The sequence below is a fragment of the Patagioenas fasciata genome, chromosome 17, assembly GCF_037038585.1.
Source record: "Patagioenas fasciata isolate bPatFas1 chromosome 17, bPatFas1.hap1, whole genome shotgun sequence".
Taxonomy (NCBI): Eukaryota; Metazoa; Chordata; class Aves; order Columbiformes; family Columbidae; genus Patagioenas; species Patagioenas fasciata.
In genome coordinates, this window is record NC_092536.1 from 49,314 (window position 1) to 184,752 (window position 135,439).

Genomic DNA, 135,439 nt, shown 5'->3' on the forward strand with positions numbered 1-135,439 from the left:
CCTCAGAAGTCCTGGATTCCCCCCTGAACTCCTGCGTCCCTCCTGAACACTTGGGTCCCCTCCTGAACTCCTGGGTGGGTCCGCTCCTGATCTCCTGGGTCCTTTGGGGCACTCCTGGGTCCCCCCCGAATTCCTGGGTGGGTCCCCTCCTGAACTCTTGGGTCCCTCCTGAACTCTGGATCCTTTGGGGCACTCCTGGGTCCCCCCCTGAACTCCTGGGTCCCTTCCTGAACTCTTGGGTCCTTTGGCGCACTTCTGGGTCCCCTCAGAACTCCTGGGTCCCCCCCTGAACTCCTGGGTCCTTTGGAGCACTCCTAGGTGCACCCTGAACTCGTGTGTCCCCTCCTGAACTCTTGGGTCCTCTCCTGAACTCTTGGGTTGCCTCCTGAACTCCTGGGTCTTCCAAAACCCCAGCCCAACGGCCTCCTGCGTCCGAACCTTGGCGACAAACGTCGCCTCGCGTAGTGGCCGGGACTCAGGGAAAAAAAAACCCAGCTGGGGGGAAAAAAAAACCCAGCTGGGGGGAAAAAAAAAATCCCCCAGCTGGGGTTTTTTTCATTCTATTTGGAATTTTAAATTACCTGAAAAAGAAAAACCATTAACCTGCAAGGACAAAAACCCACAATCTGAAAATATGAACACAGCAGAACACACAGCTGACCATACCACTCACTCACCTACCAAACCCAACCCACGCTCACACCGCAGCCGTTCTCTGCTGTTCTCCCCGTCGCCCCTCGGGAACGCTGTTCCCAGGAGCCTCCAAAATGGCCCTGCCTGCCAAAACCCCGGCCTGAGGGCCGCCTGCCTCCGAACCTTGGCGACGAACATCGCCTCGCAGAGCGGCCGGGACCGGGGAAAAAAAAACCCAGCCGGGGGAAAAAAAAAGTCCCCCGGCTGGGGTTTTTTTATTCTATTTGGAATTTTAAATGTACCTGAAAAGGAAAAACCATTAACCTGCAAGGACAAATACCCACAACCCCAAAATACAAACACACCAGATCACACAGGTCACCACAACACTCATTCATCTACCAAACCCACCCCACGCTCACGTTACAGCCACTGTGCCCTCTGTGCCGTTGCCCCCCGGGAACACCGTTCTCAGAAGCCTCCAAAATGGCCCTGCCTGCCAAAACCCCGGCCCGAGGGCCGCCCGCGTCCGAACCTCAGCGACGAACGTCGCCTCGGGGAGGGGCCGGGACCGGAGAAAAAAAAAACTGGTCGGGGGGGGATGGATCCCCCGGCTGGAGTTTTTTTATTCTTTAACTTTGGAATTTACCTGAAAAGGAAAAAAAAATTTGAACCTCCAGGAACAAATAACTACAACCCTGAGCCACGTTCGCTCGAGGTTTCGCGCTATCCGAACGCTCTGCGCGTCATCTACCCCGCCGACCGCTTCTTCCTCTGCTGACGATTGGCTTGAGACGGGGACTTCACACTTTGCACTTATTTCCCTTGCCATCCTTCATATAGTTCTTGACCGTGTTGACCTATTCTCGCTCGGCTTCCCGATCATGGCGGTTACCGCGAGCTCGTTCCTCTGAGATTCCGGAACTCAAACTCGCCCCGCGTCTCTGTCGCCGAACACCGACGACACCCGCGATCCTGCCGACGGCGCTCGGTTTCGGGTGACCGACCGGGGCGCGGCTGACCGAGAGCGGCGCTAGATGGCTTGCGCTGCGGCGGAATGTAATGGTGAGGGACGTTATTGCTTACTAAGTGGACAGCATAGGCCAAGCAAATTCAGCTGAAACTTGATTCAGAGCGATTTCTACGTGGACGGGAGATGCCAAAGGCTACAGGGAGGTCTTTCCGTCGAGTTGTGAGGTTCGGATCGGACCGGACCCCCTCGCTTTCTAAATTCCTCTGCGGACGGGAGTCTGGGTGCGGCTGGATCCGAACTTAGCCCCGCGCTGGATCTACGGTCGGTCTCCCGGACGCGCAGGGGATAGGGGAAACACCTAAGATATTATATTTATATATGGCCAAAGGACTGTATGTGCACACCGGATTCCTTATACCGCTCAGCCTGAATTTCTAAATTGCATCGCTCTACGCCTCAGCATCCCTACCACCCTTCCAGAGGCACGGGGACGGTTGGGTCGCGGTCTAGGTCCTCGGTCTATCGGGGCAAACTCTCTGGCAAAATCTGAACAGAGCGGTACTGCGGGAAGGCTGACTGGAGCTGCTGCTTCTGCTGAGGTCCCAGCCAAGCGTAGAAATGCCTGGGTATTTATACCCTTACAAACTATTCACCCACCCCTCTACGCTGTGATTCGGTGCAATAGCAATAGCCGAGTCTCCGGTCTTCTTGCTTCTCGGCGGATCCTTTGCGCTGACCTCGGACCGGACTCAGCTCTGCGCGGCCGTAGATTCGGTTTACGGTCCGTAGGAGCGTCCCGATGGCCTCGAATGTGGCGTTTTCGCCGACAGAAGCCTATTTCTGCGCAAACGTGTAAAGGGAGCCTTATCTGATGGGTGATGATCAGAGTCTGTAGCTGCTTTTGTTACCCTCAAGTAAAGGCTATAATTATGAGTGCTACATAGCCTAACAAAACGCCTTTTTATAAGTAAGTGACTCATATTGACAATGTGGTCACCTGCAAAGAAAAAATATAAAAAGACTTCATTAAAACAGGCTTTGTCTATGAAATAACAGCACACCACAGAACACACTAGTCAACAATGGTCTCGGTAACAACTGCAAAACACCACTAAAAGGACTTGCAACTCCCCTGCCCACGGCTACTGCATCCCAGATGACTTCTGGCTACACATTTTAACACGTCAACAAATGAACCGTGGACTCCTAGAGCTCAGTCCACCCACCCCTGACTCCACACCGCCGGGCAGAGCAGCTCCGAGCCGAACGTGCACGTGCGCAGACAAACGCGCCACAGAACGTCATAGACGACATGAGGGCAACAACGCCAACAACACCGAACGATGGAAACAATTCCAAATCAGAGAGGCATTGATCAAAAGAATCTGCAGGGAGGCAGTGGTGTGGCAAGGAGCCTCCACTGCAACCCCAGAAAACAAAGGAGCCAAACGTCACGGCCCCTTATGAGACGGCGGCACTGGCGCAAACACACACACAGAGACGGCGGCGCTGGCGCAAACACACACACAGAGACGGCGGCACTACTTAAAAACTTCAAGATGCTGGGAAGAAGTGCCAGTCCATTAGACTGGAGGAGTAGAGAGCAGAGCTGCCTATGCAGCCCAGAACTATGCTATAAAACACAACTGAGCAAAAACATCCAAAATGCAAAAACCATCCACGCTTTCAGCTGCTGATACAAGAAAACCGGGACCCGATTGGCGCTACACCAATTGGCAACGGCATTCCGGATCCCGGGATGGCGCCCGGAATCCCTGTCGGGTCCCTCAAACGCGACGAGACCCCAGGATCGTCTGACAGGCACAATGCAAGCCTCCCGACCTACAACACACCACTGACAAAAGGCTGGAGCTGCCCTGCCCGGGACAAGCTGGCATCGCACTGTGAAGTTCCCTGGACCCTTCGCCTACCCAAAAGGGACTGTTCCTGGACCACCCTTGCCCCAAAGAGAACTTGACCCCCCTCCCTGCAGTTCCCAGCCCCTTCCCAGCCCCCCAGCCTCCACTTAACTTTCAGAGGCCCAAGAGACTGAATCCATCTCCAACAGAGGAAACCACCACATGTGCTGATGGAGATCTTCCTGCATCACCAGGTTCCTCCTCAACATCTGCAATAACACAAGAAAACACACGCTCACTAAGCAGAGCGAGCACACAGTATAAAGGCACAAGGCACATCTTCGCTCTGACACCACGCACCGACCCACCTGCTTACGGCGCTCTGCTCGGCTCTTCTGCCGCTCTTTTGTGCCATGTTGTCCCTCTGCATCTGAAATCAAGGTATTCAACAAGTCACCCAGATGCTCATCAGCAGCTTGACCATTCCACAGGTCTGCTTTCTATTCAGGAATCCCACCGGACACTCTAATTGAGTCCCTAAAACACTGGGGAATGGACTGCCAGCTCCCCTGCCCACAGCTACTGCATCCCAGATGACCGCACAACCTTTGCCTACACAATTGAATCTGTCAACAGATTAACCCTGGACTCCTAGAGCTCACTCCACCCGCCCCTGACTCCACACCGCCAGGCAGAGCAGCTCCGAGGCGAACCTGCGCAGACAAACGCGTCACAGAACGCTATGGACGACACGACCGCAACGGCACCAAAAACGCTCCGCAACGACAGCGACGCCAAAACCAGAGACGGCATCAATCAAAACGCTCTGCAGGGAGGCAGTGATGAGGCAAGGAGCCTCTTCTGCAGCCCCAGGAAAACGAAAAAGGGGCCGAACGTCACGGCCCCTTAGGAGACGGCGGCACTGGCGCACACACACACGCAGAGACGGCGGCACTGGCGCGCGCACACACACACACACACACAGAGACGGCGGCACAACCTAAGAACTTCTTCCCAGCATCTTGAAGTGCCAGTCCCTTAGACTGGAGGAGTAGAGAGCAGAGCTGCTGATGCAGCCCAGAATGACACCATAAATCACAGCTGACCAGAAATGTCCAAAATGCAAGCACTGTCTACACTTTTGGCTGATGATACAAGAATCCAGCACCCGATTGGCTCTACGCCAATTAGCACCAGCATTCCAGATCCCAGAATGGCACCTGAGATGCCCGTTGGGCCCCCGGAGCCCAGCGAGACCCCGGGATCGTCTGACAGGCGCAAGGCAGGCTTCCCGAGCTACACGACAACGCAGACGCAGGCTGGAGCTGCCCTGCCCGGCACTTGCTGGCATCACACTGTAAAGTTCCCTGGGCCCTTTACCCACCCAAAGGGGACTTTTCCTGGACAGCCCTTTCCCTTATCAGAGCTTTACCCAGCTCCCTGCGATTCCCGGCCCTTTCCCAGCCCCCGTGCCTCCACTTATCTTTCAGAGGGCCGAGGGACCGAATCCACCTTCAACAGAGCAAACGCCACGTGCGCTAACGGAGATGTTCCCGCGTCGCCGGGTTCCTCTTCAACATCTACAGTAACACGAGAAAACGCACGCTCACTAAGCCGTGCCAGCACACGGTATCGCGGGGTAAACGCCGACTCCTTCCGCAACACCCACCTCCTAAGTTCCTCGGCGTTCCGCTCGGCGCGTCGTGTCACGGGTGCGGTCACAAACCCTCATCGCTCGTAACACCTAAGACAGTGAGAAACCATAGAACTGTAGGGCTTGGAGCGAGTCCCCAGCCCCACGCTCTTCCGAGCCCCTACCGCGGCTCACCAAAAATGCTTCTCCGAGTCGAAAGGGCCCAAAAGGAGCCTGCAAAACAAGAAGGAAACGCTGAACCGAGTCACCGGGCGACACCGGCCTCCTCGACACCCACCGCCGCCTCACCTTCTCGGCTGCTGGCCGGCGTGCGGCTTCGCCCCTCCGAGCTGGTCCGCGGCACCTGCGAAACCAAAGGCACCTGCGAAACCAAAGGCACCTGCGAAACCAAAGGCACCTGCGAAACCAAAGGCACCTGCTCAGACACTGCCCAAGAACAGCCCGCACCTAGACGGTCCCATGTCTCACTCATTTACCTTGGCCACCCACCCACCTGCCCACCCTTGCTTTTGACTGCAACACTGTTGACCACAGAGGTTCAGCTACCGCCTGTAAAACACAACCAAAGGATGCTCATACCTGCAGCGGCAACACGGGACCTGAAACAAGCTGCTGCTTCAGCCTGGTGCTCATACCTCGCCCTGCCCGAGATGCTGCGGTGCCGATACCCAGCTTTCCTCTTTTCTTCACACCTGTAAAACAGACAAACAACCAAACTTACATAAAGACAGAGGGCACATCTTCCCTCTGACACCACGCACCGACCCACCTGCTTACGGCGCTCTGCTCGACTCTTCTGCCGCTCTTTCGTGCCATGTTGTCCCTCTGCATCTGAAATCAAGGTATTCAACAAGTCACCCAGATGCTCATCAGCAGCTTGACCATTCCACAGGTCTGCTTTCTATTCAGGAATCCCACCGGACACTCTAATTGAATCCCTAAAACACTGGGGAACGGACTGCCAGCTCCCCTGCCCACAGCTACTGCATCCCAGATGACCGCACAACCTTTGCCTACACAATTGAATCTGTCAACAGATTAACCCTGGACTCCTAGAGCTCACTCCACCCGCCCCTGACTCCACACCGCCAGGCAGAGCAGCTCCGAGGCGAACCTGCGCAGGCAAACGCGTCACAGAACGCTATGGACGACACGACCGCAATGGCACCAAAAACGCTCCGCAACGACAGCGACGCCAAAACCAGAGACGGCATCAATCAAAACGCTCTGCAGGGAGGCAGTGATGAGGCAAGGAGCCTCTTCTGCAGCCCCAGGAAAACGAAAAAGGGGCCGAACGTCACGGCCCCTTAGGAGACGGCGGCACTGGCGCACACACACACGCAGAGACGGCGGCACTGGCGCGCGCACACACACACACACACACAGAGACGGCGGCACAACCTAAGAACTTCTTCCCAGCATCTTGAAGTGCCAGTCCCTTAGACTGGAGGAGTAGAGAGCAGAGCTGCTGATGCAGCCCAGAATGACACCATAAATCACAGCTGACCAGAAATGTCCAAAATGCAAGCACTGTCTACACTTTTGGCTGATGATACAAGAATCCAGCACCCGATTGGCTCTACGCCAATTAGCACCAGCATTCCAGATCCCAGAATGGCACCTGAGATGCCCGTTGGGCCCCCGGAGCCCAGCGAGACCCCGGGATCGTCTGACAGGCGCAAGGCAGGCTTCCCGAGCTACACGACAACGCAGACGCAGGCTGGAGCTGCCCTGCCCGGCACTTGCTGGCATCACACTGTAAAGTTCCCTGGGCCCTTTACCCACCCAAAGGGGACTTTTCCTGGACAGCCCTTTCCCTTATCAGAGCTTTACCCAGCTCCCTGCGATTCCCGGCCCTTTCCCAGCCCCCGTGCCTCCACTTATCTTTCAGAGGGCCGAGGGACCGAATCCACCTTCAACAGAGCAAACGCCACGTGCGCTAACGGAGATGTTCCCGCGTCGCCGGGTTCCTCTTCAACATCTACAGTAACACGAGAAAACGCACGCTCACTAAGCCGTGCCAGCACACGGTATCGCGGGGTAAACGCCGACTCCTTCCGCAACACCCACCTCCTAAGTTCCTCGGCGTTCCGCTCGGCGCGTCGTGTCACGGGTGCGGTCACAAACCCTCATCGCTCGTAACACCTAAGACAGTGAGAAACCATAGAACTGTAGGGCTTGGAGCGAGTCCCCAGCCCCACGCTCTTCCGAGCCCCTACCGCGGCTCACCAAAAATGCTCCTCCGAGTCGAAAGGGCCCAAAAGGAGCCTGCAAAACAAGAAGGAAACGCTGAACCGAGTCACCGGGCGACACCGGCCTCCTCGACACCCACCGCCGCCTCACCTTCTCGGCTGCTGGCCGGCGTGCGGCTTCGCCCCTCCGAGCTGGTCCGCGGCACCTGCGAAACCAAAGGCACCTGCGAAACCAAAGGCACCTGCGAAACCAAAGGCACCTGCGAAACCAAAGGCACCTGCTCAGACACTGCCCAAGAACAGCCCGCACCTAGACGGTCCCATGTCTCGCTCATTTACCTTGGCCGCCCACCCACCTGCCCACCCTTGCTTTTGACTGCAACACTGTTGACCACAGAGGTTCAGCTACCGCCTGTAAAACGCAACCAAAGGATGCTCATACCTGCAGCGGCAACACGGGACCTGAAACAAGCTGCTGCTTCAGCCTGGTGCTCATACCTCGCCCTGCCCGAGATGCTGCGGTGCCGATACCCAGCTTTCCTCTTTTCTTCACACCTGTAAAACAGACAAACAACCAAACTTACATAAAGACAGAGGGCACATCTTCCCTCTGACACCACGCACCGACCCACCTGCTTACGGCGCTCTGCTCGACTCTTCTGCCACTCTTTCGTGCCATGTTGTCCCTCTGCATCTGAAATCAAGGTATTCAACAAGTCACCCAGATGCTCATCAGCAGCTTGACCATTCCACAGGTCTGCTTTCTATTCAGGAATCCCACCGGACACTCTAATTGAATCCCTAAAACACTGGGGAACGGACTGCCAGCTCCCCTGCCCACAGCTACTGCATCCCAGATGACCGCACAACCTTTGCCTACACAATTGAATCTGTCAACAGATTAACCCTGGACTCCTAGAGCTCACTCCACCCGCCCCTGACTCCACACCGCCAGGCAGAGCAGCTCCGAGCCGAACCTGCGCAGGCAAACGCGTCACAGAACGCTATGGACGACACGACCGCAACGGCACCAAAAACGCTCCGCAACGACAGCGACGCCAAAACCAGAGACGGCATCAATCAAAACGCTCTGCAGGGAGGCAGTGATGAGGCAAGGAGCCTCTTCTGCAGCCCCAGGAAAACGAAAAAGGGGCCGAACGTCACGGCCCCTTAGGAGACGGCGGCACTGGCGCACACACACACGCAGAGACGGCGGCACTGGCGCGCGCACACACACACACACACACACAGAGACGGCGGCACAACCTAAGAACTTCTTCCCAGCATCTTGAAGTGCCAGTCCCTTAGACTGGAGGAGTAGAGAGCAGAGCTGCTGATGCAGCCCAGAATGACACCATAAATCACAGCTGACCAGAAATGTCCAAAATGCAAGCACTGTCTACACTTTTGGCTGATGATACAAGAATCCAGCACCCGATTGGCTCTACGCCAATTAGCACCAGCATTCCAGATCCCAGAATGGCACCTGAGATGCCCGTTGGGCCCCCGGAGCCCAGCGAGACCCCGGGATCGTCTGACAGGCGCAAGGCAGGCTTCCCGAGCTACACGACAACGCAGACGCAGGCTGGAGCTGCCCTGCCCGGCACTTGCTGGCATCACACTGTAAAGTTCCCTGGGCCCTTTACCCACCCAAAGGGGACTTTTCCTGGACAGCCCTTTCCCTTATCAGAGCTTTACCCAGCTCCCTGCGATTCCCGGCCCTTTCCCAGCCCCCGTGCCTCCACTTATCTTTCAGAGGGCCGAGGGACCGAATCCACCTTCAACAGAGCAAACGCCACGTGCGCTAACGGAGATGTTCCCGCGTCGCCGGGTTCCTCTTCAACATCTACAGTAACACGAGAAAACGCACGCTCACTAAGCCGTGCCAGCACACGGTATCGCGGGGTAAACGCCGACTCCTTCCGCAACACCCACCTCCTAAGTTCCTCGGCGTTCCGCTCGGCGCGTCGTGTCACGGGTGCGGTCACAAACCCTCATCGCTCGTAACACCTAAGACAGTGAGAAACCATAGAACTGTAGGGCTTGGAGCGAGTCCCCAGCCCCACGCTCTTCCGAGCCCCTACCGCGGCTCACCAAAAATGCTCCTCCGAGTCGAAAGGGCCCAAAAGGAGCCTGCAAAACAAGAAGGAAACGCTGAACCGAGTCACCGGGCGACACCGGCCTCCTCGACACCCACCGCCGCCTCACCTTCTCGGCTGCTGGCCAGCGTGCGGCTTCGCCCCTCCGAGCTGGTCCGCGGCACCTGCGAAACCAAAGGCACCTGCGAAACCAAAGGCACCTGCGAAACCAAAGGCACCTGCTCAGACACTACCCAAAAACAGCCCACACCTAGACGGTCCCATGTCTCGCTCAATTTACCTTGGCCACCCACCCACCTGCCCACCCTTGCTTTTGACTGCAACACTGTTGACCACAGAGGTTCAGCTACCGCCTGTAAAACACAACCAAAGGATGCTCATACCTGCAGCGGCAACACGGGACCTGAAACGAGCTGCTGCTTCGGCCCGGTGCTCATACCTCGCCCTGCCCGAGGAGCTGCGGTGCCGATACCCAGCTTTCCTCTTTTCTTCACACCTGTAAAACAGACAAACAACCAAACTTACATAAAGACAGAGGGCTCATCTTCCCTCTGACACCACGCACCGACCCACCTGCTTACGGCGCTCTGCTCGGCTCTTCCGTCGCTCTTTCGTGCCATGTTGTCCCTCTGCATCTGAAATCAAGGTATTCAACAAGTCACCCAGATGCTCATCAGCAGCTTGACCATTCCACAGGTCTGCTTTCTATTCAGGAATCCCACCTGACACTCTAATTGAGTCCCTAAAACACTGGGGAACGGACTGCCAGCTCCCCTGCCCACAGCTACTGCATCCCAGGTGACCGCACAACCTTTGCCTACACAATTGAATCTGTCAACAGATTAACCCTGGACTCCTAGAGCTCACTCCACCCGCCCCTGACTCCACACCGCCAGGCAGAGCAGCTCCGAGCCGAACGTGCACGTGCGCAGACAAACGCGTCACAGAACGCTATGGACGACACGACCGCAACGGCACCAAAAACGCTCCGCAACGACAGCGACGCCAAAACCAGAGACGGCATCAATCAAAACGCCCTGCAGGGAGGCAGTGATGAGGCAAGGAGCCTCTTCTGCAGCCCCAGGAAAAAGAAAAAGGGGCCGAACGTCACGGCCCCTTACGGGACGTCGGCACTGGCGCGCACACACAGAGAGAGACGGCGGCGGCGGCACTGGCGCGCACACACAGAGAGAGACGGCGGCGGCAGCACTGGCGCGCACACACAGAGAGAGACGGCGGCGGCGGCACTGGCGCGCACACACAGAGAGAGACGGCGGCGGCGGCACTGGCGCGCACACACAGAGAGAGACGGCGGCGGCGGCACTGGCGCGCACACACAGAGAGAGACGGCGGCGGCGGCACTGGCGCGCACACACAGAGAGGCGGCGGCACTACCTAAGAACTTTTCCCCAGCATCTTGAAGTGCCAGTCCCTTAGACTGGAGAAGTAGAGAGCAGAGCGGCTGATGCAGCCCAGAATGACACCATAAATCACAGCTGACCAGAAATGTCCAAAAGGCAAGCACCATCCACGCTTTTGGCTGATGATACTAGAATCCAGCACCCGATTGGCTATACGCCAATTAGCACCGGCATTCCGGATCCCAGGATGGCACCTGAGATGCCTGTTGGGCCCCTGGAGCCCAGCGAGACCCTGGAATCGTCTGACAGGTGCAAGGCTGGCTTCCCGAACTACGGAACAGAACGTGGATTGAGCCACAACACAATGTGCCATCGATTTGCACTAACGGGGGAAAAAAAACTAGAAGTCATCCCCAAATTTAAAATTGCGCATGTCTTTTCCAAGCAGAATGAGCCTGCGATTCCACAAACAAGGAGGGCAAAGAACAGGTCAGCTTGTCAGAGAAAGACAGGGACAGGGAGCAAGACGAGGCGACACAGAGAGAGGGAGAGAGAGGCAAAAGGAACGGAGAGGCAGGGCTAGAGGAAGGAGAGGCCAAAATGAGCGCTCCACCGCCTCCCCTCCCTTGCCCCGACCCCCGTTTCCCCGTTAACTCCTGGTGCCCGCCCCGAGACTCCACGGACGCGCTTGCCAGGGAGGCAGCTGTTCAAACGGGATTGAGTCGGCGCGCTCTGATTGGCTGCTTTCCACCCCAGCGCGCCGTCCTCCTATTGGATGCTCCATCCCGCGCTCCGCGCCCGGGTGCCCTCAGCCAGTGTCGGACCTGACTGAGGACTGCGCAATTCGGGCATGCGCCGTGCGGAGCCCTCGACGCCCGCCCTTCCGGCAACCTGATTGGCTGCCTACGCACATCGATTGCCATTCTCCCCGTCTATCAGCCCTCCGCCCCTCCAGCCCTCTCGAGCGATCCGATTGGCCCGCTCTGCATCCTCGCTCGCCTTCTCGCCGCCCTGCCGGGACCCCCCCACCCTTTGCCCGCGCGGCTTCCAGCACCCGCGTTTAAAAGCAAACAACAAACCGCGCTCCATTGCTTTACGCTGAAAAGCGGGGCGGATGCTTACCCACAGCAGAAAAAAAACCTTCTTTCTTGCATTGCCCTTCGGCATTACAATCGCACGGGTACGAACTCGGTCGGGCTGAGAGGTGAAGCCAGAGACAAAGGAAACTAAAGGAGCCCCGTAAGAAGGTAACAACGAATGAGCCAGCGCCGGACACGCGCGTGCAGTGCGCGTGGAGAGTACATGCAGCGTATCACCTTCTTGCATGGCACGTGTTACAACCAATCACATTGTTGCAAGGCACGTGGACAGGGCAGCTTTGGCATAAAGCTAGCCCCGCCCAACAACAAAGTGAATTCTGGGAACATCACATGGTGTGGCAGGTTCCCTCTCTCGCATGGTGAAGCAACGATTCAGTCCAATAGCAATAGCAATAGCTGAGTCTGGGGTCTTCTTGATTCTCAGCGGATCCTTTCCACGGACCTCAGACAGGTCCTCACTTTGTGCAGTTGTGGAGATGGTTTTCAGTCATATTAACAATGTGGTGGTCGCCTAAAAAGAAAAAATAAATTGTTAAAATACTCAGTGAAAAAACAGCACACTACAGAAAACATGAGTCAACAATGGTCTTGGCTGGGAACGGTAAAACACCAGTGCAGGGACTGTCCACCCTCCTACCCGTGGCAACTCCAGTCCAGATGATGGTAACAACCTAGGCATACACAACTTAGTATATAGGAACAAATGAACCATGGATGCCTAGAGCTCAGTCCACCCACCCCTGACTACACCTCCGGGCAGAGCAGCTCCGAGCCAAACGTGCACATGTGCAGACAGACGCTCCACAGCAGGTTATAGACAACACGACGGCAACGGCACCAAAAAACGCTCCACAACGACAAAGACACCGAAAGCAGACACGGCACTGATCAAAAACATACAGGGAGGCAGTGGTGAGGCGAGAAGCCTCTACTACAACCCCACAATAAAACAGAGCCGATCATCTCGGCCCCTTATGAGACGGCGGCACTGGCGCAAACGCACAGAGACAGCGCAAACCCAAGACGCTGCTGCAAGAACTAATAACTTCTTCCCAGCATCTTGAAGTGCCAGTCCCTGAGACTGGATGGGTAGAGAGCAGAGCTGCCGACGCAGCCCTCAGCGACACCACGAAACACAACTGACCAGAGACATCCAAGGCACAAGAACCGTCCACACTTTCGGCTGCTGATCCAAGAAAACCAGCACCTAATTGGTAAGGCAAGGAGCCTCTATCACAATCCCAGAAAAAAAAGGAGCCAAACGTCACGACCCCTTACGAGACGGCGGCACTGGCGCAAACACACAGAGACGGCGGCACTACCTAAGAACTTCTTCCCAGCATCTTGAAGTGCCAGTCCCTTAGACTGGAGGAGTAGAGAGCAGGAATCCCACCAGAAGCTCTAATCAAGTCCCTAAAACGCTGGGGAAGGGACTGTCCCGCCCCCTACCCCATCCCAGATGACCGCACAACCTTTGCCTACACAATTTAACACGTCCACAGATCAACCGTGGACTCCTAGAGCTCAGTCCACTCAACGCAGACTCCAAATTTCCGGGCAGAGCAGCTCCAAGCCAAACGCGCACATGTGCAGAAAAAGGCTCCACAGAACATTATAGACAACGCAACGGCAACAGCACCAAACAACTCCAAACCAGAGACTGCATCTATGAAAAGCACCTGCAGGGAGGCAGTGGTGAGGCGAGGAGCCTCTACTGCAACCCCAGGAAAAAAAGGAAGCCGAACTTCACAGACCCTTATGAGACAGCAGCACTGGTGAGAGAGTGGTACTGGCAAAACCAAACAGAGATGGTGGCACACACAAGAAACTGCTGCAAAACTTAAAAACTTCAAGATGCTGGGAAGAAGTGCCAGTCCCTGAGACTGGATGGGTAGAGAGCAGAGCTGCTGTTGCAGCCCAGAACTACACCATAAAACACAACTGACCAGAAGTGTCTAAAATACAAGGACTATCCAGGCGTTTGGCTGCCGATACAAAAAAAAGCACACAATTGGCGCTACGCCAATCGGCACCGGCATTCCAGACCTCAGGATGCCACTTGAAATGCCTTTTGTGCCCCTGGAGCACAACGAGACCCCAGGATCATCTGGCAGGCGCAAGGCAGGCTTCCCGAACCAGATGACAACAGACACAGGCTGGAGCTGCCCTGCCCCACACAAGCTGGCATCAGTTCCCTGGACCCCTTACCCTCCCAAAGGGGTCTGTTCCTGGACTGCCCTTTTCCGTCTGAGAAGTTTAAACCCACCCTGCAGTTCCCAGCCCCTTCCCAGCCCTCGTGCCTCCACTTAGCTTTTAGAGGGCCAAGGGACCGAATCCATCTTCGACAAAGGAAAACACCACGTGTGCTAACAGGGATCTTCCTGCAGTTCTGGAGACAAGACGCTCTTCCAGGAGAAGAGATTATATTAACAACTATTAATACAGCAATACAAACCAAAAAACAACACTCCATCTTCATCATAGTCAGGAATTTTGGGAAAATGCAAAGCACCTGGAAATGAATCAACAAATGAAACATAATGACAAACAACTTTTCTACTACAGCTATTGTCAAACCTTCTCTGTCCCTGAAGCTCTTAACTCAGACACCTCCACTTGTCCAAAGACATCTGCCCGTGTAGCTTAAACAGCTCAAAAGCTGCTGACTGCTGAAGAAGCAGCAGAGAACCAGCACCAAAGCAGCCACAGAGCAGAATGAGCCCTCTACCTGGCGACTGGGACTCAAATACCCAGAGCCCCGCCCACCCCCTTCCCACAATCCCCTGGGAAAGGGGAGGGGGTCAGTCACCCCAGGCCCCCCCCACAACCCTTATCAAATTACCTGGAATCTCACTGGAAATGACAGCACCTGCACTTTATTAATGCTATTGCACCTGTAATGGGACTGAGTATGGATTTCAACTTAGATTTTCTAGGGAGCAGATAGAAAATGAAATAAAATAACCAACACTCCATTTTCGTTACTATCAGGAATTTTGCAAAAATGCAAAGCACCTGGAATTGAATCAATTAATGAAATATAGTTACAAACATACTTTCCACCACAGCTGCTACTAAACCTTTGCTGCCCCTGAAGCTCTTAACTCAAAGAGACCCCTCCACTTCTCCAAAGACATCTGCCCACGTAGCTGAGGACCTGCAGCCTCAGTTACATGTGTCCCCCACCTGCTCCCCCAAACAATGGTCCACAAAAAGGAGCATGCCCAGAAGCTTGCCAAGGGTCCTGAGGTCACCTGATGGACCAGAGAAAGACCCCTGAATGCTGGACACGTAAGCGTTGGCAAAAGAAAGCGTGAATCTTTCAAGCCTGCGCAGTACGAGCCTGGTCTGCGAAATCAAGTTGGAGACTGACCTAAAACAATGGGAGCAAGGAGGGTTGAAGAAACATAAAAGATGAGACCAGAATGGACACCGTTGAAGGTCTTACCGCCAGAGGATCCCGAACCACGGCGTAGGACCGGCAGGACTCTACAGGACTGGAGACCAGAGGAACGCTTCTGGAACTGGACTGGTGATAAATGCAACCTCATTTCTCATATTTTCCTTTACTTCTCCCTGTTTCTTTCCCTTTTCTTTTCCTACTCTCTCTCTATATCACATACCGCTTTACAGGCAAATTAATAAAATAACACTGCTTGATTGAATTATAACCCCTTGGCTTTTTGGTCACCTTAATTTTCCACTCTGAGATGAAGGTTAAAAAAGCATCACGAGTCCATCACCGAACAGACCGTGACACCATGGACTCCTAGAGCTCAGTGCACCCAGCCCTGACTCCACACCTCCGGGCAGAGCAGCTCCGAGCCAAATGCGCACGCGTGCAGACGCACGCTCCACAGAACGTTATGGACAACACGACGGCAATGGCGCCAAAAATGCTCCGCAACGAAAACGACTCCGAGACCAGAGAGGCATCGATCAAAATGATCTACAGGGAGACAGTGGTGAGGCGAGGAGCCTCTACTACAACCCTAGAATACAAAGGAGCCGAAAACCTCCACCCTTTGCCCTCCCAAAGGGGACTGTTCCTGGACGGCCCTTTCCCCTATGAGAGCTTTAAACTCCCTCCCTGCAATTCCCACCCCCTTCCCAGCCCTCGTGCCTCCACTTAGCTTTCAGAGGGCCAAGGGACTGAATTCATCCCCAACAGAGGAAAACACCACGTGAGCTCACAGGGATCTTCCTGCAGTTGCCACTTTCCCCTTCACCACCCGCAATAAGAAAACACACACACAATAATGAGCACTCAGATGATGTTTATCAGTACTAGTCCACGAGGCATTGCTCACCTTGGCTGAGTTCCTGGAGGTACATTTGAATGATCTACCAGGGCCCACCACACAGTGCAAAGGTTCTGCGGACAACACACTGTTCTGTGGGTGATCAGGGAGGCGATGAGCCACCCCATAGCCTGAAAGACACTCTGCCCTATGGCCCTGCTGCTTCCTTCAGAAATGGTAAAACTCCACCTGTAGATACAAGGTGCTCATCCTAACCCCTGCTAGATAACCTGAGCATCAGTCCTAGGAGGAAAGATTATGTCAGCAACTATTAATACAGCAATACAAACCAAAAAAGAACGCTCCGTCTTCATAGCAGTCAAGAATTTTGGGAAAACGCAAAGCACCAGGCATTGATTCAATAAATGAAACATAGTTACAAACATACCTTCTACTATAGCTGCTGCTGAATCTTTGCTGCTCCTGAAGATCTTACGTCAAACAGGCACCTCCACTTCTCCCAACACATCAGCCTATGTACCTTAAACAGCTCAACAGCTGCCGACTGTTGAAGGAGGAGCAAAAAACCAACACCCAAGCAGTCCTGGAACAGAATGAGCTCCCCGCTCAGGGGCTGGGGCTCAACTACTCTGAGCCCCACCCACCCCCTTCCCACAATCCCCTGAGAAAGGGGAGGGCATCAATCACCCCAGGGCCCGTCCACCACCCTTATCAAATCACCTGGGCCCTCACTGGAAATGACAGCACCTGCACTCCTGTCAGGCTCTGTCAGACACTGTCGGGTTTTGTCAAGCCCTGTGGAGACCTCTTGGGGTCTGTCAGACTCTGTCAGGCTTTGGTGGGCTCTGTAGGGCTCTGTTGAGACCTGTTGGGCTCTGCTGAGCCCTGTCAAGATTTCTCAGGCTCTGTTGAGACCCCCAGGGCTCTGTCATACATATCAAGGCTCTATCAGGAACTGACAAGATTTGTCAGGCCCTAACGGGTCCTGTTGGCCTCTGTCAAGCTTTGTCAGGCTCTGTGAGGATCTGTCAAACGCTCTCGGGCTTTGTCAGGCAGTGTCGAGACCTGTCGGGCTCTGTTGGGCTTTCTGGAGCTTTGTCAGTCCCTGTCATGCCCTGTCAGGGAGCCCACCAATGGGGGTTGAAGTGTGGGTCAAGGGGGAGGAGCCCAGCAGGGAGGGTAGGGTGCTTAGAAAGGGGGTGGAGCCTGGTTGGGACACACCCCTCCAGGGAGGCACATTGGGGGGACCGAGCTTGGGGGAGGGTGGAGTTGGCAGTGGCTCCACCCACATCTTCAGCCCCACCCTCAACCCCAAACCCCACCCCCAAATCATTCACTGGAAACAGAACAAACCACATGCTTATGGTTTTTTTACATTATTTTATTGGGTGAGAATTGGCCCCAAAAGCAGGTTAAAAATCCCCCAACATGGCCCTGGGTGAGCCAAGTCAGGATGGCAGCAGCACAGTGCTGCCCTTTTCCAAGACGGCAACCATGGGTAAACAGAGTAATGAGTCCCACCACCCACCTTGGGCCCCAGCCCAAAACGGCCACACTACGCAGGGTCCGCCCACCTCAGCCCCACCCTCCCAGCACAGGCTTGGCAGCCATAACAGCCATAGCCCCACCTACCAGCAGAGACACAGCAGCCAAGGTGTCCACGCCCATCAGGGTTGGCATCTTGTTCCCATTGGCAGGGAGGGCACAGGGCAAGGCACGGTGCAGGGCCACAGGGGCAGCCAATGGGAGCAGCTGATACAACCAGGAGCTGCCACCAGAGCACAGCCCAGAGAAACAGCCCCTGCGGCAGTGCCAGCATGGCCACCAGCCTCACCCCCCCAGTCATCTCGGATGCCAAGCAGGGTGGAGCCCAGCAGCCATGCTATCCTCATTTTCTCCGTTGTGCGCAGGGCCCCACACAGCATTGCAACCCAGGACATCTGGTGGGGTGAGGGGACCCAGGAATGTGGATCTATGGGCAGAATGCAGAAACTGTGGGGTGCTAAATATTAATGGGCCAGAGTGCTGGAACTATATGGTGCTGCAGAGCAGTGCTGTGGATGTATAGGGTAGACCAGATGTGTGGGGTGCTGTGGGGCACTGCTGTGGGTCTATGCGGCAGGGTGCAGGAGCTACAGTGTGCTGTGGGGCAGCATTGCTGGCCTATGGGTGAGTGTGAAGCAGCTATGGTGTTTTCTGGGACAGTGCTGTTGATCTATAGGGCAGAGGAGCCATGGGGTGCTGTGGGGTTACACTGTGGGTCTATAGGGCAGAGTGAACAAGATATGGGGTGCTGTGGGACAGCACTGTGCATCTATGGGGCAGAGTGGAGACATAGGGTGCTGTGGAGCAGTGCTGTCCATTTATGGGGCAGAGTAAAATCAGCTACGGGGTGGTGTGTCTGTATAGGGCAGATTAGAGCAGCTACAGGGTGCTGTGGATCTACAGGGCAGAGTAGAGGTGCTATGGGGTGCTGTGGGTCACTATGTGGGTCACTCACCTGCAGGGGTTCAGCCTCTTCAGGGGTGTTTCACCCCACAACAGGCCCATTGACCCCATAGCCACCCTGACCCCCACAGCCACCCCATAGACCCTTGTGACCCACCCACAGTAGGCAGTGCAGGCGTGGTCAGGGGGGGAAGGGTGGTCAGGTGGACAGAGGTGTGGGGTGCTGTGGGGCAGCACTTTGCACCTATGGGGCAGAATGCAGCACCTAAAGGCTGCTATGGGGCAGCTCTCTGGGTCTAAGGGGCAGAGTAGAGTCCTATGGGGTCCTGTGAGGCAGTACTGTGGGTCTATGGGGCAGAGTCAGTATGGGGTGCTGTGAGGCACTGCTATGGATGCATGGGGCAGAGTACAGCAGCTATTAGGTGCTGTGGGGCAGTACTGGGCATCTATAGGGCAGAGTGGAAGACATGAGGTACTCTGGGGCACTGCTGTGGATGTATGGTGCAGTGTACAGGAGCTATATGGTGCTGTGGGGCAGTACTGGGCATCTATGGGGCAGAGTGCAGGAGCAATGGAGTGTTGTGGGGCAGCACTGTGGGTCTATGGGGCAGAATGGAGCAGCTGTGGGGTGTTGGGCACTTCTGTGGATCTATGGGGCAGAGCGGAGGATGTCTGGGGTGCTGTGAGGCAGTGTTGTGGGTCTATGGGGCAGTGTAGGGGCTATGGGGCATTGTGGGGCGGTACTGTGGGTCTATAGGGCAGAGTACAGGAGCTATAGGGTTCTGTAGGGCAGCACTCTGCATCCATGGGGCAGACTGAAGACATATGAGGTACTCTGTGGCACTGCTGTAGATGTATGGGGCAGAGTGGAGAAGCTATGGGGTGCTGTGGGATAGCAAGCAGGAGCTATAGGGTGCTGTGGGGCAGTGCTATGGATCTATAGGGCAGAGTGGAGGTGCTATGGGGTGCTGTGGGTCAGTGTGTGGGTCACTCACCTGCAGGGGGTTCAGTTTCTTCTGGGGTGTTTCATCCCACAACAGCCCCATTGCCCCCACAGCCCCCCTGACACCCACACCACCCCATAGACCCTTGTGATCCCCTCCGCTTCCCCACCATGGTGTGCAGTGGAGGCGCAGGCGCAGTCAGCCGGAGGGGGGGGGGGGGGGGCGCGGTCAGCCAGAGGCGGGGGGATGGGGGGGGGGGGGGCGCGGTCAGCCGGAGTTGGGGGGGGGGTGGGCGCGTGGTCAGCCGGAGGCGGGGGGGGGGGGCACGGTCAGCCGGAGGCGGGGAGCGGCCAGGCTGCCTTCACTGTTCTCTGAGCAGGAGCTGCAGGAGACAAGGGAAGGAAAGGGCCGTTATTTGTGTCACAGTCCTGGCAAACAGCCTCAAAGCCCCCCGCTTCAATCTTAACTTAGTGGGCAAATTATTTGCCAAAAAATGGATCTTAAAAGCTTCTTTGACAACAAATAATCCTAAAAACAGCCCCAAAATCAAGTAAATTGAATTTGAGACCAAACAGCCTTAAAAATCTCAAAAACCCACCCAAATATGGTCCCTCACAGATTTATATAATAAGATATATATGTAAAAATAGATTAGATAAATTACATAGTAGTTATATATATTAATATAGATATTAATATTATATAACGAATATAATTATTAATACATTATGTTATATATTATATTATGTCATTATATATTAAATATTAATTACATTAAGTAATATCAATGAATATTAGTTGATTAGTTCATTGTATCAGATTATATATTATATATATTTCTACTATTCATCAAATAATATCATTTATATTACTATATTACTATATTGATTTTATATATTTAATGTTAATATATTATTTAATAAATAAATTAAATTGAAATATATTAAATTAAATTAAAGAATTTAAATGTAAATTGTATTAAATTCAAAAATAAAAATAAATTTTAAAATACAATGTAAACAATTAAGTGGGTTTAGGGAGGCGGCGACCAATCAGCACCTTCCTCTCCTCAGAGGCAGCGACCAATCAGCACCTTCCTCTCCTCAGAGGCAGCGACCAATCAGCACCTTTCTCTCCTCGGAGACAGCCGCGCGGGGCGCAGTCAGTGGAGGCTTTCCCGCCAGACGGCACCGGCCAATCAGCGAGCGCCTCCTCGGCCCCCTCAGCGTGAGGGGAGAACGGGAGGGGGAGACAAAACGGCGGCGGGTTAAAAAAGCCGAATTTGTTCCCGCTAAAATATTAATTCAGTAAATTATCCATAAATAGATTTTAAAAGCTTTTTTGGGGGTGCAAATCAGCACCAGATCTGGTACCCCCAGCTCCGGACACGTTCAGTAAAGTGAATTCAGCCCCAAAACCCCTCAAAAAGCAACGAAATGCCCCTCCCGACTTTAAATACAATAATTTACACACTTATCTCAACAACTATTTAAATTGTTTCCACAATAAATAATTTAAACAATTAAGCGGCTTTAGGAGCCTCAGAACCGCCCAAAATGCTCAAAAAAAAAAAAAAAAAAAACGAACTCAAAATCTCAGAAAGCCCCGTTTCAATGTAATAGTTTAAATTAACAAGTGGTTAAAGGAAAAAGCCGCATTTGGACTCCCCAGATCGCCCCCCGGTCTTTAAATATTAATCCACTGTATAAATTCTTATCAATAAGTAGATTCAAAAACCTTTGAAGTCGCAAATCGGCCCCTCAAACTTTAACCGCGTTAAATAAACTTTTTAAAAGCCGATTTAGACCCAAACGGCCCCAAAACGGCTCCTCCCACCCCGGATCCGCACTGAACGCGCTCAGCGCCCTCGGGAGTCAAACACAGCGATTTGACATTAATAAATCAACAATTACATTGTAGGAGCCTCAACCCGCCCGAGATGTTCCAAATAAAACCTCTAAACATAATAATTTCAATAAATACGGGCTCTAAAAAAACCCTGATTTGGACTCAAAATCCCAGGGAAAAGCCCCAGATCCCCCGAGGTTTAAACTTTAATTCTCCTGATACACCGTCAATAAACGGATTTTAAAGGCGCCTTTTGGCACAAATCGGCACCCAAAAAAATACCTAAAAAAACCTTTTAAAAGCCGAATTCGACCCAAACCAGCCCCGATTGCTGAGAAAATCCCCGAACCGGCTCCTCCCGCTTTAAACACGATTTAAACCGCTAAAACGGCTGCGGGAGCCTTAATCCCCCCCACCCCCCGTCACAAACCCGCGGCTTTAGAACCCCCAGCACAGCCCAGCCCGCCGCTCCCTCATGAACCCGCCGAGCCCCGGTTAACACCGCACGGTAACGACCGCCCCAGCCCGCCCGCTCACTGATTCCGGCCGCCGTTCCCGCCGCTCCCGGGGTCCCACGGCGAATGGGGGGGGGGGGAGGGGGGCGGTGCTCAGCCAGTTCGTCAGCGCTGAGGACCCCGAGCAGCCGCCGACGCATCCACCTTTCTGGTCCTGCGAGCGCTCTGCGCCGCCCTATTTATCGCCTCGTAGTCCCGCCCGGTCCTGCCCCCCGCCCGCCCTTCGGCCAATGGGCGAACCGCCCGCCTCAGCCGCGCTGCCCAATCAGCGCTTCCTTGCTGTGGGCGAACGTCGGCGGGAAAACGGCGACCAATCAGCGCCTTTCCTACCTCAGGTGCGCTAGCGAATCAGCGCCTGACACTGGGAGGCCGAACTTCGGCGGGAAGGTAGTGACCAATCAGTGCCTTCCTCTCCTCAGCTATACGGTGACCAATCAGCGCCTTTCTCCCATCCCCTGGGAGAACCCCGCGTGGGGATGAGCCAATGGGCGACTTCCGCGGCTGACACCGTTAGCCAATCAGCGAGCGCCTCCTCCCTCCCTCAGTATAAAACAGCGAATGTGAGGAGAAAGGGGAAACAAGATGGCGGAAGAGGAGGCGTCATGACGGCAGCGATTGAGGAGGAAGGGGGGGGAGTCGGGGCTGGGCAAAAAAAGCGGCTGCTCCTTGGGCAGCGGCAACGATCGGGGGATGTGGGGGGCGGAAAAGCGGCGGCTCCTCAGGCAGCGGCAGCAGCGATCGGGGGATGTGGGGGGCGGGAAAGCGGCGGCTCCTCAGGCAGCGGCGATCGGGGGATGTGGGGGGCGGGAAACCGGCGGCTCCTCAGGCAGCGGCGATCGGGGGATGTGGGGGGCGGAAAAGCGGCGGCTCCTCAGGCAGCGGCAGCGGCGATCGGGGAATGTGGGGGGCGGAAAAGCGGCGGCTCCTCAGGCAGCGGCAGCAGCGATCGGGGGATGTGGGGGGCGGGAAAGCGGCGGCTCCTCAGGCAGCGGCAGCAGCGATCGGGGGATGTGGGGAGCGGGAAAGCGGCGGCTCCTCAGGCAGCGGCAGCAGCGATCGGGGGATGTGTGGGGCGGAAAAGCGGCGGCTCCTCAGGCAGCGGCGATCGGGGGATGTGTGGGGCGGGAAAGCGGCGGCTCCTCAGGCAGCAGCAGCAGCGATCGGGGGATGTGGGGGGCGGAAAAGCGGCGGCTCCTCCGGCCGCGGCCAGGACGTGGCTTCACGGGCACCGGGGGCGCGAGACCGCGCGCTGCGGGGCTGCGGGGCGGGTGCGGAACCGGGGGCTCCGGGGGTCCCGCAGCGGCGGCCGTGGGGCGGGATGGGGCGGCTGTGGCCGTACCTGTGGGCACTTAAGTGGCTGCTGTGGGGGCTCGTGAGAGGCACGTCTGGGGCTCTTAGGGGGCAGGTACAGGGCTGCTATAGCGGTATCTGTGGGGCAGCCATAGGGTTGCTGTGGGGTTACATAGGGGTCACGTATTGCGGGGCGGGGGGGGGGTGGGGGGGTGGTGGGGGGGTGGTGGTGCAGCTGACAGTGGCCCCACCTACGGGGGTGGGGTCAATGCTGAGGGGCGGGAACTGGGAGGACACGCCCACGGGGAGGCCACCTGGGAAAAGGGACCAGGGGGTGGAGCCTCCGTGTGTCACGCCCCCGTAGGCGGAGCCTCTTGGGGTGGGGTCAGCATGGGACACACCCGAAGGGGGCGGGGCTTCGGTGCACCGTGCTGCTGGGGGTGGGCGCGACAGAAGGGGAGGGGTCTGTAAGGGACACGCCCCTCGGGGAGGGCACAGACTGGCAGGGGCGAAGCTTGGACGGGGTGGACTTGGGGTGTGCTTTTCTCAGACCACGCCCTTGGAGGGAGAAGCCAGACTGGACAACACACTGAAACATTAAAATTAACTGTTGGTAATCAGATGGAGGTTGCTGTCTTTTTATTTTAACTCAAAGGTAATTAATACCGATGATGTTTTCACACAACCCCAAAAAAGCTGTAGTTAAATTTAGACAGTCATAACACTGTTTTCTAATTTTATTTTACATCTAAATATCTTCTCATGTTCTGTTGGGAATCATTACTGCCTGGGAACTTTTTAATACCTCCATTTATAAACAGCCACTATCTAGTGGTTCCTTTTTACTTCTCTTTGGAAAAAAAAAGTGTAACGTTTTGACTCTGTTTGGTTCTGAGCGTTGTTGCCTCCAATCTCATGGCTCTGTTGTAATTTAAATACTAAACACTCCCGATTACTTTCCAATGCTGTTTAAAATCTAAAGCTTCCTTACTTTGTTTCCTATGCAGTCATTCGTGTCTGCAGTTTATTTCATAACGGTTGTTCAAATGTAGCTACTAATGACTCCAATTTAGTTTTCTGCCTTTATCATTTAAAAGGAATTCCAAACAATGTGTTTTTTAAACTACGATACAGATTGGGAATAATTGCTGCCTAGTTCACCAAGTAATAGCTGAAATTAAATTTAGTTATTGATCACGCCTAAATAATTTCATTTACACTTTAACATTTTTATCATTACATTACTACCAGGCGAATTAACTAGCACACATTATTTTTTATTATAGATATAAACTAGAGATTTTTTCTCTACAGGTATTACTTCCAATTAGTGCTCCAGTATTTATATTCACTCTTTTAAATTTTACTATATAAATTTGGGATAATTACTGTCTGCAGAATTTTGAGTAACAGCTAGAGTAGATTATAGGCATTATTTACTCCCAAAGACTCTTCTGGTTACTCTTAAGTTTTAATTCTAAATGTCTTACAGTAAGTAAGTAGTTAAAATAATAAAACACAAGGACCTTGGAATTTCCAGGAAAACCCACCGTGGCACCTCAACGTGTCCAGAGTTTGTCGGTGCCAGCTCCGCCAACAACGCGTCCGACGAGCCCCACGGTGCTGCCGAGGCTGCAGCAGCGCGATGGAACCGACCGCGAGCGTGGGGAGGAGACTCAGCCCAGCAGGTACCACACGTAACGTGAAACACCGGGCAGCGCACCTTCGTTTCAAGGGAGGAACACACAAAGAGCACAAAGGACGTTACTCTACCTGAGACACACACTGTCCTTAGCAGCTGCACAGCAACATTGTCTCTGTGATTTGGAGTTCTGGTGGCAAATGATGGAGCTCTGTACGTTGCACCTTGCAAACCTGCACACAGAAAGACACTTCACCCCACAGGTGACACCAGAAACTAGGAAGCCTCCAAAAAGAATTTACAACCCCACATCCAAACCAGTTACACTCACCCCCACAACCAATCCTGCTCTACACACATCTCCTTCTCCTTCAGACACCCTTCAACAGCCAGATCCACAGTCATCTCCCAATGGGTCATTCACTGCACTAAACGCAGCAGGGCAGGGGAGAGGGGGGGGGAACTAAAGGAAATTTAAAAAAAACCCTCCCTGACTGTGTTTTTTTCAGTGGCATTTTTTGGCGTTATTTTTGTCGGGCGTTGGAGGTAGAGGTTTAGCTTCCATTACCTGCTGGGCAGTCGTCACTGCATGCCCAGGTTCACGTACCCCTTGCTTTATGCAAAGCTGCTTCCATCAGCGACCCAGGAGTCTTCAGCATCCTCCAGCGGCTGGTCCTTTCAATCCGCTCCGCCGGAGCGAACAGCTTCTGCTGTTTCCAAGCAATCGTGGGCCACCGACTGCAAAACGGATCCACTGAGGAAAGAAGCCGGATTGACAATGTTAGTGGTAGCAATATTTACATCTTTAAACGTTCTAAGGAGCCATCGAGGGAGGGATGTCGTTTTTACACAAATGGGGACGGACACTGACACACAGATACCTGGCTGCGAGCCCTGCGGGGCGAACAGCGCCCCTGCCCCCGGCCGTGCGCTGCAGTACCCGAGTTTCGCCACAGGGCGGCAGCACTGAGGCGCGCTGCGGCACGGCATTGGGGCGCCCGGGTGCAGCACCGCGCTTTGCCCACAGGACGGCAGCACTGAGACCGCCGCGGCAGCCCGGGCCGAGCGGTTGTGCCGCGTTTCGCGGGAATCCCGCAGAAAAATAAACAAAAAACAAACACAACAAAACAAAAACGCACACAGAGAGCCGCGGCACGAAAGCCACGCGTACAGGACACAGAACCCGCTGGGCCTCACCCCGAGCTCCCACCGAAGCGGCGCCCCACTCGCCACACCACCAAGCCTGCAACCGCACCTTAGCTCTGGTTTTATGCATCCCCCCCCACAGCGGAAAAAACCCTCCTATCTTGCATTGCTCTTTGGCATTACAATTGCACAGGTGTGAACTCATAAAAGTAAAGCAGCCATCTCACAGACACACACTCAGAACTCGACTAGGCTGGGGTTTCTCTTTGTGTTACACAAACGGACTCTCACTCCTCTAAGGAAACAAATTCATTCTTAAGCATAGCCTCTCCCTGGGGGAAAAAAATGCCCACTCCGAGCTCCCAAACACTAGGGAGCTGTGGGGAAAACAGTGAAAGCCAAAACCAACAGCAGCAACGTCAAGTGGAATTTGGCTTAAATTCTGATCATGCACTTAAAAGCCTCTCTCAGTCCTACCAATGACTGGTCATTCTTTGGAAGGACAAACTTTCTTACCTGAACATCCTAAATTGAAGACTCCACGGAACAGAACAGAGATTGAGCCACAGGACAACAGTGCCATTGATTTACACTAATGGGGAAAAAAAACCCTAGAAGTCAAACCCAAATTTACTTATTACTTCCCATCACATTTCATCCCTTACATTTCAACTGGCACCAAGGTGTTCAAAAATTAACTATGCCCATGCCACTTATCACTAAAGATTAAACTCTACATATAAATCATAAAGGCTATTTCCAGCGTGCCCATAAATTCATGCGAACAAAGAGAAGGGCAACGCTCGACCCTAAGGAGGGAAAGAGGCGGCTGTTCCTCTATGGCAGATCAAACTTCCTTCTTTTACCTGCAACACGTGGAACTGTCGCGGGACCCGTTCGCCAACGGGGTGTGCGTTCTTAACTAAAACTGGTCGCCAGCTTTTCCGCAGAGGCAGTGAATTTGCCTCTTTTTTTTTTTTTTTCCCCACGTGGGAAAAAAAAAAAAAAACCCACAAAAAACACACACAAAAAAAAGACAAAGAAATGATCTCTTCCAGGCCGTTTCTCTAAACCGTCAAGTCATTATAAAATTGCACGTCTTCTCCAAGCAGAATGAGTCTGTGATTCCATACAAAAGGAGGGCAAGGTGCAGGTCAGCTTGTCAGAGAAAGATAGGGACAGGGAGCAAGACAAGGTGACACAGAGAGGGAGAGAGAGGCAAAAGTGACGGAGAGGCAGGGCAAGGGGAAGGAGAGGCCAAAATGAGCGCTCCGCAGCCTCCCCTCCCTCGCCCCGACCCCCGTTTCCCCGTTAACTCCCGGTGCCCGCCCCGAGACACCACGGACGCGTTTGCCAGAGGCAGCTGTTCAAACGGGATTGAGTGGGTGCGCTCTGATTGGCTGCTTTTCACCCCAGCGCGCCGTCCTCCTATTGGATGCTCCTTCCCGCGCTCCGCGCCCGGGTGCCCGCCTCAGGGTCGGACCTGACTGAGGACTGCGCAATTCGGGCATGCGCAGTACTGAGGCCTCAACGCCCGCCCCTCTGGCAATCTGATTGGCTGCCTGCGCACATCAATTGCCATTCTCCCCGCCTATCAGCGCTCCGTCCCTCCAGCCCTCCCGAGCGATCTGATTGGCCCGCTCTGCATCCTCGCTCGCCTTCTCGCCACCCTGCCGGGACCCCCACGCCCTTTGCCCGCGCGGCTTCCAACAGCCGCCTTTAAAAGGAAAAAACAAACCGCGCTCCTTTGCTTTACACTGAGGAAAGAAGCCGGATCGACAATGTTAGTGGTAGCAATATTTACATCTTTAAACGTTCTAAGGAGCCATCGAGGGAGGGATGTCGTTTTTACACAAATGGGGACGGACACTGACACACAGATACCTGGCTGCGAGCCCTGCGGGGCGAACAGCGCCTCTGCCCCCTGGACGTGCGCTGCAGTACCCGAGTTTCGCCACAGGGCGGCAGCACTGAGGCGCGCTGCGGCACGGCATTGGGGCGGCCGGGTGCAGCACCGCGCTTTGCGCACAGGCTTTCCTTCCTTGTCCAATTTATACAATGGCCTCTGCTCACAAGATTTCATCAAGGTTGCTCTATTCACATTATCACCAGGTGGTTCCTCAATCTCTGTCCTGTGAGCTAAAATACACCCTAACGGGCTCTTTTTCAGAATACCGCTACTACGCTGTCCTCCCATTATGCGTCACACGGAATGAAACGGCTCATCTTGTAACAAATACGAGCAAATAACTATTAACACCTACAGCAGTACTCCACAGATAATACGAAAACCTACCCACGACACACCGCCCTCACAAGTTGTACTCCAAGTTTATCCCACCGTCTCCAAAACAAAACAATTCCGGTACCCAGCTCAAATCTCTCTAACACTCAGCACCGCAATTAGGACACTCTGCAACACAGATGGCTCCACAACGCTCACACTCCTTGCAAGTTAAAGCCACAGCAGCTCCTGCTGTAGTTTTTGGTGTTCAAGTGCATAGTCAGAACCAAGGCACATCCAAGAATTAAACCGAACTACGGTACTCTTCACAGCTACATACAGAGCCAGCTTTGCACCACAACGGAGCACGGGAACAACCAACACCAAAAGCTGGCCGCACAAACAACTCCACAGCAACTACTGTATACCTCTAAGGTGCTCGCAACCCCGTCCACGCTATCCTGCTGAAATTCCGTACCACGACTTACGGACAGTTCGCGAGCACGTGACCGGTCCCAAATTTCAGAAAAGAAAGACTTCTCACCAGAGGTCCTCGTCCGTCCCCGCGGCGATCCGACCGAGACGAGGAGTCTCTCCAGAGACATCCCTGGGGTGCGCCAAGAGAGTCCTCGGCTCCACGGGCCCTGTGGCCGGACAGAGCGGGTCCTCCGGCTGGCTCACCGCCTGAAACGGGGAAAGAAACGGGACGGCAGAGTCAGCAGCACTGCTGAGCCACGTTCTTTATTTCATTTGACGATGTTAGTTATAATTGTTTAGTTTCTCGCTGACAATACATCTGTTAATTATTAGTCAAATATAAACTAAGCTCTCAGCTTCTAAACAACGTGTTACTTTATCTTCCATCTCCCTCTTGTCGTGCAGAAGGATCTAAAAGGTGAAAAATATCCCCTCATCGTGCAGGCGGTCAGAAAGCATTTACCTCACGTCAACTGGTTAATGACGGGTACACCTTCTATAACTTCATCGCAGTATACGTTAACTTGGCAGCTTCTCTTCAAAAGCGAGAAGAGAAAAAAGGGACAGGGCTCTGAAAAAACAAGGCAGAGATCAAAGCAGCAGGGGGGACCGAGGAAAAGAGGCCGGAAGAGCACCAGGAACAGGGCACAGAAAGAAACAAATCGGCGCGGCGGCAGCGGCGCGGAGACGGAGGAAAAAAACCCGGCACGGTCAACGGGACAGAGAGGAACGCGACCACGGGCAGGGAGCGGGACACGGGGACACGGCGAGGAACCACGGGACGCGGAGAGATACCAAAAAGTCGGCAAAAAAGACTCTAACGCTGTTCTGAAAGTGTTAAACGGCGGGCAATTTCAATACAGCGCACCGCACGCTCAGAGGATCGCCCCTGTAATTGAGCGTACGTGTGATTCACGCTTCTTGGTATTCTTTACATACACCTATTGCATATTCATTTGCTTCTACCGCTTAGTTAGTGCATTAAACAGAAGTTCTTTCCATAACCCCACCCTTCGCTGGCAGTCCATCTCTGGTATGCCAGTGTCCATCAAGGGTCTCCAGTGGTCCCCGGTGCCCCTGCAGCCCGGTGCCCGCTCCTCGACCTCATTTCTTGAGCACGCCCGCTGTCATTTTGTGCTGCTACTCAAGTAGCTCCTTCTCCATTTAGTGGAACGTCCCATTTTCCCAGCCTGCGAGCCAAGGACATCCTGCTTTGCCCTACCTCCAGTCCCTACAGAGCTAGATTTTCTCTGTTAGGTTTTGTCGAGGGTTAGGATTGCGGGGTGACAATCAAACCCTGGCAGATGTATTGTTAACCTCCTCTCCCCCCCACTTCCCCCTTCCTTTTTGCCCCTCCCTCTCCCCCCTTCCCACTCAGGACAGGCGATCGGGAGGGAAAGAAGGACAGAGAGAGAAGAGTTGGAAAAGTTAAAGATGTTTTACTAATGCTACTAATAAGAATAGAGAAAATAATACAAAATATACAAAACCAATCTTGTAAGTCTCAGCAACTGCAGAGCCAGCACCCAAAGTCCTGGATTAGACTCTGTAGCCAACCGGAGCTGGATTCAGTCTCTCACTAGGCCTCAGTTCGCAGGGACGACCAGCAAGGTCCTCTCCTAATGTCAGCCATGAGGAAAAAGGGAAAAAAGGGCAAAGGGGCGAGATCCTCGTGATCTCCCACTTTTATATGAAGTATTCGCGTGAATGGAATGTTATACACCGTTGGTCAGTCTCTCGATCATCAGTTTCTCGTTGCCCCTCTCGCGAGATGTCCATCCGTGCTTATCAATAAGTTTGCATTCCATTGCTAGGTTTAACCAAAACATGTGTCGGGTTCTCCAGGAAAATGCAGCTAACATGAAGGCTTTAGCTGACAGGCAAATTCACTAAAAAAGAAACTTGTTTTTAACAAAACCAGGACATTCCACCCCTTATAATATGACATTCACTGAATACTTAAACCTTATCAATACAATCTATCAATACAATCTAATTAATCACTACTACTAAATATATATATATATATATGTACATATATACACAGGAGTAATTAATCAGTGGACCATCCTTTGAAAAGTTCATTAAGTTCATTTTGTCACAACACTCTCCCAGGGCAAGAAAAATGGTACAAGTGCATCTCATGACCACTGTTTATGGGTTAAGGACACCAACTTCGAAGAAGGTGTTGGGCGCCACTCGAAGAAGCTAGCTCTAGTTTCATCACCATTGTCTTGATCTGAAAGACATTTATTAAACATTGTTAGTGCGGCAATTCACATCATACAGTTCAGCATTGCATATTTTCACCAAAAATCAAATCCCCTTGAGGTACACACCGAACTTCTCCATCCTTAAGCATCACCCACCAGGTGCTGCCAGGTCCCTGGGCAAAAACAATCCCACGAATAGGTTTGCCTTTGCCTGAGGCAGGAGGAACCCAGACTGCCTTTCCTAACATATTTTTCATGTGTACTACAGGGACTTTATCTCCTTCTACAGTCCGTAGAATTTCTGATTGGGCAGGCCCGGCTCGATTGGTTGATCCCCTAGTGTTGACCAACCAAGTGGCTTTTGCTAAATGTGAATCCCAGTTTTTAAAGGTTCCGCCACCAAGTGCCTTTAGTGTAGTTTTTAACAAACCATTGTACCTTTCAATTTTCCCAGAGGCTGGTGCATGATATGGAATATGATATACCCACTCAATACCATGTTCTTTGGCCCAATTGTCTATAATACTGTTTTTGAAATGAGTACCATTGTCTGATTCAATTCTTTCTGGCGTACCGTGCCGCCAAAGGACTTGCTTCTCAAGGCCCAAGATAGTATTTCGGGCTGTAGCATGAGGTACGGCATATGTTTCCAACCATCCAGTGGTTGCTTCCACCATTGTAAGTACATAACGCTTACCTTGACGTGTTTGTGGAAGTGTAATATAATCAATCTGCCAAGCTTCTCCATACTTATACTTTAACCATCGCCCCCCATACCATACAGGTTTTAACCGTTTTGCTTGTTTGATTTCAGCGCAAGTTTCACATTCATGAATAACCTGTGAAATAGTGTCCATAGTTAAATCCACCCCTCGATCACGAGTCCATTTGTATGTTGCATCTCTACCTTGATGCCCTGAAGCATCATGGGCCCACCGAGCTAGGAAAAGTTCACCTTTATGTTGCCAGTCCAAGTCCACCTCAGCTACTTTAAGCTTAGCAGCTTGATCTGCTTGTTGGTTGTTTATATGTTCCTCGGTGGCTCAACTTTTAGGCACATGAGCATCTACATGACCAACTTCCCCAGGCAGGCTCTCCAGCCGAGCAGCAATGTCTTGCCACAGCGTGGTTCCCAAATGGTTTCACCTCTGCGCTGCCAGTTGCTTTTCTTCCATTGCTGTAGCCACCCCCACAAGGCATTTGCTACCATCCATGAGTCAGTATAGAGATAAAGTATTGGCCACTTCTCTCGCTCAGCAATGTCCAAAGCCAGCTGGATGGCTTTCACTTCTGCAAACTGACTGGATTCACCTTGTCCTTCAGTGGCTTCTGTAACTTGTCGTGTGGGACTCCACACAGCAGCTTTCCACCTTCGATGTTTTCCTACAAGACGACAGGATCCACCTGTGAACAGTGCACACTGCTTATCAGTCTCTGAAAGCGTATTATATGGTGGTGCTTCTTCAGCACGTTTTACTTCCTCCTCATCTGGAGACATCCCAAAGTCTTTGCTTTCTGGCCAGTCTGTAATCACTTCTAATATCCCTGGACGGTTGGGACTTCCAATTCGAGCTCGTTGCGTGATCAGTGCAATCCATTTACTCCATGTAACTTCGGTTGCATGATGTGGAGAGGGAACCGTCCCTTTGAACATCCAGCTCAGCACCGGCAGTCGAGGTGCCAGGAGGAGCTGTGCTTCAGTGCCCATCACTTCTGAAGCAGCTCGAACTCCTTCATATGCTGCTAGTATCTCCTTTTCAGTTGGAGTATAGTTGGCCTCAGATCCTTTGTATCCTCGGCTCCAAAAACCTAAGGGTCGACCTCGGGTTTCTCCTGGTGCTTTCTGCCAGAGGCTCCAGGTAAGTCCATTATCTCCGGCTGCGGTGTAGAGCACATTTTTAACATCTAGTCCAGTTCAGACTGGTCCAAGGGCCACCGCATGAGTTATCTCACGCTTAATTTGTTCAAAGGCTTGTCGTTGTTCAGGGCCCCACTCAAATTGGTTCTTTTTATGAGTCACTCTATAGAGAGGGCTCACAATGTGGCTGTAGTCAGGAATATGCATTCTCCAAAAACCTACAATGCCCAAGAAAGTCTGTGTCTCCTTTTTATTAGTAGGTGGAGACATTGCTGCAATTTTGTTGATCACATCCATTGGGAGCTGACGACGGCCATCTTGCCATTTTATTCCTAAAAACTGGATCTCTCGTGCAGGTCCCTTGACCTTGCTTCGTTTTATGGCAAAACCAGCATCCAAAAGAATATGAATTATTCTCTCACCTTTCTCGAAGACTTCTTTTGCTGTGTCGCCCCATACAATGATGTCATCAATATATTGCAAGTGTTCTGGAGCTTCACCTTGCTCCAGCGTGGTCTGGATCAGTCCATGGCAGATGGTAGGACTGTGTTTCCACCCCTGGGGCAAGCGATTCCATGTATACTGGATGCCCCTCCAAGTGAAAGCAAACTGCGGCCTGCACTCTGCTGCTACAGGAATAGAGAAAAATGCATTAGCAATGTCAATTGTAGCATACCACTTGGCTGCCTTTGACTCCAGTTCAAATTGCAGTTCTAGCATGTCAGGCACAGCAGCACTCAGTGGTGGTGTAACTTCATTCAGACCACGATAGTCTACAGTTAGTCTCCACTCGTCACTAGACTTACGCACCGGCCAGATTGGGCTCTTAAAAGGTGAGCGAGTCTTACTGATCACACCCTGGCTTTCCAATTGACGGATCAGCTTCTGGATAGGAATCAGAGTCTCGATTGGTGCGATATTGCCGGCGATGCACCGTCGTGGTAGCAGTTGGCACCTGCTGATGGTCAACCGTCAGCAGTCCTACAACAGAAGGGTCATCTGAAAGACCAGGCAAATCAGACAGCTGTTCAATTTTCTCAGTGTCCACAGCTGCTATACCAAATGCCCACCTATACCCTTTTGGGTCCTTAAAATACCCTCTCCTGAGGTAGTCTATACCAAGGATGCACGGAGCATCTGGACCAGTCACAATGGGATGCTTTTGCCAGTTTTTTCCAGTTAGGCTCATTTCAGCCTCTACAACAGTCAGCTCCTGGGATCCCCCAGTCACTCCAACAATATTGATGGATTGTGTTCCTTTATAATTAGAAGGAATTATTGTGCACTGAGCACCAGTGTCCACTAAAGCTTTGTACTCCTGGGGTTGTGTTGTACCAGGCCATAGTATTTGTACAGTCCAATAAACTCTGTTATCCCTTTCCTCCACCTGGTTGGAGGCAGGGCACCTCTAATTCCTGTTTTGCACAGTCTCTGGGTGTGAATTAGAGGTTCCTTCAAGAGCATCAGAATCTCTTCTGCTCCTTTTGTAAACTGGAGCAGCCACCTTCCTAGGAGTTTTTCCTTTTATCTCACGTACTCGTTCTTGAAGTTCTGAGGTAGGCCTTCCGTGCCACTTATTCATGTTTTCTCCCTGTTCATGTAGGAAGAACCACAGTGAACCTCTTTTTGTGGGCTGTCTCTGCCCTCTCTCTCGAGATTGGAAACGCCTTCTCCTAACAGCTGAAACATAGGTTTGTGCAGGTCGTGAACGGTATGTGTCTTCTCTGAGCTCTTTGATTTCTTGCAACAGCTTTTCAAACCGATCATCAGATTTTTCACACAGTTTCTCCACAGCGGAGACACAAGCCCGTAGAGAACCAGCAAGGCTGTCCTCAAAGTACTGGAGCTGCTCAATCACTTCATTAATTTCTTGTACACCTCTAGCCGACCAGACCATTCCTGCCAATGACTTAGCATATGCAGGTGGTGCACTTTGTACAAATCTGCGCCACATAGATTTTGTACAATTGATTCTATCTGGGTCTGTCCCCTCTTGGCTGTTTGGTCCTAGATAGATGATCTCTCACACAGCTAATTCTCTCAGGAACTGGATACCTCTCTCCATAGTATTCCATTTCCCTAACTTGGATATACAATCTTCCTTGTAGGGAAATCTGACTTTCATAGCTGCCAGGAGTCGGGTCCAGAGAGTAGTGGCATTAGACTCTCTTGAAATTGCCCTATCAATGATGGAATCTTTTGACAGAGATCCCAGCTGCCTGGCTTCACCACCTTCTAATTCAATTATTTCTGCCCCATTGTCCCAGCATCGCAGCAGCCAGGTTAAAATATTCTCGCCTTCACGACGACTAAAGTCTTTTCGCAGATCTCTCAGCTCACCTGGAGAAAAGGACCGACTGGTGGTCACTTCATCTCCACCCTGTCCTGATGATGCCTCTTGGGTTGATGTTGGCCCTGTGCCATCACCTGCTGCACGGGTAGTCTTTCTAGTGACTTTCTTACAACCAGCAACTGATGCTGATATGGGTTCACCATCATCTGATTCATTTCCAGAGTCTGAATGACTGTCACAGTGATTGCTGTGGTTACAACAGCAACAGTGCCCAGTGTGTGAAGGCGGGGGGGCTGCCTTGTCAGCCTTTGAGGCTGGAGAAGTAACGTTATCTGCAGCGACCTTGGCAGAGGAGCTCTGCGGAGGAGCTGTAGCTTCAGCCTGTGAAGCCGCGGTTGGGGGGGCAGTGGCTGCAGCAGCAGCTTTGGCTGTTTTGCCTTTTCTCGAGTGGCTCGGAGTGCTTTTTGCTAAAGCTTCCGAAGACGCACCGCAAATCTCAGGACTAAAAAGAGACGCAAACCTCCTATTGAACCTCATTTCTCTTAACAGTAACACAAACTGACACACATTCAGCAAACCAGATAACACCATCACAGTTCTATCAAAGCTCCAAGGATATTCAAAGTTCTCTAAAACATTTGCAAAGTGTCCTAGCGAAAACACAAAAGTATTGTTAGTCAGCCTTTCTAAAGATTCGCTTGACCAATTAGCAAATATAGAGCCATTCTGCTCTTTAATCTCTCCTGGAGGTTTTTCAAGGTAAAGCAAAAACGAGTAAAAATACATTAGCGGCTGCAGTATAATGAAATAAACCAGTGCCAAACCACACAGGATCATCATCATGACTAAATAATATCCGAATCAAACAGACGCGCGAGTATCACAACTCTATGAGTTGGCACCGTGCCAAGAAAATTGAAAGGTACGTCAGAGCAGTAGAAAAGCCAAAAATCTCCAAATTTACCCCTTTCTCTTGCCCCACGTTGGGCACCAATTATCTGTCGAGGGTTAGGATTGCGGGGTGACAATCAAACCCTGGCAGATGTATTGTTAACCTCCTCTCCCCCCCACTTCCCCCTTCCTTTTTGCCCCTCCCTCTCCCCCCTTCCCACTCAGGACAGGCGATCGGGAGGGAAAGAAGGACAGAGAGAGAAGAGTTGGAAAAGTTAAAGATGTTTTACTAATGCTACTAATAAGAATAGAGAAAATAATACAAAATATACAAAACCAATCTTGTAAGTCTCAGCAACTGCAGAGCCAGCACCCAAAGTCCTGGATTAGACTCTGTAGCCAACCGGAGCTGGATTCAGTCTCTCACTAGGCCTCAGTTCGCAGGGACGACCAGCAAGGTCCTCTCCTAATGTCAGCCATGAGGAAAAAGGGAAAAAAGGGCAAAGGGGCGAGATCCTCGTGATCTCCCACTTTTATATGAAGTATTCGCGTGAATGGAATGTTATACACCGTTGGTCAGTCTCTCGATCATCAGTTTCTCGTTGCCCCTCTCGCGAGATGTCCATCCGTGCTTATCAATAAGTTTGCATTCCATTGCTAGGTTTAACCAAAACATGTGTCGGGTTCTCCAGGAAAATGCAGCTAACATGAAGGCTTTAGCTGACAGGCAAATCCACTAAAAAAGAAACTTGTTTTTAACAAAACCAGGACAGGTTTCTGTTCCGTTAGGCCTGGTCTTGCTGCCTTATGCCAAGGGCTTTCTAAAAGATTTTTGTTCCTCCTATCAACGGGAAGCAAGAGAGAGGGCAACAGGCAAAAACGATGGCAGAGCGAGAGACCGCGGGGAACACAGGGGGTTGGACGAAGAAAGAGAGGAATGAGGAGCCCTGCGGAGAGACGGAGGACAGGAAAAAAGAAAATAAAAAGAGAGAAAAAAAACGGGGCGGGGGGCAGCACAAAGGCTCAGAACGTGAACGAAGACGGGAACAGTGCTGTACGGAATGAAGAAAGCCGGCAACGCCGAGCACGACAAAGGCACAGAGAGAGAGACGGCGAAGGGAGGGAGGAAGGAAAGAGACAGAGCAGCACATACAGACACAGAGAGGAAACTAATGGCAGGGAAAAGAACGGGCCAGAGAAAGCGTGGGGAAAAAGGAGACGGAGGGGCAGGGAGGCACCAGGACACACAAGCCGGGGACGAGGCCCCGAGGGCCAGGGACTCACAGCGGCTCTCGCTTTCGGTGGCTGCCAGGAGGCTTCTAACAGCTCAGACGCTCCCGTCTCCTTCTCTCCTCCCTTCCTCTCCGGTAACTCGGGGCGCTCGGCCGTCCTCAGCCTAGGAGAACACGGTGGGGTGTCAGGGCTCCTACGAGACGAGGCTTCGGGGACATGGAGCCTCGCTGGCTCGCTCGCCAGGCAGCCGTCCCGCTCCAGGATACGCGCACGGACCCTGCCGCGCACGTTGGCCCCCGGCCCACCGCACGCCGCGCAGAGGGAGCCTTCGCCACCCGGAGAGAGGGGCTCGCTCTCTTGCCTGCCGCAGGAAGCGGACGTCGGGCCCACAGCCCCGCATTGCTTCAGGATCTTTCCAGATCTACAGATTTTGACATATTTACAATTACATAGGTTTAGACGGAGATATCTATTTGCACTTATTAAAAAAATACGTACACGGGTATGAGTGAATACATAGAGATGATATTTAATATCCGTTTAGATTATGTAACACACAGTCATTACAGGTAGCTCTACCTACTCACACTTTTCTCTATTTTAAATTGCTTTCTATATAATTTTTTCTCATTTTCGAGTCCTTCATTTTTTAATTTACATATAGACAAGATATTGGTATTTTTAAAACCATCAACAGGAATTTTTTTACATTCTAAAAATCCTTTATATAATAGAGTAGAAAAGGGGTTTGATATAAAACCATTCGATGTATACATGAATACCGTTCTGCAATATATAAATACCAAGGACAGATTTCTCTGTTTGCAATTCCCACACTCATGTTTACAGGTCGAAAACGTCTTCTCCTCCCCCGGGAATTTTCAGGTACGTTTGGACTGTGACCCCCTCTTTTCAGGGGGACTCCCTTTTGTTCCCCACATCCCTCACTCACCCACTCCCCCACCCGCATCGCCGGCCCCTGCTCACGCTGGGGCGCTACAAGTGACACCGTCACGCAACACGAGGGAAACGGCCCTGAGAGGCAGCTCCTTGCCCTCATTGTGTCATTTACATGTGCACATACGACAACCCCCAAAAAGCGGGAGGGGCTCCCCTAGGAAAACAAAGTGGGGGCAGCGCCCCAAACAGCCGCAGTCTCTGGCCCACAGGCCGGCAGCTGCCCCCTGGCACAGGAATGCTCCTGGCCAACCTGAGAAGGGAGCTGCTGTTAGTGCCAGCCAATATCCACACCCCCCTTTTCTAGGCAGTTTGGAGAACTCTATTTGCCAGTGTTGTCCTGGGACATTTCCCTTGTCCAATTGTTCTTATTTGTACCCTGTATACAGTATTAAGATGGTTTTCTAGACACACTTGACATTGCTGGGTCACTCCTTCGCAAAGAGTTTATAAATTCACTCTTACCTTTTCATCTAATCTTGATACAGCGCATCAGCTCCTCACGCTGCAAGGTACCACTACTGTCCCGTCACCAGTGACAGCTTCTTTGGACCCTAATCCTAATTTGGCTATAAATCTCCTATTAATTTCTTATCCTCTTTGTTGCGGTTTCCTGATGTTGGTTGGAGGAGACAGCCACCTGGGATCAGAGACATAGATTTGTATCGGTCTCCATCCTTTTGGTGGCTGCTTTTACACTGGCATCTGCTAACTTATTTCCAGTTTCCTGATCAGTGTTTCCCTTTTGAGGCCCTTTGCAATGCATGATGGCAACTTTTCCAGCAACAGCACAGCTTACAACAACTGGAGTATCATGTTTAATCTGCCTTCCTTGTGCTGTTAATAAACTTCGTTCTTTTCAAATGGCTTCAAGGGCATGCACCAATCCAATAGACCTGCTCAGAATCAGTACAAATATTAATCTTCTTCTCTTTGGATAATTCTAAAGCTCACGTGAGAGCAATTTTTTCAGCTTTCTGGGCAGAAGTCCCTGGAGGTAAAGGTTTAGCTTCCATTACCTGGCGGGCAGTCGTCACCGCATGCCCAGCTTTATGTACCCCTTGCTTTACGCAAAGCTGCTTCCATCAGTGACCCAGGAGTCTTCAGCATCCTCCAGCAGCTGGTCCTTTCAATTCGCTCTGCCAGAGCGAACAGCTTCTGCTGCTTCCAAGCAATTGTGGGCCACCGACTGCAAAACAGATTCACTGAGGAAAGAAGCCGGATCGACAACGTTATTAGTAGCAATATTTACATCATTAAACGTTCTAAGGAGGCATCGAGGGAGGAATGTTGTTTTTACACAAATGGGGACCCGACCCCCGTCAGGGGGACGGACACTGACACACAGATACCTGACTGCGAGACTTGCGGGTCAAACAGCGCCTCTTCCCACTGGCCGTGCGCTGCAGTACCCGAGTTTCTCCACAGTCTCCTTCAGTCATCATTCCAGTGGCCATAAGGGCCCGGTGTGTCTCTGCCAGCTGAGCCGTCTTTGGAGCCCACACTGACTGGAGCAACAGTTCATTCATCAACTTTGTCCTTTTAACTCTAATGATCTGAAATGTAAACTTGGGATAGCAACCAGCTCAGAGTTAATTATCATCACGTACAGAAATGTGTGCGAGCAGCATAGTTCGCAAGAGGGGACAGCTGGGCTCCGTTCACAACCCTTTGTGTTGCAGGGCTGTGTCACTGACCCCACATGTAACAGGAGCATCAAAGCTGGTAAGGTGAAAATTTTGTGCATTTTTATTTGTGTGGGTGTGTACACATACCCTTTCACATCTGTACTCTTCTACACCCCTCCCATACCAATAAATAGGTTCTTAACAATTCTTTGCACAGATACAGAAATTAACATTTTCAGTGGCGCGTTATGGGGAGAAAGTTTGGCATTTAAAATTAACTACTACAAAATATTCAGACTTACTTTCTCCTAAACATTCTGAGACTGTTTTTCAAGCCTTTAGTGGCATAATTCAGTGTTGTTGTGCACACCCCCCAGATGCACGTAGTTGTGTTAGTAAGTCCTGGACAGATGTCATGGTATCGACTCAGCTATGTACCACTGTGCCACATACACTAAACAGTGTGACACTTTCAGCTACTCTCTTATTTACGAAAAGAAAGCAAGGTAATCCTGTATTTTTAACAAGACACTTGGCTAATTAAAAAAAAAAAAAAACAAAACACACAACTAATCTTTTGCACCTTTAAAAGTGAACTTTTGTCTAAGAAAACACAATTTGAGCAATATCAATCTGATGTAAGGTGTCTCCACCACAGGTTGTGTGTGGAAGAGCTTTCTTCACAATCATGAATGATCAAATTGCTACATAAATTGCTATTTTTTTAATAGCTAAAGTGAGCATACTGTTAGAAAAATGGCATCTTAAGATGCTGTACAACTGGACTACCGCACATTACATAACACAGTTAAGAAAATGTTCTCTTGACCGAACCAAAACAAAATTACCAAATGAAAGGCAAAGGTGGGGGTAGTAGTGGGTGGGGGGGAGCGTGTGCCATCTGACTACACGTACATACCAGTAATATACATTTAAATATTAAGAAAAGAAAGCAAAGCATAACAAAGGTAAAAAGGACAAAAAAGAAAAAGAACTAGAGTGTTAATGTTGGTCTCCTGGCTCTCTAACAAACTCCTACCAAAGGGGCACCCTGGCTACACGGCAGCTGAAGGACCAGGGTGGAAGACAGTAGCTGCACACCCAGCAAATCACACGTGAATTTGACTTTAACATGGTATTAGGCAATTAAACATCTGAATAATTTATCCAGAATTATAAAGGCATCATTACATTAAACTATTAAAAGCCCACAAAACTACAAAAAAACCCAAATGTCAAACAAAAAATCCAAACCCTTTGAACTGTAAGATTTTGGGATCCAAAAAAGTTGTTTGAGACCACAGAGACTGCTGCATCAAAAAACAGACTAAAAAAAACCCCAAAAAGTATGAAAAAGTCAGCTAACATACTTAGTAACATGTCAAGTTCTGTGGTTTTTTTAAAATGCCTCTTAAAAAATGACACCACTGCCCCCCACACAGTTGTCTGGAATACCACTGAATGACAGGCGTTTGTGTAAAGCAGTGCTTTCTAATGCCCAGGTCACTAGAAATAAGCTTAATTATAAAGAAAGAGCTAAATAAGCCTTTTCTAAAAAATAATTTCTAAAATAGGAATGCTCTCCCCCAGCAGAGAGCTACTGCACCAAATAACCAAACTTCAAAAAAGAGAGAGGCATTAAAATACATTCTGTTCAGAAAGCCCAGAAGAAAAACTCTATGTGCCCATAGTAAGTGGATGCCACTTTTTTTTTTAACTTCTAAAAAACCAAAAATTTAACCTAAAAAAATGTTACAAAAGGCACTATCAAGCTTGCAAAAGCATTAAGTGCATTTTCTTTTTTTAGGTTTGTACCAAATCACGAAGCTATTGCAGGGTGTACGGTTTGTGTACAAACAGTCACTGCGACGTGCAACAGCCACGGAACCCGTCAAGCTCCGGATTTTTAAATCCAGCCCCACAGCGGTGAGACCGGGCGGCAACGGCCCCACCGCCCAGCACCGTCCTGCCCGCCGCTAGCGCGGCTGCGGACGCCCGAGGAGCTTCCTCAGTTCTCGCCTACAGGGTGGCACCAGTGAATCCAAACCCACCCCTTACTACCAGCACGGCCTCGGCAGATTTCAGTTTTCTGATCATATTTCCATTTTAAGGAACCGAAGCACTATCAACACTGGTTCTGGAAGCTGCCTTTCAAGAAACATGACAACCATTAAGCTCAATACAGAAAACTGTCTTGAGTTTTGAAAAGCATTCTTCAACCTCAGCATTGCACTGTCAAATCAAGCCATTCTCACAGAGGGCTAAAGAATAAAATTATTGAATGCTGTAACAAAAACTCATTACCACATCAAGACCAGAAACACAGTAAAAGGTTAGATTTCAATAAAAATATTTTTAGTCCTTATTCCTGTCTTTACAGTTGGGAAATAAGGAGCCACATCATGGGTCACTGGCCACCACACGATTATAAACTAGTCCATTATGGTATCTTGCTGGTAAATTTGCTGAAATTATTGCTGATGTGCTTTTGTGTAATAGCTATTAAAATCTGCTAACGTTAAAAGCTTCTGTGGGGAAAAAAAAAGCCACGCTAATATTTTTTTCAATCTTCAAGCTAACATTGAAAGGAATACCAGTAATGTCTATAGTGCCCCTTTACTAAAACACTCTATGTATCACGGTGCTTTTAACAGCTTCAGAACAAGCGAAGACTCGAGGTTTCAGGGTGAACATGTGCATACATACACACCCATATCTAAGTGTGTGCAGGTACTCAACTGTTTCGACCAAACTGCTGGTTTTAAACACCTTCTGTTTATGCACAGGATTCCTATTCATACTCAGCACTGAGAAGCATCCTGTCCTTACCCACGCCTTGGTTTAGGTCTTTCACTTTGAGCGTTCCCCCTGCAAACGGAAGAACATTCTATTCCTTGCCATCAATTTCCTCTCATAAAATTTCTGTTTACTGATGATCTGCCTCCTCCAGACTATCCAAGCAAAGAAATGCAGTTGAGAGCTAACAGGTTCATTACAGTAGTGACAACTGGTGACAGTAACATACCAGCGTTTCTAAGTCAAGGTTCGGCTTACTGCTTTACTCGCAACAAGGGTTAATTCATAGCTACTAGACAACTGCACTGTCACTAACTTCTTGCTATCACCAGTAATCTATCTCATATATGGCATAAAGACATATATTCTTTTTTTTTTTTTTTAACATACAGGTGTCCTCAATTGAGGAAAAATAAATAGCAAAGTACAAACCTCATGTCACTTCAGTAACATTGTAGTTTTTTCCCCCCACTCTAACAATGAAAACATAATTGAAGTCCCAGGAAGATGAATCACATTTTAGTGGGCAGAAGGCTCTGGAAAATAACGCAGTTTTAACAGAGCATGGTTGACACACGCGGGACTGTAGCGCCCAGGACTCCCAGGGTCCAGAGAGAACGAGGTGGCACTGCCAGATTTTCCTGGACTTCCTGTTATGGGACTATTTCTTCCCGAATTAGAATTCACCGAAGCATATGGAAGTCCAGCAGCGGTGGTTCGGGACTTGAATCTTGCCTTCAGTGTTGGACTAGGCCAACTGAAAGAAACAAAGTCATTTTGCATGTTGTTAGGAAGACTGCAATAAGGAGAGCAGTACTTGTACTCAGTGTCACTTGCACATCTTAGAAAAAATGTACCAGCAGAGAAAAATCATAACTGGTAAGAGACAGGTCTAAGAAGAAACAGTGACAGCACTATGTATTTTACGTAGACATGCTGCCTCACCACTAAGATGTCATTTGCTCCAAAATGCCCATGAAAAAGAATCGGGAGCTTGTGAAGCCCCTGGGAAATTTTAGTCCAACGCCCCCATTAGAAAAGGGCATCAAGTTGGAAGCTGACCTGATCTTAGTTAGTGCTGCTTAAATCAATGAGCACCAGTGTCTAAAATGTCCTTCAAAGTACAGTAAAATATTTCCTTTGCTAAATTAAACCACCTTTTCTGTAAAAAACTTTCCTTTTTGCAACAGTGTTCAAAGAAAAATGTAGAAATGGCATAATGCAGTCTGCTTCCATTATTTGTGTAGCGAAACATGACATTCTCTCTAAAAACCTAACACCATCGTTCACATGAACAATTCCTTTGGACTGGGGCAACAGAGGGTAAAAATAAAAACAGCAGTAAAAAGATGCCTGAAGATACTAAATTCAGTTTGATATCACTCTGCACAACCCAAGTACCTCAAAAAGCAAAACAACACTCTGGCACTGCATCCACAACAGGGATGAATTATCAACTGACATCACAACTACCATTGAGAACAGTGAAGGGTGCAAGTACTAAGTATTAAATCACCAAACTAAGACATTTGCCACCTGACAAACACTTCTGCTCTTGAGACCTTCATTTTCTATCTGATTTGTCTGTACAGATATGCTTAAGTTACGTGGAATCACAGTGTAATGGAAGGAATTTGACTGTAGCACCGGTAAACTTTCCTTACTAAAAAACACCTGCCAAAAAAAGGCTTGGTGATTAACTTCAGAAACACACTGACAGTCAATGCATTATACAAATATTGAATATTTAAAACAAGAGGTTTGTGAGCAAGGCCTGAAATTCTAGCTATTCAAGCTGTTCTGCAGCTGACCCGCTAAAAACATTATTTCAATGCATTTGATTGAATTTGCAGAAATACCTTTGCCTGTCAGATGAGGAGTACGACTGCACAGCATGTCTCCATTTGTAAATAATCGGGTATTTCTGTGGATCAATCTCTGCTGCTTCTATAGCTGCTAAGACATCACTATCCAGCTTTGAGGGCTGCTCCCTAGAATATAAACAGAAGTAGATGAAAAGAGAACTATGTCTTTGTTCAGCCAATACCAATTCCAAACATCTATTTCTTTGGGAAGCAAGGAAAATGGCCATGCCTTCCTATAAACATAGTTCCTCTATGAAGTTTTCCCAGCAGGTACACATATAAATGACTGTCCATTACTGCACAGTAGCTTCATGAAAGAAAAGTTTTGAAAATTTTATCTGAGGACATCCTAAAAGTGTTGTAACCAGCAAACCGATTTGGAAACTTGTGTTGTAGAGACAGTCTCCAGGTAATTAGTTGCCAGAGAACTGCATGGCTACTGCACAAACATTGAGACACTTTAAGATGATCACTCAAGGCTGACTGCAACTAGTGTTGCTTCATTTCACATCATCTCAATCTTGCTGTCAGGGATATTATAAAAAGCATCTTGTTTTGCATATATAAACTAAAGGACAAATAAGTGTTAAAAAAAAAAGACAATTCTTACCCAAGCAGGAATAACTTCTTAGAATTGTCGTTTGTGGGTGAAGCCTTCGAAAGAAATTTCTGGGAAGAAAGTTCTTGATGTCGTCGTGCCCCATTAGTCTGAATTCCAGATTCCGCAGACAGTCTCTCCTTTTCTGACAGTATTTTGCGTTCTGTCCTTAACTTGGTCTCTCCAGGTTTACCTGCAACATTTGGCTCAGAAGAACTTGCCAGTGAAACTGCATAGCAGGTCTTATCCAGATGGTCCTTGGATATTCTCACCTGACTTGTTCCTTCAGCCAGAATTCTCTCATTCTCATTTTTTTCAGTGATTTTATTTGATTCTCCTGCAATCTCCTGCTCTTGGAATGACAGGCTTTCAAATTCTGACATTAAATTTGAAACAGGCGATACAAAGCATTCTTCTCCATGATGCAAATGCTTTCTCTCACTAATTATCCTTTCACTGGACACAGAATTACAAAATCCATTTTTGGTGGAAGAAGCTGCCTTTTCATAGTGCCTGGGATGATCTGATGTTTCTATAATGTTTCCCGTGTGCCCCATTGACAAGATATCGCACTCGGCATCTCCGATAGCAGCAATGCTAGGTTCCTTGGACACAAGAGGTTGGCTGATATTCCGTGCTGCATTTTGTCTGTTTTTAATTTCTTCTAAGCTCATGTCATCGTCATCCTCATCCAAAAACGCTCCAACAGAAATAGAATTGCAGCACTTTTTACCCTTGCCTGTAAACAATTTTAATAAGAGTAACACATAAAAAGACTTTCAACAGAAAAGGGGTTACCAATCAAGTAAAGTAGGAAAAAATGCACTATGTCTTATTCTATTTATTGAAGTCCTCTTATTTATGCAATAGTATGAACTAACCTAAGTAAAGCTACAAGTGCAAGATGACAACATTACAGCTGCATCTTTTTTGCAGATAACCTTTTATATCCTTGCCATTTGAGAACTGTATTTCCTACACTGCTCACTTCGATAATTACCCAGCAAAAAAGGACAAAGTCAGGATAAAGAAGAATAGAGCAGGAAAGTGCTACTATTATAGAACAGCTTAAGTGTTCATGTCTTCCAAAGCACAAGGGCTCATGACCAGTGCAGTGACTGTGCCACCAGAGCCCCTTCAGATCCATAACCACGCACAGGAGGAGGAGGAAGCAGCACAAAGATTTGGGACTAGCGTGTGGCAAGCAGCAGTCAAAGGTATAAAAGCTTTCCTGGGTTTTGTTCGGTGTGTCTTTCACCCTCATCGGTAAAGAATTATTTTATTTGAAGAAGTTATTTATTCTGTATCTTTGGCTTAGAAAATTATGTACTCTTAAGATTAATCCCCAAATGCTCTGAGTGAAAACATACTAAAGACAGAGGTTTTCTCAGAGGAATTTCATTTGGGGGCTACAATCAAAGGGTTGGACTTGATTATCTCTGAGGTCTTTTCCAACCTAGCCAATTCTGTGATTCTGTGATTCTGTGATACTTCATATGACAGATACCAAGCAACTAATGAGGTCTGTGATAACTCTCCTATACTCGCAGTGCTGTTAGCTACTTTTTCAAGACTATAATCAGACTGTTTGGATAACAGATTAATGGTAACAACCGCAACAGGTGAATATGACTTCCCCTGGGCACCAAGCTTTTCTCTCCCTCTTCTCCCCAGGTACAACCTCTGTTGTTTGCAGCATTTGCCCTTTTCTTACCAGAAGGATGTGGAGTTTTATATCTATTGCAGGTTTCATTTTCCCCTGTTTCTTGCTGAGCCTTTTTGCTCATTTCCCGATGACTCAGGTACTCTTCTAATTTTCGCAACCCCTCCTGGGAAGACAGATCAACAAAACAGCCCAGAAATTCCCAGTATTCAACCCACGGGAACCCCAGTTCATGAGCTAACTCCCTGCAATAAATAAAATAAAACGAATCATTTGTGAAGACATAAATATTAGTTTGACAATAACTTTTCTGAACACATTTTATCAGCTATTAATAGGAGTATAAAGGTGCAACTAGGCAACACAACTTGCAACAATCAACAGTCTGCAAAAGCAATATACACATCCTTAGCAAACACAGTATCACCTAATTTCTTCTAGAATATTTTTCAAATTTAGTCTACTATTCTTACAGTTAGGACCATAAACATTGCTATTTTTAGCCTGACTGTATCCAGACATCAGATAGAGATTAATCCCCACTGACATGGGCATAATTTGACTGATAGTCCATTCAACAGCTTTTTCTATTTGGGAATGGGAGAAGGTAGGAAGAAGCAAGGAGTTATTTCAAGGAAAGAAATCTATTCATCTTTTAACAAAGCATGTTATATCCACACACTGCTGATTTAACAGCAAGGACACATACATCAAAACATATAGCTTTTATGAAGCCAAACACATGTATTAGGATCTTTTCACTCTGCTGTCTTTTTAACAATCCATCCATTTTACAGAAAAAGTAGGCTATACCTAATTTTAGATCTTCTGACAAATTAGGCAAGTCAATGTTTGAGAAAAGCATTCTACACATACCATCAATAAAGTTAAAACGTAGTTTCATTTGTTTCCAAAGCTAAGAAAGCTAGGTCTCACATTTGTAGCTATTTTGTTTACAAAAAAATACAGTAAAAATCCAACTACAATATATGTCGTAACTATTTCTGCCAGTAACTTTTGTGAAAAGATACTTTTCAGTACGTAACTGTACTATTAGCACAAGTCTTTCGCTTTCAATTGCTCTGTCTACTGCTAGTTTTTTATACCAACACTCTTTAAGATACCTTCCAACTCTTTCAACACCTCTCTCCAGATCAGATTTCCTGACATTGTGAAAGAAGCCAGCTCTCTCTCGAGGTGGAGTCTTCCAAAGCCTACGAAATTCTTCAGCCTTTAAAAAACAGAAATCATTTAAAAACCTACCCCCCACAGTATGAAGTTAACTCAGTGCTGGCTAAGTGTCTACCTGTAGATCTAGAAGACATTTAGCTGTTTGTGGTCTACATGTAAACAACTCAAATTCTGCTGCAAGTATTGCTCAACTCTAGCTATGGAGAACCTTATTTTAGATCTTAAGTTACTCCTCCCAGTAATACTGGTTTATAACTTTGCTTTGATCTCATAACTGCTTATTAAAAGAATAAGGACCATAATGGGTAACCACCATAAAGTAAACAGAACAGATGCTAAGTCTGTCTGGTTTAAGTTTGTGTGTGGCAGGAAACAGGTATGTCTTAGAATTCTGCCAGGTCATTAGAATTTTACTTAATGACAAATGCTCTCTTGCTCGCTAGTTTCTAGGATGCAAAGGTGATATTTTTATACGTATAAATTCAATTCCACAGACTTGTCACAATGATTAAAATATATTCTTGCTGATTATTTTGAATTTGAACTCCTGGGATTTCGTAAAATCCCAAACTTTATGCTTTTACGTGACAAAAATCAGCACCAATGCCTAAGAACTACATTCAGACACTAACAGCTTTTGTCAGCAACCAAAATAATACACTATTTACATCCTAGGTACATTTTTTCAGAGTATAAAATATATTTACATTTCTGCTGAGTGAACAGAAAATTGACCAACGAGCCTATTCAGAACAAAAATTATTAAGCATTTTGTTAATACTGAGTCCTGGAAGAATTCAAGCATTAGATGAAAAAAAGTTGTCAGCTGTATTTATTCACTATTTCTAAAGCTGTCAGACTTCCAGCATATTCATATTAAACAAATTAGTCAAAGAAACGCCTATAAATTTATAATCTATTTAAATGGTATCTAAGCATTCCCCCTGAGAACTGATGACTTTACTTTCCTGCTATGCAATCAATACCTTCAAAACTATCCTAACACCTACTACTTGGTCATCATTTCTTTCATTTATAGAAAAACATTAATGTTAACTCAACAGAGGTGATAAACTGCTTCTAACATCCAATGTCAATTTCTAGAAATGAGACAGAGTTAAGACTTTTTTAAAATCAATCCATAGCTACGTTGAAAGGCTTTGTTTCAAATTACAAAGAGCAACTATCTGTAGGACAATGAAACGTTTGTCAAAAAGTGCTCTTTGAATAGAATGCAATAGGAACAAGAATAAATTTCTTTTGACTGGACTTCCAACTCTTCTTATTTACACCACACATTTCTCTGTTCTCACCAATAAATAATTATTCACAAGTTTTTGTGCTTCCACTTCTCTATGGAAGACTCACCTCTTCAAAAAAAAAGTGTCACAATCTGTAATGAGAGCAAGCTACACCACACAACCAACTGTGGGTGGATCTCCTAATGGTTCTTTATTAAAAACGAAAAAAATAGGCATTAAACAAAGTTCTCTCCTTACCTTTGAGGGGCTCATGGGGCCTGCGAAAGCTCTTATCGACAACACTGGATCTTTGGGGCTGCCAGTGTATTTAGATAAAGTTCTCTGGGGGCTATCATCTATCTGATCGGGTGACCAGGGTGCACCTATTACAGGAGCTGAGGAATTGTCTTCTGCTCTCAAGAGTGGTACATAGTATCGACCTAAAATAAATAATACAAAGTTTTCTTAAGAAGTTTATGTTACATTAGCCTGCTGCTTCTTCCTAGAGTATCAACACAACCATATACTTAACCAGTGAACTTTCTTTCATTAGTACTTGTAATTCAAACTCATTGTTTCCATATTTATTGCCTGCTTACAGATCATATTTTAGAATAGGTTCCCTTCTCTCTCAAATACAAGGACACCTGCATTGATACATATATTCTTTCCCTAAGGATCTTCAACAAATTCCAAAACCTCCTTTTGCAAATGCCTAAACCCACAGATGACAAAACAGGGAAAAGTACTGTGTCAAAGGAATTACACGACTCCCTAGTGTGACAAATAAATCTCTTGCTCTGTAATATGTTCTATTTGCTTTTAGATTAAACTTCCTGCTTCAGGCTCGCTGAATAAAATAAGGGCCATGCCTACATTACAGAGCTATGAGGATAATCTTGCAATCCATAGAATAAGAGTTCTGACCATGTAATTTAAAAGACAGAATGTTTTCTGTTCCTTGCCAGTTCTATAGTTTCTCTTTGGTTTGCACAGCACTGTACAGTAGCATCATTTACGAACAAGAATGTTACAGAAAGCAAACAGAAGATGGTAAACAGCCGAACTACATGCCTGTTATAGTATAAAACTCTGAATACAGACCTTTCAAGTACTCTCTTATTTTTTCTTTTAATTCTGCAGATTTATTCTTGCTTCTTTCACAAACTACCTGTTAACATAATTTTAGTTGTTTGTTAGTAAAGTATAAGACATCAATGTCAAATGAACTGCAATGTGTGTTCTTTTCAAACAGTCCCATCATTGGCCTCTACCCATCTTATCCAGCACTTTTAATTCATAGTAGGACAAACCACTAAAATACATCGGTATCCATAAAACGGATACTGTAAAGAAAAGGCAGTGAATAAAATCTAGAACTTTTCCCCAGATACAATCAACATAAAATATCTTTAACATTATGGAAGATTTACACTCTAATCATGACACTAGTATCTCACTACAAGTCTCCTATCTACAGTAGTTAGTAAGTGTTTGAACTTTAAAAATATTGATTAGGCATCATATTTTCAGTTTTGTTGTGGACATGGAGAGACTTACTTCTGCTGGAGTTTGATCATATTTGTTTCTTGGATTTTTTACAATAGCTGGGTGTGAGGTAAGCACATTAACAACGTCTAAATTCCCAAACTTGCAGGCAAAATGCAATGGAGTATCAAATCCCTGCAGCGAGAAAAATGGAAAATTCACATGCATTTGGAAACACGATAAAGTCAAATCCACGTATTTTCTTTTGAGACTGGGAAAAGTAAATAAATGTCCTGTCTAATAACCAGGGCTCTTAATTCATCTTCTCCTACCATACTGTAGAACAATGATTGTTAAGCCCCCCAAAACTCATGAATAGCTTATTTTGCTAGAAGTGTTACCCTCTGTTCTCTTTCCTTCTCCCTTACACCTCCTTAACACCTTTCAGTTGTTTTCATAATAATAAGAACCTGGCAAACATTCAAATCTTACCATTTTATCTGGTGTATTAAGGTAAAGGTCAACAATATATTGGATGCGATTCTTCAACATTACGGCATTATCATCTGGATACATAAGCCGCATAAATTCAGGATTTTCTAAAGTGTCCAGTAATAACTGGCAGATACCAGGCTGATTCTCCTTGGCAGCAACATGCATGACATTGTACCTGCACCCTTCCTGAAAAAATAAGACAAGCATTAGAATGAACTCCAATCTAAACAGTTTTCTTATGCCCATGCACATAACTGATTTGACTGTGAAAATACAAAGGTTCCCACGCTGAGTCTTATATTTCAATTTTTGTTTCTTAATATCTTATTACAAAAATACGTTTACAAATTAGTAAATAAACATTCAGAACTGCAGCAAATTATATGATGTTATGCATCTTATGCATCTTTGTACCCACATTATTCTCACAATTAACTACACTTTTCTCATACTCAGCTATAGCCCCTTTTGACATCTAGGGGAAAAATGTGGCAAAGAAGGTACACTAAGATACCACATAATAAAAGGAGATAGGACGTTCAGTGTGTAAAAAGAACGGGAAAATAGGTGTGTATATATATAAAATTCGATTTCCTGTAATATATTACATACAAAGTTTCAACAACTTCACAAAGTTGGTCTGATGGAAATCACGTGTTCAAGAAAGATTGTTGGTGTCTGCTGAACGGTACCTTACACAGGGATATTCAATGCAGAGCATGTTTTGAAATCTAATGGTGCTGTCTAGGTAAGCAGTGCTGTAGGAACATGTAGTTACAGCCTAGGCACCACCCCGCTCCTTAAAATCATTCTATTTTAAAAAGAGTGGAATTATTTGGAGGAGACCAATACTACACAAACACAATACTATTCTTTCCCTGAAGAACTGCATGCTCAGTTTCTTCACTCTAGCTTTCCTGGAGCAAAGTGAACTCTCAGTTACAACGGGTGACTTATGCAAGACAGACAAGTGCCATGTTTCTCTTCACTTTCAGCTGGCAAAAACAAACCCCGAGAAACTTTGCACTGGTGGAAACAAGATACCTTGAAGAGTAGGAAACAACATTTCCAGTTCTGCTTATCAGGTCTCAAAGCTAAATCACTAAACCAGAATTTGGAATTTTCTGGTTTGGTTTGGTTTTTTTTTTACCTGTACAATTGTTGGATTGTCTCCTGACCCAATCAGATAGCGAGGGTTACTCCAAATAAGTTCTGAAAATGTTGCTGTATCTCCTTTCTCCACAGCTTTCCGAAGTTTAGCAGTAAGATCTTGAGTACGTGGACTTTTATAACTGTTGGCTCTCTCCTTATTAGCAGTTTCAGTCTCAGAGGAGCATAAGCCATCTATCAAAACACAAGTAACACGTTTCTAGATGCATTGTTTTTAGTGATCACCAATTTCACACCCAGACCATAAAAAGAAGCTTTTAATCTAAAATATGTATTAAGTTTGGATGTTTAAGCTACAGGACTAAAAAACTGAGATCAATGACATTAGAAATTACCAGTAGTAATAGGGAGGGAGGATAATATGACTTAATCATCTTGTAAAACTGTTTCACACGTTAATAGGGACTGGTAAATTTTATAATTACCAATCTGCTTCCACCCAAACTTAAAAGCAAAATTCAATGACAAATAAGAATTTTCTGAATATTAAAATTGCCTTTGCAGTATGTGACTACTGAGTCCCTTTAATCTAGCAACTGGCAACACTGTGAAATACGATCAGTGTTTACCATTTTATTTTGGAACTTATGACTCATTAACAGGTGGCTAAAGGACTGGTGTCACCATCAACATTTTGGTTTTTTTGACCATGGGGCAAACTCCATGGTACCCGGTCTCCTCAAATCAGATGGGCTTCATCCTTCTAGGAAGAGCAAGAGGACTACAGCCCATAAGTTGGCGGGGTTGATCAGAAGGGTTTTAAACGAGGTTTGAAAGGGGAAGGGGTTGAAACTGGGCTCTCCAAAGATCAGCCTAAGGATGAAAAGCCTGAATTAAGAGTGAAATCAGCAGCCCACCTGAAGTGCATGTACACTAATGCACGCAGTATGAGCAACAAACGAGACGAGCCGGAAGCCACCGTGCAGCAGGAAAGCTATGACATAATTGCCATCACAGAAACATGGTGGGATGACTCATGTGACTGGAGGGCTGCTATGTGTGGCCACAAGCTCTTCAGAAAAGACAAGCAGGGTAGGAGAGGTGGAGGGGTGGCCTTATATGTTAGAGAGTCTCTTGACTCTGTTAAACTTGAGGTCAGCAGTGACAAGGTTGAGTGCCTGTGGACCAGAATCGGGGAAGTCCAACAAGGCTGACATCCCCGTGGGTGTCTGCTATAGACCGCCCAACCAGGACGATGAAGGAGATGAATTACTCTACAAGCAGCAGGCAGATCTCTCAGAATCGACAGCCCTTGTTCTTGTGGGTGACTTTAACCTGCTGGATATCTGCTGGGAGCTCAATACTGCACAGAAGAGGCAGCCTAGGAATTTCCTAGAGTGTATAGAAGACAATTTCCTTCATCAGCTGGTAAATGAGTGGATCAGGGGTAAGGCCCCGCTAGACCTACTGTTCAGAAACAGAGAAGGGCTGGTAGGAGATGTAGTGGTTGGAGGCCGCCTGGGGCATAGCGACCATGAAATAATACAATTTTCAATACTCAGAGATGCAAGGAGAGCCATCAGTAAAACCTCTACACTGGACTTCCGGAGGGCAGATTTTTGCCTATTCAGAAGTCCAGTTCAGAGCATACCCTGGGAAACAATGCTCAAAAACAAGGGGGCCCAGGAGGGTTGGACACGCTTCAAGCAGGAGGTCTGAGTGCACAGGAACGGGCTGTACCAGTGTGCCGAAAGGCCGGCCGGCGGGGAAGGCAACCGGCTTGGCTAAACAGGGAGATTCTGAAGGAAAGCAGAAATAAAGAGAGAGTTGACCAACTGTGGAAAAAAGGGCTGGCTGCTTACAAAGAATTTATGAAAATAGCTAGATCATGCAGACAAAAAAAAAAAAATCAGGGAAAGAAAAGTGTAATTTGAAGTTAATTTGGCCAATTCTGTTAGGGATAATAAAAAGTCCTTCTTTAAATACATTAACAACAAAAGGAGGGGCAAGGAAAACCTCCATTCTCTGTTGAACTTTGAGGGAAATATAGTTAACAAAGATGAGGAGAAAGCTGAGGTACTTAATACCTACTTTGCCTCAGTTTTTACCAGTAAGACAGGTGGCCCTCAGCACAGCTGGCCTCTGGAGGTGGTTGACAGAGACAGAAGCCAAATAGCTCCCTTGTATTCCAGGAGGAAATAGTTGGTGACTTACTGAGCCATCTGGATTCTCACAAGCCTATGGGACCAGACAGGATCCATCCTAGGGTGATGAGGGAGCTAGCGGAAGAGCTCACCAAGCCACTCTCCATCATCTCCCAACAGTCCTGGCTCACTGGGGAGGACTCACACAATTGGAAATTGGCGAATGTTACCCAATCCACAAAAAGGGCAACAAAGCTGACCCTGGCAACTACAGGCCTGTCAGCCTGACCTCGGTGCCTGGCAGGGTTACAGAGCAGATCATCCTGAGTGCAATCACACAGCACTTTCAGGATGGACAAGGGATCAGACCCAGCCAGCATGGGTTTAGGAGGGGCAGGTCCTGTCTGACCAACTTGATCTCCTTTTATGATCAGGTGACCCACCTGGTGGATGAGGTAGTAGATGTGGTCTATCTGGACTTCAGCAAGGCCTTTGACACTGTCTGCCATAATATACTCCTGCAAAAGCTGGTCGCCCATAGCTTGGACAAGTGCACTCTCTGCTGGGTTAAGAACTGGCGGGAAGGCCAGGCCCACAGAGTGCTGGTGAATGGGGCTGCATCCAGCTGGCGGTCAGTCACTAGTGGTGTCCCCAGGGGTCAGTGTTGGGTCCAGTCCTGTTTAACATCTTTACTGATGATTTAGATGAGGGGACTGAGACCATCATCAGCAAATTTGCTGATGACACCAAGTTGGGAGGGAGTATCAACCTGCTGGAAGGCAGGAGGGCTGTGCAGAGGGATCTGGATAGACTGGAAAAATGGGCCAATTCCAATGGGATGAAGTTCAACAAGGCCAAGTGCCGGGTCCTGCACTTTGGCCACAACAACCCCCTGCAGCGCTCCAGGCTTGCACAGAGTGGCTGGAGAGCAGTCAGGTAGAAAGGGACCTGGGGGGACTAATGGACAGGAAGCTCAACGTGAGCCAACAGTGTGCCCAGGTGGCCAAGAAGGCCAATGGTATCCTGTCCTGTATCAAACATAGCGTGGTCAGCAGGACAAGGGCAGTGATCCTTCCCCTGTGCTCTGCATTGGGGAGGCCACACCTGGAGTATTGCGTTCAGTTCTGGGCCCCTCAGTTCAGGAAAGAGATTGAAGTGCTGGAGCGAGTCCAGAGAAGAGCAACAAGACTGGGGAAGGGACCTGAACACAAGACCTGTGGGGAGAGGCTGAGGGAGCTGGGATTGTTCAGTCTGGAGAAGAAGAGGCTTAGAGGTGAGCTCAGCACTCTCTAGAACTACCTGAAGGGCAGTTCTAGCCAGGGGGGATTGGGCTCTTCTCCCAGGCAGTCAGCAACAGGACAAGGGGGCATGGGCTTAAACTCTGGCATGGGCTTAAACTCTGCCAGGGACTTAAACTCTGCCAGGGGAAATTTAGGCTGGAGATTAGAAAGCAATTCTTTGCAGAGAGAGTGGTCAGCATTGGAATGGCTGCCCAGGGAGGTGCTGGACTCACCGGCCCTGGAGGTTTTTAAACTGAGATTGGACATGGCACTGAGTGCCATGATCTGGTCAATGGACTGGAGTTGGACCGTGGGTTGGATTTGATGATCTTTGAGGTCTTTTCCAACACAGTCAATTCTGTGAACTTACTTTACAATTAAGTACAGTTTTAAAATACTGTGCTATTTTATCAGCATCTTATTATACTTTAAAATGCTGAAGTTTATGACTAAAATAAAATCCTACCAAATATAACCATGAACTACTAAGCAACATACCTATGCAGGCCATTACCAACATTTCATAGAATCATAGAGTCATTTTGGTCATTTCAGCTTTGGAAGAACAGCAACAATCTTTAACACAAAATTCATGCGAACCACAACAATTGCTTTTAAAAGTAACCAGTTTACTTTATCATCACGTAGACCACAGAAACCACGCATTGAAGGCCAAACGTTACGCTTTAAAACATAAAGAGCAGACTTCTCATAGATTCCTGAGACTCTAATTTACTTCTGTGGTAGTTCTTTACAAAAGAAATGGCCGGATTCCAATGTTTTTACTCCTGTACATAAACTTCAGCGCTCCTTTCTTGGAAAAGCATCAGTTAACTTCAGGCATGACTTCTCCACTGACAGAATCATTTTATACATAAGGAAAACCAGATTTGAAATAAAAAAATTAAAATATGCTTTTTATTGTCTGTTTCTAATTTATTTCGCAGGAAAAAAAAACGTAATTAAATACTGGCTATCATATCTATTTATATATTATTTGTTGAGTAAGTTCTGGAGCTGTGATCTAACATTTGTGTACAGTTTATCTTAAAAACCACCACCCTAAAGAGACTTCAATTTATTAAGATGCTTCACCCTTTGAAATTTTTCTGCTATTAGTATACTGGTTATTAAGTTGTTGCTTTTTCTCTCATAAAAAATTAACAGACTGTATATTGTGTCTACTGCACATAGATGAATACCCTCACTTACCTCTGTTAAATGATCCCATTTTCACTGGAGACAAACATACAGAGGACTTGCTTGGAGACGGGAAATAATCACAGATTCCTTTAGCAAATTTCTCAGCATCCTCTCTGTTTGAAAAAGCTTTAAAACGGGACCCCTTAATCATCCTAACAGCTTGGAGAGCTTCTTTTTTATCTTCATAAACATGTATTCTCTCTGCAAAAAAGTACAATCAAAGTTAAATTATTTCAATAACCTCAGATTTGTTCCTAGAAACAGATTATAAAATTCTCAGACTATTCTACCAGCTTGGTCTCAAACTGTTTCTCTACCAAACACAGTGTAAGGATAAAAAGTCCTTTTAAATTTTCTCTCCTGGAAACTGAGTAGAAGAATTTTACACACTCCAGCTAACATCAGGTGTTACGTGTACCATGTTTGGCCATTCATACCAATCAATATCTGAATATCTTTCTAAATAGACGGGCCAGCTTCAACAAGCACTTCACATCCAGACTGGAAAGCAAACTCAGAGCTTATTCACCCTGCATGACTTTCCATGTTCTCCTGTTCAGAAAGAACAACTATGTCAGCAATTCACTGTCACAACTTTAAGACCTCTACACAGAACCTCAGACATTAATCAAATCCTTCTCCTTTCTCTCCTGTTGCGTCAATGTTAATTTGTTCAAATTAAGATAACTGAATATCCTTTCTATGTGAAAGAACACTTATTGTCTCAGAGTAAACGATCATTTATGGACTACTGTAATCCTGCCACTAGGTAATTCGATAATTCCTTATTACAGTATTAGTCAATAAAATGTGAAGAATGACTGATGCTTCCAGATACCATTCGTCATTAAGACAGAAATGAAAATACGAAATCTGTTAAAAGAGACTATTTAATCTTCAACTGATGATAGTATAAATAGCTTTTTGATTATTTATTTGTAGGATTACTTTTTATTCCTGAGAGGGATTAAAAGCACAGGATAGGTATGAGAGTAGCGGTAGGAAATTATCTTCTTCAAGTAGAGGATCCTCATGTGTATCAAGTATTATGGCAGAACACATGGGATGTCTTATAACTGTGTTTCTGTGCCTCATTAGATCCAATAAATACTATTTATAGAAACAAACAAATACTTCAAGCAATGCTTAAAACACTAATACAGTGGTCTTCATATCCCCTGCTATATAGAAGAAGATCTGTTTAGATATGATTGCAAAATGCTTGGAAAATCACTGGAAATAAAGGAAATGAATGTTTACCATTCCTTGCCAGTATGTCATCGTAAACTGGACAAACACCATAGAATAGCGGAGGGTCTCTGGAGAGCGCCTGAGTACTGCTCTGTGAATCAACACAGCCCGCTCCACAGACTGGGGCTGAAGAGTTCACATGCATCACAGCATCTTCTTCTGGAGGGTTCAGACCTACACAGTACCCAAAGTCCACCTCTTCAGAAACACCTCCACGGCCACTGCGATTTGGTGCCACAGTTTTCAAAGCCTTCTGTGCTTCTGCCTGGCTGCCATCAGATGGGACATTTCCAGCAGCCTCCTCCGACAGAGCAGATCCTTCTTCCTCCAATGCTCCTTGCTGCTGCTGCTCTAACAATGCCTGAGCCAATTTTTTTTCAAAAATAAACCTAGTAGTCAAGGTAATAGGCCCACATTTCAGTCCTGCTCTTATAATTTCTTCTCTAAGCTCATCAGGGGTGAGCTGCTTCAACCGGGATAATATTGCATCCATCGTGATTTCACCTATAGGAAAGAAAAAAAGAATGGAAATAAACTAAAGAACAACATAGTTTTTTCCTGCTATTTAAATGCTGTATTAAACCCAAGGAATAAAGTGTCTCCTAGCAATTTTTTGGATTCTGAAGAGATTATTACAGTTGCAGAGAAGACAACTCAACCTCCTTGCACAACTACTTGAAAGATAATTTACAGCTTAGTTTTTACTTTCATTTGCCCTTTTCATATTTCATGAAGACTTGTGGAGTAAAAATTCAGTCCAGAGTATTTATGCATGAAAATTTATGACAGGTTGAGAAATATTTGATTCCTGCCAACAGAGGAACAATCTGTACGTAATGGAATATAAGGACGCGACGACTAGTTAGCCCCAGTAAGAGACTCTGGTTAGGTAGCACCTACAGCTAAAAGCACATCACTATTTCTATTATTTCTGTAAGAATTTCTAGCTGAAAAAAAGTATAATGCATAAGTATGACACAATAACCAGGGGAGTCTATCTCTGGCCATGGTGCAAGGCTGGAACTATTTAGACAACATGTTGTTTCCCAGCCCGTTTGGACAGCAAACAGCCAGAAGACAGGAACAGTTGATCCTTTCAGATTTCCTTCTCTGACAGAGAGGCAGCTGGAAGAATTTCCAAAGGAAAATCCTTCTCCCTGGTAGGATACTACAAGTCCCCCAATTTGCTTCCCTCCAGGTAATCCACACACAGCTCCTGCACAGTCAGCAAGAAGATAATATAAAACCAACATGATGTCAACACAAATTTCTTGCTCTTAAAAACACAACTGAAAAATACAGGATTTGGGCAGCCCAAGGACACAAGAAGCTTTATTTTATGAGATACTGCATCAATGTATCTCCACAAAGGCTGTGACCTTTCCTGCTGGACACCAGTTAGAATTCTGTTCTAAAGCTGTCATTTCTTCAGGCTGTTGAACTCCTTCAGCTGCTTTCTCTCCCTGCTTACATTAACCCTTCCTTCACCACCCAGTCATTTTATGTCTTGTACTGGTTTGGACAGGTATGTCTGGTGTTAATGCTTTCTTTTCAATTCTAGGTTTCATCCTCAGTTTATGAAACTTAAGACTATTATTTCCACATTAATTTACATCTATTTCTTTAATAATGTTATATTTAGAATAAAACAACTCCTAATCTTACTCCATTAGAGACAAAGCAGGCATATAAAATAATCTTTCTTCTCGGTTTGTGGTTAAGCAAAAAATATCAGCAAGAAGCAATTTCTCTGGTACCTCATGTTCAACAGAACTTGGCACCTAAAACTTTCTTCCTCAACTATGTGAGAAAAAGTAATTCTTTCATGTGTCCACTACAACTCCAGCACAACTAAATGAGAGAGCAAAACGACAAAGCAGAACAACAGTTGAAGCTTACTGTAGAAACAGGAAAGGCACTTTGTTGGAATGACAACATAGAATTTGCATTAAACATGTTTGTGTTCTGACATTAAGCTTCCAGCTTTCAAGCATTTATTAATTTTTAACCACATCATCTGTTTAGATCTGTCCAAAACAAAAGGTGTGACTTGCAAAACCAAGAAATAGCAATTGCCTGGTTTAAGATAATAATTTCATCATGTGGTACAAGCAGATGCAAGAGTCAATTATCTGAACCTTAAAATGCATTTTATGTAACTTCAAATGATCCAGAGTACAGTCAGCACCAATGCAGCTACTTTTTCTAGTTTAGCACACAAGGTCTTGCAAGTTACCTTTAGTGGCTTTACAAATATGAATAACTACTGTAATAACAACCACATGTTTGAGGTTTCTTTCAAATCAACCAAAGTCTGGGAGAACAAATGAGAGTTTCATTTGAACAAATAAAAGTTTCACTTGTCTTACTGCATCAGTATGAAACAGTAGCATCTGTTTCCAAAAAATCATCAAGACTAGTACCAACAGAGAATGAACAATTGACTTTTAAGGATGCCAGTATTTTATTCCGCTACTCATTAAATCCTTCAGTAAGTAAGTAACATAAGAAAACAGACCTCTTCTTTTATCTTTTCCAGGCAGGAATTAAGTGACACATATCCTGTCTGTAGCTTTATTTCGACTGCCAGGATTTACACATGGCACAATAATTGTGGCTGTGTAATTGGGTATTTTGTCTATACTGCCTGTTGCCAAATTAGCCAACAGTTATGAACCATGTAGCAGAAATAGAACTACAAAACAGACTCGGAAAAAGCTACGGGAAAGACAAAATAAAAATTAAAGAAAAAAAGAAAGAAACATGACTTCTCAAGAACGAGAAATGCACATGTACTTCTAGACCTCGTAAGGGAGGGCAGGCTCGGCGCGGGAGAGGGTTCAGGCAGCAGAGCCAGCGCCAGCACGCGTGGACAGGGAGCTGCCCGCAGCAGCCCGCCCTGCGGCCGCAAGCAGAGCAGCGGTGGGGCCGCCCGTGACCAAGAGGAGCCGGGGCCGGGCCCGGTGCCAGGGGAGCTCCGCCCGTGGCAGAGGAACCCCGGGGCCGCGCAGGCAGGAAGGGCCAGAGGCCGAGCGGCCACGGGCCTCCCCGGGCGGTGTCCGCTGCCCAGCCGGCTCTCCCGCCCGGCGAGACGCAGCGCCAGCCCCCGCCGACCTCCCCCGAGTCTCTCACCTGGGCGGCTCCCGCTGCAGCGCCGGCTCCCCGCAGAGAGTGGCGCCGGGGCGGAGCGGGCCGCCGCGGAGGAGATGGCGGCTGGCGCCCCGCGGCCGCACGGCCTCCTCTCCAGCAGCCGCAGTAGCCAGCCCACGGCGCCGATGACCGCGCAGGCCGCCAAGAGCTCCCAGCCCGGCCAGCAGACCCAGTCAGCTCCCCAGAGGGAGCCCCAGCCACCGGCGGCCCCGACCCACCGCTCCATGCCCCGGCCCGCTCCCGCCCGCCGCTCAGCAGCTCCCGGCGGGCCTGTCGTGGACGGTACCTCAGCGGCCTCGCGGCTTCCGCCTCTGCTCCTCCCACCGCCCCACCCCGCCAGGCCCCCGCCCCGCGAGACGCCAGGTCTGCCCGAGCGGCTGCCTGACAGAAAACCCCGGCAGCCGGGCCGGTGCCTGCGGGGGGCGCAGCTCCAGGCTCAAGTCAGAACGGCGGTTTTGGGTGACAAAAGCGTTTAATTGGGCCCCGAAGAGCTGTAGGGCTGGAGTCTCAACTGACGCTGGCACTGCACAAAGAGATGCTTTAAGGAATGCAGGACTCGACAATTTCCCAGTACCTCCCTCCTCCACCACGTTAGATACGTGTATTTTACAACCTCGCTTACTTGGATTCAGAATTTCTATTTAGATGGCATGAGGAGTGCATGAGATTAATACAACTCCACTCATCCCAGTAGGTGTAACTTGCACTACAAACCAACTGGTCAGTCACTGGTTAGAATGACAAAAAAATGGCAGTCCTGCAAGAAGCTGACAACATCCCTTTAGCTCACGCTGTTTAATACTACGAGCGAGGTACAGTCATTTCTCTCTTCGTCATGGCAAGTGGCTAATTTGTAACCAAGATGACATGTCTCCATCGTGGCATTTTGAACATGCAAACTTAAGATGTTGGCAAATTCAGGCCAAGGCAAACACACTCATTATTTTGAACATGTTCAGCAAACTGAGGAAAAGCAAATGTAATGGAAATAAAAGCACAATCAAATTTCAGATGTATAAAAATCAGTGAAAAGTCAACATGCAATAATGTAACCTTTCAAAATAAAGGGTTTTTTTTCCTTTAAGGTTCAGCATGTTGAGAATCCTAAACATAAAAATTGCTGTCCAAAACCAAAAAGAAGACGCTATCAATTTCTCTTTAAAAGCAAAACCAACATGGAGCCCTTTACCAAAAATAGTTTATTGCACAAAACTTTCCAAGGAATTCCTATGCACATTATTTTTATAATCAATATGCTTTGTATGATCATAAACACTGTTTGTACATAGTGTAACTCCTCCATCCCCTGGGTTATCCACTCAAGAACATGAAATTACAAACTCCTATCATTACAAATATGGCCTAAGCAGACCTCCTGAATGTCATGTATAAAACATACAATATTTTCTTCATGATATCCAGAACATATTTCTCTCCCTTAGAAAGGCGTGCATCTGTACTGGAAATCAGGCTGCCCTACTGCCCAAGGCTGAAGCGGTACAGGTTAGTAGAAGAGAAGATTGAGCAGATAACAGCTGGTGAGCATTAGTAATTACTTTGGACTGTAATCGCTTTCACATGAAAATATTTAAAGGCTCTGGTCACAGCAAGTTTCATGCAACTACTCACACTTCCCCAGCACAGTTAATAAAGCATACATCACAAGCTTTTGCTTCACCAGTAGTGAATGTCATCTTTAATTTAAATTTATAACGATAATACTAACTGTTCCGAGGGCACCTTCAATGTTGTCATAACCACCCATGCCACTGCAGTTCACTCCCCGGAGGAGGACTAAGTAATCCACGGCAATAGAAGCACTAGAACCTTCATCCTGAATATTACTCTACTCTTTACATATGTGAAATTCTCATAGATTTCGGCTAGGATATTGCCTGAACAAACAGTATGGGATCAGATCCTCTCTTTGCATGAGTGGATAAGTGGCTCAGCTGATCCCAATACAGCACACAAATATTTCCAAGAAATCTGGAAGACCATAGAATGGAGTATTAAGCAATGTTCAGCAATACCAGAGACTCAGTAACTAACATTTTTTTCCACCGTAGGGTTTGCTGGTTTTTTTGTTGTGTCTTTTGATTGGTTTTTAAATAAACAATTTTTCAAAAGTCCTCAAAAACCCAATAGCATCTCAAAAAGTAATCCTGCAGCATTTACCAACTTTCATCACTTGGGAAACATTCTCACATTACAGTGACATTTCTCCTTCATCAACAAGACTTGGTTTAGTAGGTAGCGACCACTGAAGAAACAGACACAGAAAATCCATTCTATTGTAGTGCTTGAAAAAAAGAAAAATTCAAAATATTATTTTTCAGTTTCTAAAAACACACCAGTGTTAATGAGGCACTGATTTTCCTCTGATGTATTTGGCAGGGGGGAAGCAGTTTTCATTCCTACCACGTTTATTGTATTGCCTAGAGAGCAGAGAACTGAAGCTTTGTAGTGCAAGTGTGCTTAGCCTCAGGGTGAGGCTTTTTAATAAAACAGCAACTATTTCCCTGGGTAATCCAGAAACATAGCTGATACACTTCAAAGAAAAGACCTTGCTTTTAGCACATGGTGCACGCTCCTTCCAGAAGGCTTCCCAGTGACTTCTATAACTTGGCTTAGTACCTCACTGGACTTAGACCCTCAAGTCTCACCACCTGTCCTTCCTTTACTTACAATGACGTGGTGCTTCTGTTTCTAGAAAAAAACACCTGGTAAATATAAAATGAAAATCCCTAGTGTCCAGGTGCTTTCAGCAACAGCTGGGGCAATGCAGAAATCTGATCTGAGCACTTCACAACAGCTCCCTCAGCTTTAGAAGGAAAAACATGCAGGCAAGGCTACTTGATTGTATAAGCTCAGGTGTCTTCACAAGGAGCTAATGAGAAAATGCAGCACTGCACTGAACACAGAATGCAGCATGATTATTGATATGAAAAGGAGAGCAGACATTCTGAAGAACTATGAAGGTTTCTAACAACTATGGCTTCATTTATAGCATTTAAAAACCTTTATCCATACAACTGTTGCCAAATTCAAGAGATTAAAATATAATGGATTCTTAACCGTAGGCAATGTATTTACCAAAATGAACAGCAACATGAATGCTGCACAAGTGTTATTTTATTTAAAATTCTGAATGTTTGATAACTGTTTTGTACTGAATCTATTATTCATTACGTAGTTTTAATTTCGTTCTTTTACAATAGTGCATTTTTTTTTCTTCAAGCTTAATATACAAGCAACTTCAGGAACATGACAGCAGCAAGATGTCCAGGACATTTACTCTGCAAAGTAGACTACAGCAGTATGCAGACATGAACATGTCTAAGCTAGTCTGTAAGGCTTTTGACTTTTCTTTGAATTGCTTGGCAATTCTGTATGATGGGCACCTAATGCCACACTAATGCATTTCTTCCTTCACCAATTTCAAAACCTTTTAGCATCACTTGACTTTGATCCCAATAAAATGTAAGGTAAAATCCAGTAGCTGAGGGGCATTAAATCAGTCAGTATAGACACTTTAGGTGCAAAGTGTTCAACTGAACTAGAGCTTGAATTGGTAATTATGAGAAATCAGTCTTCAGATAAATATGGGGGGGTCTTGGGTTTTTTGTTTGTTTGCTTATTTTTTGCCCTACTGCTGAGCTAACTGCAATAATTTCCTCCCCAACCAACCAAACCCATCCAAAAGCAGCAAAAGTCTCTTTGAAAAAATACATGGACTTTTCCCCCGCTCCCCCCAGCCACTTAATCTACTTGTTCTTGTTTTTCTGTTGTGTTTGGGTTTTGTTTTGTTGGTTTTTGTTTGTTGTTGTTGTTTTTAACACAAACCTATAGTGGATATAATTGAGCTATTTTATTTATGTTTTAAAGACAAAAAACATGCTAGTACATGAGTTGCCACTAAATCTTCCAAATAATCTGTCACATATGCTTTGATTTGTGCCTCAGCACTTAGCACAAGGGTGAAGCAGTCCCTCCACGCTGAGTTTTTGAATGAGGAAAGGGCAGACTTATCGCTGCACTATGGGCCACATGGAGCAACGCGATCAGAGGTGCAGGAATCTAATGTGGGCTGCTCCAGTAATAAACTACTCAAGGTGCTCTGCAGAGGAGCTGCCATAGGACCAACATTTCTGTTCACGGTGGACACCTTGTAATAGAGGGTACAAAAAGTAGGGGAAGGGTGTAGGAGAAGATAAAGCTAATTAAAATAATTTTACAGGCATTATAATTTTTTCTTTTAAAATAAAATAATTATATTTCTAAAAGCTCTGACTTTAGGGGCTAATTTCCCTAAGCCATTTGTACAGTATGTCAAAAAAACAGCAAACTTAAATGTAACATTAAAACAATGACAGTAACAAAAACCCCTCATGTCAGCCTTAACTTACAGTACATAAGCATAATAAAAGATTTTTCAAGTGAGAAAATTACTATTTTTCTTACATATATTACACACATACCTTTTTCAAGGGTGTCTACTTCAAAAGTTGAACTAAAAAGGTGCAAGAAGTGTTTGTGCAGTGAAGCAAAGTTCCCTGCTGGCCTGCAACTGTAAGAGGAAAACTGACACTTAAGAAAACATCCCAGGTGAAATCTGTCAAAGATAGGAACTGGTCTGCATTGCTTGTCTTTACAGTCTTATTTCTTTTGCCATAGGTCACAGGTCATCTTCGTAACTAGAAATGGCTTCAAATTAACTTTTCTTTAAATACAGGTATCTATAATCTGAATTTCAAGAATAAGAGATGATACAAGGGAAGAGAGAGGATGATCAAAATACCCAATTCTCAACCACTGCTAATGGCTGAACATGAGCAGAACCTATTTTTACCTGTGATTTGGATACAACCCAAGACAGGGGAAAACACCGCCACCAAATTAAAAACAAACAAACAAACACACACAACAAAACACACACACCACCAAAACCCAGATGTGACATAGTCATTCCTTACCAAACTCACACAGATCGAACAAATCCAGACCCAGAAGCAGATGCTCCTCTTGGCCTCATTTTAAACCTTCATCCGAATCTCTTACTGAATCCCAAAATGAGTTAGGTTTACCGCCTGGCAGTCCCCAACATAACAGAATCATCGTGGTAAGGTTTCAAACAAACCCTTGGAATAGCATGTTATGCATTTATTATTACACCATTTTCTCAAAACCATGCCCTTTGCTTCTACAGGCAAAAGCACAAGTCTGAACACCATATTAGAAATGAAATAAATAAATAATTTTGATAAAGATTTGTTAACATACTTAAATCAATAGGAAGAAAGACAACTAATAAGGAGGTTATAGTGTACAAGCTTCCTTGTCACTAACACTACAATTCTGTTTCTTTTCCTCTACAGTAGGAATCTCCTGGTCTGATGCAGTTGCAGGACTGGTAGAGGTAAGGTCCATTAGCTGCCCCTCAATCTGAGTCCACGAAGACATTGATTCATGTACTGTAATGGTGTGTTCCTCCATCTGACGCTGCAGGCTGTCCATTTCTTGCCTTTTGGAAGTATTGAGAACAAAAAAGCAAAAATTAACAAGCAGAAAGCTAACTGCAAGATCAGAAAATTACACTTCTTATTCTTGGCACCTACTCTGAGTCGATCTAAGCTACAGCTGTATACAAAAGAAAGAAGTCTACAGGAAGCTTAGGAATTGTCTTTCTCAAATTGAAGGGTGAAACAAATACAATATGCTTAATTCAAAAATAAGGGCCAACATGGGAGGTAGAGGTGAGGAAAGCAGCAGCAAAAAGTAACCAGATAAACACTTTATGAGTTTAGACACCAACTTAGCAAAGGGACTAGTCTGGTAATACAGGATCACAGAACATAATCACAGGTCGCTCCCCTTCAACATCAACTGAGGCGATAAGAGCAGCTCAGTTCTAATAACCTGAACTCCATGTCTTCCTGAAGTTGTAACTTTCCTGCTCAGAATCTCACAGAATCACAGGATGTCAGGGATTGGAAGGGACCTCAAAAGCTCATCCAGTGCAATCCCCCCATGGAGCAGGAACACCCAGCTGAGGTTCCACAGGAAGGTGTCCAGGTGGGTTTGAATGTCTGCACAGAAGGAGACTCCACAACCTCCCTGGGCAGCCTGGGCCAGGCTCTGTCACCCTCACTGGGAAGAAGTTTCTTCTCAAATTTAAGTGGAACCTCTTGTGTTCCAGTTTGCACCCATTGCCCCTTGTCCTATCACTGGCTGTCACCGAGAAGAGCCTGGCTCCATCCTCCTGACACCCTTCATATATCTGTAAATATTAATGAGGTCACCCCTTAGTCTCCTCTTCTCCAGCTCCAGAGCCCCAGCTCCCTCAGCCTTTCCTCACACGGGAGATGCTCCACTCCCTTCAGCATCTTGGTGGCTGCGCTGGACTCTCTCCAGCAGTTCCCTGTCCTTCTGGAGCTGAGGGGCCACAACTGGACACAATATTCCAGGTGTGGTCTCCCCAGGGCAGAGCAGAGGGGCAGGAGAACCTCTCTGACCTACTGACCACCCCTTCTAACCCACCCCAGGTACCACTGGCCTTCCTGGCCACAAGGGCCCAGTGCTGGCTCATGGTCACCCTGCTGTCCCCAGGACCCCCAGGTCCCTTTCCCCTACGCTGCTCTCTAACAGGTCATTCCCCTATACTGGAACTTATACTGGAACCTGGGGTTGTTCCTACCCAGATTCAAGACTCTACACTTGCCCTTGTTCTATTTCATTAAATGTTTCCCCGCCCAACTCTCCAGCCTGTCCAGGTCTCTGATGGCAGCACAGCTTCCAGTGTCACCACTCCTCCCAGCTTGGTGTGATCAACAAATTTGCTAACAGTCACTCTATTCCCTCATCCAAGTCATTGATGAATATATTGAATAATACCGGCCCCAGCACTGACCCCTGAGGCACTGCACTGGATCCAGGCCTCAATTGGACTCTGCTCCATTGACCACGACTCTCTGGCTTCTTCCCTTCAGCCAGTTCGCAGTCACCTCACTGCCCGCCCATCCAGACCGCACTCCTCAGTTCAGCTGTGAGGATGCTGTGCAGACTGTGTCCAATGCCTCACTCAAGTCAAGGTAGACCACGTCCACCGCTCTGCCATCATCCATCCATCTTATGTCCTCATAAAAGACAATGAGGTTGGTCAAGCACGACTTCCCCTTGGTGAAGCCATGTTGACTGCCCCTAATGACTCTTTTATCCCTGAGATGCCTTGAGATGGCACCAAGGAGAAGCCGTTCCATCAGTTTCCCAGGGATGGAGGTGATGCTGACCGGTCTAGAGTTACCCGGGTCCTCCTTCTTGCCCTTTTTGAAGACTGCAGTGACATTTGCTTTCCTCCAGTCCTCAGGCACCTCTCCCGTTTCCCAAGACTTGGCAAAGATGATGGAGAGCGGTCCAGCAATGAACTCAGCCAGGTCCCTCAGCACCCGCGGGTGCATCCCATCCGGACCCATGGATTGATGGATGTCCAGATCGCCTAACAGCTCCCTAACCCAGTCCTCATCAACCCAGGCAAACTCCTCCATTGTCCTGACTGCCTCTGGGGCCTCAGCAGTGTGGGGCTCCTCAGGACAGCCTCCGACAGAGCAGACAGAGACAAAGGCGGCATTCAGTAACTCTTCTCCGTATCTTATGTATCTTCTGTCACCAGAGCACCCACCTCATTCATCAGTGGGCCTACACTGCCTCTGCTGTTAGTTTTGTCTGCCACATATTGGAAAAAGCTCTTCCTGTTGTCCTTGACCCCTCTCGCCAGGTTTAATTCTAAGGAGGCCAGGCAACCTCGTCAGAGAAGATGTGAAAACTTATTTCTGGCAGAATTAACCTCCTCTGTTGAGATTTCTTATTAACACACTGCCTGGGCTCCTATCAAGAGCAGCCTTTTTGATGCTGTGAAGAGAGAGAAACACCAGTGTTTCCACCAGCAAGAACAACTAGAAATAGCTGTTTCTGGTTTGTTCTACTGTTTACAATTTAGGATGGACATTTCGTCCAGTTCATTGTAAAGGCTTCTTCCCCTATTATATAAGCAAGCACTTACAATGACAGAACATCCTACTATCCTAAATGTAGTCCCAGTAAGAAGAAAAGACTTCACAAATCCTTTTTTCCCTAGGCTGGCAGCTGGTTTCTTGGAAACATGTTTAAGACTATTTAATATGATTGAAAATAACAGGTCATACTTCAACTGCTGGAGACAGCTGTTCAGATTTTTCAAAGGCTCCTTGCTCACAGCCGTCGGTGGTTTCAACAGTTCTTCCAGCAAGGCAGCAGGCACTGGACAATCAGGAATCTTGACTGGAGTCACAGGATTTGAAGAGTTGTTCTCTCCTTTCAGTTCCTTCCTCTGGTTAAAAAAGACAGAAATACAATTAAGTTATTTAATCAATGCCATTTTTACCACGTAGAAAGAGTCTCACATCACACTACTGGGTGCACAGCTGCATTACAGAGCAAGAATCAGAAGTACATCCATGTTAAGTCTCATGTCACAAGCAAAAGTTCCTAACCTAATGCCATCTGCTAGTCATGCTCAGAAGTAAACAAACAGCATCTAGAAGGACAATTCAGAAAAAAAAAAAATCAGTTAAGTACAAGCAAATAAATCTTTGTGGAAATTCTGGAGCCTGCAGAATGGGGCATCAGTACCAACGTCTAAAACAATGAAATGGAAGCTTCCATACAAATTCCGTCTCACTAAGTGAGAGAATCACTTCAGGGAGGGAAAGAGCAAGAGGTGTAGTATTATTGCATTTTCTGTGTACCAGCAGCAAATCAGAAAACTCAAGGAAACCACTAAGTTACCTTTAGAAGGAGAGGACAGACACATGAACACTAAGGAGGCATTAACTACAAGAAGGTATTAATTCCATATTTGCCCATGATGCATTATTTAAGTGCTGCTTTTTAAACTGTATTATTTTAAGTCAAAACGTAAATTTAAGATCATAAGCTAAACAAAAAGATATCTGCAGTAACAGGTGGGAAGTCAAGATCAGTACAATTACTTTTGCCCGCACATCTTCCTACATTTATCATTTAAATGTCAGAACACCAGTAAGTCTGCATCACAGGCAGGCATTTCAGTTCAGAGTTTTCACCAGGTTTCCTGCGGCAGAGTATTTTCTGGTACTTTAGTTTCAGAGCATTAGCAGAGTATTTTCTAGTATCGCACTATGTGTATTCTTCCTATTTAAATACCTTCTTCATCTTGTCATGCTTCAGGTCCAACTTCAGTTGCTGGTTCTGCTGCAGCAGCGACTTCATGCTGTTCTTCAGCTCACTCACTTTAGCCTGCAGCATGAACTTACCCTTCTGAGTCACTGACAAGTCTTCCCTCACCATTTCCAACTCAGTCTTAATATTCTAAATGGGAAAAGAAAAGCAAGGTGATCCAGAGAAACAGTATAAAAATTCCAGCCAACTAATGTTTTTGGTCATTTTTTTCAGTAACCAGAAATAGATAAAAAAGGTCAGTAGTCTATTTTAAAAGCAGAAGGTCAAAGAAATAAGAAGCTATCAGCACAAACTGAAACTAAGTAAAGACACTGCAGACACACAGTGACTAAGTTTTTCTGAATAAAAATTTATATTAAAAGTGCATCAGAAAAATATCAGTAAATACACTTTTAAAGAAAAGAATATTGTTTTAATTGCTCCCCCCCCCCAGTGATACCAGTTATTCATTAGATCTCTACCAGCTAGATTAAATACCTGCAAGACAACCTGTATCCCTTCTAATTCCTTGTGGCTGCGCTGTTCACTCATATCCAGCTGCTGCTTAAGTGTTTCAATTTCTCTTTCTTTCCGTTCTACTTCCCACTTGAGGTCTTCCACCTGCCGTGGTGGGGGGAGAAAGTATATTTAGAATTATCTATAGGTGCAGTCCCATGAACCCTTCCTGGTTCTAGCAAAACTTCATTAAAAATATTGAATTATAGACAAATTAAGTATTATAGTACACCATAAATAAGGATAAACACAGTAAATGTGCAATTTTTACCTCTTGGCTCACTACAGGCTGTTCACTAAGTTTGTCATCCAGTGTCTTCTGCAGAAACTGGAGCTGAGACCTGGCTTCTGCAAGCTCCTGCTGAAACTGTGATACCTCCTGGGAATGTTTTTCGTCCTCTACCCTGCACAGCAGAATTAAGATACAGCAGTTATTCAATCTGGCCTTTAAAACAAATACTACTCTGGGTTAGCTAGGTAGCCATAAGTGATGTGACAGTGCATGGGACCTGGTTAGTTATAGCTTTACCAACACATTCACAGCAAGGGTCAAGTCACAAAAAGCTTTTATGTGAGACAGACGCATGAATAGATTATTACGTATTGAAAAAAACTCCTTGAGCAGTAGTAATAGTCCGGTTACAAACAAAAGATTACACAGTAAAAATCAAACCGAAAAACCTGTCAGCAATTTTGCTTTTGTTTTAAGAGGAATATGGTTAACATCATATCCATTCTCATGGAGGTCTGACAACTTCTTATAATTCAAGAACACACCTTCTATACAAGGAAAAAATTGAATTCGAATATATTGTGGAATGTATTAAAAAAAATAAAATTCATCCTCTGTGTAGTTCCTCAGAGATGTGGTAGAGAGAAGAATGATAGAATATATATGAAGTGTTAATTCTTACTGGTAACATGAAATGGTAAAAATCTGTGTTGAAACAGTAAAAAAAGCAGATGCTGAACCCTAAATACACTGTACACTTCAGGTCTACCTGAATTATGAAGGAACAGAAAAATGCAAGTATTCTAGAGTCCCAACATGCATCTTATGGCCAGGGTCAGCTGGGAAACATTTCAACATAATCCGCCACAGAGTAGCTAAACCTAAAATTCACTAAGGTGTGTCTTTTTCAGAGGATTTGTTTTATTTACTATTCTCTTAAGAACCTGGACATACACTTACCGCAGTTTGTCCACTTCAGCCTGAAGGGCCTGAACAAGCGTTTCTTTGGCATGTAGCTCTTTCTTGATTTCACTGAGCTCGAGCATGGCAGCTCTGTAATGACGGCGGTGATGTGCTGCATCCGCTTTGGCAGCTGCTTCCTACCAGAAAAGAAAAGCAGCAATTTTTCTTAGTTTTATCACTCACTGTAGGTACATCAAAGGAAGCTAGACTAAAGGGGTACGAAACAAATCAAGAAGGAAGTTGTGCAGCTGTTGACACCTCTTCTTGTCAAAAAAAGTACTATTAGTGTTGTTACCCCTATTAATGCTAATGACAGTTGATAGCTATATATAAGGGAAGAAGCATGTTTGCTATACTGGTTTTTCATTGTGAATTTCTGGATGAAGTAGCATCACTTCGGGGTATGTCCCATGCATTACAAGTCAGAATGGAACTTTCCTGATAGACAATGAGTATGTTTAACACAGGCCACAACAGAAAAGACATCAACTCCTCTTTCAGCTGCTGGCCATCACGACAGAGCAGTCTATTCCAAAGCACAGATTTTGTTTCAAGCTACTTTTAAAATATTTTACATTTAAATCACCTTTTAAGTAAATAAAACAAAAGATGAGCCATTACCTGTTTCTTAAGGTCTCTAACTTTGGCCTTTTCTTTCTCTAAGGAAGCCTGTAAAGCTTGAATAAGTTGTTGTGTTTGCTGGTCCTCTTCCTCTTTCCGCTTTAGGACTGCCTGAACCTGTATCACATCGCAAAAACAAACACATATTTCGCGTGGGCTCACTGGAAGACCAGAAATGCCAATAAAGGAAAAACAAACACAAGCCAGTGCAGGGATTGCAATAATTGTCTCTGCTGTTCACTGATATTGCTTTCCTCACGGCACCCTTTCAACCTTAGAAGTAGTTATGGTTAAGGGGAGCTCATTGCTTATATTCGTGGGGTACAAGCAAATGGCAATGCATTACTACTACTGGCATAAAAATAACTGATAGCATCATAGAATCATGTGGGTTGGAAGAGACTCTCAAGATCGGAGTCCAAACGTTAACCTAGCACTGGCACTAAACCATGTCCGTAAGAACCTCATCTACGCCTTTTAAACGCCTCATCTCAATGAATGCGTACGTAGCACAGTTTGTATGTTCCAGCTAACTTAACAGAGTCACACTTTCACTGTTGCAAATATTTTACTGTGATTTTTTTCCCTCCAAAGAAACAGCACTGTTTGTTGAAAAGTCTCATTTCTGATCTCATGTTTGGCCCCCTTTAATCTGCTGTTATGCAACACACGGGAGACCCAAATCTGGAGAAAATGCCCCAACTTTGTATCATACAAGTGAAGATGCCTACATCCTGCTATCATAAATATGAGCTAGTCCCTTTCTTAAGGTATTATATCAAAAGGTCAGATACCTGTAGATTCAGTTGTACCAAGTCTGCCTCTCTTTTTGCTAACGCTGTTTCTAGGATATTGTTGTGCTCCCTCAAAGCAGCGTTGGACTGACTAAGACCCGTAAGTTTTCCACGTTCGTGCTCTAGTTCAAGGGCCAACTTCTTATTCATTTCTTCTAAGCGTTTTATCTTCTTCCTGAAGCCTCTAGATTCCTGAAGCTATAGCCAAAGAAAAAAACAAACAGAGCCAAGCCATTCCAGATTACTACCACAAAAAAATGTAAGCTAAATTCATTAAATATCTTGCTTTCCTAGAGTGGAATTTTTATTTTTTTCAAAATAAACACTTCAAAATAAGTTCAGTTACGTGGTGGTTTTTTTTTTTTTCATTTTGGAAGAGTAAATTGATTCTCAGAATGCAGGAGTACCGTTCAGGTGCAGGTCAAGAGTAGTTTATATATATATATATAGATATATAGATATATATAGATATATATATATATTTCTGAAACTCTGCAACTGAACACCACCACCACCCTGTGCTCAAAATCACTGAGCATCCATGACTCCAAAGAGTTTCAAAAGATAATGATTTGTGCAGCCCCACTGTCTCATGACCAGACACTGCTGGTATCTGATACAGAAACTACTTCTCTCTCACGTCTTCTTTTCCCCTATACGACAATGATTCATGAAATCATGGGGCAGTAAAATTAAGAAACATCATGTCACTGCCACTTCCTATGTAAGATTCTAATTTCCTGCACTGTTGTAATAAAATTATGGTACTAAAATTTCTCTCTGCCTCTTGGGCACTATTTACTGTCATATTCCCATGGACTGTGCAAATTCAAGCAATCACCTCATCTTCAAGTTCCAGCACTTTCTCTCTGTATTCTTCAAGCTCCTGGCTGGTAAGTGAAATCACTTCCTGCAGCTCTTTTTCCAGCATCAACTTACTGCTGCGAACAGCTTGCAGTTCTGTCTCCAGAGCTTGAATCCTTTCCTAAAGACAAACAGACCACAAGTATGATTAATATATCACCCATCTACACGAGTAATTTTTTTGCTGTTAAAACATCCACTTCTCTAGCAAATATTAAATGAGGTGCTAGTGCTTAATGTAAAGGTCTTGCTCACAGCTTTCCACCCTCGCTACTGCTGTTAGTGTATTTGATATCTTGCTCCATTGGTCCAAGGAATTGGAGCTTCCCCCAATAAACTGATTTTCTTATCACAGGCATAACATCTATGAGTAAATTATGACTAGGCTGAAGAACCTTTAACTCCCAATGAGGCAAAAAAAAAGCAGTAAGAGCTAGAATATTGGAAAAAATCTTCAGATGCTGAGCCTTTCAAAAAGAAAACAACAACCCCACACAACCAAAAACCAAACCAACAATAAAAATTAACCAGGAAATTTAGCATTAAGGCTGATCATCCTCACAATCTTGGATTAAAATCAGTAATCTGAAAGATACAAGTAAAATTAAAAGAAAAACAAGCAAAGCAAAGCTTGTCAAATCACCTCTTTCAAATGTAGTTAAGGAAATTCTCAGTGCTTAGAACACTGACAACATGTTCTTATCTAGCTTTATATTCCAAATGTTTTCATCACTTCAGTGTAAAATAATATTTCAAGACTTATATTTAACAACAAGATAGCTCTGTCTTTTTACTAACAACGTTAAAAGATATCTGCATACTTGAGAAATACGGTTGTTTCCACTGTCAGTGATTTGTGCTTTTAGTTTGCTCAGCTCTGCTTCAGCAGATTCCTTTGCAGCGAGAGATTCCTGCAGCCGACGACTAAGAATGCCGACTGCATTCTCATAGGCTTTATGTTTTGCTTTCATCTCTTTCTGAGCACTGGTCAGGTCTGACCCCAGACGCTTCATTTTCTGTTTCTGCTCTGTAATGGCCCTGGAGTGAAAGGAAAAACAAAACATCAGGTAAAAACAAAAACTGCCTGAAAACAGTACTAAAAGACTAATTTTTAACATGGCCCAACAGAGCCTGACATCCACTTCTCTCCGGTTGTCCCAGAGTCACCCATCTCATCAGAGAAAGCCTTTGGCTGGCACGGTACAATTTGGCTGTTTGCAAGACAGTACCTTGAAGATTCTTGGTAACATTCTAAGAAAATACTTAGAGTAATTGAGGGGTCTTTATCAGAATTACAAAAACTCCATTATGAAGGAATATATACTACCCTCTCTAAAAACAACACAGAATTAAAGTAATAATCTAATCTGATCCGAGACCCTTGGTGGATATGTCAAGTATCACAAAAACCCTGTGATCACCAGTGGAAGATAAAAATGGTTCTCATTAATGCCAATATTCAAGCTAGTGAACGGCAATCAGGATTAGCTCCAATATGTATGTTGTATGACATATACTGTTGTTTAAAAACATAAGTGAATCAGAGGCGAAGCTGCAACATGTGTAGCACACAATCAACACTTTGCCACGCATATGACTCTATGACTCTCCGACTCAATTTCTCTAAGACAAGCCTGGGGAATAGGAACAGAGTGACTACTAAAATGGTAAATATGTAAAACAGATGCTGTAGTTCTTTTGTCTGTGCTAAAAGAACAGACTTACTTTTTTGCTTCTTCTTGCATTTGTTCTACTTGTTGTTTTAATGCCTGATTAGCCTCAGCAAGAGATGCCATTTGTTCCTTATCAAACTGCAAAGACTTAAGAAGGAAAAAAGTAACCATGAGAGTAAGAACAAAAGCATGTTTGCTTTATGTTTTCTTATAAACGAATAAGCATGAAGTTTCAAAAATACTAACACCTCGAAATGTAAACTGCTCCAAGGCGCTCTCGCTCTCCCTCTCCTTTCTCTTTCCCTTCTTTTTCTTCTTTAACTCTTCCCTTTGTGGCTACCACCGTAACACGGTGGAGTACCAGTTGGACTCAGTGTTCCTTGTGGGTCCCTTCCAACTCAGGACATTCTATGATTCTATGACAACACATATGAACATATACAGCCTTTGTTCTCAGATGGAGTTTCCTTTGAGACCAAGGAAAGTGCTCCCACATCACACCTCTACCATTCCTGTAGCATGCTTCTCCCCACTTACTTACATGACACGTTAATAAGCAACCACATATTTACAGAATTTTGGTAGGCATATACTCAAATCTCTAGACAATATTAAATATGTAACCTCGAACCTTAACTTGCAAGTTGTCCATCTGTTTATTTCCAAAGTTAAGAGATAGAGCAATGTATCCTGGCTGTAACACTCTCAAAGTCCAAAGCTTACCACCTTCCATACCTGTAGACATGTTTCCATAGCGTCTCGTTCCTTCTGCACTGACTGAAGATTATTCTCTATTTCCACCATCTGCTGGTGAACCTGAGATGCTTCCTTCTGTAGTTTTGAATGTTCAGATTCTAGTGACTGTTTTTCTATTTGAATTTTCAGTAGCTCTTGTCTTAATTCTTTCACTTCTGAGTCCAGCCGTTTCTTTGTTGCTTTCAGTTCGCTAATCAGCTGGTCCTTAGAACTTGCATCTCTTCGATACGCTTCCACCATTACCTTAGAGAGAAGAGTTTCAGGAGGACAATATCACCTCTGTTACAGCTTTACAAGTTTAAAAATAACTTACTATGAAGTATTTGCTGATATTCTTTTAGTTGGGGGTGTCAAAGAATACAAACCAGCATCATCTTCTGTAACATATTTACTTCATTTCAAAGATTTTTATGTAAGCTCATATATAAAACACCGCTATGTAACAGCAGTTCTCAACCTCAGAGTAAAAGTGTTTATAACAGTATGGGATATTCTTCACATTCCCTATTGAACTGCACTAATCACATTCCATTTTTTTAAACTAAACTAATTGCAAAAAATTAACCCTCCCATGCACACAATTAATAACTTCTGCCATGACAAGAGGGCTTAACTGTGACTGACAATTTAAACAGCCTTCCCAAACCTAAACTTGATGAGCTAAAACAACATTTGGCATCAGGTTAATCAGCAATCAAGCAGTAAATTAATGGTGCTACCCTATACATAAGACACACGTGCAACATTAATGACAGATCAATTTTAAATTACTGTTTCAAAAGTGTGTAAATTCAGAATAAAATTTCCAATAAAGCACTTAATTTCAGATTACTGAAGCAACTATCATTTTTCAAAGCTGCAGGAAAACGACAACACTTGAAGATTTTTGAGTGCTTTTTGCAAAAGAAAACCTGAAAGTCCAATGAAAGCATGAATTGGTTGGTGGATCTGCTTTTACATTAGTTACAGGTAAAAATTCAACTGTGTAAAATACAGAAACTGTATAATTATGTCACAAAGTTCTTTGGCACAGATAATTGATTCAAGTTTCCACAAAGCCCTCAGAAGAACGTGCCTTCACTGTGAAAAAACAAGTATATTCCTTGGGTTTATTTCTTTGACATAGTATGCTTTTGCTCACCTTCTGCTGCAGGAACTGTTCCTTCACTTTTTGAACCTGTTTTTTAAGGCTGGAATTCTCTTGTTGCAGATTTTCCACCTGCCAGAAGAAAAAAACACAAACAAACAACATACAAACACTTTGTTTTGCACGCCAAACATCATATTCTCTGTTATTTCAAGCAGTGTCAGTATCTTTTGTTATTCCTGCACCAATTTCCTAATCTAATGAGGATCCTGTTTCTAACTAGGCATCTCAATGGTACTGGCAGATAACACTACAAGGTTTCATACAGAAATACATTCACTCAGGTCACCACATAGTGAGCCTTGTCAACCCTCAGGACTGCATGAAGTCCCCTTCACATCCTGCCATTAAAGTTCTAGTACGCATCACTAGTGCACATATGTTGTATCCAGATGGCACCCACTCACATATATATGACGATCAAATGAAGAAACCAGCTGGTTCTTTGAAGGAAAAAAACCACCACAATCTTTATGTTCAGCATATTTCCATAGTTTTTCAATACTTTATTGGTAATACCATCAAGTCCTATTACTATCTTCAGAAGAAATCTCTGAAGATTACCTGGCAGTCATCATTACCAGGATTCAAAAAGAAAGCTCTTGTTATGCAGCTTGGATGCTCTAAAAGATACAGAGCGTACTTGACTATAAAACCAAGGTGTGAAAGGAAGAGTCACCAGAATTTAAAGCAGACACAAAAAAATAAGGATATGCATTAGGTTTGATCTTGTAAAATAGTTCAGTGACTAGAAACGAGCCTCAGCTGCTATACAGCAATATGCAGAAGCAAACCCTGGTATACTGTTTCAAGAGAAGAGGCACAGTTAAACATGACCAAAGTACTGCATAAGGAAAAATGTTTGGTTCACAGTGCCACTGAAAAGGAGCACCCAAAAAATCCACTTCCAAAAATGTGATCTGTACTCAAAATTTTAACTTTTAAAAACCAGTAGACTTCAGAAAGATGGTGGCTCTTGGAAAGAGAATAAGATCGACCTCAGCTTCCCACCCCATACCACACAAGCGCATAAACATATGTAGATATTAAGGGATATTAAACCGTAAGCTCATCAAGGATGTAACAGGACGTAAATTGCCAGAAAGTTTACCAACAGTAAAAGATGAAAGAACTGATTAAAATATTCCCACTATCTGAATCTCACAACTACAGATGTGAAGAAACTCACGTGTGCCAATCTCCTCTCATGTAACTGACCCTACCACGTGCCTGTGGCAATACTTCCCTGCAACGGCTATTTTAATAAGACGCTCCTAGGCATCCATTACCTGGCTTGATGTGATTGCCATTTCTTGCCTCAGCTGTTCCAAGATTTCTGATGCTACTTCTCTATCTTCTCCAAGGCGCACTGCTCCTTTGTCCAGTTGCTCTTTGTTTGTTTTTGCTGCCTGCAGAGCTACTTCCAGGACAATCTTCTCATTCTGCAAATACTGGATCATGTCATCTTTAGAAGTAGCATCACTTTGAAACTCTTCCAATCTGGCCTTCAGTTCATCATACTGTGTTTGCAGGTCATCCAGGGACTGCTCTTTGGTGTGCAATGTCTCTTGGATCAGAGTGAATTGCTTCATTAGGTCCAGGTGTTCTTGCTCTAAAGATCCAAGCTGCAGATCTCGCTGATGCAAAGTCAACTTGACCTGAGAAGTATTTTAAGGTTACATTAATACAAAATGAATGTTTTCTTTGCAAATGCTCTCTAATAAAAATAAAATACTTTAACTACTGTTTTAGCTTCTAGGAGAAAATAGCAGTTGAAACTATTTTTAACTTTCCTAGGCCACTTCTTCTATTTACTCTATTAATTGCATTGATCGCCTCCTTCAGCATCTGTAATCTTACAGGCTAAGCAATGAGCAGAATGACAAATGCAAAACATTCTTAAATAAGATTCACAGTATTCTAAATTTTTATTTGAAAAATGTGTACACGGTAGTTATACGGGGTAAATTCAGCATTGCTAATGATAATGCCATATAATTACATGGAATATAACAGTGATCTATTACATGCTCCACCTCCTTCCAGTCCATGACATGCTGCCTTTGTAATGTTACAAGGTAGAACGATATCCTGACTGCCTAACAGCTTGGAACACGGATCTATGCTTCTTGTCTACACACAGAATAATCACATAAGGAATTCACTAAAAACAAACAAACCAACCAACACCTACAAGACAGTAGCTCTGAAATTTCAAAACAGTACTGTTAAAGAGATGGTTGAAAAAAAGGGAGCCTTCTCACCTGGGACAGAATGACTTTGATATGGACTTCATTTTTGCAGCAATCTTTCAGGTTTTAAGACACATTTAGAGCTCAGGATCTATTTACTATTGCTTTTTCACCCATGTAAGCATTTCTCCTGAAGCCCTTGGGAAATTGCTTTAACAACACTCTACCTGTTCCAGTTCTTGCCCCAATATTGCTGCAGAATCAGCCATTTTCTGAAGCTGTTCTTTCTCATCCTCAAACTCCTCCAGTTTTCTCTGCAAGTCTTCTTCCACCATGGTTTTAGCCTCCTGGATCTGCATGAAGGCAGCTTCTTGATCCAACATGTCAGCCTGCACAGAAAGAGCAAGGAATCAACTGAAAATTTCCATGGAGAGGGACAGTCAAGAAAACAAAAAAAGAGGAAAATAAAGAAATCATCAATAAATTTTCTAGAGAGAAGACACAAGCACAAATAATTCTGATGTCCGTCTCACACGATTTTGTGTCTTTACTGAAGTCACACGCATTCATATACTTAAGATACCACAAAATAAAAGTGAATGTCTTGTATACTTGTGACAATCTGAATTCGTCTTTAATAACACCATGTCCTTTTTAAATTGATAAAACAAGATGTAAAGAAAAAGAATCTTTATTAATATTAAGCTGTTTGGAAAAAATTCTGAAACAAAAGAGATTCCTTGGATGCTGTAGCTACTCCGTGAAATAGCCATTCCTGTCACTTACACAACCACTATTAGTAAGGCAGGAGACGGGGTGCTTCCACTAACCTGCCGCTTTACTGCCCTTTGAGACTTGGAAGCAGGAATGGCCCTGAAATTCAATGGGATTTAAGGTTCTCTACTTCAAAAGGCAGTGCACTGCACTTCAGGTTTTACTCATCTTCTCTAACTGGAGGGCAGGAAGGCCAAACCTGAGTACTGAGCAATTTCACACATTTAAGAAGCACTCTCCTGACTTAAATTAACTTCCAGTTAAGTTTTCTCTTGAAAAAGTTGGGCAAAGGAGAACATTTACATCCACCTTTAAAATTCAAATAGAAACAAATACCAGAGCTGAAAATGCAAGTATCATCTTGCAATGGGAAATATATGGCCTTACTCCCTCTAACTGTTTGTAATGTCATACATATTTACTTGCTGTGAAATAAGTTTTTATAAGGCAGCAGCTGAATCAATTCATAATAATTTATGTCACTTTGCCAGAATATCCTTCAGCAAAATCCAAATACAGAACCTAAGCAGAATGTAATTCATGAAGACCACCTACAACCGTACCTCAATATTTTGCAGCTGTGCTGCAATGCGTTCCTTCTCTTTAATGGATCTGTGCTGGGTTTCAGTTAGCTGCTGAGACAGTGTCACATTCTCTAGTTTGAGATGTTCCAACATACCTGCTTGGGTCATTTGCCCAGCCTAAAGGAAGTAAAAAAAATAAAATAAACTATTAATACTAACAGTCAAATTTGGCCAACAAATTTAAGAATTTTAGAAAAATATAATCACGTCTAATCTATCTGTGCGTTATGTAATTTACTACTGTCACAGCACTACAGATCTTCATCCACAGAAAGCGTTTTCGTTAAATTTATGCCTCAGCCTTACCGTGAACTAATCTCATGATGAAAAACAAAACACCATCCCTGCCTGCTCTCCACCTGAAGAATGCACAAGTGAGACTGGCTCCCTTGTCCAAGCTCATAAACAGTGTCCTCTGGGTAAAACAAACATGTAAAAAGAACAGATTATCAGTCCTCCCACATGCAAGTAAAGCATAATACCTGTATATTGGCCATCTCACTCTGCAGCCTGACACGGGCCTCCTGTGCCAGTACAAGCTGCTGCTGGTACCACTGTCGCACATTCTGGAGCGCCATGATTTCTGTTTCAGATGCCTTTAGCTTATTGGTCAGTGTGGTCCGTTCCAACTGAACCTTCTGAAGCTGGTTCTGCAGGGAAGCCAACTGCTGTCGCAGATCATGAACTAGAAAAACAAAGAACTTCACACAATCACAGAATGTTAGGGATTGGAAGGGACCTCAAAAGGTCATCCAGTCCAATCCCCCTGCCGGATGCAGGTATCCTGCCATGTAAAGTCTTCATTAAAAACCAATATCTGTAACATTTTCTAAAAACCATTAGTCCACTGTCAAACAGTTACTGGACTAGACATTTATGACTCCCTCTCCAGGCTGGCAGTGGCAGCTTGCAAACTGTAGCACTTACGTGACACAAAATTTAAAACTATCATCTTAAAATTCAGACCATTTCATTAGTATGTCATCAATGAAACACAAATTAAAATCAATTTTTCTTCCAGGACTTCAGAATTATGTTGAAATAAAATGATTTATGGAATAAAAAATTTTAAAGATTGTCATTTGTATCATCTCACCTGTGCTGTCTCTGGTGAGAACATTTTTTTGCATATCTTCAACCTTCAGCAGGAGTCTTTGGTACTGCTCCTCTGCTAACTGCAAATCATTATTTGAAGAAGCCAAACTAGCATTCTTTGCTTCCAAGGCATTTTGCAGGTCAGCCATTGCTCGTTCCAGATCCCAGCAAGACTGCTTTAATGTGGCCACCTCTGCGCTCAGAGATTCCTGCTTCTGCTGGCTGCTCTGGCTGTGCTCCATCTGAGCCTGCAGTTTCATGTCCAAAGCTGCAAGCTGGGCTTGTAGCTCAGTCTTCTCTTTGAGAGCCTGAACATGTCCCAAAAAAACCAATCAAAATACAGAAGTCTTAAGAGAAAATACATTAATGGCTGACTAAAGAAGATACCCAGTAAAAATGGCTTTGCTAAGGCAAAGACCACTGGCTTGTAAAAATTTTTTTTTTTAAAGTGACATCTCAGCAGGTATTTCAATCAATCAAATACTGAGGAAAGCCTCTACACGATGTACAGCTTTGTATGCCTGTAATCATATCAGGATTTTTAACGTGTGTTTCCACACATAAAAGAACACTTTCTAGTATATGTGTTATACCACCAATCAACCCAAAGAGACAATGCAGCTATATAGACATAGCTAGCATTACTCTGGATTCATCAGCTCTCTTTAAATTTGACTATTTAAAAAAAAAAATTAAGCCTTTGAAGACTTTACTAACTTTATATTTATCCTCTTAAGCATCCTTGTACTTGTCAAGTTTTATACATTATCTTCCTAACATATAACCTTATCCAGCAATATTTTGATAAAACACAATTCCCACGTAATGAGCAGGAGGCTCTTGAAAATTAATATACTATTCTAATTTGTTAAATACAGAAATTGAAATTCATTTTCTAACCTGATTAGCTTCTAGTGAGAGCGCTTCTAGTTGCCCTTCAAGTCTGATCTTCTCCTTCAGGACCTGCAACATTTCATCATGAGTTCCTGCGACAGAGCTTTCCATAGAAACACTGGAGACAGAGACAGCACATATACAGTTCAAGGGTTAGAATACAACAGTCACCTCATCAGATGAAAAATGAAGCTGAAATTAAGAGATACTCAGGCTCCACATGTGACCTAGAATTCTGGCCTGATGATGGCTCCAGAACATAGTTTTTACCCAAAGAGATAAAGAAATGTTATTCATGCTAAGGTTCTATACATCAGTTTCCTATACTTGCAGCAACTACAATCTAGTGTGGCAGTCATATGTTTGTTATTTTACACAAGTGCAATGGTTGACTTCACTCTATTCTGCATCTGCATATCCCTTTATAGGCAGACAAATGGACATAATGAGAGCACAAAACTTCCACAACTACTGTCTGCAATTGTCTGCTTTAATTGTCTGCCAGAGAAATACCAAGAGCTGCTGCAAAAGAAGAACAGGTATAAGGGATTCCTTATGCTTCTTCCCTGATGTACAGCCAGGAGTCTAGAGAAAAAGGGGCAAGATCTTCTCCTCCCTCTTATTCCTGTAAGAATGAAGTCTAAGCTGGAATAATTGTGAACAACTTACTTTACCTTAACATCTGGGGGAATTACCCTTCATTCCAAAGAAGGGGGGGAAAAAAAAAAAAAAGGACATTTCAAAGTTATCACGTGTGCTAGATAAAACACATCTCCAGACAACTGATAAACACAACTGTACTTTTAAGGGCTTCACCAGTTATCCACTCACTTCCTGGATCACAGTTTAATACCTACCAAAAAACTCATTCTAAAGGGCTGAAGAGGATAAGAGTACATAGGACAAGACTCTTTCATAACTATCGGAGGTCTGAAAGGTACATGCATAGATCAGGAAAAGGACTATAATAAATATCACTGAGTCAGTCAGGTCTACACTGTCAGACTTTAGAGATCAATGCCACATCAGTGATTCAGTGATTTTCCCAAGCAAATGCAGATAGAAGCAGGTGCTAGCAGAACATTTAAAACAAACTACTAGCGCCAAAGACATCTCTCTCTAAAGATATACTTCATAAATAGGTACTCAAGTGACATGACCTTTCGGTTTCTTTCAGAATCTGTATGTTAACAACAGATTTCATCACAATGAATGTAAGTTTAAAAAAGTTAGTAGAGGGTAAGAGTCATAAGCTGCCTATTCTAATAAAGTGTAATGCTTAATAATGGCTTCACTGTACAGTGATCTCTCTTACCTGCTAGAAATACTGTCTCTCCTGCTCCGTACTTCCCCATTAACTTCTTGCTCTCGGGCTTGATGCTCCACTGCCGCAGCCCGTAGCACCTCACTGATGGAAGGAAATTGCCCCATTGCATCAGGATGTATCTTCTGACCATTTATTGTATATGGAATACCCTGCCCGCCTTCTGCGTTCTGTGAGCTGTTACACAGCCCTCTTCCTGACACGCTGCTGTAGGTAGAGCTGTCACTCTCATTTCCATCCAGCCTCATTCCTGCTTCACTCCCATCTAGCTCTGAAATGACTTCTCCTGCCAAGGAGGAATTCTCTATTCGATCATCTGTGTCAGAGGGCAGACTAATCTCAGAAACAACTGATGCTGGACCACTTCTGCTTTGTTTCAGAGTCCCACCAGATAAATCAGTAGCCACAAAATTCCCAGGAGCATCTCCGGAGCCTGATTCTTCAGTTCTGTAGTCAGCCAAAGATCGGATCTTACCGGGCTTAGCTCTTGCACTTCTTCTCTCTTTTGAGGATACTGGAAGTCCCAAGCTACCCAGTTTCGGACCCCTAGGGACACTGGTCCGCAAAAAGGAGTATTCTTTCGTCATGGCTACAGTGCTAGCTCTTGGCAAGATTTCTGGATTTAACATCAGCTCAGGATCTAGGGTGCTGGAGGGACGGGTTTTGGATGTAGACTGAATAGACAAAAAGAAGTAAAGAGTCAACAATAAATTCCAGAATGCTATGACTGAGCTAGCAAAGACTCATTTTGCTGTAGAACTTCATAGGTAAAGCTCTGCAGTTTTATATTAATATTTAAATATATGCATCATTTCATAAACGAGGTAAATTCCATCAGCAATCAACCCTATCAAGGCTCAGCATATGCATGTCAAAAATGATCAAGGTAGACTTCAAAAGCTAAGTGAAAAATATAGGAAAAATTGATCATTCAGGCTACTTAAGGTTTGTTTGTGGGTTTATTTTTTTCTTCTTCCCCTGTTGTAAGTGGCACCAAACGGTACATTACCCATGAGGTAACAGAACCACATTTTGCATGTCCAGAAGAAAAAGAAACACCTTCTGACATTTGAGAAAGCTACTGAATGTTTAAAGCAGAGAAAACAGTAATTTAGAGCACAGAAAGGATAAAGTTTTTAAGCTTCTCAACAACACGCTGTTGTACAGTACTCACTCGTTCTTGGTGTCTCTTCACTCTGTATTGTTTGAGCTGTTCTTCTAGCCGTCTTCTGGCTTGAAGTCTTATTTGTTCTTCTTTCTCCAGTGGGAGTGAAGACTCTACTGAGCCTGTAAATGAAATGTAACCTTGCAGTCAAACAGGAAATTCCCACACAGGCAAATCCAATGCAAAAGGGAAGAGCCCCATCTACCATCAGCAACATGCTTCATGCTTAAGCAAGGAACGCAAGGAAAGCCCATTAGCATGCACCTCAGAATACCCTCTTCTAATATATCCCTCTCTAAGAACTGATAAAACCTGTGTATCTCCATTGCTCCACTTGCAAATGCTGTAGTCCCTCCACGTGTCTATGGCAAGAGATTACACAGCAAGAACAAAGCTATTGCTGTCATTTAATCTCACCTGTCCTGCACTTCTGACAGTACCAAAATTATAAAACCAAGCAAGACTCACGCAGTCCACTCATTTCCTAGAGGTCAGAAACAGATGTTCCCTAGACAGATTTTCTTTCTTTTCGTTAACTCACATTAAATCCTTCCCATAGTAATAGGCTTTTTGAAAACATCAGTTCAGAGACCTCCTGCAGTAGCAGACACCTTAATACAAAGGCTTCTCCTTTCTCTCACCATTATTGCTCTTCCCTTCTGCCCTTTACTACTTCGCTTAAAATCACCTGGTTCTGCTGTTCTATCTTTTTTTAATGTCACCTGTTACTCCTAATAATCAAGATTAGAATAGCTCCAGCCCCAGAAAGCACAAATTGCCCTCCAGCATAAGAACAATTTTTAAATGGTAAGGCACGTGCCTTAGCTGCAGCAGATGGTGGTTTACTGAAAGAAAATGAATTGTTGTTCAAAGTAAAAGCTTACTGCAAAAATGAAGTTTAGTCCAAGCTTAAATGATGTTACAGAATTCTAGAGCCAGGCTCAGAGTGAAAAGCTCTATGCAGCAGGAGAAAGCGGAGGCACCACCATAAACAGATGCTTACATAATTCAGTTTCTTGCATGGGAAGACTTAGTTTGAGAGACTGCAAAGCTTCTTTTCTAAGAACTATGCCCTCAGCACTAGTTCCCTGAGACTTCCTTAGGCTGCCATGGAAACCAGTCACACCTGGGGACGACTCCTGACCCTGCACATTGCTGGTGGGGTCAAAAGACACAGGAGAGTTGGGGAAGAGTGACTCTGGCCCATTCTGGTAGGCGTCCACTTTGTTTATCTCCAGACTTCCCTCTTCATTTGGCACTTCGTTGACATCAATACTGGTAGCTGGAAAAGAAAGTTTCACTGACTTACACTCTAAGCCAACACATTTATCTTCACACCTCCAGCCAAATACAATGCTACCACTACTGCCTTCAGACTGTAAGAATACAGAAATTGCAAGTGACAGCAACTGGCAGGAGGAAATTTATAAAGGACTGTTGATCCTTCATTTAAAAAAAACAGAACAAGTACCTTTCATTTGCTTCACTACATTGCCTTCAAGCAAGACCTCAAAAGCGATCATAAAACATCTTCAAAACCTCACATGGGTTTTTAAATCATGTTAGGTTTAGAAGCATGAAGCACTGAGCACAAGCAACGTGATCTGTGTCACACTGAGTGGCAACCTACTACACATAAGCCTCAGGAACCGTGGGCCTGTGCCGAATGATTCAGCTATTGCTGTGCTGCTGGGCATCCAGAGAAAGCAGACACCGTCCTGACTTCCAGCCTGGGCCAAGTAGAGTTTCTCCATTTTAAACTGAGTTTAAGTTTTTCAAATAGAACATCTTCATCAAGAATACAGTAGCAAAGCTCACGTATCAAAATAATAAATCTACCAAGTAAAAGGCAATTCAAGAACCCCTTTAACACAAATTTTATCCCCACTTATTAGGACATTCTATGATTCTGTGATTTTTCTTTTCCATCAGGAAAAATGCATCTTCAAAATTTAATTCAACACTTCACAGGTTTATGCTTTGCATTTGTCATACATTTCTACTTCACTCAGTTGGGGCCGCATTACATTTATGAAGCTGCTGTTGGAACAAAACCATGTTTCTAACTTAAAATGATTATAGATCTCAAATGAGCAGGGCCACTGTCCTTCTGTTCATTCTCAAACCACGTACCACTGCAGTAACTGGAACACACTGGAATAATATGGAAGATTTTTTTTTTTTCAAAAATGTTTGAAAATATTTAACATTTATGACCCCAAAGTATTTGCAAGTGGAAAAAAAAAAATCTAGTTTCCTCTTCTATTTACCACTCCTCTCAGAGCTACAGACTTCAACAAGCAGTTTGTTGTTTTTCTTCTTTTAAACTCTGCTCAAAGATGATGTGGGGGGAAAGAAAAAACAAATAAGGAAAAATCAACCAACCAGAAACACACACAAAAAACCCCACATCACAACAAACCAGAACTGAGAAACAGATACTCCCAAAACTAAATGTTTCTAAGATTCATATGAAGAAATATTCTGTAACCAGGAAGTCGATTACAACAATTAAATACAACTTTATTAATTTAGACCAGACCATTAACACATTGCTGTTAAACTTTCTCCCCCATATAATGAATCACTACAAAATTCTGAAAGCAAAACAATTCCAGAATAAAGCTATTATCATTCATGCACGTGGAGAGCATTAAAGTGCATCCTGAACTTAAATAAACCAAGTTGCAGGTAGGAAGAAAGGACTTTTTGTTTTGCCTTTTGTTATCAAAGAAAGCAAAACATTTCAAGTGCAGTCAAATTTCACTTCAGAGTAATTTAAAGAGGAAAAGATAAATTTCCACCCCTAACCATTTGTTCCCACTTCTGTGGTGCGTTCTCCCTTAAGCCATCACAGATGTCAGTACAGCAAACCACCTCAGAGGAAACTGAATAAGGAAACAATGCGGGTAAAAAGTTTTCAGCCTTAGGTGGCCAAAACCCATCATATCTCTAAAATTTTAATTAACACACTTTGAGTATCTTATTTGTCACACACAGAACATTTTCAGGGCATTTTAGCCTAAATCAGTTCTCTGACTTAGTTCACCACACGGTCACAAAAACACTTGCAGGCGCAATAGAAGGGATGGGTGCAACAAGGATGCAAAGGACAGAGGACACGACTTCTTTTTTAACGACTGATCAAAATCAGAGTTTAAGGCAATTTAAAAGATTGTCAAAACCAAACTTAAAATAAAGGTTAGTGCTAAGAACAGTCACAAGAAGCCAAAAAGATACCTCACGTATTCAGAAACATTGCTTCTGCCTGTCTTTCAGAAACCTGTATCAGGTTTATACTTTATTTATATTTTTATCTTCGTAACTGTGAGTGGCATATATAGATAAGAGATGCTGGAGTAAAGGTTTCCTGGCAACTTCCTGAGGCCATAAGCCACTCAGAATCTAAACGGTGCCTTGAACTGAAGTAATTTCATTGCAGTAGCATCACTACAACTGCAGTCTTTTTAGAACAGTGGGGGAGGAGATGCAATTAAACTGAAAACAGTAAAAAGACTCACTACCTGTTTGTAAGCCACAATTCAATTGTTTGGATGAGGTCCAATACAGAAGAAGACAGGAACATGCGATCTCCAACTTCATCAAAAATTAATATAACTACACTCTGCCAGTTTGATAACACACAGTGTAAGAACTGCAAATAAAGTCTCAAGCCTCCACTCTCCTGTACGTGACAAGAGGACAAATGCGTGCTAGGAGAGGAGGGTGGAAGGCCAACAACTCCATCACGTGAGCACCTGTTTTTACGTAAGGAACCTGTGTACTTTTGTGTATCTACGCACCTGCAACATATACACCCCCTCCGCCCATCTCCCGCTGTATCCTTATATACCAACATATCCTCAGTTACCTGTAGTGGAAACACAGATTTCAATTCAATACAAGGAGAGGATTTTCCCAAGGAAAGCAGTTAAATACTGGACTGTGTAGAGAGGCTGCTGAACCTCTGTCTGGAGATTTTCAGAATTCAACAGGGCAAGGCTTTGAGCAACCTGATCCAGCTTCAAAACCAGGTCTGCTCTGTGCAGGAGGTTGGACCAGATGACCCACAGAGGTCCCTTCCAACCTAAGTCTGATTCTGTGACCTACTCAGACCAGCGCTCTCTTAAGTTTCTTGTAAACAGCTACACGATTTATTTTAGAGATTGCTGATAAAAGTTATTTTGAGATAACTTGGACAGTACATGCCAGCATTTCTCTTCCATAAATGGAAGTTTGGAGAAACTTTGAGTACATTTTGATTTTTACCCAATCAATTTATTAGGAAAATCTGTTTTGTCAGAATAAATACTCCAGTCATGATCTTACTCCACAATAATAACTGCAGAATTATTAGTTCTAGTAATTTCAGGTATGTACTCTTGGAAACACTATCAGAAGACAGATTAACACCCTGAGCAGCACGTACTCAACTGATAGCCAATAGTACTTAAGAGTTTGGTTTTGTTTTGAAAGAATAACTTTTAAAACAAAAGAGAATTTTCCCATAGACAGAGCCATAGTCTTCAAGCTTGCTTAAAACTGCTGTACAAGAAATTCTTGACCTCAAGGAAAAAAAGTCCTTCAGTATCACCTGAACAACAAAATAGGCAGTTGCAGAGAAGCCTGGGTAAGAGTAGGAAACAATTTGGTGTATATGAAGCAACTTACTGTTAATTTCATCTGTTGTAACTGGCAAATCTGACTTGGCGTTATGATCCAGAAGTTCTTCAGAGCTGCTAAGGGCCACATTACTGCTTCTGTTCTCCAAGTGAATGTCCTGCTGGACAGATGAGGAGTCCATGGTAGAAATAATCCAGATCCCTGGAAAGTTTTTCTTCCAAATAATTTTCCACCAAGTGAACTACCAAGTCCTGTTTCTCTCCATCAGCAACAACGGCATCAAGATGTTACACAGGAGCTTTACAGCTGCTGGCTTGCAGCAGGCAGCCGATAATTCCAGGAGATCACGAAAGCAGCTCGCAGGCAAAACCGTAATCACGAAGGAGCTGCATTCTCTGGAAGCAAAATGTAGTGAATTTACAAACATTTCTTAGAGCTTTGAAAATGTGAGTTAAAAAACAAACAGTGTGCACAGATTACCCACCAGCCCAGCTACAACAAACAGAAACAGGACATGGGGTAATAACAGAGACAATGAAATACAACAAGTATCCAGCTTTTGTGAATAAGTAGTGATCTATTTAACAGTTTCAGAACATTTTTTTTTCTTAGTAGCATTGATACACCAGCATAATGATGCAACAAGATAACAGTCAGCCAGACAACTGATTTAAGATCACTGTCCTTTTTAATGGAAATGCCTCTTTGGCCTCTACTTTAATAAGCGAGCCAGCATTCAAAGCCGCATTTTGACCTGTAAACTACAGTTTGGATTTTCATAACATACATTCCCTTTCAAGGACATCCTGCCATTTAAGTTTCAATAACTTCAGTTAGAATGCAGTATGGAATTCAGATTTATTTTTTTAAATTAAATGACATCATTACTGTTTACTTGCCTGCAGAGCAACCGGTATGTATCACCGTACTGAGCCTGAACTACTAATTACAGCCTGTGCTGACAGCCAGAACGTGGCCTGGGCTGCGGTTCAACGCTGCCTTCTTCTATGGCAAGTCAAGAGGAGCACTTCCAAACACAGTTCAGAGAATTTACAATTATTCTCCAGGCATTCAGATCTTACTTTGGGGTGCAGACCCAGCCAACTAATACAATATGATAGAAGCTGTTTGAAACAGTTATTTCAAGTAAAGTATTTCAAATTTGTTAAAATAGTTACTGACAGCTGAACTTTTAGGCTATAAAAGTGTTATGGTTCCTATTTACAAAAGAAACTTAAGAAATCACCAGTTAAAAAAACAAAAGGAGGGAGGGAATGAGGAGAGAATGTCAGGTCAGGGATATTTTAATTTCATTTTTACATGAACGTAAACATTTTGAGCAACATTCCTTCCCTATCTCCAGACAGCACTTGTGTTAACTTCTGCTGTACCAAACTACGCAACAACACCACCAGACATCTCCAAACCGTTACCGAAGCTGCTAATAACTCAGGGTACACAGGACTAGATTATCAGATAGGTGACCATCATGTGGGTGAACCATGAAGGAGCCAGAAAGCTGGAATATATTTCTAAAAGAGAAACCTCCACCAAACAAAAAGATTAATACCTTCACTGTGATTTGTCATTGATTTTTAAAGCCCTTCTATATAATAAAGCTTACAATAAGACTTCTGGAACAACAGCCGCTGCATGGCAAAAAGATCCTACACGCCAGGTCTCAAAGAGGAACTGCCGGCAAGAGGTAACCACAATTTACACTGCTTACACTGTGGCAAAATCCAGGGAACATCAGATGGTTTGTTGTTTTTGTCATAAAACATCTTTGAATAATCAGGATCCTGAAGAACAGCTTTCTCCTATGCAACCCACTCCCAAACGTTCAAGGTTAGAGTGTTTTGGCTTCAAAGCCCTTTTGTATCTCCGTGCTGAGCACAGGTAGGCACTCGCACACACACACGGGAACCCAGCAGTAGCCTCAAAGAGAAATGAGCTGTACAAAACCAACCTATTTTGTTTAAAACACCAATAACCAGGACGGCAACGGAGTCCTACCCCAAACTGGGGGCGCTGTCCGATGAGACACGCCCGCGGGGTCCCTGGGTGGGAGCCGGGACACCTCTCCGGGACGCCGGCAAGAGGCAGCCGGAGCCCGGGGGCCGCAGCCCACGTAGCCGGGCCGGACGGCTCCCCGCAGGCCGCGGGCAGGGAGGGCAACCCCGAACGGGCTTCCCCGGCCTGAAGCAGAGCCCGACCGCCCCGCCTCAGCCGCCCCCGAGCCCCGCCGCCCCCCTTCCCGGCGAGACTCTGCAGACCTGGGGCCGCCCGCCCGGCGCCCGGCTCCTGCCCGAGACGTGGCGCTGCCTCCACCGGGAAGGGAAGGGCACGGCGGTGCAACGCAGATCTCCCTCCCCCGCCGGCCGGGCGCCGCCGCCGCCACTGAGGCCCGGGGGCGGCGCGGCACGGCACGGCACGGCACGGCACGGCCCGCTCCGCTCCCGCCCCCGCCCCCGCACAGCCGGGCCCGCGCCCCTCGGCGGGGACCTGCGGCGGCCTGGCGCAGCGGGGCGGCGGCCAGTGCCGCCAGAGCCGCGGGAGAGGCGGCGGCTTTTTCGGACGGACTCTTCCGGGAGCGGCGGGAGGGAGGGGAAGGAAGGGGAAACGCCTTTTGTTGCCGGCACCCGGGCCGCGCTTCTCCTCCGCCGGGCCCGGCGGCAGCAGCCGGGCCGTGTTTCCGAGAGAGCCCGCGGCAGGGCAGGGCCGGGCCGGACCGGCCGAGCGGGATGCGCCGGCTCCTTTCGGGTTCCGTGCAAGACCCCAAGGCCAGCAGCAGACTTGCATAAATTAAAATTAAATCTGTGCATAAATTAAAAATTAAGTCTGTGTGTAATGCGATGTGCCCCTCGCAGCCTTCCTTATCTAGATCACTCACATTCCTACATTAGCATAACCATTTACTGGATTAGATGACAGGGAGTTCAGTGACACGGCTCGTTCCCAGCATTCCCGATGGCCGTTTCCTCATAAATAAGCCCTTAAAAGTTTTCAGCATCTTCCAGCGCTGGGCACCCCAGCAGTCCTCGGATACTGGGAACTGCCAAGTTGTATTTCACACAACTGTTACCTCCTATACTTACGCTGGTGGTTTTTGCTTTTCTAGATTTTTTTTCCATTAGCATAGTGGCTCATCTCGTTAGACTGGGATTATTTTGGGCTTGCTGGAGAGTTTATTGGTTGGGTAGATTTTACCCCTAACCTTGCAAGAGTACCCGTACGGACCATAATGCTTAGCAAATGGATTTGGAAAACCAGATGTCTGTGGAAGGTCATATCACCGCCCCTTAACTCTGAACATTTTTATTTTCATAATGAAGATGCCTTCTAACATCATATTGTCACCCAAATTATAATTGCCAGGTAAACATACATAGTCAGCTTTTCCATCTATTCCTCTTTGCTTTTCTCAACGTGTCCAAATTAGCCTTGATATGAACATGAACCCACCGAGCTGTTTCTCTAGGAAGATGTGAGGCTGTTCAGCAAGTCAAGAATATAGTTAAACCGAAACCACTGGTGAGTCTAACTTGGTTAAATTGCAAACCTGTTAATCAAGCTCCTGACAGATTGCTAATGACAGTACGTGGGTGTTTTCCTGCGCAGATTATGCAGAGGTAGTGCTCTAGGTGGGATTTGGAAGCAAACATTACTTTACAAACTAACTCGGGAAGCAGACTCTTTGCAAGTGGAAATGCAGGGAGGCATGGGTCTGAGAGAGGCTGGCAAGCCAGATAACCTAAAATAGGGACTAGATGAGTGTGATCAAGGACTCAGTGCAATCTTCTTAGAGACTCTACTGAATGAAACACCTTTTACTGTTCACAAATTCACACAGTCTCAATGAGTGATCTGCACAAATACCTGGCAAAAGTATATTTGGATTTAGAGAACAGCAGCCTCCTCCTATTACGCTGCCTGAGCCAGATGTCTGCACCAGTGGGCAATCCCAGGCTGTGGCTCAATACCAGAGTGACCTGAAGTTTGACCTTCCTGGCTGGATGCACACGTTCGGCATTGAGTTTGTAAACTCTATGTGGGGTTTGTATGGGTGAAGGAGAGCTGAGCCAAAAGGGATGTTAACAGAATGAGTCTCTTCTGAGATTGGAGAGGAATCCTTGAGAACTTGTGTATACAAATGTGTGTTTCAAATTCTTTAGTAGTGACTTTCACTGGATACTCTTCACAGAAGTTGTCAAGGACCATACGGTGAGGAAGACTTGAATGCCTAATCTTCGTTCAATCTGTTGCTTTGCTTTTCGTGTAAGAATGTAAAAAGTTGAGAGTTTTGTCTCCCACAGTGAACTCAAGATCGATGAGGTGCTAATCTTGACTTTGATCCCAACTCTCTAGGACAATTTATTACTTGGGTAAAGCTCCAAAGTATCTCTTTTTTACTTTCAAGTCTGCCACAGCACCAAGCCCCCCCAGCTACAGCAATAACCACTTGTTCACGGACTGCCATCCGAGCGTGGCACAAAGCTGCAGCAGGCTTGAACAGGCTGCCTGCACAAAAAAGAGAATCCTTCTCACTGAAAGATACGTATCATCAGTAACATAAGTTTTAGCACAACAGGGGGATATCGTGGTAGTTGTTTAAAAAGTCAGAAAAATTGTCTAACACTAACAAGGCTTTTAAATGCAGGGATACATGTACCTTTGCAGGAGAGTTGTTTCTATAAGCTGCAATCTCTGTCTCCAGCAGAGAGAGTGCCCACGGATTATTCTAAAATCTATTCAAGTTCCTCTCACAGAGCACTCTTTTATTCTTCAGATATAAAAATCAGAATGTACAGCAGTGAGTCCTTTAACCACAGCCAGCCACAGCATTCTTCCACCCTGCAACCAGGCTGCGTGCAGGAGCTGTCGTGCCACCTTCTCTCCAAGTCAGGTTTCTCAGACCTTAGTAGGAATAGTATTCTTCAGGAACTCACAGGGCCTTGCCCCTGAAAGAGGAAGGCAAATTTATTCATCTTTGCTCGAAACAAAATAAGAAGGCATATAATGCCAAATTAGAGACCTGAGCTAGCAATTAAAATTAACAGAGAATGACAGACAATTTGCAGACTTACCTACCAAGCAGGGTATTTTTGTAACTCACTCTGTGTGTGAGAGAATTGTACTAGCATAAGAGGAAGAGCCAGGTGAGAGAGAAAGGCTTCATACTCTGTAGAAGCAGAGGGTGGCACTCTCTACACAGTACAAAGCCCATGCATGGTGCTTTCAGTCACAGCTATTATAGCACAAACATGTTTTTCTAAATATTTCCTTAGTGGACATCTTCCTCCCTAACCACCGACAACACTCTGTTCCAATTCCCTGTGTTTATTGCATCCATTTCTGCTTACATGTTTCTATTATTTGGTGTCACTCAGACTGCAGAAACTTCATTAAGAAATAAATTTGTGCTAACCACATGTAAATGGCTCTGTTACTGGACATGGCAATCTGTCCCAGGCATCCGCCTCTCCTCTCACAGTCACTGAGGAAAAAAAAATGTATTAAATACAGGCTATGGATATAGAATTCAGGTCTTCAGAAATATGCTTTATCAAAGACTGCCTTAATAATTTATTTATATATATTACTTACACATTTTATTTATATATGTGAAACATTTATACAGCATTCTACCTAAGCAATTTTTAGCGTGTCTGTTCTAGCATGGGTAACTATTTAAAATGCTACTTTCCTGACTCATTTCTATAAACAGGAGAGACACTCAAATGTAATTGTGGCGTGTCTGATACAGCAACATAGCTCAGAATGGTTTTAATCAACTTCTACTCCACATAAGACAAGGCTGAGAAAGCACGAAAAGCCACATTTTGTAACCACAAGGTTTGCAGATGAAAACTCTTGCGTACAGAGAATAAACTAAGATTGAAGGCCTTGTTACTGAGAGTATCTCGCCAGTGCCCTCCTCCTGTTTAAAGCTGGATTCAGTTTGGTCACACCAGCTGTTTTGGAAAACAGAACTGCTAAGAGCTACATTCATTTCTGTGGGACATTCCACGATAGTCTCCCTGGGCGGGAAGGGTTACTTTTGGTATCAGGATGCCTTACATATTTAAGGAAATTAATTCAGTAAATTATCTTTCCGTGCATAAGTGTGTGAGAGTGGATGGAAATTACTGGGTTTTAGTGGTTTTAAGCTTACATTTCCCACAATAAATGATTTTTGCTGCCAGCCTGCAAACAGCAAGTTTCTACTTTATTTTTTTTTTCCCCCCACTATAAATTACTTTCCCAGCCTGGGGCTACTGCTTAAAAAAGTGCTGCCATTATACACACAAATCCTATCAACTGCCTCCATAAACGTCACTCTTCCACTGAAACGTGGTGCTGTCTTCAGCATTTCAAGAGCCCTCAAAATGGTACAGGACAGTAGGTAACATCAGCCAGTCCTTGGAAGGACTTGCTAAAGATCTTGGAAACCTGGAATTTTTCAACAGCAAGCCCAACACAAAGAACAGAATATTTATTTCTTAAAGGTGCCTCAGTGACTGTGGAAGAGGCTTGGCTTGTCCGTTTGGGGACGTGCACAGTTGCACCCGCATCTCCCCTTCCTGACGTGCAGTTGCAATGGGGTACAACTCTGATCTGGGCTGTGTGGCCACTGTGAGAAGTGGAGCTGTAGAGATTGTAATAAAGGGAATAAAGAGTAGGCAGGAAGCAAAGTTCCTTTTGCCCTTCTGTCCTTTCTTAATGCTTCCATTACATCTATCCCTGGTCTACCTCCAGCTGCCTTGTGTGGCTAGGAAGCCAGCTTACCAGCCAGATGTTCCCTGGAAGGGACATTAGAAGCCATGCTCGCAGGCTTGGTGCACCACCTGCAAGCTTGGCTTCATGGCTTTTACTTTCAGTAGGCACTTAACTTTTGGACCTGGTCTTCCATGCCTCCTGGTGTGGGAAGTTGTCCATGCCCGTACAAAGTCCCACTGCCTGCTCACAAAGGGAGCTCATAAATATAAAACATAATCTTCATAAAAACTACAGCTTGAAAGGGTCACCAATCTGAGCTGAAAATACTTACGAGCAGACTACTATAAGTTTTATCCTTAATTCTAGATGCTAAGTCATTGCTAAGCCACAGCAATGAAGTGTTGTGTGGACAGGTCCTGCTAGCAGAGGGTTGCTGAGATAAGAGGACAAAGACATATTGACAGAATTTGCTGGGCCAAGAACAGAGTAAACACAAACATGAGAAATCAGCATACATTTGTGTCTGTGCTACATGCTCAAGGTCTACAGCTTGGAACATAAGTGTAGCCCACACAGCAGCCTCTCTGCCTCAAAAGGATTATGGATGCCTGCACTCAGATGACCCCTGGAAAGGAATCCAAATAACAGGGATGTAAGATCCGTAAAAAGAGAGCTGCATTGCTAGACTTGGGTATGTTCTCTCTCTTTTTATTTAGATATTTTTATATTATTATTCAAGCCCTGTCCAAGTGAAGAAAAATCACTTTTTGAATGCTCCTTTCTGCCCGCTAGTCCTTGACTTGCGTCGTGAACAACTGTGCGTTAACATAAGGAAACAGCAGATGGAATCTTTGTATTTACTTCTGTCCCATTGAGCCTCGTGTGGAAAAGAAGTGGATTTCTTGTTTCAGGGATTTTTCAAAGCTTAACATGCATTTATGGTGACATCGCCCTAAGATTTAGCTATGAGTGTTAAGAACAGCAATGCTCCACAGCGCTGTGCTGCAGACGCCAGACTGCCCTTCAGGCAGAAGCGTTGTGCTTGGAAAAATTCCTTCCCGCTCAAAAGCCCCTCCTGCCAGAGACACCAAGTGTCCTGGGTTATGTGCTTATTCAGAATAGATGTGCTTTTTCAGTTGACAGGTAACAAAGAAATACTACCCAGGAGGAGCAAAATGTAAATTTGAACATGAGCAATCACAGTAAATAACTGACACACCATTTACACGGAATTTGCCCTGAAAAGGGAGAAATAAGAATTGGCCACAAAAATAACTATTTACATCTTCTGCCTCTAGTGCAAGAAGGATAAACAAGCCAATTAAGCTATCAAGATGTTCCTTATGTGCCCCTCCATCGAAGGGCTATTCCTATATTTGCAAATGCAAATTTCCCAGGGAGGCAATGTGGTCCAAGAGGGCGGCAAGCAGAGTCTTCCCATCATTCCCTCTCAATCTTGGGCTAATCATGTCTTTCTTTACTTTTTCTAGGTGTCCCCAGTATGTACAATAAAGGATAAAAGGCAGATTCCTCTCACAAGCAGTGCAAGGGTTACATGGATATCTGTTTCACTTCTTTAGGAGTCAAGCATTTTTTTCTATATACAGGACATCAAACCCACAGAGTGGGTGAATAGCCCTGGGTTACACGTGAGCTCAGGGTCAGCGTGTATTCAAGGGGAGACTGCTGCCTTGGTGCCTGTGCCCAGCCTCTTCTCCTTTCATTACAAAGTATAGATTCAAGACATTCCTTCCAATTTACACAATGACATGACAATAAAGATAAAGTAAAATGCAAAGTACATTCATGTATTCATGAATATTAAAAAAAAAAAAAAAGGCTTTGATATCGGTTCTCCAACCTCAGGCTTATTATATGCACCCACCTGGACAGCACCTGAAGGTATTATCCAATTGTTTTCTATTGATTACATTATCCTCTGAAAAGAAAGTTAATCTCTTCAGGAAAAGGGAATTCAGGAACAGCCCAACAGCCTGGCTAGTCCATTGTCCCTTTTCTAGTAGTGGCGGGCACAACAGTTTTTGGGAGAGGTGTCAGAAACTCTGTAATAACCTGCTGCTTGCCAGTTTCCCCTCTCAGGAAGTCAGCACTGGATATGTAAGGGCTCCTGCTGCTGCTTACTGTGAGGGGTAATCAGGCTACAAAAGAGCAGGTAAACCCACAGTATTTTGTCAAATACTTTTAAAACAGATTATTGCAACTCGTCCTACAGAAGAGAAAAACTAATTGCAGCTAGCAACGTATACGTGCTGCCACCTGCAAGGACAGAATAATTTTTGGTCGCTGGGGACTGTGGGGCCGCCCAGCACTCACTGCAGCACGTGGCAGCTGTTTCTCTTTGGGCTCCCCAGGATGACTGGAAATATTCCCTCCCTGTCCTTTGCTCCGTGCTCAGATGAAGCCGGGGTGATTTCCCTCCTTGGGAAGACCTGAGCTCTTTTCCCATTTCCCACTGATAATTCACCCCCCTGACTGGACTCCGGGGTCTGGCAGGAGACCGGAGCACCGGCCGGGTACGCTGGTGCCAGGACACCAGCCCCTCCATCCCCCCCCACCAGACAGCAGAGGAAATTCTTCCCGCAGGAGCCCGCTCAAGCAGGCTGTTCGGAGACGCTGGCTGCCTCCATCCCCGGCGTTCCCAAGCCCGCAGAGTACACAGCCCGGGACACCCCGCTCTGACCTTGCGCACGGCGGGGAACTCGGACCAGGCACCTCCGCTTCCCTTCAGCCCGGGCCGCCCCGCGGCCGCCCGACCCCTTCCGCTCCCCGCCGAGCTCCGCGCCGCAGGTGACCCCCCGGGGGAGGGCAGGGGCCGGGAGCGGCCGGGGGAGGGGGCGAGAGGCGGGGAGGCCGGGTTTGGGGGGTCGCTGTCAGCGGCGCCCGCTGGGGCTCGGCTCGGCACGGCTCAGCTCGGCAGCTCGAGGCTCGGCTCGGCGCAGCACGGCTCGGCTCGGCACGGCGCAGCGCACCGCGCCATGGTCCGCAGCTTCCCCGGCGTGGGGCTCGTCCTGGCGGCAGCTGCGGCTCTCTGCCTCGGCGGGGCGGGAGGCAAGGTAACGGGCGGCACCGGACGCCCGGCGACGGGCAGCGCGGCGCGGGCAGCGGCCAGCCCCACGGGGACGGGGTGCCCCGGGACTCGGCGTGCACCGGGGAGGGAGATCCGCCGGGACGAGAGGAAGTACCGGGAGTCCCGGGACGCAGCGGAGCTGCCGGGAGTCCCGGGAAGAGGGATGCGGTGATGCTCCCGGGACAAAGGATGCGCCGCGGCTCCCGGGAGAAGGGATGCAGCGGTGCAGCCGGCGCGGGGACGGCTTCGCTGCCCCTTTGCCCGGGACCGCGGGCACGCCTCGGCCCCTGCCCGCCCGGCGGCGGGGTTAGCGGGCTTCTCTTCAGGGGCTGGCTGGTGACTCGCCTGGGAGTCCGAAAGGCACCGGGAGACACCATGATGCGGGACTCTGTCTCTGGATCACCCTCTCTGCTTCGATACAGCCAGACCCAAAATCAGGTGCAAGCCCCGTGGAAATCAACACAACAGCCTTTCCAGCAGAAACCTGAGCACTTGCCCAAAGGCATCCCTAACAAGGGGCAGCCTGGCATAAGGAACCCAAACAAACCACTTTGTGTTGTATTACTGTCCCCATGCTCTTGGTCTTGTGGACCTCCTCTGTAGTCCCGAAAGCAGGTAAATAGTGCAAATGACAGCTACACCTCTCAGGGCAGGGACCTTGGCATAGCCTGGGAACCACTGGGTGAGCTCTGCAGGGATAGAAAGGCTGACAAGGAAGCAAAGAGTACCCCACAACTAGGAGCAGCTGCAGAACAAACAGTCACTCTGTGCTTTGGGAAGGGTGAGCAGTCCTAGTCCTGATTAATTGAGTGTGACTTTTCCTATGGAGCCGGACAGAAGCAAGATTTGACACTTCAGGTAGAGATTCTCAGATCTATAAAATATGAGCCACTACACTATAAGAAAATAATATTCCATGCATTTATGTCTTTTGTCATGTGTATATATATATATATAAAGGTGGAGGATTGCTTTCCCAGGTGGAAAACAGCATTGTAGTTCTGCCTGATACACCGTCTCCCTGCCACAGCACATATGAACACAGCAATGACTTTGTGGTTGAAACGAAGATGTTTTATCTCACTCTGGTATTCTAGTGAGGACAGCTACAGTGGAAACTTCTTAATTAAGGCACATTTCTGACATTGAAGTACTAAGTATTAACTTTAAAAAGATGCACACTTAAATCTGTTGAATTGTACAGTTGTGGGGTTTTGTCTTTTGTTTCTCTTTTAACTCAGAATGGCACTGCAAGCTTACCCTTTTGTGTTGGGTTTGTTACTAGAGTTGAATGGCTCCCTCATCCCTCATACTTCTCTTATCAAACTACACAAGTTGCTTGCTGCTCTAAGTTATTGCATCCTTTCTGCACTAGCTTTGTTCTAACTTTGCCTGTACAGTCACGAGGTGGACCAAGTATTAGCTGTGTGTAGTGCCTTTGAGTGTGAGTGGCGATGGTGGTACACGGAATGCATCGGCAAGCTGTATTAGTTTTGCTTGATTTTTCTTTTTTCTGTGTTTCCTAGCCAACTTCTGTGGTCCTCTAACGATTTGATTTCCCATCAGGCAGTATCTGAACGAGCTAAGTAGTGACCAACAGCACTATAGAAAATAAACTGCCTCCTTAATGAAGAAGCAGCAGCTTCCTGCATAATTTCCCAGACTTCTTTCTTTTGCAGAATGAAACTTGGGCATTTTCTGTTGCTTATCATCCTAAACGTGACAGTAAAATCTGTGTGTGTGAAGATCTGTGTGTGAAGATCTGCGTGTAGATCTCTTGCTCCCTCTTTTTGCTATTTTTTAAGTTGCACTTGCTCTTCACTCATCAAGGACTGCACTATGCTGCATAGGCTTCTTTAGCTTTCTGGCTACATTCTGGCAGTGTTGCTATGCTAGTAAAAAAATACACATCCCACTCTAAGTTGGTGGTTCAAATACAGATCAATTTTGGAGTTGAAAAAAGGTACTCAAAGATTTATGATAAATGAATTGTCTTCTGGCTTAGACTTTAACAATATAAAAACGTAACAGAAGCTCCCTTGGCAAGGACAAAGTCTGCATGAGGTACAGGAAACTGAATTGCTCTTGTCACCCAGGAAGGTGATCTCTGCCACTCAGAGCTGAGAAACTTTGGAATGCTGCGAGGTAGCGTGGACGTTTGAAACGTTTACTGGCAAAGCAGAGCTCGCTCTGGAATCCTTCACTGGGTACTATGGCAAAATAAAAATAGGAGTTAGATCAAATGAAAGAAAATTTGAAGATAAGGTGTATGATGTTTCCTCCTGCTTGTCTGTATCAAATGAAACAAGATGTGCAGATAATTGGCTTGTTTATCCTGAAGGAAGAACATAAAGCTGATGAAAGAATGACACAGTCAGAGTTACGTCTGTGTATGTCCATAAAATATTATCTGTTTAATCAAACCCCTGTGGAGGAGGTCTCTATGCCAGTGCCATCCTTCATCTGGTATTCTTCTGTTCACTTGCTGGCTTAAAGAAGAAATGGAGCCTCTCTTCTTCCTTTTAAGAGAAGAAATCGTAGTGATTCTAGACCCTCTAAAGAAAGTCTTAGTGCTGCTCCCAGTGAGCACTATGGCAAAATTCCCACTGGTTTCAGCGCGAGCAGGATCCTTCCCAAGATCAGTGAAGGTTTAAAAAAAAAAAAAACAACTACTAAAATATGCACTTCAATTAGCAAAGAATGTGGCCTGATTAGTAAAGTGTATGAAATTTCAGCTATTAAATTCTACAGCCCTGATCAACAAAGCGTGCTGCACAATTGGCAATGTATCCAGAATCTCCACTGCTGCACCAGTCTCCTGCCAGATCAACCGAGCATGTAGCTGAACCAGTAAATTATGCAACTGGAGCAGCCAAATATGCACTTCTGATTGTGGGGAAAGGATGTGGAAATTCTCAAATGTTTTAAGGTGACACACAATAGGTCCATTACTGGCCTTAAGAGAAGTGGAGGCAAAATATATAATTTTTGTCAAGTCTCTCCAGACAAATGCTGGACCGGAAAAGTACATCCCCCAAACGGCTCACTGTTTGCTAGCAGCAGCCCCGTTCTTTACCAGATGTACCGCACATCTGGTTCCAATCCCAGCTGCTGCCAGATGCGGGGGTCATTTTAGTAACATTTTAATGGGCTTTTTAGATCCAGGTAGTTTTTCTTTATAGGTCACTGTAAAGCACTGTATGTGCCCACCAGACTGTCTTTCTGTCTCAAGAAACAAAGCCAATCAAGGCAAATAAGGTACCTTCAAAAACCCTGAAAGTTTTGTTGGCAGTGAACATAATATCTATTAATGTCTTCACTGTTTGTGGAAGTACTCCGTGCTTTAGGAGCAGAAAAATGATAGGTCTTCCTATTTTCTTTATACCTTGATTAATTGCTGTAGCTGTTTCCTATTGCGTTTACAAGGTACCTTGGTAGATATTTGCTGTGTGGAGAGTTTGGATGTCTGGCCAGTTTGATGAGCAGCTATCTACATTCACATATCCTGAAGCAGTAGAGCTGTTTCTCACTACCTTGTGCGTACGAGCTTTAAAAATCCAGCCGCAGTAGCTGGTCGTGATTTTCAGAAGTTGTTTTTGCTTTAATTTATTATTTTTGTTCTATACAGAAGACCTGCAGGTTGTCCTATTTTAATAAAGACCTCCTTTTTCAATGCCTGGAAGTAAACTGTGTAACACTGCCTGTGCTCAAGGAGAGCATGGGAACCGCTTTGTTTTATTGTACTGTTCACTTTAGTGCCCAGAAGTCTGAAACATTATTTGAGTCTAAGAAATATCTGGCCTACTTTTTTTTTCTTTTTAATCCACTACAGTTGGTACATAAAACTGGCTTGCATTGAACTTATTTACGACATTTCTGTCTCATTTCCACGTCAGTTCAATGAATGATGCCATTTAGTTCTTTTTCCTGTTTAAAATATTTCCTACTGTGTCCAGAGCAGTGCCCTTAAAACATAATTGATTTGGGTCACTGAACTTTTCTTTTTCATGCATGTTAGTTTGCATCCGCCACTGGTCCGACTGGCATTTCAGTTAGAAAAACGCAGGCAGATTTCTGCTGGAGGCTGAAGTTCACGTGGAGTCGCTGGCAAAAGAAGATCCTGGAGTACGTATCCCTGGAACTGGGCAGTGATTTGTATCTTTATTTTAATTCTCTGTCTGGCCAGAATGTTGTAAATCTGGCGCTCCCTTGTTAGCTTCACGCTAAGCAGCAATAATGTCCACAGTCTTTTAGTCCTGATAACTCTAATTACTGAAGCATTGAAGAAGCTGAAAGCTGAGAAGATGGACGAGGTCGGCCTCAGGTCCTGCGCAGCACGTGGGACTCTCCCTTTGTAGCACGGAGCTGTAGTTCTCTGATTTGCCAAGGCCAGCAATGGAAGCAGCAGCCAAGGTAAGAGAAGTGAGCCGGTGGCAGATTTCTGGAACGATGTGGGTAGTCTTTAGGCACAAGGAGCTAAAGAGTGCGGTACCACCAGAGATGCCAGCCATCCGTGGGATGAAAATGCTGAAGTCATTTTTGTTTCTTTACTATCTAAGTAGGTTGAAGCAAACAATCCTGTTGCACTGGTTTAAAAAGATCCAGCAAACAAAATTTCCTGTGGTAACTAATGAACAATTACTATTCTCCCCATCTGCTTCTTTGCATGACAGACCAGGAATGGTGATAAAAACCTCAAGTCTTTTTCTTCCTGCCTCCCTTTCTTCTTAAAAAAAAAAAAAACAACAAAAACTCATGGCACGTTTGGTACCAAAGAGCAGCCACCCAGCCATTCCAGTGTAGCCAGAGCTGGTCTGGAACAGCAGCTCTTCCCATTACACACTATTATTATTACAAGGTCAGTCTGTGCACTGGTATCTCAGGTCTATAAATAAAAAATATCCAACTTGGTGGCTAGATACTTGAGTATGGGAAGTACTGAAGAGCAAAATAGTCCTCTTCTGCTTGTACATACAGGAGGAGGGTGCAGTAGGGACAGGGCACTATAGGATCTTATATTAATATGTGAAACAATTATACACCAGCAGGGAAGAGCCTTACTGGCAGCCTTAGTTCTCAAACTCAAGGTGAGAACATCGTAATTCCTCTTACAAGCTCTCAGCAGCAAATGGCCTTATGGTTCATTTCAAATATCCTTACTCATGTCATTGCTGGTGAAAAAGAGGTTCCAATTTTGAGAGGAGAAAAGGCTAATTTGCCTGTATTTCCTTTCTAGAATTCTTGGGGCCCTCCTGGAGCTCACAGAAGTCATCTGGGACTTCAGGAGGATTTAAATTAGGCCATAAGTACTGCTTGAGTTAGTGATGATGTACGTTCAGGACAACTTCTGTATTTGGCTTTGGGTGGAGTCCTTTCATGGCAGAAGAGTCAGTATGCTTTTACAGCATCTCTCATCAGAGGACTTCAGAGTTTCACAAATGTCTAATTACAGAAACTATTAAATTAGGTGAAATCCTTGGTCCTGAGGGAGTGCAGGCAGCACCATTATGCTTCAATATAAAGCAGGGGTGGGTGGTGTTCAAAGTGGCAAAACAAAAGCAAATTTGCCACATGCAAGCCATAACCTGCAGCACTATCTCATTTTCATCCAGTATTTTATTCTTCTCATTTCTTTATATTAGCAGCCAGGTTGCAACATCAAACCACCTAAATAAAATGGGCTAGTACAAGTCTCCATTCAGAACTACCACTAGATTTGAAGAAGGCACTTTTGGAAGTTTACTGACCTCTTCCTGATGCGTTTTCACAATGTTTGTGTTGCATTATCCTGTCACGAGTAGCAGGACTGTAGCAAATGTCAGGAGCCAAGGGTGCCCATAAGGACACCTTCCTGAAGACAGGAGATCTGGGACACGGTGCCTCTGATGTCTGACAAAATGTCCAACCTGATCCAAATCCCAGAAAGTTGGTTGCTCAGCCTCTCCAAGGAGGTTGTGCCTGCTCAGTACTCAATTTGGGATTAGCAATGGGAGATCTAATCCACTTGTTCTACCTAAATCCAGCCCTTACCTGGTCTGGGTTAGTAAATTTTCCACTGTTTTGAATGATTGCTTATGTTTTACAAAGTGTGGTGCTTGGTTTTTTGGTTGGGTTTTTTTGTTTGTTTTTTTTCTGGAATTGACTTAAAATGTGGAGCCTTTACTGTCAGAACTGGGGCTTGAATCCTAGGCTGTGCACTCCCTTGTCTTCCTGCCTGCATTATACAGGGTGTTTCACAGAGATGGACCCAATTTGAAACCACTATATATCTGAAACTGGGTCCATCTTTTTGAAACATCCTGTAGCTCTGCATGGGTGGGCAGTTCAGGTGAATCTGAGACCTCACTATTTGAATACAAGGGCCCCAAGGAGTTGCTCATCAAGACTAACTTTAAATGCAAGCTTAGCAGGCTGAACACTTTGATTTGCCTCTGAAATCAACAATAACTTGTTCCAGGTTTCCTAGTTGAAAGTTGAATGGGGAAGAAGAAAGGATGTCTGCAAAGCAGATTTATTTGGGAAAATAAACTCTCTGGTTGGGACCCTGTAACAACATAGCCAGTGCCTGGTTTTTCCTCTGGCTGTAATATCTGTGATGCTTTTTTCTGCTTTCTCCCTGCTGTGCCCTCATGGTCTCTCCATATGTGTAGGCAGTAAAATTTACAAGCATCCTGCTCTCTGAAATCCTGGCAAAGGTGGAGTCTTGGAAATTTCCCTTTGCATAGTGCACGCGAGGACACTGATCCCAAAACAACGAGGTGGGGAAAGGTGCTGGTGTTTGTCTGCCGTCCGAAACTAAGGGTGCAGACCATAACAGACCTCTGAAAGTCCAGCCTCAGCTTTAGGAACAGCTCCTTTAGAAACCTAGTTAAAAATATTGCATGAAAGGAAGAGGGTTTTTCTTTGTTTGCTTTTTAAGGCTCACTATCCATGTCTTCTGCATAAGCCCTCCCACCTGTTAGTGCCATTTAGTGAAACAGTGACCCAGTTCCCAAAGAGTTTTTGTAACCACTCTGCAGCACGCTAGTGGTGATCCAGAACATTTGCAGACTTTGGCTTTCACATGTGGAATGTTTCCTTTTCCATATGTTTGTACAATAGACTTCCAACATGTGAAACATCTGACACGTCTGGTTGGAAAAACAGGGTCATGCAGCTGGAAATTCAAGCACAAGGCCAGTTTATATGTATATGTGCGTGTTTTGTTTGCATTTAAAGATTCAAATTTATTTCCTGGGAAGTGGCTAGCAAAATTTGCATGGGATTGCCTTTCAGTTCCCCTTTCTCCTGTTTCTGGTACTTTCAAAACAAGACAAAGTATTTTTGGACACCTAAGCTGCATCTGGATTTCATTATTTAAATCTCCCCCACATATTTGGGAGGTTTCATATATATATATATATATAAGTTAATTTGGGAATACTAGTCCTATGAACATACATAACTTGCTCAGTGGACTTTTATACTGAACTCTACAAGCAAACCTTTACTGCATCACTTTAGCTTTTGTTTTATTATATATTTTGTCTGGTTACCAAGCAGTTCAAAAAATCTAACCATATATTCTGCTCTTTAATTTGAGCTGCTTTGGCCTTTTCAATTTATAGAAAATGAAAACCAGATTGATCTTCTGGAAACTCCCTCATCACCTCCGTCAGTTCCCACCAACCATATAATTTACTGTTATTTTTTTCTATGGCACATTACATACACTTTGTTAATGAGAACTTGCTCTAGTAGAAAAAAGGCCTATGATGGCCTATTAAAACCTGGCGATGGCATCTTCAACTCTTCATTACACTGCCTTACTTTTATTTATGATGGTCCCATCATATTCATGATTGTTTGCCTGAGGAGACACTCTAAATGATGCCTTTGTTTCTCTTTCTAAAGCTTTCAATTTTTTGTATGTTTGAATGAGGGTATTTTGTGAAAACGAAAACAAAACAAAAAGACCCACCCTAAACCAGAACAGGGCTGGCAGCTTTGTATAGATGTAGGATCTCATTTGATATATGGTGTCTTGCATGTGTATCAGAGAATCTCTATTTGTCTGTTGGGTTCCAGCCACAAGAGTCAGCTCTTCCCTCCGCCCCCACCAAGGATTAGTCTGAAAAGTCCACAAGAAAAAGCTGGTTGTTGATGGGAATTCTAGCACTACTTAGTGGATGTTATCTCAGATATGTTGTATGCTTCCTTAGCCGTGAAAGCTAACATTGGGATGAAAGGGGAAAACCAATGTTCAGACTGCTCTCGTGTCTCCCTTGCATTTGTTCATGAGAAGAGCACGATAAATTTATGCAATACTAATGACAGGTTTCTACTTAAAATAGTTCTACTTTATGAGTGTAATAGTTGCATTCCCCAAGGGAACACTGCCCAGTCAAATGGGTCTTTCCAAGCACTGGATTTGCACACTTTACATAGATTTTCTTTTTCTACTAATTTCATAGAAAAACAATCTGGCTTTTGTCCCTTTCAGACCAAGATGAGAATTAGGAAATAAATATTGCACAGTGGGGCTGCAGTGAGAGATGGAGTAAAGTTCAGAATAAGACCTGGCACTTATTTTCTAGTAAAACCACCTGGACATAAAGGTATCAATGAAATTAACTAAAAAATTAGAAATGGCCTGTGCCTTGGCCTAGATCTCTTCCAGAGCATTTTTATCTGCATTTCATATGCCTACCAGTATTTTATCCACTTCATGAGTGTGTCTACAGAGCAACCGGTGAATGCCAGGGCTGCTCCTGGGGTGGTGACTTCAGCCTAGGAAACCGTCAGATCAGGTAGCAATGTACCCATAAACTGCCAGGCTGCTGCCAAGCCCAGAGAAAAACTATTCATCCTAAGAGTTTCTAGCCTAAAAAATGTAAACCAAAGAAAGAACGAGATAAGGAGAGAGAACTCTGCTTAGCCAGACTGACATAGCTGTGACCTACAAGACTTCTTGTAGGTCAATCCGACTCAACCTTAATTAAAGAACCAAAAGGGGAAAACTAAAGCTTCTACCCATGTGAGGAAAAAGAGCAAGCATGGTTTTATCATCTTTTCAGTATCCTGAGATTTTACCTATAAAGCTTTAGGTGGCTGAGTTAGCCAGGAAGCCTCCTCAGGTCCTACCTTTGCTGAGATGGGGAGATGTTCTTTCAGAGGACTGTTAAGAGCATCTCTAGCTCCTGCTGTGCATTTCCCTCTGCAGGAAACAACTCTGGCTTTTGTCTGCAGAGGGAGACAGCCAAATTATCCAGCGAAGCCCCACATCCAGAGCTGGGTAATTGTCATTCATGGCCTCACACAGGAATCTTGCATCAGGTACTCAAAATATCTGTGGTTACTGCAGAAAATTCTGCCCATTGCTCATAACTACAGGGTAGGTCAGCATTTCTGGCCTAATAAGGATAAACTGGTTTTGCTTCCCACCTGAACCTCCCCAAAGCACCCAAGCATTAGGCTACCTTTCCTCTCAGTGCTCTGAAGGCAAGTACAAAATGTGAAGTTACAGTGTATGCCCAGATTGTATGTACTGCTGATCCTGCTCTGGAAAGCTGTGCTGTTCCATGGGTGACTGTTTGGAAAACAGCCCCTGTTTGTGTCTTTGGGGAACAACATTTTTTTGTAAGAAGAAAAAGGCACTGCGTCTCTGGAGTTAAATGAGGAGGTCTGTTGTTCTCCACAGAACCTGGAGTGTGTTGCTATGTCTGGTGATGGTTAGAGCACCCATGTGTTGGGTTTTTTGTGTGTGTGATTTTCCCTTTCCCCATGTCCCATGTCCAGAGAGGATTAAGCAGGAGGGATGGTGACCTCATGGTGCAATTATTGTGATCTGCTTGAGGCCAGGTATCAAAATACACTGCAGCTGTGAGGCCGGGAGCTTGCTGTGGCTGGGAGGCCTGGGCCTCCTGACTCTAATGAGATCACTGACCTTCTCCTGCCACTTCTTCTGCAGCTGCTTTGATTCGCAGAGATTTGTTGTGGCAATGGGCCGCTGAACAGTTTGGCAAGCTGCCATAGGAAATGCTGTATCTACAGGCAGACATGAGGTGCTGGCCTCAGAGACCCAGAGCAGGTGAGGATATCCTGAGCCCTGCCAACCTCATCCAGTCCTGGCAGAGCTTACGTGCCTTCATCCACGGGTATGCAAACATCACCATCCTCCCTGACTTTTTTTTTCCTCCCCCCAAGAAGTCAGAAGTTTGTCTGCTCTCCAGTGAAATAAAGCAGCGCCTTCCAAGCAGTCTTGTTGCGACACTTGAGCTCAGGACTCGGCTGTAGCAAACTCACATATGGGAGGAATAAGAGAAAATAGCATGCCTACAGTCCGAGGCATATTTGGACTTGCAAGTCCTGAAGTCTCATTCAGACTTTGCATTCTTTGCTCTAATTGCTGCAATGCATTCCTGCTTCCCTCCTCTACTCCCTTGCTATTTTTCTTTCCCTTTTCTCCTGTAGCAACAGGCTTTCACAGTCCTCTTCCTACCTGCATATTTGTTCCCTTCAAATGCCCTGTAAACCATTAAAAGCAACAGAAAGCTTGGCGATAGGCCTGAAAAAGGGACCTGTGCAGCTGCCTGATGTGTGCCAAGAAGGAACAGGAGTCGGGTTCTTTCCTGAAAAAGGGATTTGCAGAGTGGAAATGTCACATCCATGATCACTTTCATATGGTGGAACTGCTGCTAACCACTGCTGAAATCTATTAAAAAATGCAGCTTTGGTTCTGCTTAAATCCAGCAGGCTGCATTTACTTCAAGAAATATTAGGCCCTTGTTTGAAAACATGAGTGCAACTGCTCTGATAACATGAATGTATTAAAAGCAAATGTATGCTCAGCCCAGATTCAGGGTCCTACAGTTGGACCTTTTTCTGTGCTCATTTATGTCAGTTTGGTCAGGGAACAAGAAGAAAATAGGAAGCATGTGTGCAGGTGTATGGGTTTGCGTTGGGAGAGGGCGACCCCTTAGCAAACAGGATACTTTCATAATTGAACTCTTTTGGCACTCTACAAAAACAGAAGTTACAGTTAAGGACTGGAAAAAGGAGACAGGGACAACTCTCCTAATAACTAAGCAAAGGGTCAGCAATTTTGTTACACTCCGTCAGTTCCATGTCCTAATCTACTTCTGCCAGGTCTGCTACTTTCAAGGATCCAGAGGTAGATGAAGAGTTACCCTAATACGGGATGAGAACATCTCCTTCTGCTGTTGTCTCATGCTGTAAACAGCAAAGGCAATTTGTCAGAGGGGGAAATAGTGATTCCAAGGCACTTGCAGAAATTCTTGCACTGCCAGGTAGAAAAATAGGTTAAATGTGCTGCCGCTGTATCTAGTTCACACTAATGAAAGAAAATAAGCCTTGCATGCAAAGATGAGCTGAAAATGCAAAATTAAGTAGAACGCTAATTTTAAAAAGTCTCCAATTAACTTTGTACTCCACTTGCAAGATGTCCTACCAGCTTTGATCTCTGGATCAGTCAACTAGAGAAGTAAACGTGGTCACTTCTTAAACTAACAGACTGGAGTTTTATATCTTGCTCTTGGGATAGTCTTTCCTCAGATCCTGTATTTGACAAGCATTCAAAAAGCTCAGACTTCCCTAACTTGGAAATCCTGTGAGAGAAGAACTTGGGCCTTCCCTAGGAACCACAAGAACTGTATTTCTGGTAGCTCTGCAGCTGGTTCCAGCCACCTCAGCAAGTGAGGACTTGTCTATCTTTTATTTTTACCCCTTAAGCTGAGAGTGTGGAATGACCACTTTCTTTTTTTCCTTCTCCTTTTCTTCTTAAAACCCTAAGTTTAGCATTTTCTTTCTGCTCTGTCCACAAGTTTGGGCCACTTCATATTTCATCCCAGGTGGTTGGCTCCATTTAAATGTCCTTGTGAGTCTGAGTGATCTTTAACTCAGAATGAAACCGCCTATGTTTGGAGGGCAGGAGAGGGCAGTAACTGAGATACCGTACCGTACTTTACCCTGTGTGCTTTGAGCAATTGCGACGATGCTGGTGGAGCCAGAGTCTTAAAGAGGTCCCTGGGGCAGAATAAACTGTGAAGGAGCTGGTGAGGTGGTCTCACAGCGTTGCCAGCTCCTTGAAAGAAACACACATGTGCGTGCATGTGTGCACATTGTATGCTTTTTATTTCAGAGGGGCGAGGGACCCTAAGTAAAGCTTGCTGGATTTTCACCCCACTGATACTATGGTGAGCTCAGAGGGCTAAATTTAGTAATGCACACTGAACAGTCTTGGATTCTAAGGCTGCATCCATCTCTGTCCAGAAACTAATTGTGTTCCTCTGTGGTTACCATTGAGTCAGCTGTAAGCTGACAAGATAAGGCTACTATAGGACTGCTGTATACTGCCTACAGTCCTGTTGTGGCTGCAGCTGAAGTGCATTTTGGTTTTTAAATGAAAAAAACAATTACCTGGGGAGGGAGTCTCTCTTTCCTACTGAAAAACAAAACAATTAAAAAAACCAACAACAACCACCCAAAACAATCAAGGATCATTTATGTAATGGTGCTATATTACAGGAAGGGACAAAAAATTTTTCCATCAAAAGCACAGGATCATAACCAAGTATTTTGATTTCAGGATGTTTTTTTCTAAGGGCCTAAGGTCTGCATAAGTAGCTTTTATCCTCACCTTCACTCGCTGTAGTATTAAATCTTTCTAGTACAGTCTTCAAGCAAAGATCAAAAAGCCCTTTAGCTTGCATAAGGAGATAATACATGTCTGTTCCTGAAAACACTAATAAATGCAGCAGCTCTTAAATGTTCAGCCAGTTTGAAATATAGTGGATTATTCCTTCTCTGTCATTTCTAAAAATAAGTGGAAGTGACATTTTTAAGTCTGTCTGAAACTGGAAATGTGAAGAATGCACAGAAACCAGGATGCGCATAAGGCATTAATGAGGGCAAAGTGGGTTATGACATTGCACGTCATTTCCTTGGAAGCCTGCAACTGAGTATCTATTGTATAAAGTGCATGGCTTGGCCCCTGAGGATGGCTTGGAAATTCAGAGGCTCCAGTATGTGTCCCCAGTTTCCTTTGCTGAGGCTTTCACTCTGACTCTGTGTACACACCCAGAGAACCTGGTATTTCTTGAGTAAGTACGTTATAAAAGAAAACAAGCTACATTGGACAGGTCCCAGGGCAGAGAACCTGAGATTGTGCTTCCAGAGGAACGACAGACATCAAGGCAGGATGACCTGCTTTCTCTTCTTTGAAATAAATACACTTTAAAAACAAACAATCTTTGGGATTTTGCATGGGATGCAAACAGGACAGCATCCTCCAGGATGCTGCAAACAGCAGCTCCTTGTAACCGGCATTAACGTGAACAAAGGAAGTTTATCAGTATTTCACCTTTTTGTTCTTCCTCAAAAACTATGAGCACAAATGGATCTCCCTGGCCAGGACCTTGCATCACTTTTTTTCCCCACTTCTCTTCAGCAGGACCTACATCTTCACAAGCTGAACCACATGGCCGTGGCACCTTCTCTTACCGGCTACACGTCACAGCATCCTTCTTGCATTCTCTCTGGGCCCCCCACCATTGCCTTATTCCAGAAGCTTCTCTCTCTTGAAGGCAGGACAAAGAAGCTTGAAAAACTGAGCCCTGGCTTCTTCTATGATTCAGGCAGAGGCTCTTCATCACTGAATGCACACATTGCACAATTCCCTACTAGCCCAAGTTGGGGAAATGCAAGGTACCTGTTGGGGTTCAGCTGGATATTGCAGCCACCTGGTGGCCACGTGACTCATAGGGGAACAAGTGGCATTTGAGTTTGAAACCCAAACTCCTCAAATGTGCACAGAGCCTGCAAGATATTTCTCTCCAAATGATGCCAGAGTCAAGTGAAAATGCAGGCAGGAACAAGAGCCTATCCTGGGAGCAGGGGCGAGGGATTTGAGGGGATGCACTTACCCACTCAGCACTTCGATGATTAATCCCACAAGATCCACTTGAACCGATGGCTGATGCTTTTGGGTGTTAACAGAGTCTTCTGGTAGTAGAGGTGGGGCTGTGAACGCCTCCAAGCACCTTCTCAGTGTCTGAAAAAAGGCAACTATATCAGTTCACATATTCCTCAAAATAAAATCTCAACCCTCCATCTTTGCTAATTTAAGGAGGTTTGGGCCAATCTGTAATCGTCCCACATCCAGGAGGAGGGCCCTGTAATAGCAGCAGTTCTGGTGCACATTCTGGCTCCAAAACCAGGTACACATTTTAGTTGAAAAGTTAGGCATTATTTACTGCTTCTTGCTATACAAATACCTTATTTAAATGTGAGCTCAGAAGACTAGCATGGGACAAACTAGTCTTGCACTGATATTCTGGGATGGAGGGAAGAAATGAGAGAAGTCACAGAAAAAAACCCCCTTTCCTTCTCCAAGTGTGGGAGCAATCTTCTCCCTGAGGGAACTGGAGTGTATTCACTAGAAACCAGCTAGTTTTCAGTGAAATTCAAGTGATGACAAATGTATCTGTAATTCTGATGTGAATTAGCAAATGGATCTAAATGTTAGGATCTGTAGTCTCGTCAACTGACAAAATTTTGCTGTTTTCACCTGGATTTTTACCATTAATTAACTAATTCAGACTAAACCCCAAAATATTACTTTCTTTAATCTAGGTCAGTAAACGTCACTTTAGTTTGGTATTAGGTGCTGTGGGACTCCTAAGGCATTAGACGGAACAATACGTATTGGGTACATGAATGTGCTGCCATTTTTTTTTTCCACTTGAGCCTTCAAGCCATAGACCAGCCCGGGCGCCTTAAAGGAAAAGCCAGTACTTTTAACAAGCTTTGATTTAAATGACACTTTTAAAAGTCAAGGATTGGATTTCAAGTTAAATACGGAACACAATTTCCACCCACGTTGCTGTTCTGCTCCTTTTCTATTGCCATCCACGCTGAAATCACACAGAATATGAACAGCACCTGCAGGAAAACTAAGGTCATGCCTTGCGGAACAAGTCTGCCTTTTTGGTTTTATTTAAGGGCTTTTAACATTTGGCTTTGCATTTTTTTTCTTTCCATTTCAATGTGAGCCAAGGGGAGGGGCTACGAGAAAAATAGTCTGGAGTATTTTGATCTTTGTGGCTTTATGTGTTCTTCGTAAGCTTTGTTTGTTCTACTGCCAAGCTTCCTTTGTGTTTAAATAGATAACAGACCAAGACGACTAATCATTTCCAATAAAAAAACCCACCAAACCCAAAGCATTCCCTTTCTTTTCCCATTATTTTTTGTAAACCCATGCTTCTAGACAGGGCTTATGACCTAAGTACTTCTGACTTATTTTTCCCCCTTTTCAAAAGAGCCCAGGGCCCAGACAGGGCTCTGTGCTCTCCAAATCTATGAAAGAACCTTGAAAAAAGGCTCCAAGAGTATCTTTGGGAGAAGGTAGTTTTAAATACGATGTCTGAAGGTATACTGTACCTTTAGAAGAAAAAGCAGCATGGTAGTTAGTGCCACCATTTACGACTTCCTGCCTCTTTGGAGTCTGTAGGTTACTCATGGAGAAAGAAGAAATGGCACGTTTCACACAGAACTACGGCTGTGTTATGTAAAATGCATGTTGATTGCTAGTTTACTAGTGAGAGCTGGTATCTGCCGTCACTATTTTGAGAGGCTGTACATTTGAAGAAGAGACAACTTAATCAAAATCACCTAGATTTTACTGCTTATTGAAGTAAATAAGGCTGCATGTCTTTGAAACAGAAGATTAGTTGGATCAATGACTCATGGGTAGTCATCAATGCAGGGGTTTTTTTACATTAAAGAAATGGGTTTATAATGAAAATAACAGAGTTCAAGATACTGCAGTGACAGTTTTTCTTTACCTTCTTAAGGTTTTTATCACAAAACCAGCTTTTTAGGACAACACATTTGTGTTGTCAAAAAGTTGTATGTTAGCCAAGAGCACAAATAGATGCTACTATGATCAGTAGTAGAAAGTGAGAATTATATGAAATACTAATCTGGGTTGTATTTCTGTGGGGGCTGATCTTTTAATATACATTTCCATAGTCTCTAAGACTGGCTGTCTGTATTAGACATATTAGATTAATGCTCCAAATGGAAAAGTAGAAGATAGACTTGAACAAGCTTAATGAATTTCCCTGTCTTGAGGTTATCTTCTACCAGCCTCTGAAGGGAAAGACAAGAGGAGGACCCTCAGCAGGTCTAGCAGAGTGCATCCTGTATATCATCTCTGGCAAGATGAAAGCTTATCTGTTTTATTTCCAGGTATATTATTCCTGTGGTGCAGTGGTGGAATCGATGGAAAGAGGCCTGATTTTATCACCAGGTTTTCCAAACTACTACTACCCAGGGACACACTGTGTTTGGCAATTTTTTATTCCCATGAGAACCCATCTTATCTTGGAAATTTTTGACTTTGACATTTTTGAGAGCTCTAGTGAAACTCCAACCACCTGGGATGTCTTTTCAGCCCCTACTAAAGCAGGAAATAAGGAAATGCCTTCTCTTGAGGAAAACTTGGATTTTGCTCTCCGTACCACAAAACCCTCTCTCCAGACCAGGATGTCAAAGGTGGCTCAGAATCTGAGCAGCACAGGAGATCAGTCAAAGGACATTGCTGCTCACCCAGAAGAACTCCCAGGAGCTGCCTCAAAAAAAGATCAAGCCAAACAAGAAGAAAACCAGTCGAAGCAGATGAAGGAATCCAAAGCAATTACCAAGGCTCAGCCAGAACTGCCATTCCCTGTGGCTGGTAGTGCCACAATGCGAAGGCAAAATACCAGTGGCCTGGAAACAGAAAAAGATTTGGAAGATAAAATCTCGCTTGCTTACCTAGCTGCTAGTGAGAGAGAGGAAGTTCCAGTAGAGAGCTGGCCTCTTCCCACAAGCGTATTGCCCTTGGAAACCTCCTCCAGCCCACAGTCAGCAGTGGACATCTGTCCCCATGATGTACTATATGTTTCTGATCTCATCACATTTTCCTCTCGCTTCTGTGGACCAAATTCACCTTTAAACAAGACCATGGTCTTCGGTTCATCTCTGGAAATGGTTGAGGTTATCATGGAACTGATCACCACCACAGACCGGGGCCGAGGCTTCGCAATGCTTTTTGAATACAAGAACATCACTGACCCCAGTGCTGTAGATGCTGTAAGGCAGGAGACAAAGGAAAACATGATGATGCTGGCAATTGTAACAGGAATCGTCGTCTTTGCACTTGCTTTCCTCTCTACCCTCTGCATAGCCTGCAGGTAAGATGATGCATATCCGAGCCTTTGAAGCATGTGCTATTATCCATACAGGAAAAAGGCCAGAAAATGAAGTTACAGTTCCTTTCCTCTCCTTTAAATGTAGTGAAGTGTGTGGATACAGAGGAGATCAATGTCAGTCACTGCCATAGGCTCCTCAATTTTCTTTCCCAGTTCCACAGTGCCAGTGCTTCCATTTTATTGTCTTTTTCCTGCAGAGATAGATACCTGAAGGGTGAGGACCTTCTTGGGCATTATTTTGTTTCAATGGCAGTGATACCTTTGAATCTCAGTTTTGGGACACTAGCTGGCCAATGGACAAATGCAGAATAGAAAGATCATCCTCCCGAGCAGGCCGAGCTGACAGCCACTGTGTCTGGAAAGCGATTCCACAGTTTGACTCTTAACCATCACTAATGCTCTGCAGAAAAGTTAATAATAGCCAAAGTATTGCCATTTAGAATTAAGATTAAATAATACTTTCCAGTTTTACCCAAGAGACTGTGCAGACATTTGAATTCCAACACACCTCACGCCTTAAGCGGTCATCTGCACATTCCTTTGACTGCTAAGGAAGAGCTGAGAGCCATGTGGCTGTACCTGTGATTGTCTTCAAACATCATTCAAAATGGAAAGGTCAAGGGAGATGATGGTCAGGCTGGGCTGCTGATTGCCAGGTCCTGATGCTAACCAGTTACAGTGCTAAAACCAGCCAGTGACAAAAGAGCACCTCTCCAGTCAGTTGCTTTTATTTTACATATTTCTTTTATCTATATCTAGCAAGAGAAAAATTCTCCACCTCCCAGCATATGTTTGCATTTTTCTAAGTAACTGCCTAGTGAAAACATTTTTGTACAAACAGCGATTTATTTTTTTTTCTTCCAACAAATTCAAAACAGAGCTCAAGCTCCCCAGGTTTTTGTCAAAACAGTATTTTTCAGATGTTTTTACTTCAATGAAAACACCAGGTAAACTGAAACAAATACTGTGTCTTGCAGGGCTCCACTGGTGACAGGGTACTTGCACTAGCAGTCACTTCCCAGGGGCAGCACAGAACCTGTCTGTCTGCTCTCCTCCTGCAGCCACTGCCCCATCTGTTGTGCATCCTCCAACCCAAAAGGCTTCAGGATTGCCCGGCCACTCCCAGTCATTTGGACCGGTTTGACAGAGGAACTTGGTTTTCCTCGTCCTTTTGGATGCTGCATTTCTAGCTCTTGCTGAATAAACACAAAATATAGGCTGTCATACTGAGTATAAGAGAACATGGGCAAGGTGGTGAGGCTTAAATACACTCTCTTGCTGTATATAGAAATTCCTGATTTCAAGGTTTGAGCTTTTCATAGTTGTAAGAGTTAAACTAGCATGTGTTACATCTAACTAACCTTTTTCCTTTTTAAAGAGCATGCAGAACACTAATTTAGACCACAATTTTTTTGCTAGCTCTAAAGGAAAATGTCTGGTGGAAAATGTCTTCCAGATAGTAAATATTTTTATACCCTTGCCAATCTTCAGAAGAGACAGAAACATGCTTCCTTCACTACGGCAGCACTCTGGGCTCACACGCACGTTCAGCTGGCTGTTCTTGCTCCGTTACTCCTATTTAATTTCACTGTAAGTAGCCATGAAGCAGAGTACTATTCAAACCAAAAGCACACTGGCAATCTAAGACTTCACTGGCTGAAGCCAGGCCATGGTGCTCACATGCACAATTTGGATTTTTGCTTGTCATGTGTTTACAAAGTAAGGTAATATTTGTTTGCTGTTTAGCAAAAGCATAATACAGAACAATTTCCACACCCCCCACATCCCCCCCAAATGTTTTTATGTTCTGGTCACTGCGAATACATCCTACCAGGGCTCCTGTGCCACAGGACCAGGATTAGACTTGCTTTTTGTAACACCAGCATCTATGCCTTTTCATTGCCCTACAACCCTTTTTTTTTTTTAAAAAAAAAGGAAGATCTGTATCAGTCAGCTATTGACTGTATACAGATAGAGACCATCCCCAGACCTTTAGCCTCTTTAAGGGCCATTTGCTATCCCAACTGCTTAAATTCCCCACGTGCTATTCCAGGGAGGCCTTGATTACAATACCTCTTTTTTTGGTCAGATTTAAAACATTTAAGTGGGATCCAACACATGTGGAAGCCATGCCATGATCTGTGCTGAGTAAGCTCACTTGTATTGCACTGGAAGAGTCTTTTTTCCCCTCTTTACTGTGCTGACTGCTTTGAGGGTATTGGTCTCTGGCCCCAGAACAGCTGGTGCTGGCTAGAGCTTGCCTACCCTTCCCAGCTGTGGGGTGTTTAATGCGGCTCACAATAAGACTGCAGAGGCCATTAGCCATATCTAAACTCCTTTCAGTTTGAGCCCACAAAACCCTATTTTATACTTTTTGCCCTACGTAAGTGCTTGAAATGAAGTGTTAAATGTGTATTAGCTACAGCCCATCCTCACTGCAGAAAATGTCAGGATGGCAAGGGGTGGGCAGAGGGGAGAAATGAAGATGCTTTAGGAACACAGCTTGCTCAGAAATGGGACCGGCTCTCTGAGGCATGATAATACCCTGACTGAAGCGTGCATCGCAAAGGATGCTAATGGTAACCTTCAAGGTCTTGGCCTTGTAAACCTGCCTTTCTTTTCTCTTTTGCTTTACTTGTTCCTCTGGTACCAGGTTTAGCTGTGTTTCCCCACCCCCTTCCATTTCTATCTGCTGCTCTTGCTCAGCTAAAAGTAGCAGGCTCTGCCTTGCCAGGGGTAGAAATGGCCTGGATGGGCTTGGCCCCAGCTGCCACTCCAGTGCCCCAAGTCAGCTGCAGTGTCTGCTCAGGCTCATTGCATTCAGCCAGGGCAAAGCTCTCTGGGGAAACTCCAAGTCTCTGCCACTGCAGCTTTTGTTTGCTCTTTGGCGAGGGAATGAAAGCTTCAGTTGTTAGTTGGCCAATAATTCTAATTACTTTTGGCCACGAAGCCTGGCTTGAGTAATGGGGTATTTTTCATTTTCTTTCCCAAGCCCCAAGAACAACAGACATGTCCACTTTATTTAATTTTAATCCTGCCCAATGTAGTCAGACTTTTGCTCGATGGTTGCAACCCATGGATTGCAACTACATTTTTCTTCTGCATCGCCTACCAATTACCTGTTTCCAATTACAACCCCCTAAGTGTACAGCTATTTCATCAAGTCATCATGTGCTGGCATCTCTCTCCATGCAAGCTGCCCAGTCACTGTCTGCAGCCTCCTTGTCACCTGGGAGCAGAGCTTTTCCTTCATCATATAATGCTCTCCTAGGGAATCCTAGTCACTGCTGGGCTAAAACCACACCTTTTCTCTGCCATCGTCATGCTAGGCACAACCTAGAAACCTTCCTCCGCCTGTTGTAGCTGTGTCCTCCCATTTCTGTCCCTCTCCATACCAGGCTGGTTTAGTTAGAGACCTAAGACAGCTAGACTTAGCTAGAGCTGCCTCCTGGGAGCACAGGACAGTTTCCGTAAAGCTTCCAACACACTTGAATTTTTTTTCACTTGAGAAGTTTGAAGAAACTTTAAAAAAATTACAACTTTTTAATAATTATGAAAACTGGTGTATTTGCACATTGGCTGTCTTATATCCGTGAGCTGCACGCTGATCTGAGTCACTGATCTCCACTGGGGCGAGGCACTGCAGCATGGCACAGGAGATATAGTCCAGCTGGAACATGAGCTAAAGACAGACCAAGATCCCCAGTCCCAGAAGCGAGCACGTCTTCCCAAGCACTGTGGCAGCAGCTCTGAACAGAAGGGAAATAAAAAAAACCTCAAGTTTCCACCAAAATTGTTGGCCAAATCTAGAAACTCCCTTGGTGTGTGTTGGTTTTCAACAGTAAATCAAATTGTTCAGTGGAAATCAGACGCTCAATAACCAAAGTGCGATGAAAGGAAGAAGTTCAAATAGGGGCGTTTCAGCCAGTTACCATTTTTTAACCCTCATTTAAACTTTGGAAAGAACAGGATTCTTCAGTGCATTAAGGAAGGGCCTTTTCTGCTTTAGCCCTGAGCTTCCCCAAGAAGTCCAGACAGTGGCTGATGCTACTGTGCATCTGCAGTAAGAGCTCTCTGTCAGGACCTCTCTGGATTAAATTCTCAAGTGCCAACTTGCTCTCCTATTTTTCTGTAGTCTTGTCTGTATTCACTAAGAATGGTGCTGGAGGTGCGTCATGGGTTTTTGTCCTCCCTCAATTCACTTGTCAGTCAATAAGCATTTTTTGAGAGATCCAGTGAAGGAAGAAAACCCACCATGCCTGAGATGAAGCAGATGCTGGCTCCTGGCCAGCCTCATCAGGTGGCCTCTGAGCCCCCATTCTTAAAAAACAAACAGTAATGAAACGTTGACTGAAAACTTGAAATCTTGGCTTCAACACATCAGTACAAAAAAAACAACCCTTGCATGGAAGAGATTACATGCCTTAAAACAAACCAAGCCCTCCAACAGGAAGAGGAAAAACGCCAGCCAACAGCACGGATAGCAGGGGAACAGTAACACGGGTCACACCCCATCTGGTCATTGCCTTAATGCTCCCTGGTGTCTCTGCACTGTCCCATGGAAAACTGCTGTACACAGACAAAAATACACTTGCCTCAGTCATTACTGAGTCCATTAGTGCCAGCCTTTCTTTGTGACACATTTAATCCTTATTAATCCAAAAGTAAATAATGCCAGTTGTTTCCTAATCTCAGTTTTAGTTAAGTTGTATCTCCCTTCAGCCAAGAGGTACGTTTCACCCAGTGACCATCAGCCACAGCACTGTCTTTTAATAAAATGTTCCTACAAACAAACAACATTGGATGCTCTCTGTTTGCTAGATAGCATCAGGCACGCAACACTGGCTACACAGATGAAATATTCTGTCTAACAGGATAAGAACGATGTCACTGCCCAGACCAAAGGCAGGATATCGGTCCCCCTGTTCAGTTACTGATGTGAAAGCAGCCGGCAGGGGTGAGCCTGGTGGGACTTAGCAGAGATCTGAACTCTGTTCCTGCTTTTGCAGTGATTATGGGAAGAAGATGACAGGTCTTTCCCCAGATCACTTCCCACTACATGAGCATAACACCTTCTCACCTGGCCTCCAGTCCTTGCAGCCCTGAGTCTTTGCGAGTATTTTGGATCCTCCTGTAGGCAGAAGGGCTCATGACCTGCTGAGTCCTCCTCACGGGATGAGCACAGCTGAGACCTTCCCTTCTGTGGATCTTGAACTTGTGGGCTTCTTGTTGTTGTTGCTGTCTCTCCTTTTCAGGCAGAGAACGTGCCCCAAAAGGAGCTCATCCAACGCATTCAGTGACCAGGAGGTTAGTGCTAATGGCTTCAGCAATTTCTGTTTCTCTCTTTCATATTGGCTGTTGCACTGTTTATCTGACCATGTTTACTGGGGCATGTTCTGAGTTGTAGAATGGGATCCAGAACTCTGCCGTCGATATCAATGAGCTCCAGCTGGTGGTGCCAAGTCGGGAGAATGAAAACAACAACCACTCTGTGAGCCAGGAGCAGGCGGGTAAGCGCAGGGCGTCATCAGGAGCAGGTCAGGGCACCCCATAGCCCCAGGCCAGTTAATCGGATAATTTCTTCCCTGCAGTTCTCCTCGCTGTCTTGCCCATGCACAGCTGGAGAGCTGCTTCACAGCAAAAAGCCTTTGTTGTGGGAGCTGTCCCTTGCTGCTCTCCCCCCTCGCTGGGAGGGTAATTCCCCTGGCAAGGAGCGCGCACGAGCACAGCTCCAGGAGGCTGCCAACAAGAGCTGTCGTAGCACATGGCACCGCAGAGACACTGGGTTAGCAGAGCAAGTGTGTTGGGTGGATTGAGGCTGCTACAACCAACTTCTGAAGATCCATAAATTGTGGAAGAGTTTCACCTGCCCTGTGCCTAGCCTTACCTGGAAAGGATGAGCTTTACAAGGGTTATGTTGACTTTGTTCAACTTTGACTACTGTAGCTAACTTTTTCCTGAAGGTCTTTATGGATAGGACTGCTTTACATGACATTTACCTCGCAGCATGTTTCCAGGACAAGAACACCCCAGACAAGCTGCAGATAATGTCACATGCTGCAAATCTGAGTCACAACACGTGAGTTGCATCATGCCCCTTTTGGTTCCTGAGGGCCAACAGAGAGCTACTTCACATTATGTTGCCACACACCATCAGTTTCCCACTAAGCCGTCAGCCATTAACACACAGCTCTTGCAAGGATATTTTCATAAAAAGCTAATTCTGTGCTCCCAACCATGACAATCTCCTATCTCCTTCTTTGGAGAAGTCATTGAGGAGGTTGTGGCCAGAGTTCTCCTAGCCTGGGACCAGATGTACAGGCCTTGAGGACACATGCACACACACAGCCCTGTGGCAGCCCCTAGACCGTCAGGCTGCCTGCGGGAGCAGCATCACCAGGGTTCAAGCAAAAAGCACTTGGCAACAAAAAGCGTAGCTCCCAGTACTAGCAGGAATGAGTAAATACAAATAAAGCATGAGTTGAGCAAGTCTGCAAGTTTCTGATCTGCAGCACAACCCTGTGTGTTTAGTACAAGGGATTTCAGTTTGGGTCTGTCTGTATTAGAAAACAGACCCAAGGGTCTCCTTTTGTTTTGTTTTTAAAAGCTTGCAGTTTCAGGAGAGCAAACTGTTGGCTTGGGGTTTGTTCTGGCTGGTGTGGCAGCCAAAGCCTGCTCTAGATTTTCTGGGAAGAGAAGGGGGAGGGTTTGTCATGGGAGAGATGGGAACAGATGTTTTGGACTCCTGCAAGCAGTCTTTACCGATTTTCTTCTTTTCTCAGTCGCTTCCTGCAGAGGCAGCACAGGACTGTCTCCTCAGGACACTGACCCAGATGCGCCCTCCTCCACATCTGCAGTGACCACCGAAACCGGGAGCGATGAAGTGTTTATTATTTCTGCTGGACCTGGGGCCAGCGGGCTGAGCTTCACCACCTACAGAGTACAGGTAGGAATGCTCTTCAGCATCTCTAGCAAACCACAGGATATCCCTCCTGGACAGCACTTGTATCTGCCCGTTTATGCTTGCTGCCACTTGGCAAGAAAGCCTGTGACTAAGCCAGTCAGTTCTTCTAAAGCTCAGGCTGAACTGCCATCAAATGATGTGGGCTGTGATCCCCCAAGCCAGTACCTTCCCAGCTTTGAGAAGGGCACATGCAGAAGTCTGCCTTGGATGGGAAAGGTCTGCCCACAGGCAGTAGGACCAGCCCTCAGAAATACATTAATCGGCAAAGATATCACTTACAGCAAGTAAAGGACCTGGGAGTCAGACCTGTTCCTGCCCAGCACTATCAAGGGGTCAGGGAAGTTAATCAGCTTGTTATAAAGCTATTTCACTGCTATTTAACTAACAATTAACATTGTACGCTCCAAAAATCAAGCTCTTCAAGTGAAAACACTGGGCTCATTTCAAATACACACACAGAAACCTGGATCCGTTCAGTAAGTTCTCTCTTATTTTAGCACTTTCCCTGCATTCCTGATCAATTATGTGTTTAGAAACAGACAATAGCTCAGAAGTCTCAGGTCTGGCTGCCACCTCTTCAATAGTGACTGACAAAGCACACCCATCACAAGTTTATATTAAAGCCTTTTCCAGGTCAATACTCTCCTCTCCAGTGCCCTGTCTTTCTCACAAGAGGACAAATAACCAGCCAAAGGAGCTCACATGCGCCAGGACAGTCCATATAATACTTCCACCACAGGTGACAAAACACAAGCATTCTGTATCTCTGTACTTGATTAGTAAGTTAGCCAGGAGACCAGGCTGCTCAGGATTTTCCTCCGTTAACATAAGACACATACTAAGCTTTTCCTTCAGTCAGCCACACTAATTAACAGTAAAAAGGAAAGAAAGGAAAGCAGCTCTCCTGCCTTCCCTCGCCCAAACACATCACCTTCTGAGGAACAGGGCACTGTGAGCTGTATCAGTGCCCAAACTGAGCACTCTTGGACACCTGCACTCCTTAATCCTTTCCAGGGCACAGAGCTTTACCTGGCGGCAGTCACATACAAATACAGCTTCTGGACTGGAAAAACCGCTCGCTTTCCTTCCTCTTTTCCCCAGCCCAGTCAGAATGAACAAATACACTTCAAAAGAAAAACCAAAACCCTGATATCCTGCCATCCCTTCTGCAAGTAATCTAGCAAAGGAACTATGTATAAAAATAAAATACATAGCATTAAATCAGTTCTAAGTGAACATAACACAAAGAATTACAGTGACCATTTTACTCACAGAGGAGGCACCTCCTTCTCAGTCACGCCCTTGCTGTACACAAGCAAGTCAATGCTCTCAACTAAATCCCTTCAAGAACAGAAAACCTACCCAGGAAGAGTGGAAGGACCTATTTAAAAGCACTTGGTCTCTACCCACAGCTGAAGACTATCCTCTCCAAGGCGGGTGTAAATTGAGCACAGCAGGCTAATTACAAACCTGCACTCAAATGAGATTTCCTCAGGCCACTTGAGTTACCCAGGGTTACTAGATGTTAGAAATACAAACGTGTTTACAGTTTCATTGCTAGATGTGTATTTTCAGGGTGTAAAATGCAGTTGGACAGCCAGCTCCTGACTTGAGCCTCCGAGCCCCGCTCAGGGTATGGTGCAGAGCTGCTGTGGACCAGCGCTAGGCAAGCAGGACGAGTTCTCCACTGGAATGCGGCCACTGTCTCGGCAGGAGCTAAGTTGTTATCCTCATGTGAAAAGGCATGTGAAGTCCCCAGCCTTCACAGTTTAATAAATAACACCATCAGACGCACCTCACCCAGGGTGCTTGACTAGAGAAAGCAAGGTGTATGGAGCTTTCATTAAAAAAATGATCCAAATTTTTTTGCTGAGAAATGGTGGCTGACCACTTGGTCTCGTGAGCCTCAGCTCTGCTGGGCAGGAGCCCGTAATAAATTGGCTTTTGCTTTTTAACTTCTAAAATCCATTTGAAGAGACCAATCCCCCGTCAGGAGGCAGGAGCTGGGAGAGCAAACACCCTTCTCTGTACATGGCCTAGCAGGAGGAAAGGGCGGGCAGGATGGGCGGGCAGGATGGCTGTCAGGCGGCTGTCAGGCGGCTGTCAGGCAGCTGTCAGGCGGCTGTCAGGATGGCTGTCAGGCAGCTGTCAGGCGGCTGTCAGGATGGCTGTCAGGCAGCTGTCAGGCGGCTGTCAGGATGGCTGTCAGGATGGCTGTCAGGATGGCTGTCAGGCGGCTGTCAGGTGGCTGCTGAGGTGTCCTCCACGAGGGTCGTGGCTTTCTACGTCCCATATAGTTTAATTCATCATTCAGCCTTTGGCTAACTTGTAACTATGACCTCTGACTTCAGACATTACAAGTTTCTGAGTTTCAGATACAATGGTTTAATAAAGAGTATTATCATGGAGGCTAAAGAAACATTTTTTGCTATAACATTTTCAAAAATCTAGAAAATGCATTATTCATCCTCATAGTTACTTTCAGTATATCTAGCTCAAAACCAGTGGCTAGCTTTTACACCAGTTTGGAAGTAATTATAATAATATTAGAATCATAAATCCTAAGGCAGCCTGAAGAGGCTTCTGAGGAGAAGACAGCTGGCTGATAAATTTATAAATAAAGATTGTTACTTTAATCAAATCTAAGACTAAGAGCTTAACATTGAAACAGACTTGTGCAGAGCCTGGAACTTCACCCAGCTTCCTACTGAGCTTTTTCTCCTGCTGCAGTAGCTCATTTCTTGCCTCTCTGCCCATCCATTTCCAATATGACATTCTCACTAAATAGTTTATTTAATTTGCACAAACTTGAGAGATTAACAGAAGTAACAAATGACAAGTGTCTGGTTTCTCAGGACTTTTAAATTCAGGACGGTGTGGGATTTATTTCAGACCATCTTTAAAGACTACATAAACTTCGGGAATGTGGATTTTGCGTTCTTCTCGTGACAACCACATTCACGCAGCTGAGAATTAAAAATACATATAGGGTTGGGGAACAGGAGGCTTATATAAATAACAGGTGAAGTATTAGGAAGAATGAAAGGAGATTCATAGGACAGTCAGAGATCCTTTAACTTTTCTATTTTTAAACCCACATCAAATTAAAGAGAAAAAATGTGATTTAAAATGCAACATCAGAATGTATAAAAGAAGTATAGAAGAGATCTTTAAAAGTTATTTGCAGTTCACTCCCATATCAGATGAACTCTGCTTATACACAAGAGCTGCTGACAGTGGTTTAATGTGGTCTCACATTCTGATTATGCCAGTTTTACACCTCTCTGGATGTCCTGTTCTACTGCTAAAACACACCTTCCACCCGAAAAGCACTTCTTATGTGAAACTAAAATCTCCTTGGTTCCAGTCTGGGCCCCATGCCTCTTGTTTTATTCACCGCAGACACTGAGAACCAATTATTCTCTTTGTTTTTAACTGTTTTTATTTTCTTCATTCTCCCTAACATAGACTAAAGAGCACCACTTACTTCAGTCTTCCCTCCTGAATGCCGCATGTGTGAGATTTCTGTGTCCCTGCTTGCTTGCCTCTGGATTTCTTCCAGTAGGCCCCAGCCACCTTGACGTTTGGTTTCCCCTCAGACACAACCAGAGCCTTCCAAGAGCAGAGCAGAGTGCAAGAATTATGGTTTACACAGTGAAATTTACGATTCCGGTCTGTCAGACATCTCCAGTACAATAAACCTGTAGATATTTGTTGTACAGGGTGTTTCAAAAAGATGGACCCAATTTGAAATCACAGAGCGCAAATGCCCTGTGTTGCGGGGCCGCCATTCTGTGGATGCCTGGGGAGGCGGCGGGTGGGAGCGGCTCCAGACTCTCAGGCGGTGAGAGGCCCTTTCACGGGCAGCTCGTGCTTGCAGAGATGTAGTGATTTCAGATTGGGTCCATCTCTTTGAAACACCCTGTATTTGGTTAGTGAGAGCGGCAGGACTTTATGTAACTGAAATTGCCCAGTTCAGTGTTAAACCTGAAACTGGGGAAGCAAAGTAAAACTTCCATTCTGGGAAGGCAGTGAACTGCAGGCCCCACACTGGAAGAGAGATGAGAAGCTGTATTCATGTCTCTTGTCCTGAGAAGAGAACCGCTGAAAAAATCAGTCTCTTGTGCTAGCAGCGTATTTTTTTTAAGTGTTTTAAAAACTTTTTGATGAAAGATGCTGTAAGCTTCATAGACTCATAGAATGTCCTGAGTTGGAAGGGGCCCAGAAGGATCATCAAGTCCAGCTCCTGCCCCTGCACGTGACAACCCCACAGTTCACACCATGCGTCTGAGGATGTTGTCTGGTCTCTTCTTGAAATGATCTTTACTCTTTTCAGGACAAAAACCTAAAAAGAAGTGTCACAAGCCCAGCCTCGGTGTCCGACTGGCTGACCTCCAGTCCCACAGCTGCAGGCGCAGGCGCTGTGGAGAAGGGGAACGTCCAGCTAGAAAATCCCTACCCCAGGCAACGGACATGGAGTGCCCGCACCTTCCACGATCTCCTGGCTCCAGTACCACAGCTACAGAAAAAATGGTGTAGCTGGACAACCAACAGTCCCTTCACAAAGCTGGCTGACAACAGCGTAAGTTGTGCAAGGAGTCCCTGTCCCCCATCTTTCTTATAGGCCCCTTTTAAGAAACGAAAGGCTTTCCTGAAGTACTAAGCAGCTGTATTTCCGAGCAGTTAATACCTGGTTAGGAAATGATCCCCAGTCCAGAAAAACACTTTAAAATGCCTTCAGACTAGATTATCTCATTTAACGTTCCGATATGTAACTTTTTTCCCTGGTTACGCCTTAAATTTATTTTAATTGCCATATTACTATTGCATTGTGAGGAATCCATAGGCATGGGAGGGATATCTATGTTTCACCGACTGTAATCATCAAACCAACACCTTGTTGCAAAGCTAACAGAGAATGCTGCTGCTTCTTTTAAGGTAGTAACAGAGAGCTGCTTTTCACAGCATGTCTACTAATTTATTATTGTTTTGTGTAGAGTTTTGCTACAGCTGCAAGATCCCAGGATGTCCCAACCAGAAAGGTAATCTCAGCCACTGAGCTAGAGGGAGCAGCAGAGCCTGTCTGCTCCGACTCATCTGCCAGTAACGCCTCCTACCCCCTCACTCTGTCCGCACAAAGGCAGCGGAAGCTAAGCGCCCGCAATCTGAAAAAATCCAGGTTTGGGAACCCTTATTTCGGATTTTTTGCCAGTTCCCCTGACAGCAAACATGTGAAGTCCTTGGATCCCTCAAGACATCTAGGGGCAGCATCTCCAGTTAACAGCCAAAGCCCCCAAAATCCTCTAGAGCCCTCCAACCCACTGAAAGTCAACTTGGTCAATGGTTCAAAAGCAAAGGAGCTTACGGCAGAAACAAACAAACCAGTTTTTGTTATTTCTGAAGAAGGAGATGATCAACAGCCTCTGGTCCTAGCAGAGCACCTCAGTCAATGTGGAGACCATCTGTCAGAGCAAGGTGCTGTGTACGCTCCAGCCGTGCCAGATAAACAGCTGGTGGTTCTGACTGTTGAGGGGAACAGCTCTGCCAGCTTCACGTCAAGTCCGCCCTTTTGGGCAAAATCCCCTGGTTTATACAAAGATCATGTGAAGGCCCACAGCTCTTCCAGGGACCAGCAGAGCTCATCGGTTGTAGATGCTGATACCTGTGAGACCTCACAGAACTGCGATAGCCTGCCTGCTCCTATGCCATGCCAAGCTTCAGTCCAGTGACGCCCTCAGACGGACTGAAACATCAGTTCACAAAAACAGAGGCAACAGTGATCAGAGTGGAAGCTGTGCTAAGTAGTTGAGCGTAGCAGTCATAGACAGGTGCAACTTTAAGAGTGGTGTTCTCTTCCCACCTGTTGGGATTGGGATTACAACTGTATGTATCATAGCACAGCACAAATGCCGTCTTCCCTTCTGCTCACTAACCTCACCTCTGCTCTTCTGCACGGAATTTTGATGTGGTTTATACAAGAAAGCATCCTCTGAAAAGGTAATTCGGACTGCAGAAAACCTTTTCTGGAATGAGAAATGGAACATCATCTGAGATGGATACATCGTAGTTTATATCTGAAATGTGAATCAATCCTCTGTCACTGCAGTATCACTCGAGTCATTCTGTTAGGATCTATGAGTTAAGTTCTGTTAGTATGTTTGTGCAATCCAAGACAAGGGTTAGAATTCAATTATGCATGTTTGTGCACAATTGTGTAAATGTAATTTTATGCATTTCCTAATTTCTGCCCTCTAGCACAAAGTTTACCAAGCATTAGCATCTCTAATATTAAAGACCATGATAATCTCCTATTCTGACTCCTTAGAAAAGCGTACAGACCAGCTGAACACCCCATGCTAGTTCTAGAAAAGTCTGGTGTAGCTTCATCTTTGTTGGATCTACATGGACTTAAAACATCTCAATCCACTACATTAAGTGACTCCTCATTGAAATAGGACCACGTGTACAAAACCACTGAACACTTGGATAGTTGCAGCTGCTCTGATCCTATATCCACCAGTTATTTATTGCTGGTCATGCACATTTAGCGGAGAACTCCTTCCCTTCCTTTAGCAGGCAAGACTTAAAAGACACAATTAGGTGAGGCAAACTTTGAGTACTCACTTTCTTTAGAAAGGAACTACGAAGTGGCTGTGCCTCCATGATTACAAACCCAGGGAGTTCACTGGAACACTGAACCAAAGGGAAGCCTGCTGGTCCTATTGCCTTTAATAACCCCATTAGTATTTTAATTGCCTCCTGGTGATACTTTCCTGTTTTTGCAAGGGACTCCTGCATATTCAACCCACACCTTAAGATTATTTTGCTTTCTTAAATGAAAGAAATTCTCTATGAAGCTGTATTTGCAGCTGGCACAGCACTGTTTTAAAGCAATAGCATGTCATAAAACAGGTGTCAGAAAGAAATCTTCCATACAAGTCTTCCCCTATTATCAGCTACAGCATGTATCAAGTTATCTTAATCCTTCTGTGTAAAGGCATTTAAGTCTGATTCCTGAAATATTTAACTGAATTATTTATGATTTCACCTGCTATTACAGCTTCCATTTGCCACCTATTAATGTCCGAGATATGCAACACAGGATTGTAGGTTTTGCCTTATACTTTATGTGTTTACGTGTCTATGTAGACATAGACGCATTGCATCTGGTAGCAGTGAAAGCGAAAACAGCAAAATGTGAACAGCAAACAAGTCTGCATTCGGTATTACCAGACTGCCTTGAGTAGTTTTGAAGCACAAGAGTTGGGTGTGGAGTTTTGTTGTTTCATAAATGCTACATGATTCAAAGTGAAGAGTTAATATATTTATGATTTAAGAAAATATTTAGAAGTCATCAGTATTCTAATAATAACTTCCACTGCATTGAATTCATATACATTGTCATTCAGCGTCAATGTTCTGTTACTTATTACATTTCTAAAGATTGAAGTACTAAAAATCTACTTTTGAAAAGTACTTGTGTTCAGTTATTCACAGTAGCTACATTTGAAGAGCTGGGAAAAATGGCTTTTTCAATAAAAGCATGTTTAACTATTCATTTCTAAAATGTGATGACATTTTGTTTCTTTTGCTGAAAGACTAAATTGTATGGCAGTGCCTCAGTGCCCCAGTGCATCACATGGCGCACACCAGTACAGCAACCCCTTTTCCAGCTGTTGCAATGGAAAGAGCACAGAAGCTGCTGCAGCGTTCAGCCAGGATTGTGCTGTTTGATTTCTCCTCAGTAACCCCCGAGATACCAAGGTGGTTGTTTACCCTGGCATCCTCTACTACCAAAGAGCAGATTTTGCTGAACCTGTGAAGACTGCTGCCAGAGGCTGGTTTCTGTGCAAGTTTGGATCTCCTGTCGTGGACTGCTTATCTGAAACATGAATTGAGGTTTCCTTTCAGAAATCCAACCTTTAAGAGCCGTTGGTTACAAAGCATCCTACTTAGAACTGCGGTTGGCTTGTTCTTCCACGAGAAGGGCATGAGCCATAACGTGACACACTTGACTCCAGCAGTGCAGTCAGCTACCCCAGCTTATTCTGAACTATTCAAGATGAACCTGCATTGCAAGGGAAAGGTCAGTCCTGAGCCAACACTGCTCTAACAAAAGCAAGGGAAACTCAGCAGCACTGAAAAGAATACCCAACAGAGACCAAATACGGCTTCAACGTATATTCATGGTCTGTCTAGAAATGTCTTTGATGTTAAGCCTCGTACGGCACACTTAGCATTTTTTATAATTCATTTCCTATGGAAACTAATGAGCTTAAGGGTGAAATTACCTCATTGAAAGTCAAAATGGTGGAGTTTGAAGAAAAGGATGACCTGAAAAGGAGATTTAGAAGCAATCTTTGCATATTAAGCATTACTGTGGGAAATGGTATAATTGGTTTTCTTCAGAAGTTATTCCTTGGAATGGTATAAGTGGTACTGCAGCTCCCAAACACCATGCAGCAACAACGTTCGATAAAATAGGTAGAAAATTGCAAAATCCCCACACGTTCTTCTTAAAACCAAGAGATCATTTTCCTAACTTCCAGTAATGCAGTGACTATTGGTTTACGTTTAGAGGGCAGACTGTACAAAATACGGCTGTCTTCCAGTAGAAATTTCTAAGAGGCCATGAGAAACCAGATTTTCAGAGCATAACTTAGAAGGGAGCATTCTCTTCTCAAATGCCCAACCCCTTCCAGCTGAATCAATGTACTTCCCTCAGCTCTTGCCGCAGGCTAAGCCATCAGAGCTGAAGACTCGAAATAGATACAAAAATGTTGTATTTTGTTTGCAGAATGAATGAGCTAATGATGGATCTTTGACTGTCAAATACCACAATTCTTCTATTAAATTAAAGGAAAACAGTATCAGAGCTTCAACACAAATTTTCCTACACAGCTGCTGATTCAAATACCCGAGACACACTAAGAGCTCTCACAGCAGCACTAACTGTTGAGATGGGGACATTGTGAGCTATTCCAGCTGCAGAATGCCACATACTGTATTCTCCTTCTCACAACCACGCTACCATCTTTCTTTATTCTTTATGGAGGAAATGCTCAGAAAAGCTTCTGCTGTGCCAGAACTGATCACTTGATAGGGCATAAATCCAAAATCAGCAGCTTCCTCAAACTAAATTAGTTACATGTCATTGGTTGACATAACGGAGTCTAAACACACTTAAATCCATCAATGTAAGTGTAGGGCACAACATAAACCATTACAAGTTTTAAGGTCTATCCGCTTGTCTTTATGTTGTACGGAACAGCACAGCATTTTCACAACCATGAGTTTGCATTTCTTTTGAATTTAGTCTGAAGAACAAATGACGGCTGGTTTACGAACAGCAATATAGATGAGCTATACCATTAAAGGATGTCCAGCTTCAGCTGTGGGAACAGCAGCAGCACAAAAACCCCCAGACACTAAGCTGCCCTCTGGAGCTCTGGCACCAGGCCGGGGAGCAGACAGCTCCTCCTGTTCACTCAAGGAAAAGCTCTCATCAGAAGAACACGTTCTACTAATAGTAGCCATTTGAAATCTTATAATGTATACAAATTAGGTCATTGTAAAGAACACAATATAACAATTTTCTCTAGCCTGCCATTAAATCAGAGGCGTAATGACTGTCACCTCAGTGTTTGCAGTGTTGCAAGAAATTAAAATACTATCCACTTTTTTTTTTAAATAGTAAACTTTTTTACTTACCAGTATCTTGAAGTCATAGACTGTTGACAAAAATTAATTGTATTTAATAGTTTTTTGCTTACATCATTAGTTATAAGTCTGGTAGAAATACTGATGGTCCTTTGTGGTATCACCTGACACTTTGAAGTTTCAGAAAAGCTCTTGGAATGACAAAAAACCTCGTGCCATTTCCAGCTATTACGAGTTCAAGGGTGATACTTAGTTGTGAAATCTCAACATTCAAATAACTGATAGCTTGACCAAGCATTAGAAACCGTTGCATACATCCATTTCTGTGGTGAGAGAATGTGCCACAGCGAAACAGAAACAGACAACTTTAGGGATTTTTTTTTTTTTTTAATTAATAACGTCTTAGTTTGGGAAAAAATAAATCACAAAAGGGAACTGGAAGAACTGCTCCCCACCTTCTTTATAAAGAACCTTCTCAAAGACAGAGACTACACACCTTGTTCACCACTATGTCAAACCCTACCATAATCACCTCACTTTTCACAACATCTGTTCTACCACATTTCACGATCAGCTTCCAAATATCTCTTACAAAGCAGGTGGGAGTGTGCTTTACGTTAAAAATAGGCTGCACCTTTACAGTATTTAAACAATTACACCAAGCATAGTTCATACATTTATCACATTAACTATCACCTGGTAACTATACATTTAAAAAGGTCTAACATATAGAGTATGTAATACCCATGACAGATACTCTTACTTATTTAAGAGCGTAAAAAGATCAGGATTTATTCACCCTCCCCATCTGCAAGTTAATTTCTCATCTCTTCCTGCCACAATAGAAGTGACAAAAAAATTCCCCTTCATTCCATTGCACTACCGCAACCCTATATGCATAGAAAGGCAGATTAATTATCCGTAACAGGGAAAAGGAAGAGGGGTTTATAAAAGGAATTCGAAGAACCTCTACTGCACAGGTAGTTTAGATGTTCAGTACATGAATTTGTTTGTTGCTTTTTCTCCCCCTTTTTTTTTTTCTTAAAGTCACATAATACATCCCTATATAAATATAACTGAAGTAAGTGC

At 45.1% G+C, this 135,439-nt stretch overlaps 3 protein-coding genes and 4 long non-coding RNA genes across 15 annotated transcripts; 1 reads left to right on the forward strand and 6 right to left on the reverse strand.

Annotated features, from left to right (window-relative positions):
• Positions 1-3,636: 3,636 nt before the first annotated feature.
• LOC139829282 (uncharacterized) lies at positions 3,637-5,910 on the reverse strand. The gene is made up of 6 exons (XR_011741723.1): positions 5,699-5,910; positions 5,408-5,498; positions 5,294-5,332; positions 5,135-5,209; positions 3,834-5,045; positions 3,637-3,734 (listed from the first exon to the last, which is right to left on the reverse strand). It is a non-coding gene; the product is annotated as an uncharacterized lncRNA (long non-coding RNA).
• Positions 5,911-9,800: 3,890 nt separating this feature from the next.
• Positions 9,801-12,378, reverse strand: LOC139829294 (uncharacterized). The gene is made up of 3 exons (XR_011741742.1): positions 11,894-12,378; positions 9,984-10,045; positions 9,801-9,906 (listed from the first exon to the last, which is right to left on the reverse strand). It is a non-coding gene; the product is annotated as an uncharacterized lncRNA (long non-coding RNA).
• Positions 12,379-17,493: 5,115 nt separating this feature from the next.
• LOC136109213 (uncharacterized) lies at positions 17,494-22,056 on the reverse strand. The gene is made up of 3 exons (XR_010652462.2): positions 21,911-22,056; positions 20,585-20,746; positions 17,494-19,907 (listed from the first exon to the last, which is right to left on the reverse strand). It is a non-coding gene; the product is annotated as an uncharacterized lncRNA (long non-coding RNA).
• A 3,040-nt stretch (positions 22,057-25,096) lies between these two features.
• On the reverse strand, positions 25,097-29,983 carry LOC136109286 (uncharacterized). Its single transcript, XR_010652469.2, has 4 exons — positions 29,131-29,983; positions 28,735-28,874; positions 26,483-26,558; positions 25,097-25,574 (listed from the first exon to the last, which is right to left on the reverse strand). It is a non-coding gene; the product is annotated as an uncharacterized lncRNA (long non-coding RNA).
• A 9,855-nt stretch (positions 29,984-39,838) lies between these two features.
• ANKLE2 (ankyrin repeat and LEM domain containing 2) lies at positions 39,839-61,546 on the reverse strand. Of its 3 annotated transcripts, none has more exons than XM_065851407.2 (13): positions 61,502-61,546; positions 58,075-58,569; positions 56,824-57,015; positions 52,228-52,421; positions 51,075-51,263; positions 50,655-50,777; positions 50,199-50,265; positions 49,353-49,534; positions 47,787-47,893; positions 46,714-46,907; positions 45,012-45,738; positions 44,396-44,527; positions 39,839-43,293 (listed from the first exon to the last, which is right to left on the reverse strand). In XM_065851407.2, the coding sequence occupies exons 2-13, from the start codon at positions 58,556-58,558 to the stop codon at positions 43,056-43,058; spliced, it is 2,829 nt and encodes a 942-aa protein (XP_065707479.1). In that variant the 5' UTR covers positions 58,559-58,569; positions 61,502-61,546; the 3' UTR covers positions 39,839-43,055. The 3 variants fall into 3 exon arrangements, with proteins under 3 accessions (XP_065707479.1, XP_071671903.1, XP_065707480.1); XM_071815802.1 differs by lacking the exon at positions 61,502-61,546 and adding an exon at positions 61,434-61,496; XM_065851408.2 differs by lacking the exon at positions 61,502-61,546 and adding an exon at positions 61,198-61,456.
• Positions 61,547-65,071: 3,525 nt separating this feature from the next.
• On the reverse strand, positions 65,072-93,077 carry GOLGA3 (golgin A3). Of its 4 annotated transcripts, none has more exons than XM_065851651.2 (24): positions 92,943-93,077; positions 90,715-91,061; positions 87,047-87,325; positions 86,053-86,165; positions 84,870-85,552; positions 83,561-83,672; positions 82,662-82,968; positions 82,048-82,250; positions 81,545-81,682; positions 80,435-80,596; positions 79,305-79,673; positions 78,010-78,087; positions 76,848-77,111; positions 76,165-76,259; positions 75,261-75,477; positions 74,417-74,560; positions 73,576-73,773; positions 72,782-72,898; positions 72,158-72,297; positions 71,237-71,369; positions 70,948-71,070; positions 70,435-70,599; positions 69,417-69,580; positions 65,072-66,739 (listed from the first exon to the last, which is right to left on the reverse strand). In XM_065851651.2, the coding sequence occupies exons 2-24, from the start codon at positions 90,845-90,847 to the stop codon at positions 66,535-66,537; spliced, it is 4,542 nt and encodes a 1,513-aa protein (XP_065707723.1). In that variant the 5' UTR covers positions 90,848-91,061; positions 92,943-93,077; the 3' UTR covers positions 65,072-66,534. The 4 variants fall into 4 exon arrangements, with proteins under 4 accessions (XP_065707723.1, XP_065707725.1, XP_065707724.1 ...); XM_065851653.2 differs by lacking the exon at positions 92,943-93,077 and adding an exon at positions 92,683-92,920; XM_065851652.2 differs by lacking the exon at positions 92,943-93,077 and adding an exon at positions 92,636-92,920.
• A 6,652-nt stretch (positions 93,078-99,729) lies between these two features.
• On the forward strand, positions 99,730-132,257 carry LOC139829289 (uncharacterized). Of its 4 annotated transcripts, none has more exons than XM_071816131.1 (8): positions 99,730-100,194; positions 116,723-117,708; positions 119,218-119,316; positions 122,982-123,033; positions 123,134-123,236; positions 124,509-124,672; positions 129,027-129,272; positions 129,688-132,257. In XM_071816131.1, the coding sequence occupies exons 2-8, from the start codon at positions 116,756-116,758 to the stop codon at positions 130,417-130,419; spliced, it is 2,349 nt and encodes a 782-aa protein (XP_071672232.1). In that variant the 5' UTR covers positions 99,730-100,194; positions 116,723-116,755; the 3' UTR covers positions 130,420-132,257. The 4 variants fall into 4 exon arrangements, with proteins under 4 accessions (XP_071672232.1, XP_071672229.1, XP_071672231.1 ...); XM_071816128.1 differs by lacking the exon at positions 99,730-100,194 and adding an exon at positions 100,280-100,460; XM_071816129.1 differs by lacking the exon at positions 99,730-100,194 and adding an exon at positions 104,347-104,887.
• Positions 132,258-135,439: the final 3,182 nt, after the last annotated feature.

What these genes read in the sequence shown, in the direction of transcription:
- ANKLE2 (XM_065851408.2), bottom strand. Translation starts at nt 61,441, where the DNA reads ATGGAGCGGTGGGTCGGGGCCGCCGGTGGCTGGGGCTCCCTCTGGGGA. An exon ending in GGTGTTGAAAGAGTTGGAAG is followed by an intron (nt 46,908 to 47,786) that starts GTATCTTAAAGA and finishes TATTTATTGCAG; the next exon opens with GGAGTTAGCTCATGAACTGG. An exon ending in TAAAACTCCACATCCTTCTG is followed by an intron (nt 45,739 to 46,713) that starts GTAAGAAAAGGG and finishes AATTGTTTACAG; the next exon opens with GCAAGGGTAAAAAGTGCTGC.
- GOLGA3 (XM_065851651.2), bottom strand. Translation starts at nt 90,847, where the DNA reads ATGGACTCCTCATCTGTCCAGCAGGACATTCACTTGGAGAACAGAAGC. An exon ending in TGAAGAGACACCAAGAACGA is followed by an intron (nt 85,553 to 86,052) that starts GTGAGTACTGTA and finishes TTGTCTATTCAG; the next exon opens with TCTACATCCAAAACCCGTCC. An exon ending in AGCCTGTAGTGAGCCAAGAG is followed by an intron (nt 71,071 to 71,236) that starts GTAAAAATTGCA and finishes CCACCACGGCAG; the next exon opens with GTGGAAGACCTCAAGTGGGA.
- LOC139829289 (XM_071816128.1), top strand. Translation starts at nt 100,383, where the DNA reads ATGGTCCGCAGCTTCCCCGGCGTGGGGCTCGTCCTGGCGGCAGCTGCG. An exon ending in TACTCCTATTTAATTTCACT is followed by an intron (nt 119,317 to 122,981) that starts GTAAGTAGCCAT and finishes TCTCCTTTTCAG; the next exon opens with GCAGAGAACGTGCCCCAAAA. An exon ending in CAAAGCTGGCTGACAACAGC is followed by an intron (nt 129,273 to 129,687) that starts GTAAGTTGTGCA and finishes TGTTTTGTGTAG; the next exon opens with AGTTTTGCTACAGCTGCAAG.